This window comes from Paramormyrops kingsleyae, chromosome 8 (genome assembly GCF_048594095.1).
Source record: "Paramormyrops kingsleyae isolate MSU_618 chromosome 8, PKINGS_0.4, whole genome shotgun sequence".
Taxonomy (NCBI): domain Eukaryota; kingdom Metazoa; phylum Chordata; class Actinopteri; order Osteoglossiformes; family Mormyridae; genus Paramormyrops; species Paramormyrops kingsleyae.
Genome location: NC_132804.1, coordinates 1,983,006 through 2,127,184, shown reverse-complemented (window position 1 = coordinate 2,127,184; position 144,179 = coordinate 1,983,006). Strand labels below are relative to the sequence as shown.

General features: G+C 47.5%; 4 protein-coding genes and 2 long non-coding RNA genes across 17 annotated transcripts in view; 3 read left to right on the top strand and 3 right to left on the bottom strand.

Annotated features, from left to right (window-relative positions):
- The window catches only part of magi1b (membrane associated guanylate kinase, WW and PDZ domain containing 1b), a 119,442-nt gene extending 96,099 nt beyond the window's left edge, over positions 1–23,343 (top strand). For 5 of the 7 annotated variants that reach the window (XM_072714974.1, XM_023793965.2, XM_023793963.2 and 2 more), the window contains 11 exons: positions 4,648–4,679; positions 6,033–6,273; positions 8,578–8,669; positions 9,362–9,554; positions 10,645–10,947; positions 12,904–13,107; positions 15,558–15,651; positions 15,759–15,843; positions 16,343–16,486; positions 17,160–17,298; positions 19,991–23,343. In XM_072714974.1, the coding sequence (XP_072571075.1) occupies positions 4,648–4,679; positions 6,033–6,273; positions 8,578–8,669; positions 9,362–9,554; positions 10,645–10,947; positions 12,904–13,107; positions 15,558–15,651; positions 15,759–15,843; positions 16,343–16,486; positions 17,160–17,298; positions 19,991–21,195 (2,732 nt within the window). In that variant the 3' untranslated portion in view covers positions 21,196–23,343. Of the gene's footprint in view, positions 1–4,647; positions 4,680–6,032; positions 6,274–8,577; positions 8,670–9,361; positions 9,555–10,644; positions 10,948–12,903; positions 13,108–15,557; positions 15,652–15,758; positions 15,844–16,342; positions 16,487–17,159; positions 17,299–18,508; positions 18,598–19,990 lie in introns of all 7 variants that reach the window. The other 2 variants (XM_072714976.1, XM_072714972.1) reach the window with 2 other exon arrangements.
- A 7,878-nt stretch (positions 23,344–31,221) lies between these two features.
- rhol (rhodopsin, like) lies at positions 31,222–32,345 on the bottom strand. The gene has a single exon (XM_023794058.1). The coding sequence runs from the start codon at positions 32,278–32,280 to the stop codon at positions 31,222–31,224; it is 1,059 nt and encodes a 352-aa protein (XP_023649826.1). The 5' UTR covers positions 32,281–32,345.
- A 15,707-nt stretch (positions 32,346–48,052) lies between these two features.
- Positions 48,053–52,840, bottom strand: LOC140592227 (uncharacterized). The gene is made up of 2 exons (XR_011992509.1): positions 50,378–52,840; positions 48,053–50,254 (listed from the first exon to the last, which is right to left on the bottom strand). It is a non-coding gene; the product is annotated as an uncharacterized lncRNA (long non-coding RNA).
- A 3,303-nt stretch (positions 52,841–56,143) lies between these two features.
- LOC140592226 (uncharacterized) lies at positions 56,144–73,366 on the bottom strand. Its single transcript, XR_011992508.1, has 2 exons — positions 73,107–73,366; positions 56,144–64,562 (listed from the first exon to the last, which is right to left on the bottom strand). It is a non-coding gene; the product is annotated as an uncharacterized lncRNA (long non-coding RNA).
- Positions 71,492–127,261, top strand: adamts9 (ADAM metallopeptidase with thrombospondin type 1 motif, 9). 5 transcript variants are annotated; one of them, XM_072714967.1, is made up of 40 exons: positions 71,492–71,839; positions 72,054–72,439; positions 74,503–74,665; positions 76,754–77,040; positions 77,810–77,893; positions 78,001–78,125; positions 78,630–78,670; positions 78,867–78,972; positions 79,976–80,122; positions 80,296–80,437; positions 80,744–80,848; positions 81,646–81,791; positions 82,912–83,093; positions 83,214–83,350; positions 84,177–84,294; positions 84,480–84,575; positions 96,404–96,570; positions 96,799–96,919; positions 98,033–98,159; positions 98,835–99,039; positions 99,123–99,287; positions 99,603–99,764; positions 100,796–100,915; positions 102,321–102,428; positions 102,820–102,987; positions 103,576–103,797; positions 105,271–105,432; positions 105,624–105,800; positions 109,315–109,482; positions 113,277–113,453; positions 116,212–116,382; positions 117,080–117,274; positions 117,778–117,907; positions 118,007–118,101; positions 120,141–120,235; positions 120,336–120,469; positions 121,637–121,728; positions 123,028–123,132; positions 123,967–124,074; positions 124,211–127,261. In XM_072714967.1, exons 1-39 carry the CDS (start codon positions 71,740–71,742, stop codon positions 124,054–124,056), a joined length of 5,721 nt encoding a protein of 1,906 aa, XP_072571068.1. In that variant the 5' UTR covers positions 71,492–71,739; the 3' UTR covers positions 124,057–124,074; positions 124,211–127,261. The 5 variants fall into 5 exon arrangements, with proteins under 5 accessions (XP_072571068.1, XP_072571070.1, XP_072571069.1 ...); XM_072714969.1 differs by lacking the exon at positions 109,315–109,482; XM_072714968.1 differs by lacking the exon at positions 123,028–123,132.
- A 6,080-nt stretch (positions 127,262–133,341) lies between these two features.
- The window catches only part of prickle2b (prickle homolog 2b), a 71,449-nt gene continuing 60,611 nt past the window's right edge, over positions 133,342–144,179 (top strand). Inside the window, exons 1-2 of one of the 2 annotated variants that reach the window (XM_023794032.2) lie at positions 133,342–133,833; positions 134,547–134,632. In XM_023794032.2, the coding sequence (XP_023649800.1) occupies positions 133,792–133,833; positions 134,547–134,632 (128 nt within the window). In that variant the 5' untranslated portion in view covers positions 133,342–133,791. The remainder of the gene's footprint in view (positions 133,834–134,546; positions 134,633–144,179) is intronic. The other variant, XM_023794039.2, reaches the window with a different exon arrangement.

Below are 144,179 nucleotides of genomic sequence, written 5' to 3'. Positions count from 1 at the left end.
AATCGACATTGTGGTTTTTATTTATTTATTTGTCCATCCATCCATCCATCCATCATCTCCCGCTTAATCCGAGGTCGGGTCGCGGGGGCAGCAGTCTCAGCAAGGAGATCCAGACTTCCCTCTCCCCGGCCACTTCCTCCAGCTCCTCTGGGGGAATCCCGAGGCGTTCCCAGGCCAGCTGAGAGACATAGTCCCTCCAGCGTGTCCTGGGTCTTCCCCGGGGCCTCCTCCCAGTGGGACATGCTCGGAACACCTCACCAGGGAGGCGTCCAGGAGGCATCCTAAGCAGATGCCCGAGCCACCTCATCTGGCTCCTCTCGATGCGGAGGAGCAGCGGCTCTACTCTGAGTCTCTCCCGAATGACCGAGCTCCTCACCCTATCTCTAAGGGAGAGCCCAGCCACCCTGCGGAGGAAACTCATTTCAGCCGCTTGTACTCGCGGTCTCGTTCTTTCGGTCACTACCCACAGCTCGTGACTATAGGTGAGGGTAGGAACGTAGATCGACTGGTAAATCGAGAGCGTTGCCTTTTGGCTCAGCTCCTTCTTCACCATGACAGACCGATGCAGCGCCCGCATCACTGCGGACTCCGCACCAATCCGCATGTCGATCTCCCACTCCATCGTCCCCCCACTCGTGAACAAGACCCCGAGATTCTTAAACTCCTCCATTTCACACTCAGCTGCGAACTGTCCAAGTGAGAGCTGAAGGTCACGGTCTGATGAGACCAATGGAACCACATCATCTGCAAAAAGCAGAGACCTAATCCTGAGGTCACCAAACCGGACACCCTCAACGCCCTGGCTGCACCTAGAAATTCTGTCCATAAAAGTTATGAACAGAATCGGTGACAAAGGGCAGCCCTGACGGAGTCCAACCCTCACCGGAAACAAGTCCGACTTATTGCCGCCCATGCGGACCAAGCTCTGGCACCGGTCATACAGGGACCGAACAGCCCTTAAAAGGAAGCCCGACACCCCATACTCGCGGAGCACCCCCCACAGGACTCCCCGACGGACACGGTCGAATGTCTTCTCCAAGTCCACAAAACACATGTAGACTGGTTGGGCAAACTCCCACAAATGTGTTTCCTTGTGCAGGGTCCGCTGGAAATGCATGAACCTTGTTAAAGCTGGCGCGATATGCAGCATGTCTCCCGCCAAACTGTCGGCAGGCACGGGAAAGGGCTGTTAGACGGCCGACACACCGGCAATGTCAGAATGGGCCTCGTGGTGAAGTCATTGCCATAAAAGTATGGCAGCAAGTTTTGAATCTCATCTTGGGTGTCCTCCCTTTGTCCTCTGTACCTCCGGGGATAGGCTGTGGGCTCTAGGCCCTCTGTGACCCTGTACTCCATGAGCAGTTTTAGGACTTGGATAGATATATTAATTTTAATATAAAATGACCTCACACAATGTCTTCATGCCCTGCAACCCCTAAATTCAATTCAGCATTTTGGATATGGTATTACAAATCCTCATTTAGATACTTAATGCATATTCATATGCTCGCAGGTAGCAATACATCTAGATACATTCACTTCCTCTCCATGTTGTCTTTACAGTAATGATATTCTGGCATAATCAGTTTAGCCTGCGCAAGGGTTTATCTAACGGTTAATGGTTTAAATGTCATCATCACTCAGAATGAGGTAGGGATCCGTTACACTATTGGGGGCCGTTGGGAGGGCTGGAGTTTGTGTGTCGTCTTCGGTTGTGGTAGACATTGGCGTGTCTTAAACGGCTGTCAGTGGTAGAAGGCCGTTTGGTTGGAGGTCACCTGTCTCCAAGGTGTTGGGAAGGATGGCTGGTTTGGTTATGAAGCCAAGCCACCTGACAGGTGCTTATCGCAGTACGATTCGCCAAAAGGAGGAGTGACCGAGAGCCGCTCAGGTTAACTTGGCTATCCATAAGGAGTGTCGCGGGAGTGACCGAGAGCCGCTCAGGTTAACTTGGCTATCCATAAGGAGTGTCGCGGGACTGTATATCTGAGCTTAACAGCACGTTACGCTCTCAGTGTCCATGGGTTGGTAATTCTTTGTCTTCCTGATTTTGTTTTTTTCTGAAAAAGCTCGATGCAGATTTGAATTGGTATGCATTATTTTTGATGCCTAGCAGTCATCTAGATAGGTATTTCTTGTGGATTTGGTAAAATAAAAATCTGAGGGCATGAAAATGCAATCGATCTCTGCAGCGGGGGGGTCTCCTGCCAGTGCAGAGAATGGGCTTCAGCGTGCTCTGCCAGTGCAGAGAATGGGCTTCGGTGTGCTCTGCCAGTGCAGAGAATGGGCTTCGGCGTGCTCTGCCAGTGCAGAGAATGGGCCTCGGCGTGCTCTGCCAGTGCAGAGAATGGGCCTCGGCGTGCTCTGCCAGTGCAGAGAATGGGCTTCGGCGTGCTCTGCCAGTGCAGAGAATGGGTCTCGGCGTGCTCTGCCAGTGCAGAGAATGGGCTTCGGCGTGCTCTGCCAGTGCAGAGAATGGGTCTCGGCGTGCTCTGCCAGTGCAGAGAATGGGCTTCGGCGTGCTCTGCCAGTGCAGAGAATGGGCCTCGGCGTGCTCTGCCAGTGCAGAGAATGGGCTTCAGCGTGCTCTGAATTAAGAATCGGTGACTTTCCGGCCCTTTGAGTCAGAGATGTCTGGCAGTATTGAACAGAAGCGTAGGGTATTGATCTTATAAATGCATAAGTTAGCCTCCCGTCATTCAATTTGATTTACGCCATTGAATTGCATCACTTGTGACCTTTCAGGGGTGAAAGGGACAAGGTGACCCCCCAGCCCTACCACTGCTAGGCCCCCTGCTCCAGCTGTAAATCCTGATGTTGTCTCCCTTTTTCTCCATCACAATGCTCTGCTGTGGGATTCCCCTCTGTGGCGGCTCTCTGGAAGCCTCACCTCCCCGACGTGAGCAAGCGATGGACCCAGACTACAGCGGGGGGGCTGTGGGCTGCTCTGGCTGCCCGTGTGGTGTGGCCATCAGTGGCCTTATTACTTTGGTTATATTGGTAATTTCTCCGCCCCCCCCCCCCCCCCAAAGGAATGTTCCCAACGGCACTGTCATCTGTCTGATACGACTGCATGTCGATCCCTGTGGTTGCCAGGCAACAGTCTGTCACTCCCAGCGTGTCTTTCGGCCTCGTCTTAGTGGCAGATGGCCGGGCAGTTGGGGGCTACCCTTCCAAGGCCAGGCGTGTGTGTGTGGGGAGGGGGTCAGGAAGCTGGGTCCCCCCCCCACTGGAGGCGATAATCCGAGCAGTAATAGCTTCCGTTTAGATTCTGCTGGGTCTGACATGCCGCGGGTGATCTGAGGATGGCCTCCCTGTGGCGATGGGCATGGTGGCATCACCGCATTGCCGCTGCAGTTGGCTGGGCCCCAGGCCTCCAGCTGGCAGGTGTGTTCAGGTCCAGCCCCCTTGGCCAGGAAAGCAGGCCTGCCCAGGTTCTGCTGGCACAGCCGGGCCTCACCAGGGTCCGGTCACGGTACCATATGGGGACAGAGATTCGTCTCTGCGTGTCTGGCCACAGGGCAGCCCCCCCGTAGTTTGATTCCTGACAAGCTGCGACTCGCATCCCGTTGGAGGTGTTCTGCGTATGGTTGTTGGGGGGGCAGCATTGGCTGTGTAGAGCGGGGGGGGGGCAATGTTGGCTGTGTAGAGCAGACACCAATTCCTATCCCTGTTCCCCTCTTGCTGCTCTGCCCCCCACCCTGAATAAACACACACACCTGGGCTTGGGGTCAGTCCTTTTCTGCCACTTGTTCACAGATTTAAAGATCTGGGAGGATTAATCATCAGTCTTCTGTGGGGGGAGACCGAATGCTGCATTTTAACATTTAATACTGGTGAGGCAGCGATTAATAATGCAAGGACATCAGCTGCAGAGTGCCTGCCAACTGCCGAAACACTGCCAGCGCAAATGAGGACGAGCGATTATGAGATGCAGGAGGCTTGGTCTCTGTTTGCAGGCGGGTTGGGCCGCATTCAGGTCACCACGCAGATGCAGGTCACGGAAAATACCCGACTTCTTACTCTGTTGCGGACATTCTGTCTTAGACGGCTTTTTCCTCAATATCGTAACAAAAGCAATATCGTAGCAAATACACCCCCCTCACCCTGGCAATTCCCCTGTAAATGTGTGAGCGCCTCTGGAGAGTGGCCAAGTCTAGCCCATCCTCTTCCCATGTGATCAGAGAGCGAGGCAGCTGTTTGTGTGTAGTGTGAAGCACCGTCAGCGAGGGGCAGGACCAGACTGGGAGGGAGGGAGGGAGGAGGGGGAGAGAAAGAGAGAGGGAGGAATAGAGAGAGGGAGAGAAGAAAGAGAGCAAACGGGTGAAGAACAGGGGAGAGCTGGCAATGCAAAGGGAGGCGGAGGAGGGAGAGGGCGGGGAAAACAAGGGGAGCGAGGGAGCGAAAGAGAAGGAAACAAGCTGCCTCCCGATGCTTGCAGCTCCAGCGGACGAGACAGCGGAGGAGGGGGGGCTTGAGGATGGTAAGGAGGGGGTCTGCCGGCTGACTTCTGATCTGTACAGTCCCTCGGTGCTCCGCTCTCTGGGGGTGCCCCCAACGGGCATGACCCTACTGTGTCAGGGATCGTGTTCCGCGCAAAAGATAAAAACGCCCCGATTTAACGTGCTGTGTACTCCTGCCTTACAGGGGCGGCACCAGCAAAGAGGAGCCCCAAGTTGGTGAGTAGGATGACCGCCGTGTGCGGTTGTGTCCATCCGTCTGTCCGTCCGTGTGTGTGTGTGTGTGTGTGTGTGTTTGCGGAGGCGGGGTACTCTGGTGCCCTGAATGGGCTGAGTTATGGTTTTTTGCTGGGGCCGGTGGTCCAAGCCTCATGGGGGGATTCAGCCTCTCAGTCAGAGGCTTACTCCGGGTTCCTTAACTGTCCTTCCAGCGGGACACCAGCCTCAGATTCCTCTTTGAAAAGCTGTACCTCTCAGACTCGCTTTGCCTGTCGGCTTTCTGTGCACTTTCCTTAAGTAGAACGGCTTCTTTATTTTTATGATGGAGAAGGTTGGTTTGCGGTCATCAGCCGGACAGCGGTGGTGGCGGGTGCTTGTCATTGCACGAGCCTCCTGTGGCGTGAACATTTTCAGGACCCGTGACTGTCAGACGTTTGGCCGCGCTCGGTCTGCAAGTGCTGTCGGTCACATGCTCACGCATGAGGAAGTCGACAGCGTGTGACACATCCTCCGTGTGTGGCCTTTGGCACTGTCCTGTAGGTTGTGATGCGGAATCAGGCATTGCGGCAGATGGAATGTTGTTTTCATATCCTAAATCTCAGCAAAGCTGTCACCTCGGGAAGCCTGCCGTGACCTCCGCACTCCGAGTCAGGGGTCTAGCTCACCCCGTCGACAAGGAGGATCGTGGAATGTGGTGGTGACCGGGAGTGGCTGACTCTGCACCCGTGTCACCATGAACAGCCACTTTGTGCCCAGCCCCGCATCACACAGATGTTATGGAAGATGTGGCCCCACTAACATCTTAATGATGTGTGGGGTCACATCACCCTGACGCACACATCACATGCTACAGGGGATTGGGCCTCTGACAGCATTTAGCTTGTCCATAGAGTGTTCACAACCCCCCGGGATTTATTGCCGGCGAGTTACTCTGTGAAGCCTTTGTTGATTTTTGACTTATTTAGTGTCATATTTTAGGTTGTTTAAATGACTGTCATCCAAAAACGGAAGCCATGCTCGAATGGAGCCCAAGTTTAAAGCTTTTAAAATTACAAAAGATTAAAAGATAATTTGCAGATCCTGAGAAATCTTTGCAGTCTACTGATGCCAGGTGCCTTTCTGTGGTAATTACCGTGACGACTGGCAAGGGATAGATGGTGGTTTTGAGTGCCTTGTCTTGGCCCCCTCTTGCCCATCTGACCATGTGTATGCAGCATGGATGATGCGAGTGTGCTGATGGGTGCTGTGAAGGTCTGCCCCCCCTCACGCCTCCTTTTGGGCTCTTTGTCTCTATCCCTGGCTCTCTATCCCCACCTAATGCCATCTCTCTACCGCCCTCTCCTGGCCATACAGCCACAGCATCAGCAGTTGGAGAGGAGGGACAGCCAGGGCAGCTCGCAGCACAGCCTCTCTAGCCACCGCAGCGCCCACACTGACTCGCCGGTGCACGCTATCCCAGCCCCAGCCAGCGAGAGTGCCCCGCCCCCTCTGCCTCCCGGCCCGCTCCCCCAGGACCCGGTCGACCCCATGGCACAGAAGAAGCCCGACCCGTTTAAAATCTGGGCCCAGTCCAGGAGCATGTACGAAAGTCGATGTGAGTATGCAGGCCCTGCAGAGAGGTTTTGCGGGTAATGCCCCCCCTCGCCTCCGTGGTTTATCTTGGCATTAGCTGTCTGTGCTCGTTTGCCGATGAGATCGTTAGCTCTAATTCAGGTTCCTATTTTTGGTGAGCACCTCCTGTCACATCGTATTCCCGCATCCATTTTCAAGTATTTTCAGGAGCATGCGGCCCCTGGCATCCGCCGTCTCGACTCGCAGGCCACACCTTTCCCAACGCTGTGTTTAGCTTCCCGCTCGACGCTGAAGACCCTGGAGATCTTACCAGCTGCAACCCCTCACCCCCCAATGCTGATCGTTACAAACACATTCATCATGTCTGGCTCTTGAAATATGTTTTCTGTTTGCTGCTATATGTGGCCATATTTTGGTGTGCAAGGCTGGTGAGGTCGCGCCTTTCCTTTACGAGAGGTCAGGTGTAGGGATTAGCGGAGTCCTCCCCCGTCACACCAGTGCTTTATCAAAGATAATCATGTAGGAGTGAAAGGGCGGAACAAGCAAGATTATTCGCTCTCTGTGGCATTTGGGGATCAGATCAGAAATACAGCTAGGGGGCAGTGTTGAAGCTTGAGCATTCCCACCTGCCCCGTTTTCCGCGTTCCTATCGTGCAGCCCCTGTCTCCTGCGATCTTGTTCAGTGCGGCAGTGAATAGACTCATTACCCGCACGCGGTGACCTTGGTGCGGAGTGGTGCTCGGCAACAAGGGCGGCAGCGAATGATTGAACGAGCCGCAACGGGCTGAGAGCATCTGCAGAAATATTAATTGGGAGGCTTGGAATGAAGGGAGACAGGACAGGAGAGAGAACTCAGGAGAGCCGCCGCTCCCCTGACTCTAATGGCTGAGTGACTCGCAGCACTAACCCTCTGCCAGTGTAGCCGAGTCACGGGTCGCCTTTGTAATCATCACCAAGTGATGGATAATATTTTGATTGCATGTGTCGCTGTAGTTAAATTTCAAAACCACTGTAAAGACAGTTTGGTGATTAATGGCATGTCAAATGTGTGGTTCTTGGTGACAACTCAGATAGGAAGACCATTGTCTTCAGTAACAGTCCTGGTGCACTGGGAATATGCTGGAAGCTGTATCGAATGGCTGATTCGGGAGACTGTAATCTACTTCTCGGGATTTGGTAATCGAGTGGCTCTCAGCTCTGGTCTGGAGACCCTCCACTCACATCTTTTTGTTTACCAACATCTGACTCTACTAGTCAACTAATCAATCTCCTGGTTACCTGGTTAAGGTGAGCAGTAATAGAGAAAAAATGCCCATAAGGGGGGCACCAGTAGCTGGGCTGTGGGGCGCTTGACCCTCTTCATTTTGAGAGTTAAATTGCAGGTACTTGGGCAATTTGGACTAGTTATCAAAAAGGTTAGTGATAATACACACTAAAATGTTCAGTGATAAATATACAGCAGTTGTTTGATGAGCGAGGCGCGTGTATTTTGGCCCCTACAGATATGTTTTCTCAAGCAGCCACCACACGCAAATTTTTGCCCTGAGTTTGTGTTCCTCAGAGTCTCAGGCACTGACAACAAACCACTGAAGTTTGTTCTCCAGGTGCCCCCAGCCCCTGTTTCACAGTGCTCCAGTTAACGGCCTGTTTGGGTTTTACTTGAGTCGTCTGCACTGCTCTCATTTCAGCAGTTGGCAGGCTTGAGTTGTCTGTGCAACACCCCTAGCGGTCCCCTGCTTAATCGGGCTTCATCTTTGCGGACTCGCCTGACTGAGTGTATCTCACACCAAATGTTCGGCTTATGGGGAGACATTCTCACTTTCAAAGATGTATGGAAGATGCGACACTGTTTCTCGACTCATGACACTGTCTAGTGTGAGGATTGGTGATTGTCGCACGGCTGCGACTCCTCTTTCTGCTTTTGCTTCTATCAGGCTTATTAATTAGTAATGTTATAGGCTGATAGCTCTTACTGTTTGTGCATTTCCACCTTCCATATCCTTAACAGACTAATGTCTCTTCCACCTTCTTATTCTCACCTGTCTTTTTTGAAGCCAAGTATTGGGGTTAAGCTTAGGGTTAGGTTTAGGCTTGGGCGTGCGGTTAGGTTTAGCGTTAACTCTGAAGAAGTGCAGCATGGGATGGGGCCTCAGAGTTACCCATCCAGTGGGTTGGCATCAACACCCTCTGCCCTGCCTCAGCCCTGTCCAGCTGCCACATAACATCGAGGGAGACACGGGGCAGATTCAGGGGTGGGGGATTATTTGGGTGGTGCACAGTGCCTGACGAGACTATTGATTAATGTGTGGTGGCTTCTGTTTTTCAGTGCCAGATTTGCAAGAGCAGGACATCTTCTTGTGGAGGAAGGACACAGGCTTTGGATTCCGCATCCTGGGGGGCAATGAGCCCGGCGAGCCGGTAAGTTTCCAGACGACAGAAAAAACCCATGAAAGCCAGGCACTGCTGGGGGGGGGGGGTTCTGTCTGTGACTGCAGTATTTAAGTTTATCAAAGCTCTCATCAGAAGATATACAGATTTTTCATGCACTTCATGTAGGGATAATTTGCCGTAGCTCCATTCAACCTGTCATTATTACGCTGTAATGACACAGCCAGGCCTTACATCTCCTCCCACACAGTTTAAAGGGTTTGAGTTTGAGACACAGTTGGCTAAAAGTTTGCGCTCCCATCACCACAAATGCAGCTCCTGTACTGCGGCACAGCCTCTGTGCCAGCCTTCACAGCACCCTTCAGATCCGGGGGGTTATGTAACAGAGAGGCTCGCTTTCATGGTGCCTTCAGTCCCATGGCTTTAATCAGGGGAAGGGAGGGGAGGAAAAAAGCCTTCTTATGGACTGCTGGTTCGCACACAGCAGAACCCACGCGGTCTGTTCTTATAATAAACAGAAGTGTGTGATACAGCTCTTGAAGAAAGAAAATAATTACACCCAGGAGTTTTCCATAGCTGTGCTAGTTACTCGAGATGAAGAGAGGGTGATATTTCAGAGAAACCGCAGCCAGCCAGCCATCGCTGGGTTGGCATGCTGATAAAACTACGGAAAAAACTTTGATCCCAACTAAGTGACATTTCCTCTCTCGGCTCCCGGGCAGATTTATATCGGACACATTGTGAAGTACGGGGCGGCAGACGAAGATGGCCGGTTGCGCTCGGGCGACGAGCTGATCTGCGTGGATGGCACAGCCGTGGTGGGGAAGTCCCACCAACTGGTGGTGCAGCTGATGCAGCAGGCGGCCAAGCAGGGCCACGTCAACCTGACTGTCAGGCGGAAGACGGGATTTGGAGGTGAGGCACTCAGCTGGCGGTGGCTGCCTTTGGTGGAGGGGAGGATTTCAGCTGTCGTGCATGAGACTGTTGTTAAGTGATATGTGGTTCTACACTGAAGTACTGGGCTGTGATTTAGAGTGTCCCAATCCTAGGACATTAATAAAATGTAGCTTGCTGTCAAATGGTCCATTGTGAAGAGAAGATCCATCATTAGTAAGAGACCTTGTTGCAAGAGAACCAGGCTCAGTTTTTGGTGAGCCTGCCTGCTGTGCTCTGGGGCTTGAATGAATCCAGAACCAGGTGCGTGAAAGACATTTCTACATGACTGGAGCCAGGTCTGCCCCTCAGAGATGAAGTACACTACCACTGATGTAGGATCAAGGGACCCCATTCTGTAAGGGTCCAGTTTGGAGAGCAGACAGAGGAAGAGATAAGCAATGGGGACAGTGTATAGCTCACTGGGTTTAAATGCCATGCCCATGATCGGAAAGTTAATGGTTCAAATTCCAGCACCAGCAGAGTGATGTCACCAATGGGCCCATGAGCAAGACCCTTAACTGCCAATTGCTCCAGGGACTGATTGGCCCTGTTTTCTCAAATATATATGTACATTACAAATGTAAATGAATGTGGTCACAGGAATCAGGAGAGAGTCAAAGCCCCAATATATGGGCAGGGTTTCATTCTGTTTACCATAACAGCCATCCAACACAGATAGGGGAATTTCTGTCTGGGAAAATTAATCACCAAAACTCCTTTTGTTACACTCATTTAATTAAAGACTCAAGTCCCAAAGGTTGCATAAAATATAGTATCTCCGATGCTGATGTTGTGTTCAAAGCAATCTACACACCCATCTTTTTCATATTTGTAATGGGTGATGTGACTCTTGCAATTCTGCTTTTCTGTATATATATGATGAGAACAGCTTTAAAATTCAGATGCAGAAGGGAGGAGATCAAAGAATCCCAACCAAGCATAAGGAATCAGTCTGATCGTGTTTCAAGTTCCCAGGAATATCTGCTGCTTCTGTCTGAATGCTCATCGAGCAAGTGGTGATGTGGGTAGTCTCTGAGCCAGCCTGCCCCCCCCCCCCCCCCCCCCATAGTGTCGAAGCTGGACGGCGAGGTGCCCCCATCGCCGGCCTCATCGCACCACAGCAGCACCCAGGCGCCCTCGCTGACGGAGGAGAAGCGCACGCCGCAGGGCAGCCAGAACTCGCTGAACACTGTGAGCTCGGGCAGTGGCAGCACCAGCGGCATCGGCAGCGGCGGGGGCGGGGGCAGCGGGGGCGGCGTGGTGCCCATTGCCGTGCAGCCCTACGACGTGGAGATCCGGCGTGGCGAGAACGAGGGCTTTGGCTTCGTCATCGTGTCCTCGGTGTCCCGGCCCGACGCTGGCACCACCTTCGGTAAGCCTGCCGTTGCCACAAACTCCAAAGGTTACATAGCAAATCAGACACATAAAATGGACACGGTAGACCAGGGCCGGCCAATCGTGACATAGGCGGACGCCTAGGGTGCTCGCTTCTGAGGTGGCCCAGATCTGCCAGCCACTTTTGCTTTGCCTTGGATGGGGGGCGCCGATGGTGACGCCCGCCTAGGGTGTGGCATTGACTAAGACCGGTACTCCAGCTGGCAGTGAGGCCTGAGCTGTACCGCTTGGCTTGCCATCACTGCCAAGACCAGCAGCTCCTGCATTAGCGGCCAGGGCAATAGGGGACTTACAGAGCCCTTTAGTGGGGTATTTGCAGCTCCGGTGAGTAACCTGTATGAATTGTAGCTTGGCTTTCATTTACATGATAAAAGTGCGATGTGGCTGCTGATAGCCCACAGTTAGTTGTGAGCAGCTCTGCGTCCAATAGACCGGCGTCATCATTAATTAGGTTATGCTAAGAATGATTTGCTCTGCTTTGATTCTCATGATTAGGTGTGTATTCCCTTGATTTTTCTTGTATTTTCTGTCAAGTACTTTATTTTATGATAATTGCAAGAACATTAGTATGTAAAACTGCACCTTCCCAAGGGCTTTCACATTTAAAAATGACTGTTATGTTGGTTTAGTTGAGTATGTGCATTTTTAACTGTTTTTTGTAAGGGGGGGCTTGGTGACATCCCTGCCCCCCAGCATCGCCCCTATGCATGCCCTCCGTTTGCTCTCTGCGCTACTTCTCCTGCTTGCTTTGCAGAGCTGCAGTTTTCCCACTGAACCACGGGGGGGTGGGGACACTTTACTATGGTGTGTGTGTGTCTGGGTAGTGTGTCTTGCTTCTTGCCTTCATCTCAGTGGGGACTGTGGGGGGCTTTCTTCTTGTGGGGGAACATGGAAAATATGGATGCTTTGTACTGATCAGCTGCATTGAAAATCACAGTGGATTGTGGCAGTGGGATGAGGGACGGCCCTAAGGACATGCCTCCCACTGTGGGGGGGGCACTCAGTGGTGGCAGTCCTCAGTTCTCAGCAGTTCTCAGCCCAGTCCCCAGGGCCCCCTACACAGTCTGCATTTTTGACCCCTTCACTCCCAACATACCTGAACCAGGTATTGGCAGCTGGGGGGGAGCAAAATGTGGTCTCTCTGGGGCTCTTGGAGGACGGCGTTGAAAAGCACTGCTTTAATGTGTTAAATGCACCAGCTACCAGTCTCTCATACACGTCCATTATGGGGCTTCGCTGCATTTCACTAGTCATCTACGACGAAACCTTTCATTTTTGGCGAGATGGCGGGTGGGACCAAAGCTGATGCATGCACTCAGGCATGGTTAAGCTGCAACACTAGGACCAACGTCACTGTTATAAATATACCTTTGGCAGTAAGGAGCCCAAGGGATTGTTCACACAACCGTTATGATGATGAGGCCTATGCAAACTGTCATGCATTCAGCTACACTGCAGACACCCAGATACTCATAGGAGGGATGAGGCAAAGCTCTCATTACGAAGCGGCTGCTCTCCAGTTCATGGAATCCATCTCTTTGGCCTGTGTTGTTTCTTTGACACGCTTTATTAAGGATGTGGCTGCTTCTGAAATTCAGTCATGCCCACGTCAGAACAGGACATAATGGACGGAGCGCATGTTGCGCTGGTGCCATTTTAGGAATTTGCCTCCATGCCAGCCGTAAGACACTCCAGTGATTTTGATGCTGGAGTCAGTAGGACCCTCGCTTCCTCATCCCACTGCACACTGCATATTCCTGACCAGCGTTTTTCATTTTTGCTCGGTGGCTTTGTTTGCTAACCCTTCCCCTTTTCTCCCTTCTCTTTTCTCTCTTCCTTTCCCCATCTCTCATCTTCTGGGTTTTCGGCAAATATGTACCAAACTGTAAACTCTGCTGATTTGCTCAAATGCAAACGGTAATCTCCCGAAAAGCTGGAAATACGTGTGTGGCCATGCCCCACAAAATAGGCCGCATCATCGAAGGAAGCCCGGCCGACCGCTGTGGGAAGCTGAAGGTCGGCGACCGCATCTTGGCTGTCAACGGCTGCTCCATCACCAACAAGTCCCACTCTGACATCGTCAACCTCATCAAGGAGGCTGGGAAAACTGTCACACTGAGGATCATTCCTGGGGATGGTGAGTTGTCTCCCCCATCTGTTCAGAATCCACCAGCACCCACTGCATATTTGTAGATCTTCTTAAGTCTGTGTCTGTCAAGCTTCATCGTTCTTTATCCTGTGAGACTTATTTTCATCCGTACCAGAGTCTCCCAACTGTGAAATGGCAGACTTCCCACAGACTCAAGCTCAGAGAAAACTTTATCTGGCATGCTGTAATTGCTCAGATTTTATGCGGCACTTCTGGAAGACAGTGTCATTTAATGGTAGGCAGGTTTTGAACAGCAAAAGCAATGAAGAAGGTATTCACGGACTGCTCTCTGGCCACAGAAAGAAACAGGGACTTTGCTGATCTTAGTAGATTTCAATAAAAAGGTTAAACGAGAACAAATGATGGCCAAGTTGGCTTTCATGGTGGCGGGGTAACACAGTAGGGTGGAGAAGAACTATGGTTTGAGTTTGAGAAACTTCGCTGAGGTCTGAGTGTTGGGAACAAAAGAGAAAACTAATTTATAACTTTAATAAGGGGTAACAGGTGAACAAGGAGCTTCGCACATGATTCTCTCTTACCTTCAGTATGTCCACTCCCTTCCCCCATCTTCTAATATTTCTGCTGGGAGAGTTTGTTCATACAGGAAATAGTTGCCAAGGTTCATGTCGAGAGATGAGCTGATTGTTTGGGACATAGACAGGGAGCAGTTACTCGACTCGGAAGGAGATGCAGTGGTATGTTGAGGAATACATCTGTTTATGGTTCAGGGGTGAGGATGAGAAGGGATTCCTATTTACGCTTCATCCCTGTGGTTTAACCATGCTGCTTACGTCTGCCATAATTACGGTTGAGCCAATTGTCCTTATCGACAGCGACCTACATCTCCGAGGATTTACGCCGTGGCTCCCCATGCTAACGCTGGAAAGACTGGAGGAGGCCCTTCAGCGCTGAGATGTTCGCAGGGGAACGTGTAACTCGGCTGTCCGAATCTGCCTCCTGGCTCTGGAATGTTTAGACTGTGGCTTGATGCCTCACAGCATCTCCATGAGACCAGCCCATCAGGTTAAATTAAGACGGGATGGAGCCAACATGGCTGCCACTTATGACGCATATAAAATATACAAATATGCAAATAAACTGGCACATAGCTTCAAAAATTGGGTACATTTTTATTACCTCTCCGCTGCCTTTAGTCTAACAATCGTTGCACATTTACCCCAGTTTGAGCTGCATCCCGTAGACTGTCAGAGGGACCCGAGCCAATGAAGAATTAGTGAGTCAGGCCGACTCACACGCGCACGGGGGCACAATCAGATTCTCACCGAGGACGATGCCACCTGTAACCGGTGTAATGTGCCACAATCTAAGGCAAGGGCATTATTTTAGTCGCAGAGTAATGAAAATTTCGCGCAATGCTTGGAGAGGGCAGGTAACACAAGCGGGCCACACAGCGGGATGCTGGAGTCTGTCCATGTGACCGGCACTGGTCTTTTTTCACACAGTGGCTGACGTATGTATGGCTGTGAGGTTCATTCTCCGTGAATTGTGCGGAGTATATATTACCCGTACGTGGGTAAACGCGCCCATTTTGTGGCTGACATTGGTGGAGGTGAGTGTAAAGGCAGCTATTTCAAGGCTGTCTGACTCCCTGGCTGCATTGTTCAGCCCCAGGTCCAAGCAGCGGTGCCTGGCCAGTGGGTCAGAGCTGAACTGACTGAAAGGACGAGCCCTGAAAGGACAGAAGCTCCGTTATTATCCACATGTCTCATATGTTACAGAAGCTCCATTATTATCCACAGAATTAGCTCAGCAGACACACCATTGCAGAAATGCTCAGATCTATTCAAACCAGGTGTTTTTTATTCTAATATTGATGTTTTTATTTATTCTATTCCAAATTAAGCTATAATGTGTGTAATAAAGCTTTTTAAAGCTTTTTTAGAAGACAGTACAGGGAATCTTCGGGTTATGACACAGTTCTGTTCATATGACAGTGTCATAACCTGAATTTTGGTGTAAGTCGAAACACATCCTTTTTCCGATCTCTTTACAATGTCTAATTTCACTTCCATCGATGGCTTTCCTCTTCACAAACAGAACACTTGCGCTTTTAGCAGTCCAAAATGGCGTAGGTAAGCACACTGGGGGATGCCAACTCCCTCACTCATACACCGCGTTACTGCGTATTCTTCCGTCGCGCGCAACCAAACTAGTTCCCACGTAGTCTGTAAGTACGATGCTGACGGCATAAGCCGAAACACTCACGTCTCAATTTTTTGGTTATTATGGGAGTGTCGTAAACTCGAAACGTCTTATGTCGCGATTTCGTAACCAGAGGACCTCCTGTACTTGCATTCACATCTAATCATCTGGTCTTTTCTTGAGAAAATATTTGTTGTGATAAGGGTCAAGAAATCCATCAGCAAATAATTTTAAAGAGAACATGCACCAACCTGATCTTGTCACATGCCCGGCAGAGTCGTCCAATGCGTCGCTGCTGACCAATGCGGAGAAGATCGCCACCATCACTACCACGCACACCGCACAGCAGCAGGCCCTGCCAGACTTAAGGTGAGAGAATCGGCCGACCGGCGCTCTGCCGGCCCTCAGGCCTTCCTCACAGGACCCGCAGTGGACCTCCATGGACACCCATATGATGTCATCCATCCTCTCCACAGAAACAACACGAAACCAAAACAGGAGTCATTCGAATTTAAGCCACAAGCTTCTCAACCGTCGGCTCAGACGCAAGTCCCGACCCAGGTTTGTGTCTGCGTCTCCGGCGCCACCTGGCCATCTCTCTGCCTGCCTTCTGCACACAGTCTGGGGTATAAATGTTCGATTTATTAATAAGGCACATGTTGCTTTAGAGTAAATGCAAAAGTAGCCATGTGAAGTTAAGCTTAATGTGTCTTACATGCCAATTATCAGTGTTACTTTGATTACTTCACATTTCAGGCCTGTGGCTTTCACAGCTGTTAATATTGGTGCTTTGCGTAGGAAGGCATGACATAGTATGAGAGTTTAAAATGAGCATCAGCACCATCGCAGTGTAAATGGACTGCATTTATAATGTCCTTGTGACGTCCCTACCTCTCCCACTGAAAGCCGGTAGCGTCACCCAGTGTCCGAGGTATCAATGATTAATCGGACGCTGATGATTGCGGCTCTATCAGTCATCGGTGTTTCACGGTCGTGACGTCTGTCCTTGGAAAGCAGCCCCACAGGCAACTAGTCGTGATGCCTGCATTTCCCCTGCTAGGAAGCAGAGTACTACTCTGTGGATCTGGAGCGTGACACTAAAGGCTTTGGCTTCAGCCTCCGGGGAGGTCGCGAGTACAACATGGACCTTTACGTTCTGCGGCTGGCCGAGGATGGAGCGGCAGTCCGCAACGGCAAAATGAGGGTAGGTCTGTCCCGGCTTAGTGTGGCCAATGTTGAACCTTCGGAGACCCCCAATGTGCCTTTTCCCAAGTTACACATGAAGGCTTTCCTGTCCAGCTGTACATATGGTTTAGGTTTTCCCCTAAGGCTTTAACATTTATGTTCAGGGAGAATAGTAGACTTCTTAGTCTTGAGCTATGTATGAAAATGACTGTAAATAACTTTAATAGCATTTATATAGAATAAAACTTACCGATTTGGTAACAAATCGAAGAAACAAATGAATACTAACCTTATTGGTGGGGTGTTAGTGTTATTTAGGGGGCAGTTATTTGCGGAATCTGTTGTATGTGGGTAAGGAGTGACATTTCTTTGATGGTATGAAACTGCTGTAGTAAAAGCTGCACAGTCACTGTCCTGAATGTACATTTTTACTGTAACTGACCTTCTTTGTAGCTCTTGCCTGAAGATATTAATAGCAGTTCTGTAATCAGGGAACTGAGAGCTGGCGTGTCTGTGGATAATATTCCCCAGGGAGAGGAGAGACTGAAGCAGGCATCTTTTTGGCGTGCGCTCGCGTTATCGCTAGCTGACAGGACATTTCCCCTCAGGCATATTTATCTGCTTTTTAAAGCTGTCAGTGTTTAACCCCCGGCGATCCGGCTTGTCTCCTTGCGACTCCTCCGGGCGTGCAGGTGGGCGACGAGATCCTGGAGATCAACGGGGAAAGCACAAAGAACATGAAGCACGGCCGGGCCATTGAGCTGATCAAGAACGGCGGCCGGAGGGTGTGTCTCGTCCTCAAGCGGGGGGACGGCTCTGTGCCTGAATATGGTGGGTCCATCTACGAAAGCGTCGCTTTCTCTCACGCTTTCTCCCCCTGACGTACTATGGGACCCCCCTCCCCCCACTGGGCACCCCGGCCCCCTTCCGCTCTGGGTCACCTGCTGTCTCGGGTGTCCTGCTTGCTTCTGTGAGCTGGGTTTAGAGATGAACGCCATCGCGAGGCCTAGGAGGCCCCTGAAGGACACAGGGAAAGTGAAATGAAAGCCAGCGATCCAAGCGTCTGAAATCAGACGTTCACGCCCTCTAGGATCTTTGCTGAACTTGCAGGTCATAAAATATATTGCATTTCTAAAGAACCATCCAGCTCTGAAATGCTCTGTTCAATAAATTGTGGTTGCAAAGTAAAGTATTTATGATATTTATTGAAGGTGAATGTAAGCTACTGAGTAAAGTGAGTCTTTTAGGAGACGTCATGAGAAGTTTATCCTCACACTTTATGCCACTGTGGTGGGAAATCACAAACCTGTCCGTCTCGTAGACTCCTTTCTCTGTGAACATCCTCATGTACTGTAAACCTCATGGAAAAGTGTTATACTTAAAAGAAAAAAAAGTCTTACAGAAGCACGAATTTAACTACTTGAGATAAAGACAATGTTTCTGCATGCCGAGGTGGTCACGTTTGTGGGCAAAGATGCTTTTTGTTGTTCCTCCATAACATTTACGGCAATGTCATTTAATGCGTCGGTCTTCCTGGTTATGTGTGCCTGGCCCTCCTGATGTAATCCTCCTTTCAGAATCAGTTTCCCTTCATGTGCTGCATCATATTAAGAATGTGAACTGTCCTGCGTTAATATGACATCTCAGTCAGGCTGTGTATTTTTATACCATTTTGTATCTTCACCCTAATCCGACCGGTGCCCGTGCTTCTGTTCTGTTGTGTTTACGATGTAAATTGTGAATATGTTACTGTTGTGCCCCCCCCCCCCAATCTACTGTCCATTAATGCTGCTGGGTTATGGGCTCCTGTGTCACTGATTTTTCACACGGGTGGGGGCACTGTCTCCTTGGGGTCTTCCCCCTCATTCACAATGAATAAACTCCTTTCCAATAAAAGCACAAAGCTAGATGATATGTCTTTGTTTTCTGCCTGGGTTGAGGATCTGAACCTTCTGGTCTTTGGTTTTTTTCCCTGATGTTTTTTTTCCTCTGTTTTTCTCTCCATCCTTCTCTCTTGCTGGGCTCTTCCGCGTTCCTTCAGCGATGATGGCTCCACATCTCGCTGCATGTATGAGAAATGACAAGCTGGGTGATCCCTGCTTCTACCTTATGGGCCAAAATCAAACTACGGTTTGTAGCTGGAGTTCGTTCCCTCGGTATCTGTGTGCTGTGGCCTGACTCACCTGCCGCCTACGCTGTGCTCCATGCATTCGAATCCATTACCCAGAATGCACCATTCTGCCACCCTTCCCCTGTGACCGCCGCTCTCACGTTTATCCACCAGAGATGGCTCCATGCATCTGCTTCTTGCATTTGACCCCTGGGTGTGTTTGTGTCCACTGTGAAAAATGCTGCCAGCCCTCCTTTCTTGGCACTGATTTACTGGCTCACTGAGGCATCACTCACATGTTCTTAACCAATCAGCTGTTGACTATCCCCCGCATCACCAGAGCTCCTGTAGCATAGTAAACGAAAGTAGTTTGAGCTGAACCCTTCAATTCTAGTCTGACTTAGTGGTGAGTCTTTGAGTTTAGTTTGGTTAGCCTTAGGTAGATCATGTATTGTGAAACCATTACAATGAAACGGTAAATTGGCCCTTCTCATTTGAGACATTGATTGCAAAATATTCAGTTTCTTAACTTGTGATGCCTATTTGTTCAAAAAAGACTATATACAAAGAGATGTTTTTGTAGCAGTTCAGAAATTCCAAAATTTCAAGCGTAGCCAGTAGCTGAGAGCCATGAACGTAACATGTGCTCTTGTTCCATCTGTTCTGCAGCATACATCGACTGTGGTTTCCTATAAGGCAAACTTAAACGGTACCACTTTACAATACAGCTACCCTTATAAAGGGGTTATGAATGGTTTATAAGCAGGTTATAAATTAGGTTGTAAAACTTTGTAAATCATTAATAGACAATTTATACCACAGTTTTCATTTTATTAATGAGTTATTACCATTTATAAGTGGCAAAGGGGAGCCTTATTGTAAAGTGGCACCACTTAAACTTTATTTAATCATTTTAATTACCCTAAGGTTGCCTAAATGTAGAGTTAATTCTGAGGTGTAAGCATTTGTATAATTTACTGGCTTTTTAAATATGGAAACTCACTCGTGCATGAAAGTCAATTTTAGACACTATGCCACCAAAATACTTAATCAGTATCAAAAAAAATAAATTGCTTGTTTCACAAACATTAACTCAGACATTCAAAAATCAACATTAAAACACTGTGTGTCCTCTGGGTTCGATAAATTTAAACGACTGTTCTCTGCAGATCCGCAGGCCGCTTTGGCTATTTCTCGACTCCTGCATTATTGCTTTTGGCTCACAAACACTAATATTCTGTATATAATATGATGCTGTGTCATTAGATTTAGATTAATAAAATAACCAAGTATTATTAACTGACATTGGCTTTTGAGCTAATAGCTGTAACAGCCTTGTTGCTCGTGCAGAATGAAGCACAGACCTCAGACGTCCTCATTTTATTTATCCAGACCCCCTTATGTATGTTACAGACGGCAGCAATGACGCCAACGGTCCCACCGCCGGTACACAAAATGTTCCGGAAGTGAAAACATTACCACCAAACACTCGATTACACGCGTCATCGGAGTCCAGTTATGCAGCAAACCTTCACAAATCATCACGGGAGGAGGACAAGAGGACGAGAGAGGAACTCGAAAGCAGAGAACGTGGCCGGCACTCCCACCAGCACCACCATGGCTCGGGCAGGCAGGGCAACCATTCCGGCCACCACAACCACTCGCCCGACAAGAAGGGCACACACCACCGGCGGGGGAGGCGGTCGGAGGAGAGCTCTGACACCAGGAGGCGTAGTGGCGGCCATGACAGGAGACACGACCACCACTACAGGAGGCATCACTCTCCAGAGAGCAGGAAGCACAAGACTTATGGTGCAGAGAGGACTTCCGACCAACATGAGAGGAGGCATGGACACCATCGCTCCCACCACCACGGCCACCACCACGGTCACCACCACACCTCACATTACCAGCAGCATCGTCACCATCGTTCACCCCATCGCAAGGGCTCCCTGGATAGATACTCAAATGGCGATCCATCAACCGAGTACACAAACAAGCCAAATACATATAGGCAACGAGCCCGTTCCGTCGACCAGCTCCTGGACCCATCGCCAGAGAGATACAGGCATTCTGATGAGGTTCCCAAGCTTGAGCAATCCATGCTGAACGACCCCCCTGCTGTCGACCGTAACAGGGAGAACACCTCATTCATGGAGCCACCTGCTGTCGACCAATTTAGAGACAACGTCAAGCACCCACCAGCTATTGACCATTACAGAGAGAATGTCTTTGAGAGTAACACACCTGCCGTCGACCGTTACAGAGAGAATGACTTTCAAAGAGACCGTCCCCGCATGCCGTGGGAAGACACATCAGCCAGGGTCAGCTCACCGTACAACACCTACAAGACAAACAGTTTACTGAGGGAACCATTGCCTGACAAGAGTGACAGGCTTGGGCAAATCCTGGCCGACCGTTTGTCTGAGGGATCTTACAAATCGGAAAGCCTTCCTCGAGGGTCGTCCCTGGATGGAGACTACCCGGTGGAGACGGGCGCGTCCAGAATGAAGGACTTGTATGGCACACTGAGATCCAATGGCAGCCTAGATCCCCAGAAGCTCCTCGAGTCCAAGAGGAAACCCTACAAAGAGAACCCCAGTGACCTCAGCATTTGATAGCACGCCCAAGCTGCTAGCTGTGTTTGTCCAGACACCCCTGCTGCCATGGAAAATGTGGACCCCGCAAACTGAAGTAACTGCTCTGACATTACACCCCCCCCCCCCCCCCCATTTTGAAAATGTTCCGACCCTGAGGTACATCATTCCTTTATTTTTCGGTTATGAGTTGCATCTTGCGGGCTATTAATTTGAATTTCTATGTGTTGTACATTTGTGTGAATTTTATAACACAGCAAGAAAGTATGTGCCTAAAAGTGCTGTAGATGATACTTTTCCACAAAAGAAAGGCTTTTTAAGCGGCCGTCTGGCTGCATCTCCTCCTCCCCACCAAGAGACACGTGAACACACACCAAATATCATCTGCGCCGCATGTCTTATTTTTGTGTCCATTTCCCTGGATCTGTTAGCGTTTGGTCGCTATAGAGCACAAGTTGGCGTTTTTTTGTATTTTTTCCCCAACATTCGCAGAATGTGTACATTCAAATTAGTGATCAAATGATCAGATGTGATTTTTAAACATTGAAGGGAAAAAACCAGAAGCTATGATATTGTTAAAAAATAATATATTCTAATTCTGCTAAGTATTTGTCTAAATATTTATTGAAGGGTGAAGGAACCCATAAATGCCACTGTCTAACGCTTAGGTATCTAAACCACAGAACCAAATGCTTTGACTAATCAGATATTATTGATTTAATGTCTACTGATGTTTACTGCTGTAGATAGTCTATCTGTTGTCTAACCATGTTCCCAGTAAGAAATTCACAGCATGTCCTCATTGTATGGTAGTCCAGTTTACCAGATTCATACTGCACTGTTCCTTGTGTGGTAACCAAACCACCCCCCACCACCACCACCACATATGCCCATAAATCGCTGCTCATCAGCATCGTAAACTTCTTCATTTCTGTGATATTTCGCACACATCAAATTGCAGGACATTTCTAAATACAGCGATAGAAGAGGACAAGCTGAGTAACTGAGGATTACTCCTTCGGATTCACCAAAGTTGCCATACTCTTTTACCTTGTATTTCCAAACAATACTGTAAACTTAGCGCATTACTGTGACAGAGAAAGTTTGTAAATGCCTAATTTTTGTAGAAAACCGTAACATAAAGGTCTTTGGGCTCTTCACGTACTATACTGTACCTTCTGCACATGCATGACCAGCGGGACTTGGCCCTCACTGATCCTATGAGTGTTGACTGCATTGTACGACCCCACCTCAAGTCTGCCCAGTTTGTCGATGCATTTGAGTTGGGTCCCACTTCCACCCAAGCAGCCTTTGGTGCATGTGTGTGTAAGAGTGGGGGAGGATGTTTTATATTGTGATCCATCTGGTCACGTCATACGCAACCCAGCTTTGGCACCCTTTGGCTTCGCTTGACAGACACTGTATTGGGCAGGGAGCTGTGGGATCACTTTGGCGCCCCCTGCTGCACATCTCCAATATATATTATGTCACCTTCTGCATTACAAGGACAACGACGCAAAAAGCATTGCGAGTTTTATCACTGTTGTTGCTCTGGTACTGTAATTAAACACTCAGCCATCACCTGTACAAAATTTACTGTCTGATTAATAGGATCATGGTGGCAAGAAAACTGTTGCCTTTTTCTTGTATAAAAGAGACTTTCTAACAAACCTTGTCTGTGAAGAATGTGATATGTGTTTATATTTCCGAAATGAAACAAGTGATTTGTTGAAAATATTTTAATGTATTTTGAATCAGGTATGTAAAGCTGTTTTAAAATGAAATCTGGCGTATTTGGTTGGGTTTTAACAGGCCTGCTAACATATTATAAAGACATTGTATGCAGTATTTTTTTTTTTTGTTTTGTTTTGTTTTTTTCTTGCAATTTGCTCTGAACATAATGCTCTCCAGTGTGTCAATTAAGAACCAGTGTATGGGCCAATCTTTTTTATGAAACACTATGCATATAGAAATTACATAATCGATAGCTTTGTTTGAACAATGAAGCCACCTGTAACACAATGTATGTCAGACTTTGCATTAGCTGTAGCGGTAGGTCAACTGGGTAAAGCTTCTTTCCTGAGACTGGACTGCAATGTATATGTAGCTGTCAGAGAGAAGTCTGTGAATGCTATTTTTATTATCAATAAAGTTTTCCATGGAAATTCACCAGTGTGTCAGATTCCAGCAAGCAAAAAACTAAACCAAAAATCCCCCCAGTGCGGAGAACAGATGAGAGGTGCTCCTTCTTCAGGTGGTCCTGTTGGGTGGCAGGATCTCTTAACAGCATTAAGTTTATCTAGATCCTTCTAAACTTGGGGGTGCCACCATCAGGGTAGATATATCTGGGAAAGGGGGGGGGGGGTCTCATTTTGTCAGTGTGCAGCTTCTTTATAACTAAATGTCTTCTAACCAAAGTGAAGTTCTTCAAAACACAAGGAGGACAAAGTAAAATGTAACATCCCATCAATGCTTTTCAACCAATCAAAACTCACAAATCAAACTCACAAAATATAAATGGTCCCCCTACCCAGTGTCTTACGCCGGGACTCTCCTCCACCTGGAAATATAGGGCAACCTTTCATTAGTAACAATCCATTAAGGTCATATCTGCCTCCACCCCCACCCCTCCCATAAATCCTTTTTCCATGCAGCTGTCCCATGGCATCATGACAATACAAACTCAACTGAGATGTGTTTTCATCTAGTTACTAAGACTCAACTCTGACTCAATGTCATTAACATTTTCTAGCGTGTGGCATTAAAATGAGGATAGGTAGGTATATATTTTTTCAGACACATTGCTGAGAACTTGATATTTTGTATTTATAGTAAATTTTACACATGTAATTACAACAACATGTGACATACCCACGGTTTAAATATAAACGGGGCCCAGTACAGTGCACCTCTGCCTCCTTATGTCCAAATCACATTTGCCAGAGTGCAACTCTGCCTCCTTATGTCCAAATCACACCTTGCCAGTGAGCTACTCTGCCTCCTTATGTCCAAATCACATTTGCCAGAGTGCAACTCTGCCTCCTTATGTCCAAATCACACCTTGCCAGTGAGCTACTCTGCCTCCTTATGTCCAAATCACATTTGCCAGAGTGCAACTCTGCCTCCTTATGTCCAAATCACACCTTGCCAGTGAGCTACTCTGCCTCCTTATGTCCAAATCGCACCTTGCCAGAGTGCAACTCTGCCTCCTTATGTCCAAATCACATCATGGTGGAGCACGGTTCCACCTCCTAAAACACTAAGACCTTTGTAAGAAGCAATTTCTGAATAACTTGATATTGTAATGCATTTTCATAGGGACATTCCATTTAATAAAGCTAGAATATTACTTACATTTTAATATGTTTTATTTATATGTTGTCTCAAGAAATTCAAGCATTATTTAACCATGCAATTTGCGCAAGACCCATATCATATAAAATAACTTTCTGTTCATCATTTTGTGTTGCCTTAAAGAAATAGCAAGGTAGTAGTGAGGTTTGCTGGTTTGGTTGGTTACAGCTAAAAGTGGGCTGTACTTAATCTTAAAAAAAGCTTTTAGTACAATAATGAACATTTTGGTTGATTTGAGGCAAGCAGTAAGGCTTAGGATTACATAGGATTTTTCGTTGACTAAGCATGCAAGTATGAGTGTGAATTCAGTGTCTATTTAACTGAGGTTATTTCCCACTGAGGAGTAATCAAGGTCCAAAAGCCTTCACATGACTTAATGAATATAGTTATTTAACTGCAGAGATTTTAGTCATTCCTTGATGATGATGAGTGGACTGACCACAGCAGACTGAGTCTGAAAGAGGCTGGGATAATCATGGTATTTCTAATGCCACATTTGAGGGCTGGGAGGCTGACTGACCTTGATATGCGTTTTGCAGTTGCCATGGAAACACCCTGAAGGGTCTGTACCATCATCCAACAAGGAGGACAAAAGGATAGGATTGAAAAAAAAGTCAAAAGGCTTACGAAAGCAAAGCAAGCTTGTTTTATATTATCTATCTTACTGTTTCACCCAGGGGTGACATGATGGTGCAGTGCTTAGCACTGTCATCTTACGCCTGTAGGGCTGAGGTTCGGCGCCAAGGTGGTGCAGTGGTTAGCACTGTCATCTTACGCCTGTAGGGCTGAGGTTCGGCGCCAAGGTGGTGCAGTGGTTAGCACTGCCGTCTTACGCCTCTAGGGCTGGGGTTCGGCGCCAAGGTGGTGCAGTGGTTAGCACTGACATCTTACGCCTCTAGGGCTGGGGTTTGGTGCCAAGGTGGTGCAGTGGTTAGCACTGCCGTCTTACGCCTCTAGGGCTGGGGTTCGGGGCCAAGGTGGTGCAGTGGTTAGCACTGCCGTCTTACGCCTCTAGGGCTGAGGTTTGGCGCCAAGGTAGTGCAGTGGTTAGCACTGTCATCTTACGCCTGTAGGGCTGGGGTTCGGGGCCAAGGTGGTGCAGTGGTTAGCACTGCCGTCTTACGCCTCTAGGGCTGGGGTTTGGTGCCAAGGTGGTGCAGTGGTTAGCACTGCCGTCTTATGCCTCTAGGGCTGGGGTTCGGGGCCAAGGTGGTGCAGTGGTTAGCACTGCCGTCTTACGCCTCTAGGGCTGAGGTTTGGCGCCAAGGTGGTGCAGTGGTTAGCACTGCCATCTTACGCCTGTAGGGCTGGGGTTCGGGGCCAAGGTGGTGCAGTGGTTAGCACTGCCGTCTTACGCCTCTAGGGCTGAGGTTTGGTGCCAAGGTGGTGCAGTGGTTAGCACTGTCGTCTTACGCCTCTAGGGCTGGGGTTCGGTGCCAAGGTGGTGCAGTGGTTAGCACTGCCGTCTTACGCCTCTAGGGCTGGGGTTTGGTGCTATGGTGGTGCAGTGGTTAGCACTGTCGTATTATGCCTCTAGGGCTGGGGTTTGGTCCTATGGTGGTGCAGTGGTTAGCACTGTCGTATTATGCCTCTAGGGCTGGGGTTTGAGTTTCTCCCCTGGCTCTATGTGTCATTGTTGGGTTTCCTCTGGATACTCTGGTTTCCCCCTACAGTGTAAAAACATGCTACGATCAGTCGGAGTGTGAGTGTGTGAGTGTGTGTGTCAGTGGTGTGTGTGTGCGCCCTGTAGTGGGCTGATGCCCCGTCCAGGTTTTTTCTCTGCCTTGTGTCCATAGATTCTGAGGTAGGCCCTGGACCCCCACAACCCTGCACAGGAGAAGCAGGTACACAAACTAGTTGGGTGGATGTTTTGCCCAACAAGTTAATAATTTATAATATATGAAAAATATATCTTGTCTATTGTCCGTCTTGGGCAGGGTTGTGAGGAGGATGTTTGTTCCAGGGAGCACAGTGCTCAAGGCTGGGCTCGCTCTGCATGTGATGCCGGTGCGTCACCGGGCACATACATATACACGCTCTCACAATTAATAATGCATTTTATAGAATTATATAATAATCTGCAACATAGTCTCATTAGAGCTGGCAAATGCATTCCTGACAGCCACGCAGGAAGAGCTGTTAATTGGATGACCTCATCTGAATCCAGCCAACAAGCCAGCATTTATTCTGCACATTGTTAGAAAGTACAGATTCATCCATCCATTTTCCACATTGATCCATGGAGCGGATCCTCATTCCGGCTGCTTCACAACCAGCTGGGTAACGGGTTCGATTTCTGCTCAGAAAAGGCTGCTGTTACGTTTCAGTGTGTGTCAGTGTAGCCTTACACTTTACAGTTTCATTCTAGCCCTCCACTGTGTGGTTTACTGCTCCCCCTGTTTTTGTGTGGGTTTCCTCCAGGTGCTTCATTCACACAGCCCAAGTTCAGATGGCTCAGCTGGATGTGTCTGTAACACAGAAATGGATGAAAAGTTAGAAGATGGATGGCCTAAATTCTCATCCTCATTCTAGGAATCTCAGTTTTGCACATTCTCATGCAATAATGGGAAATCCATCAAGTCAGAGATGCACTAATTCACCTGGCCTACATTACAAAGGAAAAGACGATCCCTGTGATTAGCGCCGTGCTCTGATGTGGACTGGCCACACTCCGTGAACCGCGTCATTATATATGACTACACATCAATCCGATTTCAGTAGGTGCTTATCGAATTAGGGCGTGATGATTCAGAATTTATCCTGGGAAACAGAGGGCACTGGAGAGCAGGTACCCTAGTCGGGACAGAGCCTGACTGCTGGACAGACACGCAATAATCAATGTTAACACACACACTCATTTGTATTTGTATTCTTTGTGGGGACTCTCCACTCATTTCTAATGGAAAATGCCTAATCTCAAAACTGACAACCTTAACCCCCCCCAAGCCCTAACCTTAAGTAACCATACAATATACCAGGGCCTGGTTGCACAAAACACCTTAAGTTTTCCCCTTAAGTATGACACTTAAGGTGTAATTTCTCCTTAGCTAAGGGATTTGTTTAAGGGTGTTGCACAGAACCCCTTAAAAGGTTTCCTTAGTTAAGGAAAAACATTATGGGATTTACAACATTGAAAGACGTTTTACAGCAGTAAAATTGTCCCGTTTCCATGGAGACCGTTCATATGCTTGCACTCGCGTCTGCTTGTGATACCCATTATCACCTCACAAAGTTACTCACAAAGTAAAAAAAAAAAATGGGAGAAAAGAAGACAAAAAGAAAGAAAAAGAGTAAATTTGATCCGCAAATAACAGCAAACAGAAAACAACGAATGTGGGGGGAAATTGCAATGAAAATTAATTTAAGAAAGTCGACACTGTGCTACAACGTTTATGTTCATGATTGCAAGCTAACTGGACATTGATTGAAAATTGATTTTTTTCTGTTAATAAATTGATTTTCATATTGTACGGGAGCTTGAATCCTGATGTGGGTCCCATCTATCACCCCGCACACTCTTGGGAAGCCGGCTACATTAAGGAGACCTTAAGTCAGACTTTAAGGGAAATCTTAACTTAAGGTGTTTTGTGCAAACGAGCCCATCAGACTTTTGACATTCAAAAAAAAAAATCATTCACAGATTTTTATAAAATGAATTTCCCTTGTGAAAAAATGGTCCAACATCAAAATAACAGGTTTTTATCACATTACGGGGGCATTTGTTCAAAAACGGACACCCCCCCCACACACACACACACACACACACACATATACACTCACCTAAAGGATTATTAGGAACACCTGTTCAATTTCTCATTAATGCAATTATCTAATCAACCAATCACATGGCAGTTGCTTCAATGCATTTAGGGGTGTGGTCCTGGTCAAGACAATCTCCTGAACTCCAAACTGAATGTCAGAATGGGAAAGAAAGGTGATTTAAGCAATTTTGAGCGTGGCATGGTTGTTGGTGCCAGACGGGCCGGTCTGAGTATTTCACAATCTGCTCAGTTACTGGGATTTTCATGCACAACCATTTCTAGGGTTTACAAAGAATGGTGTGCAAAGGGAAAAACATCCAGTATGTGGCAGTCCTGTGGGCGAAAATGCCTTGTTGATGCTAGAGGTCAGAGGAGAATGGGCCGACTGATTCAAGCTGATAGAAGAGCAACTTTGACTGAAATAACCACTCGTTACAACCGAGGTATGCAGCAAAGCATTTGTGAAGCCACAACACGCACAACCTTGAGGCGGATGGGCTACAACAGCAGAAGACCCCACCGGGTACCACTCATCTCCACTACAAATAGGAAAAAGAGGCTACAATTTGCACGAGCTCACCAAAATTGGACTGTTGAAGAATGGAAAAATGTTGCCTGGTCTGATGAGTCTCGATTTCTGTTGAGACATTCAAATGGTAGAGTCAGAATTTGGTGTAAACAGAATGAGAACATGGATCCATCATGCCTTGTTACCACTGTGCAGGCTGGTGGTGGTGGTGTAATGGTGTGGGGGATGTTTTCTTGGCACACTTTAGGCCCCTTAGTGCCAATTGGGCATCGTTTAAATGCCACAGCCTACCTGAGCATTGTTTCTGACCATGTCCATCCCTTTATGACCACCATGTACCCATCCTCTGATGGCTACTTCCAGCAGGATAATGCACCATGTCACAAAGCTCGAATCATTTCAAATTGGTTTCTTGAACATTACAATGAGTTCACTGTACTACAATGGCCCCCACAGTCACCAGATCTCAACCCAATAGAGCATCTTTGGGATGTGGTGGAACGGGAGCTTCGTGCCCTGGATGTGCATCCCACAAATCTCCATCAACTGCAAGATGCTATCCTATCAATATGGGCCAACATTTCTAAAGAATGCTTTCAGCACCTTGTTGAATCAATGCCATGTAGAATTAAGGCAGTTCTGAAGGCGAAAGGTGGTCAAACACCATATTAGTATGGTGTTCCTAATAATCCTTTAGGTGAGTGTATATATATATATATATATATATATATATATATATATATATATGTGTGTGTGTGTGTGTGTGTGTGTATATATATATATATATATATATATATATATATATATATATGTGTGTGTGTGTGTGTGTGTGTGTGTAATCTATTAGTTATTGTGTATCAGGATATAATATGTAACAATGTGGAGTTTTTTCAAAATATACTGTATATGTTCTGCTGATTGTTGTTACTTTATACATTAATAAGAAATGCAGTGCGTATGACAGTCCTGTGAAGCACTGGTGTAAGCGCTGTCCGCAGCCTGCGCCCGAGCGGCTGCAGTGGTGATCATGCGGTAGCCATGCCCAAGCCGTGGGCGGAGAATCAGGCAGCAGAAATGCGGGGCAGTGACTATCCCTGACACAAGGGCGTAACTTTGGACTGAGCATTTGGGGGGGGTCTACTCCCATTTAAGGGGGTCCAGGGGATTGTATTGGCTGGTTTTGATTATTGGGGGGAGTTACAGCCCCCCCATCCCCCTATAATTTACACCCATGGCTGCACAGGACAGCATGTCCCTCCAGTTTGCCGTGGTCGCTCCTATTTAGGGCCTCGGCCATTTGTTCATGTGGTTCATGCTAGAGGAAAGCACCATATGGGCAAGGCAGGCCTGGGGACAGTGTGCAGCCCCCCCCTCGGAGGGGGGAGTCCTCAGGCCATCAGCTCCTAGGCAGTGGTGACATCCTGCCAGTAATGCGCCTTAATGCCATCCTCGCCTGTCGACGTGACCCTTCCGAGGAGATAACACCATTAACCTGATACAGATTAACCTTCACCAATGCCAAGTGCTTGTGAAGAGCAGAGCGGCAGTCAGTGTTATGCTTCAAATGGGCTTAAAATTACTTAAAATTACTTAAAAAAAACACACACACACAAAAAAATGCCACGGGGACTCGTGTAAATTTGGTTGCATTATTATAAATAATACATTTATAATAAATACAGGTATGTTAGAAATTTATAATTGATTTTTAAAAGTTGGGAAGTTCTGAATAATGTCGCATTTGATGTTTCTGCTAAACAGATGAAAATTGAAGTAAAATTCAGTATTTATACGCATGTAATAAAGTACCTACAAGTTTCATGTCTATCTATGCAACATTTGGTTTTCTTAATTGAAAAATGAATTACTCAATCAACACATTACACTAAGTACAAAGTTTACATATAGAATAATATAACATTTACTTTTGAAGAAACACTACACAACTTACATAAAGTTTAAAATGTACATAATAAATGTACATATAATTACACTCCTGTTACGCATGCCCATTCATGAGATACAGATTTTGTTTTGTGTTCTTAACCAAGTGAAAAATGAAAGTCATTCATTCATTTGCAAGTTGCTCTTTATTTATGTTGCATTTTTATGTTACAGGCTTCTACATTCATGTTTTTACGTAACACTTCCTGCTGACCTCAGACTTTTAAAGTTCACTAAAAAAAAAAAAACGCTTTTTCTCCTTGCACAGTTACGGTAAATGTACTATACATACAGAAACAACACAGCGTGTAGCAGCGCGTCACCTTCATGCGACTGTCTCTCATTCAAAGCCAGCTGGCTTATAAACATGCAGCACCCTTATGAGTGTTATTTCCGTAGACACAGTCAGTACCAAAGACGGGAGGATTCTCTGTGAGCCACGACACATTTCCGTTTTCTTTACGCCGGTGAGACGGACGCCACGGAGGAGGCTTCGGTCTTGGAGGCGGCAGTGGAAACTCCCTCTGGTTCCTCGAATGGGTTCTTGCCACAGCAAAGGGTTGTGATCATGCAGTGGCGGAACTGCTTGTTCATGCAGACGTAGATCATTGGGTTGTAGACGGCGGCGGCTTTGGCGAAGAAAGCCGGGGCTGTCATGAACACAGGTCCGAAGAGGCTGCCCTGGTGGGTGAAGATGTACCAGGCTACGGATGCGTACGGCAGCCAGCAAACCAGGTAGGAGATGACCATGATGACGACCATGCGGGAGACCTCCTTCTCGGCCCTCTGGGTGGTTTCGGACTCCTGCTGCTGGGCGGCTGCCTCCTTGACCGTACATAACAGACGGCCGTAGCAGAACAAGATGATGACCAGGGGGGTGAAGAAATGAACGACGAACATGTAGATGACGAAGGAGTAGTTGTTGACCTCTGGCTTCAGGGTGTAGTAGTCGATCCCACATGAGCACTGCATGCCTTCGGGGATGTACCTTGACCAGCCAAACAGGGGTGGTGCCGAACAGCTCAACGCCATGATCCAGGTAAATGCCAGTCCCATGATGGCATGGTTCTCGCCGAATCGGAAGTTGCTGAAGGGTTTGCAGACGACGATCCACCTCTCGATGGCCAGGACCACCAAGCACCAGAGGGCAATGATACCACCGGTGGTAGCGAAGAAGCCCTCAAGGTTACAGCCGGTGGTACCAAAGACGAAATAGCCGTTCATGGACGTATACATGGTGGTGGTGAACCCCCCAAAGACCATGAAGAGGTCAGCTACGGCTAGGTTGAGCAAGATGTAGTTCAGGGGCGTCCTCAGCTTCTTGTGCTCGATGGTCACGTACAGCGTTAGGAAGTTGATGGGGAAGCCGGTGATAATGAGGAAGAACATGTAGGCAGCCAAGGCGGAGAAAGCCCATGGTTCTGCAAGGTAGAACTGCGGGTATTCAAACGGGCTCCTGACGATGCCAGTGGCGTTTGAAAAGGGGACGTAGAAGTTGGGTCCCTCTGTGCCGTTCATGGCTACTGCTTGCCTTCAATGCCCCAGCAGTGCTGCGTCGTCTGGCTGCCCGGGAGAGATTCGGGGGGGGGGGTCTTTGCTTCAAATGGACTCGCCCTCCACCCGGCGCCTTATAAAGGCGGACGTGGGATTAGCATTAGCAGATATGACACCTCAGCAGAAAATGATTTAGGCCACACTAATAATCCAGCCGATGCTGCCTGCCCTCAGGTCCGCTCACCTGCACGTGTGGATCGCAGCTGTCCGCACCGATTGAGGCCGGCACAGGTGACTGATATGATTATGACTAATCAAGGCAAATCCCCACTGTGTTGGGTCCTTTTTATTAGACATACATTCAGTCACGCTAGAATCACACTAGATTCATCGGTAACACTTTTTTTGACGAAGCACAAATAATATAGTATAATGCTATTACTTATGTATTAATTAACCCCTTTCTAAGTTTTAGTTACATACTGATTTCATGTTAATTCATCATTATTGAATTATGACGTTTGTTTATCTCGAGCAGTTACTATTTTTGTTACTATATGTGTAAATTCTGTAAGCCTTTGTGAACTATAGAAGGAACTAGTCATGAATAAAACAATGAAATACTGATCTGAAGTTAGTTTGTTCATCATATACTCGTATGAATTGTGTTACTAATTAAAATGCACCAAATGAGACTGCTGGTCAATGAATTAACTTAGAATAGATATTTTAAAACTATAATTTGGGTTTCAGTTTATTACGACTTGAAATGAATGTTTCACTTTAAAACTTCTTTTTTTATTATTTATTTATTTATTTTATTGCCCACCACCACCCCCCCTCTTCGGAGGACAACTTTATTTTACATTACATTCAAGAGCAAAGACTGTGGCCGCTTCGAACTCACCCGTCCCGTGGGAAAAAAAAAACAAAAAACGGGGGGGGATACAGAAACAATAGACTCCCCCAGACATGGGGAGAAAATAACATGGGAGGAAAAAAAAAAAAAAGGTTTTTTAAAAAAGCTTTAAAACTACTGATTGGTTCTAATGTGAGATATATTTTTGTAAACAAATGAATTAAGCTAATGATTTTTATAATAAAACCAATAAATTTGCAAAACTGTTACTGAATTAAGCAAGTGTCCCGCGGCGAGCTCTGTAGATTTAACATTAATGGTTGTGTTAAATTATATAATACTTAATAATTATTTAATATTACAACAAAGACTTAAGACAGTTTCACTTTAATATGACCCTAAGACTGCATCCTAACCCAGAGACATATCGTTATCTGCAAATAATAATCAGTCCAACAGTCTCCAGCATATTTTCACTGCAACATGCAAAAACAAAAACAAGATTTAATTCCAGGTGATTAAAAATGCAGTCATTATGTATGATAAACATGCTAATATATAAGATGCATACACATGCAGGTACACCGGTTCTTTAAGCCGGCTGCGTTAAGGGGATTTGCAGATTAGGAATTACTCCACATTGCAGCTCCCGCTCGGGTTTTACGCAACGCCTTCATGTGCTGAGCACTGTGATCATCAACTACCTGCCTGCCTGTACCTGGCCTCTGGGATTAAAAGGTTACCACTGTTTGTTCTGTAGTGACATCAAACTACTTTTACTATGTAAACTACAATGTTCTTCTTGGACAGAGGTACCAAAAAATATCCTAAAATGGTGAGAAAATGCTGATGGGGTGGTGTGTAACTCCCTGTTTTAGGGTGGCTGCCCGTGATCAGAAGGTCATCAGTTCCAATCCCTTGAGCACTGGCTGCAAGGGCTGGCTGACTCTAAGTGTCTGAAAAATTAATACAAATGTTAATGTTTATTATTACTCAAAAGCTATGTTGTTTAGCATGGTATGTACGTGGGACTCATGGTCTGTTCTTCCCTGCTATAACATATACAGGGGTTAGCATCCAGCTTTAAAGCACTTCTCCAGTAAGAATCTAGAACTGGACCCACACAAAGCAGGGGACACCATCCAATGGTCAATTCAGAGGCACCAATTAGGGCTGTGACCCGGTAGTGTAACACAATAGTGTAGTGCAATTTAAAAAAAATCCTTTTCAGTATTACAGTTTGCAACCTGTGAAATCCCATGGAATCCTATGTAACGTGGCCAAAAGGTAGCTAGAGCCCATTGTGTATATATATATATATACGACATCGGAGCACCGTGGGTCAACATTTACTCTGTGTCCTCCAACATGGAACCGGTGCTGCTGCATAAGTTTCAAAAAGAACGAAAAGGAAATTTTATGTAGATGGAAGTGAGAGTAAAGTGATGTTTCATATGAATTCTGCTTTTTTATTTGGATTTTTTGGTCCGTTTTGGATTTTAAGTTTTCATAAGCTGCTGAACTGAAAAAAAATTCAGGCTATGACTTGTGCTCTGCCTCTATTGCCTGTATTCACTTTTGTCTCCTTAAAGGCTGGATTTCTTTGTAAACGAGGCGAACTGAAGCACTGTGAGTCACTTCTGTTCTTCACAGTTCAGATCCTTTTTGTGAGTGCTCAGGGCATACATGGTCAAAGACTGACCATGAACATCGTTATTGGTGGTTACAATAAAATACATTTACAGAAATCAGTACATATTTAGTTATTGTAACACCATGTTATGTAGTGAAATATTTACATCTGCATTTTATACTTTTTTGCAGAGGATCATACACTGTACATACACTACATATAGGGAAAAAGTATTGGGACACAACTCTTAATTTTCAATTCAATTCAATTTTATTTATATAGCGCATTATCACAACATTACATTGTCTCAATGCGCTTTACATTTCTGCCTCGTAAGGACCCCCCAGTGAGTAAGCCAAAGGCAACGGTGGCAAGGAAAAACTCCCTAAGAGGAAGAAACCTTGGGAGGAACCAGACCCAAAGGGGGAGCCCATCCTCCAGGGGCCGGCAGATGAGTCAAACAAACAAAATCACGGAATTCAGGTGTTTCATTGTCACAGGTGTATAAAATCAAGCAGGTTTACACACACTTCTGAAAGAATGTGTCATTCTGAAAAGCTCAATGAATTCAAGCGTGGTTCTGTCATAGGATGTCACCTTTGCAATTCAGTTCGTGAAATTTCTTCCCTGCTAGATATTCTACCGTCACCTGTAAGTAATATTATTGCAGTGGGAGCATATAGATGGGTGAGTTTGGTGTGGAAGAACTTGACTGGCCACACAGAGCCCTGACCTCAACCCCATCCAACACCTTTGGGATGAACTAGAATGGAGATTGTGAACCAGGCCTTTATGTCCAACATCAGTACCTGACCTCAGAAATGCTCTTCTGGATGAATGGGCAAAAATTCCCCAACACTCCAAAATCTTGTGGAAAGCCTCCCCAGTGGAGTGGCAGCTGATATAGCAGCAGAGGGGGACCAAATCCATACTGATGCTTATGGATGTCATAAGAGTCTCTGTTGGGGTAATGGCCAGGTCTCCCAATACTTTTGTCCATATATTGTTTCAGTGTGTGTGTGTGTGTGTGTGTGTGTGTGTGTGTGTGTATATATATATATATATATATATATATACACACACACACACATCTACATGCATATACATACATAAGATTCACCGATTGGTATCGGTGCACCGGCATGTACATTCACAATCCGACTGCCCCGATTAAATAATCTGGGATGAACTTGGGGTACATCGTTTCTAAAATCTTTGCATTGGTAAGCTCAAAAAAATTTGCTTTGTTAATTTTACATTATTTATTTAGCTCACAACTAGTGTTTTAATCTTTTCGGGGGTCATTATGCTTCCATACCACATGGGGCATGTCATTTGTGATTAGTCGAGCTTGCAAAGCGGCGATCAGACAGGTGATGGAGCTGCTTTTCTCCGACAGGAAAGTAGTTGCATCTTTCATTGGCCTTGATAATATCCTCTGCATCTGAGGTGCAGATATCAGACTCTACTCTCCTCACCTGAGGAGACAGTAAGGAGGCACAGGCTGCAGATTGTTGCTCTAGAAACCATCTCATACGCACTGTTCTACCTGGTGCTCACATCTGTTCTCAGCTTATGTCTCAGCAGACCGAGTCGCTTCTGCTTCTCTTCAAGCTGGTGTTTTGCAGTGGTGCTGCAGTGGAGAAATGCAGTAATATGTCTCACCCTCCCAATGTCAGGGTCAGTACCTATTTGTCCCATTCTTTCATCTTCTCCCCGTTTGGCCAGCAGGTGTAGCTGGCCATCCTGTCCTCCCAGTTGTTAGTCTTTAGTGATTCCCCTGTTTCCCAGTTGGCCGCCTGGCTCAATGAGCTGAGCGGCTGGCAACCTGATTAACTCCTCTGTTTTGTGTTCAAATCCTTTGTTTTTGTATTTTGTTGATTTTGTTCCCTAGTGTTTCATTGGTATCAGTTTTTACTTTGTTGTAAAGCCTCTGTCTTTCTTATTTCCCCAGTGTTGGATTTCCTTGTTTCGGTCAGTTTTAGTTTCCCTGTGATCTCCCAGTTTCCTTAAGTTAATAATTAGTTTCTCCTGTTGCCTGTTTTCTTGCCTCAGTCCTTGTGTGTTTCTCCCTGATTGGTTAATTGTTTCCTGCTTGTCGTTACCCGGTTCAGTTTCGGTATTTAAGTCCCTGCCTGAGTTCAGTTCGCCAGTGGGTCATTGTTGTATGTCAGGAATGTATTTCTTGTGTTTTTGATAATACCCATGTTGGATGTGGTATCAGTAACTAGAACTAAATCTTTTTTAGTGAGGTGGCATTTCTCTGCTACATTCTTTAGTAGCTCAGACTTGTTTGCATGCGTGTCACTCTTCTTCATTGTTCTTGTTTGAAGCACGTGAGATGCTAGCTGCCGATCATCGGTGATAAAATGTACAGTTATGGTGATGGAAGATTCTCTGGCAATGGATGTCCACACATCATGGCACAGCTATCCTACCCACTTTCTTGAGTGATTTCATAAGTTTGGTTCGCTCCAAAGTGCGCAACATAGCGTGAAAGCCATGGTTCTTAACCACTGAATACGGGCACAGATCCTTGGCAATAAAAGTTGCAACAGAGTTTGTAATTCGCTTTGCCTTTTCCGAGTTGGGTGGAAGCTTTGACACCACTTGCTGCCAAACAGAGGACAATCAAGCAGCTACAACCGGGTGTTTTTCTTCCTCCTCTGGGTGGAAACGCGTAATATAGTTTCTTATGTTTGTCGTGATTCCAAATGCAGAGGGATTTCTCTCTCAGCCCTCTTGTGTCTCTGTTATGTGCACGGGCACTGACCGGGCACTGTACTTCCACACTTCCCAGTTCCACCTTTTATGTTCCGACAACATTACCTTATCAATTAACATTTAAAAAATCGATTCTTGACATTTGTGAATGGCTTCAGAATTGTCTACATCTGCAGTGCGATTCATCTAATGTTCTATTTTTTGCACATCCCTCACCACACCATATCACATCACTAACATTACAAAACACAACGCAGAATGCCACGACAGGAGGGTCCCGGGCTCTTATTATTTATAAATGTGAGCAGTAATTTTTTGTATTTAGATTGATTTCCCCTCCCTAAACTGTTTCTCAAGCACTCTCTCTCATCTCCAGTTCTCCACTGCCACTGTTGCCAATTCTCTGCAAGTCTTTCAATTATTTGTTGTGTGAATTGAAGGCGTGTCCGGCGATGCATCGCATCAAATTGTGTCTAATCGTACTCCGTCACAATAGGGGTGAATCGTATCGTATCACAGTAGCATCACGATGTGTATCACATCGCCTCCAAGGTGGAGATGCACAACTCTAAAATTATATATCTTTTACCTCTTATCAATACTTATCTTTGTCAGGGGCACAGGGGGCCTGGGGCTGGATGATACACCCTGGACGATATACCCTGGCGTATACCCTGGACCATATACCCTGGGGTACACCCTGGACTTTATACCCTGGACGTTATACCCTGGACGATATACCCTGGCGTATACCCTGGACCATATACCCTGGGGTACACCCTGGACTTTATACCCTGGACGTTATACCCTGGACGATATACCCTGGACGATATACCCTAGCATATACCCTGGGGTACACCCTGGACGTTATACCCTGGACTTTATACCCTGGACGATATACCCTGGCGTATACCCTGGACCATATACCCTGGGGTACACCCTGGACTTTATACCCTGGACGTTATACCCTGGACGATATACCCTGGCGTATACCCTGGACCATATACCCTGGGGTACACCCTGGACTTTATACCCTGGACGATATACCCTGGACGATATACCCTAGCATATACCCTGGGGTACACCCTGGACGTTATACCCTGGACGTTATACCCTGGACGATATACCCTGGCGTATACCCTGGACCATATACCCTGGGGTACACCCTGGACTTTATACCCTGGACGTTATACCCTGGACGTTATACCCTGGACGATATACCCTAGCATATACCCTGGACCATATACCCTGGGGTACACCCTGGACTTTATACCCTGGACGTTATACCCTGGACGATATACCCTGGCGTATACCCTGGACCATATACCCTGGGGTACACCCTGGACTTTATACCCTGGACGTTATACCCTGGACGATACACCCTGGACGATATACCCTAGCATATACCCTGGACGTTATACCCTGGACGATATACCCTGGACGATATACCCTAGCATATACCCTGAACGTTATACCCTGGCGTATATCCTGGATGATATACCCTGGTGTTCTTTATCCTCAGCTATAATCATAATTATGCTTTATGTGGATTCTGTAAAAAAAAATGCATTCTTAAGGGGGCTACATATTTTAATTCTTGAAAAGCCACAAACATCTGCCAATCAGCTAATCAACCTAGAGTCTATGTCTCTAGGTTGTGCATGCGGAGACCCATCAACACTGACTTAACTGCTCATAGATCACCAGCCCAGTCAGGAGCGCTAGTCCCACCTAGTGGTGGAATGTGGAACATGCGTGTACTTCATTTGTTCATGCTGCAGTATTACCTACAGTACTATCTTATGACTCTTCTAGTAGTATTGAGCATTTATTTTAGTTGTGAGTGGCCAGTAAAAATGTGAAGCTTATAAAGGTATTACAGTACTTCTGCCATGAATAAGAAAGCATCAGTTACAAAGTGCCGATATCCCAACATAGACACTGCGTTGCTCCCAGCCAAGCCCCCGACGGCAGGGCTCCCGGCTGTTGTGAGGAAGTCAATGGTAAAAATCGCTAATTTGTAGGATTATAATTACAAGTTACATTTCACCTTATTATTTGATACCATATGGGTGAATATTTTTGCAGTTTTGGTCCATCTCAGACTATCACATCTTTTTTATTGCTCAATTAAGCAAATACATATAATATAAGCAAGTACATAATATACTAATATTTATATTTTATATATTATTGCTAGTTTTTTTAAGCTAGTAAATACAAATGAAACAAAAAAAAACGTATGGCAATTTTTTTTTATTAGGCTCCGAGAAACATACAGGGCTCCAGACTGACTTTTCCAGGGGTAGCAGTGCTGCTCCCAGCACTCCCAGTTGGCCGCACCTGCACCTGATTGGGTTACGCCCTTCTTTTTAGTGCAGCATGGTATTAATCAATGCCCTTGCCTGCTGATGAATAGTTGTCCTAATTTGCATACCATGGTTTTTGTATTGATGAAAGACTGACAGTGACTCAAGACTTGATACAGTAAGTCCTTCACATCCACGAGGGTTAGGGGTGACAGATCCCCGCCGATGTGACAATTCGCACATAGTACATTTGTTATAAATAAAGGCAGCCCTAATTATTGCCCATAACAGCCTGCTAGCCTTCAGTAAGCTCAAAAAATATCCCTGTTTAATTGTTCACAGCTAATTTGTGAATAACCGAAAGCGTGAATATCAGATGCGAGAATGTGATGGGGGGGCGTTACTGTTTCCGCAAAGTATTTTAATCTGAAAACATTAGCTTTGATAACCTACCTCTCATCGTCACCTGTGTCTGCCATGGGACCTTGCTTTTTAGGCCACGGTTTCGCGTGTTTTATCATCTGTGGATGTACGTGTACGTGTACGTGCTCCCGCATGCATGGAACGGAGAGAGCACTTCAGCAGAACAAGACACACTGAACCGGGGAAGAAGAACAAAGTCACTTTCAGTCACAATTCAATAACGAGGCTTCACTCTTACTGCAACAGAACAAGCTAATGATTATCATACACTGGCAAAGACGTGACAAAGTGAAATGTAAAATCCCACTCTCAATAAAAGGTCGCACATACGGTCAGTCAGTCAGTCAGGAGCCCTGAGCTAAATATGCCCTAGATGGAGTGCCATAACCAAGTACCGGATAAGCATTTATGGACCTCGGATGGTCCGATGGATGGATGGATGGATATTTGAAGGTATACAGCAGGGGTCACCAACCCTTTTGAAACTGAGAGCTACTTCACGGGTACTGAGCCATACGAAGGGCTACCAGTTTGAAACGGCCTCCTAAACTTATCTAACCTTCATGTAAAATAAATGTATAATGTTTTAAATGCTTTATTACAGATATTGTCATTTTCAAATCTCTATAAATGCAAATGTGATTAAAGAAGAATAGCAACAGGATAAATTTAAATTTCAGACGCTGCTCACTGGTGAGTTGTGCTACTTTTAGATCAGGTCCGCGGGCGACTCATGTGGTCCTTGGGGGGCCTGGTGCTCGAGGGCACCTTGTTGGTGACCCCTGGTATGCAGGTACTACAATGTGCCAGTGAGTTTTCATCAAGGCAGACCAGAGGAATTGTAGGGAACTGGAAGATGGGTTATAGGGTAGTGATTCTCCATTAATTAGTGTAACCAGGGGAACAACAAAGGAACAACCAAGCGTTTTGTAAAAAGCTTTTAGTAAGTCGGTGCTCGAGCACTAAGTCAGTGAGGAAGAAGACAGGGAGTAAACCTGCCGGCTTCTCACATATGTGACTCCATCTCTACATTCTCAAGCATGAAAAATGTCTCCAGCCACGGAAAATGCAGCCATTGGCAGATGATATAAAAATGCAGTCGCAACAACCATTCAGAACAAGGTGCCATTTTCTACAGCCTTGAGCTTTGTGTAAATTTCTCTCCATGATGTGATCTGCTCATTTTCTGAGTGCGACTTGCGTTCTTCGGATCCCCAAACAATCCTGGGATTTTACTTCTATTTTATTTTTAAGGGTCTTTTTTGTTATTCCACAACAAAACCCTCTGCCCTCTCGGGCAGAGAAAACATGCAGTGGGCTAACCATGCGCACTGTAAACATCCTGCTTCACAGGCCTTGGCCTCCTTCCGGGGAGGCCTCTCAGCCAGCTTTAAAACGATAGCGGCTCCGTCTTCAGCTAGTGTCCCAGCTTGTTTTGATGGATGAGGTGTGTTTGGAGTGGCCTGGCCTGTGCGCTCGAGCCGGACAGGCTCTCGGGGTGGGGGGTGGGGCGTCAAGTGCGGCGTGGCATATTAGGCATACAACGGGCTGCCCAACAACAGCACCAAGCCACATCCTCTTCTAAGAAGATCTCCAGATGATCTCCTCCATCCTCTCCCAGTTTGTGATCGAACGTGCGCCTGAACCTTTCGTACACATAGCCTTTTCGGAATCTCCGGGAAGAGAAATGGCTGTCGCGTGTGTTGGTAGGTTCACTGCTGTGCAGTGAGGGCCGGTCTGACGAGGAAGTGAGTGAGAGAGAGCAGCTGTGAAGGTCAGATGGAGCGACAGGATGAGAGCAGCTTAAGACGGGCCGCTAATGTAAGCAGGGGGAGATGTCCCGCCTTGTTTGTGATAAAACTCGAAATTGAGGTTTATTTAATTATTTGGTGGCAGGAAAAACTCCCCCGTTTAGAAGGAGGGAGGGTGGGTAAGTTTATCTCTAGTGACCGCTAGCTCAGCTGTGCCGTTCAAAAGGGGATTCTCATAGATCTGAGGGACCCCGCGTCCAGCAGACGGGGCTGTGCACTAACAGGAAGTGGGACTGTAAATCCAGGTGTGTCGCCACATCTGGGGATGGAAACATGAACCCCTCTGGATCAAGCTGTGGAAGATCGTCAGCTGCATAATAATGAACCCTTTTCTCCGCCAATGGGCATGATTGTCAGATGCAGATTATTAATAATTTATTATTAGTTCTGCTCAGCACGTTCTAATTTCACAATTTTTTTAAAGATATATTGCGATGCTTGTTATAGGCAGGATGGTGAATAAACACTGTATTCGGGCACGGAAGTGGAGACATGCTTAACAGTGGAAGGGAATGGAAACAATGGCATGGAAACACAAGACAAGCGTTTTGATATCAGGAAGTGGAGAATCCATAAAAAATAAAGGGCTGTCAGGCATCAGCTGGGCTATGAGATGTAGACCCTGCCACTGCACTGGAGAAAACTACAACCAGCAGAAGGGTGTGAGATCTGTGCCTATGTCTGAAAGAGTGTAGGATTGAATCCCCTGAACCACAACTGCTCTAGGGAGTGTGGATGCTTATGAGTCTTTCCCCAGTCATTCTTCACTGACGTTACTTTAGACACAAGGGGGCAGGTATGTGTCTGATGGGACACTGGGCCTGTGGTTGGAAGTCTTACCAGAACTCGCTGCAGACTTGGCGGAGTGATGTCACTACTGGGTCCAGGTGCTTAAATCCAGTTTTTCCAGGGACTGACTGACCCTTATTTAAATAAATGTAACTCACTTTTATTAAAAGCACAAAATGTAAAAGCTGCCTGCTGAATAAGCAAATATCAACACGCAAAATAAACGTTCTCATCACCTGTTTGCAGACTGACCCACAGCCCACCCCCCACACATACCGTTTTGGTACAGCATTGCAGTAAGAGTGAAGCATATCAGGAAATGAGTGAAGGATTCACCTTCATTCACGGCTTAGGAGGGGGTCCATCCTCAAGGGATAGTACTTCCGCACTTCACAATGGGCGGGAGGGGGCGTAGCTCATGGACTGGCTGACCGCGTGCTCTCTTCCTGTTACTGGGGCTTTACGGGACGTCCTGGCCGGAATAGACCGCTCTCCCAGGGCACTGACGTGCGAGGGCCTGGACACGAGCACGGGAAGTGACGTCTGTTGCTTCTGACTTGAGCTGTAGTAAAGAATGGCCCAGTAGGAGCAAGTGCTTAAAATGGCCCAGATCTGTGGGAAAATGCTACTGAGCATGCCCAGTGCATACACACGCCAGGACGTGCAGGGAGGGCTGTGCCGGCTGCTGAGCTGACGCTATTGGGGCTCACGCTCAGCCTAAGTGCCGCAGATCACATTCTGGATAAACCTTATTTTTTCTCATCCAGCTCTGCCTTTCCTCACTCTGTGGGCTGTGTGTGGATAAGCGGTCATGCAGGAATCGTGCCTGCAAGGTTGGAGTAACACAAAGTAGGAGGCACAGAAGGAGCATGTCACTGCACACATACCTGCCCAACCCCCCACTTCCTGATGGCTGCAGCCCCTGCGGACGCAACAGTGTTACACTGCAACTGCGCAGACTGGCCTGCTGACATCAGCGCGCCGGGTTACTGCATGCGTAATCTTCCTCCAGGTTTGTTCTTAGACATTCCAGAACATTCTGCAACACTTCCATTAGATTCATTACATACACAGAAGGAGAACGCTGTCCAGAAGTATCACCCAGTGAAAACGGTGAATTCCATAAAAGAATCACAGAAATCAACTGGAAACTTAACGCATAAGCGACAAGTAGGTACAGAGGTATCTTAAAAGTTGTGCATGAACATGACATGTAGTGACAGTTCATAGGCCTCTTAAAAACAAATGAAAACCTTGGAGAACAATATTAGCAGATTCAGTGATGCAGTGACAGAGTGATGCAGTGACACAAAGACACTGTGACACAAAGACTCCAGTGACACAGTGTTCCAGTTCGCAGCAAGCGAGACACCGGGGCTGCATCATGAAGTAGTTGGGCCCTGAGTGGTGTCTGAGATGTTAGATTCCATACTAGAGTGGCCCAGTGACAGGCTCCTGGCCCAGCGACAGGCTCCTGGACCGGTGACAGGCTCCTGGACCGGTGACAGGCTCCTGGACCGGTGACAGGTACAACAGAACTTAAATGTAGTAGGCAATGTGGAGGAATTTACAGTGACAACTGCTGGATGGGAAGGTTTCTTGGAGAGAGTCAGAGTTTGGGGAGGGGGGGGGAGACAGGGTAAACATTCAAGTGCAAGATGTGAGCCATGTCCCATTATCTTTTTTTTGGGGGGGGGGGGGGGCTTGCGGATTCATCTTGTGTGACAGGCTAAGATCATAACTGCATCACACATTATGAACAGATTAACCCGGTGTACTCAGAGACCTGAACGAGCTTCCTGTGTGCGGAGCAGCAGGGGGGGGCAGTGACATCATGACCGGTACCGAATTCATTCGAGATGGTCAAAATTCTGGCTGCAAATGAAAGCCGTGTATCAGAGCAGGCTGCATGAATGTGTGGTTGCCTGGACAACATGTGCACAGATTCATGGGAGTGCGGGCGCTCTGTGCTATGCCCGTGATCAGGCAGGACCCCAATGCAGCCAGAACCCCGCGGCCGTTCCAGGCCGCGTCTCCAACACAAGCGCTGTCATGGTGTCACCGGGCCGGGTATTCAGACGGTATCGCTGTGCCTTTAATCCACAGAGAACACGCTCGCCAGACGCTGGGCCATCTGCCCCATCAGACAGGAGCGGAGTGAATGCAGAGAGGGCTCTGGAACTTCCCAGTATGGGGGGGGGGGTAATTCTAGGAACTCTGGGCGAGCTGGGGGTTCAGCTGAGGCTAAATCAGAAGGGAAAATGCAGCAGCAACCTCAAGCAGGGGTCAGTCAGTGAGAGAATTAGCAGCATCAAAGTCACTTATCAGCATATTTGACTACATTAGCTTGTTTATATGGAGGTACTCGCACGGTGGCTCTGTGGGAAGCACTACTGCCTCACCTCCAGGGTTGGGGGTTCGAGTGTCAGTCTGGGTACGTGCATTTTGCATGTTATTTGGGTTTCTTCTTGCAGTCCAAAGATATGCAGTTAGCCTAATCAGTGCCTCGAAATTGCCCATTGAGTATGATAGCGTGTGTGTGTGCATGTACACTGCGGTGGCCTGGCACTCCCTCCAGAGTATCTCCCCGCCTGCTGCCCGGGATCGGCTACAGCCCCCTGCAGCCCAGTGCGGGACAGGCAGCTAGAAGATGGATGCATTAACCTCACCTGACCCAGCAACTTTAAATCTAAAACAGGGCCCAGATAATGGAAGTGGTGAGTATTGTAACAGCACTCCCAGCCGCGTGACGTGTGAAGTGGTGAGTATTGTAACAGCACTCCCAGCCGTGTGACGTGTGAAGTGGTGAGTATTGTAACAGCCACTCGACTTTCATCTGACTTTGCAAGGACTGATTTTGATATCTCAGTTGATCTTCCTGTTTTTTCTGTCCTTCCTGTTTGTTCTTTTTCCTGGAAGGTCTGGTGTCTGGTGGAGGGTTCAAAATGGAACCTTCACAATAAGGGCACAGTTTATATATATATAATATATATAATTACTCTCCATGAAGCCTGATGCTGACTTAATGCTGTCGTGTGACTCTAAGGGCTGAGCTTAGCGCTTAGCTTATCGACACGATGCTAGCGGCCTGACATGAAGCCTCACTTGGTGTTGAATGACAGTGGACCCGCCTGTGCACATCCACGGCAGCATGTGATGTCACACCTGAGGGACCACAGCCAGGCCATTCCTGCCGGCCCTCTCTCATTCGGCCCTCTGCACTATTCCCCAAGCATTCCAGCATGCAGAACAACACCGGCACTGAGCTTTAAATAATGACAACCAGCGGGAAGAGACAAGGGCCGATCTAATTAAAGGCTCTTCATTTCCCCCCAGGACCAGCATCGGAAAGCACTGGTTTCTCTTTTCTTCGGCCCGGTTTGCGGCGTGCTGGGAGGCTGCAGGTCCCACCCCTCCTCCCGTGACCGGGTGGGGCTGACTTCACAGATCAGAGCAGTAGGTCACTGGAGGGTGGGGGTCCATTCAGTGCTGGGGGCAGGAGCCTGCTTGGCTTCCTGATGGCTTATCAGGCCGCTCCCAGGACAGCCCCCTGTTCCCAGCCCACTGCTGAGAGGGAGTGTCAGGGCTGGTCTTCCTCTGCGATGTCCTGCTGCCGCTCGCACCCCAGCCCCGCGGCACTGCCTCAGGCGTCACCTGACTCATGCATCCGCCGGTTCATACGTCCGCTGGCTCCACTTCCTCCCGCCTCCACCTGATTACAGCTCCTCGCTTCCAGGATACCGCCAGCGTTTTCAACACACTTTGTGAAACCAGTCAACCCAATTCCCAGAACTGATGTATTCCATAAACAAAACATCGGCTAAAGTGTTTTTTCTGCGCCGCAGCAGAGACTGTCTTCTGCGTCATCTTCCTCCCCTGCCTCCATCCAGCACTTGAATGTCAGCGGAATCTAAATCTAATTCTGTCCGTCGGTGCTTCTTCCCATCCACTGTGTTGCCTTGCAGGCTCTACCTGAGAAACCCGACTCCCTCACCAATAGGGGCAATTCTAGTTTTATTTTTTAAGGTGGGTGACATAATAGGGACCATTCATGCAGAGGGGCCCAATGATATGTTTTAAATTAGTGAGTGACAGGGGAGGGGGCTCACCAGGGGCCAATCAGCTTTCTGCTGAGGTCAGTGTCCCTGTGGCCCCACCCCTGTATATACCCCTGCTTACAAAATTGTTACAGTGGTATAATTTATCTGCTTACTTGGCTATATGCAATACGCTTGGCGTGTGTTTGAAAGCTTGTTATTAACCCAGATTTAAGCACCATAGTTAATTTAGCCCAATCTCGCCATATTTAGAGATTAATATGTATTGATATACCATCCTTCCCATAATCCTCCCTGGGTGTGGCTCTCCTTGTGCCCTGTGCTCCCAGGACGATGGACGGACATCCGTCTCCTTTTCACACTCAACACAAACTCTTTCCATTTCTTTAACAATGCATTTTAATGCTATTTTTAAATGCAAGCAAGGAATTTCGCTGAATTGAAACAGGAGAGGTGGGCTCCCCCTTCGGAGGGGTTCAGAGCGGGGGGGCTGTTTGTATCCGTATGGTAGAGAGCCTTCCACTGGCAGTGGGGGGGCTTCAGCTAGGCCTGTGGTCATTTTGTGGCTTTACCTCCCTGCTTGGTTTACTCAGCTTAAATGCTGCGAATGAGAGGCAGGGCTCCGTCTCTGAAACTCATCTCGCCTGCAAGTACAAGATGCAGCTGCTGCCTGATACCATCTGCCTGTGGGGCTGTAAACACTCTCCCGCTGTAGACTAACCTTTTCCCGTGAAATGTGCTGAAGTATCACTGATAAATAAATGCCTTAGGCCTCAAATGGGCTCAGTCAGACAATCCCGGACATGAGCTATCCAGTAGGGGCAGTGAGAATTAGCCCCCCCGACTTGGGTTGAGATGACCGAGACCAGGGACAGAAAACCTGTAATATGTTACGCCCAAACTCTCTTTTCTAGCAATACTGCTGACCGTTTATTGGCATGAACCCCGAGTTACAAGTCGATAACATTTGAATAAAAGCTTTGCTGGTGTTTTTCCTGCAAGTTTGCAAGAACTGATTCACAAAAAATGTTTGGATGAAAACAGGCTCCTGTAAAGATGAGCAAATCCGCCACTTAAACAGCGATATCCGCCGCGCTCTTCAGTATTAGCCAACCCTCTAATTATCAAAATTTTAACTTACTGAACAAGGGCGAGGAAATTGTAGCAAGAGTGAATAATGCCTCGAAGAATTAAAAAGGGATTATTTATTGCCGACAATAAACATCCGTTCATTCAATGACACTTGAACATTAATAAACAAACAAAAAAGATCAGTTAATTCGTTTTCTGAGCAGTTTCATTTTTGTTGGTGTACATTGTAACCCAATTCTGAAAGGGATGAATGACATCGCTGTGGAAGGACGTCACATGTTGAGATGGTCTGTGGGGAGATTGATGATGGTTTTCCTAAGATTCCTCGGTCTTCCTTGGTATTTAGAAGGGGCAATACTTTTGTCCCATGGCTTAATGTAAAAATTTTGAAATAATTAAAAATATTAACTCTGTCACCATACTTCACATGCAAAGTGTTACAACATGCAAGGCGTCTTTAGTGAGGTTTTGCATAAATTTCGCCTCTTGACCAATGTGACCATTTTCTTGGCAGTAGATGTGAAGGACTTTCGTGTTTCTTCTTTCATTTCTGGCACATCTCCTCTCTGATGTTTCTGCATAATTGTTGAAATTTATTCTTGCTGTTCGACACTCAAAGTGACATGGGAACAAGGCAAAGATGGATATTTTATTGAGCCTTCTGGATAAAACTGCACAAAATCCTTAGATTTATGCACGTGTTGACATCGCCATTAATTAACTTCTGAGAAGTTTAAAAATGATGTGAGATGGTGTGGGTTCCTCTCAAATTTTGCAAGTTTCTATTTAATGAAAATTCAAACTGTCACTAATGAGATAAGGCTTTGCTAGAGGGGTTGCACAGAAAAGGCCAACTAAGCATCTTAAACCACTAATTTCATTAATCCCTTAATCATTATAAGAACAGACAAGCTTGGCTGCTCTTCCTGATAATGAACAGAATTTCCACAAGGACACCATCATGTTGAACAGTCACCGGTGTGGTATATCAGTATGAGATATATATGTAGTACCCTTTCTCGCCTTTTAATTATTCATCAGGGCCTGTTAATCATGCTGAATCTTCTGTTTGGTGGTCCCAGTGAAGATGCCCGTCTTCCGTTTGGTGGTCCCAGTGAAGATGCTCGTCTTCCGTTTGGTGGTCCCAATGAAGATGCCCGTCTTCCGTTTGGTGGTCCCAATGAAGATGCCCGTCTTCCATTTGGTGGTCCCAGTGAAGATGCCCGTCTTCCGTTTGGTGGTCCCAGTGAGGTACTGGATCAGCTGTATACTAACTGTCCGATCAATGTCCACTCTTGTGACAAATCTGTAGTATCTGCATCCTGCCCTGTGTCCGCTGGGTTGACATGTGACACATTTATCGGTGCCCCTGTCCCTAAATCGCGACTGGCGCTGGACTTGATAACATTTTTGGTTGTAGCATCGCTAGCTTGGCACTGCAGTTTTTTTATCCAATAACATGAAAGGCAATGAAGTTTTATAGATGGTACACAGAAGGAAATGATGCTTAGGGGGTGTTTTTCCCTAGGAGGACATGAATTCAGCATATTTTGTCCTCTGCCTGTCCAGCACCTAATCAGGAACAGATCTGTTTCTGCATGAACTACGGTGTGTGAATTGTGTGACTTCCTGTGTAGCTACAGTGCATATCTGTATACAACTTGAAGGAAATAAACTAGATCAAACTGAAAAGATTATGTGTAATGTGAAGAGGATGAATAAAAGTGACTGTAAATATTATATTTTTACAGTGCATTGCGTATAAATACCAACATTTTCCCCCTTCTTACTAAAGGTCAACATCCTAGGAGGGGAAATAATTTTGTGCAAAATGGTCTTTAAGCAGAACTAAGCAAATATCCTGCAGAGTCCTGCTTATATCTGTGAGAGCTCTAAGCTTTCTACCGCAGAACGTTTTGTGTAAAAACAAAACAAACCAGAGGCATTACAGCATCACAACACAACATTTTCTGATAAAAGTAACGTTTAAAAAAATAAATTAAAAAAACGCCTAAAATGCTTTTTCACGTCTTTCCTACTGTAAGTCCCCAATCCATCTTTCTTTCAGGCAGAATAAATGTTAAATAATGAATCGGCTTCCACAACGCCGCTTCACTGCCGGTCATGCCCGTCCTCTCTGCCGCTTCGGCCTTTTCCCATGGAGCGGGGGGGGGGGGGGGGCTGCGGAGGACGTGTGCCGTGTGATCTGTGCCGTTTTCGGCATCCTCTCCCTTGCTCTCCTAATGCAAAGCAGCGTGCCCCTCACTCCTATAACACATCATCGTGTGGTCACCTGCTGACTGAGACAAGAACCAGATTCAAAGCGTCCATAACATTGAAGGCAGACAAGCAGCATGACTCCCAGGAATACGTAACATTTACATTTCAGGACATTGCAGAGTCCTAGTATGGAATGGTCTCACCTGTCTAAAGCTGGCTCTTCACAAGGTTCCTGGACCAGATTTATGATCACTATGTTCTAACAGGTAAATAAATATGTTAATAAATACAACAAAAAAACGACACAAAGCTTTTTATTTAACCAACAATGTATCTAGTAGCCAGACAGAAAATTAGATATCAATAAAACAAGTCTAGATTAATGCATTAAGATCTTACATTTAAAGTGCAGAACATGGGTTAAATTACGCATGTCTGAAGCTGCCATAATGGTGTTTTTGTTGATGTAGAATTTCTCTGCTGTGGTTGTGCTGTACAATGGATTTATTTTGTAGTTATAACAATATCCGCATTACATATGAATCTAAATACTATTTTAAACTGTTATATAACAGGACATGATGTATAGTTAACATAGACTCTTTTGGATGTGGACAATTTTCGTTTATTGAAGCCATTTTTAGCTTTTTCATCTTAGTATTTTTAGTTTATTACAATATTATCAGCAACAATGTGTGCCCTGCTTGTCAAGACAACAGTCAAGTGAAACAAACTGCTTGTGTGCCGCCGGCCAGCTAGCGCTCTCTGGTTAGCCACAGAGCTAACCCAGTTCTACGGCCAAAGGACAATTCAGAGGGTTACTTAGATTTAATATTTTTAAAACACAGAGTATTGCCTAAGATCAATAAAAATCATCCAAGTGAAAATCTTTGGTTATTTGTGAAAATAGGAAACAAAGCTGAAAATGTCAATACGTTTATTTAAGTGCCCTTCAGCATCATTTGTGGGAAAGAATTTGGCCCTCTGCACGCATAATTATTAGGTGCGGAACAGTGGCTTGACACACCAGAGCTTATGCCTCTCTGCAAAAATACTTAACCTTGAATTCCTGGTATGATTAAGAAGGACGTTGGAGAACATTTACCGTAGATGGACAAATGAGTCACCTGGCAGGATACCAGTTTCTGAACACACACACAAAGCAAACGCTTCCTCTTGGCACTCTTCTCAAAATCTGAAGTTCCTTCATGTTTGACATCCATTTTCTTGACCTAAGCTGGAACTGAATAGCGTATGTAATCTTCCACCATGTATGCATTTTGCAGTTCGGCGTCTGACAACCTGTCTGTGTATTTGGGTTCGGTGCTCGTTGGTTGCCTGTTGTGGTTCTTCTATTTACAATTCCACGCGGGGCATGCTGGGACATGCTGGGACTAGTGTAGCCGGTGCTACACTAATATAAAAAAGGAATCTGGTCAAGGAATCTGTTCGTTGACCAAATTTTGTACGCGTAACGATGCATTTTTTTCACAAAATTTTTGGTCACGAACCAAATTGATTGTAGGCCACAGTGTTCGTGAACCACAGGCTCCACTGTATTCCTAAAGGTTCCACATCAATTTTATCAGTCTAACCATGAAAAGGGTCAAACAAGTAACAAGCAGCAACAAGGAGGAATATTCTGCAATATCAGACAACCATATATAAAACATAAAATTATGCAAGTAAAGATTTGTATAGAATTTGTATCTTTTTTCCAATGTACTAATCAGATGTTACTGGATTTTTGAGCTGCTGTTACTATGTAAGCAAGCGATTTGTGTTAGTTGCAAGGTGATCTTGACGCTGCATTGTCACATTTTATTGTGTTCTTTTTGAAAAATCAAAGTCATGTCACAGTAAGTCATTCAACATCAACCAAGGAACTGACCAGGGCCACAAACAACCACAGATTCAGCCTCCCCAAGCCTTAAAGTGTTCTGAGTGACATTAGCTTCTTTGACATTGTTTTAGCCCCACATTGTGTGCGGCCCAAAGATTTGCTGTGAGAAGGAGCCTTTATACAAACCACTGACAAGCCTTAACTTGCTGTCCATGGGGATGCATTCAGATCTTTTTACTGTCTGTCTTTATTCACGCGTTCAGAAAATGAGCAGAGTAATTGTTTTGCACATATTTCCTGTCATTGATCAATATTTGTCTAATTCCTCTTGTGCTTTTGCTCATTATGCAGTGATTGGCCTACACTGGGCCCCACGCCTGGTGTAATTCAGCCTGACGGTCTTGATGTTTAGGAATTGATTACACTGCTGTCATTATGACGATCAGGTCAAATTATAACAGCATAGCAAAAATAGGATTTTTATAACTCTGAACCCAACTGAACAATTACTTGTTACATTTGTATATTGTTTACAACTGTTTAAATCTGCTTCACTGCCGCTGTAAGCCTGGACAGACATCCATGCACTAACTTGGCCAGTGTTATATAATGAGTCTGTTCATTGTCCATTGTGGAATGTTTATGTTATGTGAGGTAAAAAAATATGGGTAGTAGTCTTCCCTCTGTCTATACTCCCCTTAAATTATTTAAAATTGTACAAGAATCTTCTTTCGCACTACGTTAAGTTGTGTTTGGAATGGAAATCTCAACCGCGACGTCTGCGCCCCTCATCGCCCCCCGCGACGTCTGCGCCCCTCATCGGCCCCCGAGGCGTCTGCGCCCCTCATCGCCCCCCGCGATGTCTGCGCCCCTCATCGCCCCCCGCGACGTCTGCGCCCCTCATCGGCCCCCGAGGCGTCTGCGCCCCTCATCGCCCCCCGCGGCGTCTGCGCCCCTCATCGCCCCCCGCGACGTCTGCGCCCCTCATCGCCCCCCGCGACGTCTGCGCCCCTCATCGGCCCCCGAGGCGTCTGCGCCCCCCATCGGCCCCCAAGGCGTCTGCGCCCCCCATCGCCCCCCGCGACGTCTGCGCCCCTCATCGCCCCCCGCGACGTCTGCGCCCCTCATCGGCCCCCGAGGCGTCTGCGCCCCCCATCGGCCCCCAAGGCGTCTGCGCCCCCCATCGCCCCCCGCGACGTCTGCGCCCCTCATCGCCCCCCGCGACGTCTGCGCCCCTCATCGGCCCCCGAGGCGTCTGCGCCCCCCATCGGCCCCCAAGGCGTCTGCGCCCCCCATCGCCCCCCGCGACATCTGCGCCCCTCATCGCCCCCCGCGACGTCTGCGCCCCCCATCGCCCCCCGCGACGTCTGCGCCCCTCATCGGCCCCCGCGACGTCTGCGCCCCTCATCGGCCCCCGAGACGTCTGCGCCCCTCATCGCCCCCCGCGACGTCTGCGCCCCTCATCGGCCCCCGAGACGTCTGCGCCCCCCATCGGCCCCCGCGACGTCTGCGCCCCCCATCGGCCCCCGAGACGTCTGCGCCCCCCATCGGCCCCCGAGACGTCTGCGCCCCCCATCGGCCCCCGAGACGTCTGCGCCCCTCATCGGCCCCCGAGACGTCTGCGCCCCTCATCGCCCCCCGCGACGTCTGCGCCCCCCATCGCCCCCCACGACGTCTGCGCCCCTCATCGGCCCCCGAGACGTCTGCGCCCCCCATCGGCCCCCGCGACGTCTGCGCCCCCCATCGGCCCCCGAGACGTCTGCGCCCCCCATCGGCCCCCGAGACGTCTGCGCCCCCCATCGGCCCCCGAGACGTCTGCGCCCCCCATCGGCCCCCGAGACGTCTGCGCCCCCCATCGGCCCCCGCGACGTCTGCGCCCCGCACTAACACACCCCCATACCATCATGCTGACTTTTCAGTCCATCTCAAATTAGCTCAGGAGCAGAGAAGTCAGTGGTGTTTCAGGATCATGTTTAGATAGTATTTACCCATGCGGTCTTCGACAGAGTGCTGAACGTTTCCCGATCGTCACTAGACAGAGACTCTGCCTCTCTGGGAGGCTCTTTTTATATCCAATCAATAACCACCACAATAACCCCTTTGGCTAAGGTTTGCGACACATTGCCCAGCCGCAGCATATATCAGATAACTGCAGGGACCCGTCCTCGGAGGAACATGTGTCCATGTTTAATTCTGAAAAAAAAGAGTGAGCCTGAACTATAATTCACTGTTATTTCAAGCACTAGGTGTTGAGCCTTGCTTTAAGACTCGCTCCTTCTCTCGGTGCTCCAAGAGGGAGTAGCTTAGTTGATTAAATGAAAACTCCTGAAAGGAAGTGGAGGCAGAGGAGTTTTTGGCGGAGCTCAGGCTGTGACAGGCCAAGGCTAGTTTCCTCTGCTGGCATCCTGCGCGCACCTACTGCTGAGATGTTGGGTGGGCACTCCAATTGCTTCACCTCATGTGGACAACCGTTTCTCATTCTGTTTAGCTTATTCAAAGAGACGTGTTTATTACCACTCGTTTGTACCAACAAAGTTGTTTGCAGAGAGTTAGGGCCTCGCCGGGGAACGGGTTTCGCTGGCTTCAGCTTCTCAAAGCGGAAATTGAACTGGAACTTTGACATTAAAGCGACATTATGGGTTCACAGTAGGCATTTCTGTGGCGTACAAAAAACCCACCAGGCCCGTCCCACAGTAGATGCAGACTGAAAACATGTGTTTATTCCAGACGAATCCAGACTATCCTTGGGAGCAAAAGGAAATCTGTCTGGCTTTTAGAGTCAAAAAAGTCACAGTGTAGAGAGGTCCGTGGCGAAACTACAGAGAAAAGCCAGAGACTGAGAGTTAGCGGTCTCAGCCGCTACATGACATATATGTTCTCGTATTTTCTCCTGTCCATCCCAGAAGTTCGAAAAACTTTAGTAATTAATTTTTGAATAATGATAAATGAACAGATTTTGTACAGTTGCGACTCAAATGATGGTTTTCCTGAGAGCGAGTCCATGTTAAATGTTCACAGCTAAATGACGCTAGATTACTATCAGTGGTGGCTTGATGGTTAGGGTAGCGCACTTGTAATTGAAAGATTGCAGGTTCGAATCCCCCACCAGCAAGTCACCACTGAGGTACCCTGAGCAAGGTACCGTCCCCAAGCACTGCTCCCTGGGCGCTGAATTAGCTGCCCCCTGCTGTGTCACGAAAGTCACATATGGGTCAAATGCAGAGGACACATTTCGTTGTTGCGCACTGTGTGCTGTGGTGTGTTGACAATGACCACTGATCTCTAAATTCTATCGTGATTCATAGTTTACTCAATGGCTTTCACCGACATATCGCAAAAGCAGGAGAAGTTGATGGTTGGGTCCTCATGACACAGTAAGGCGGCTGTGGTTTGTGGGTAACAAGACCCTCAGGGCCACCATTATCCTTCATACTAACTTGTTTACGATAATTAATGCTCCTGTTTACTAATGTAGTTCATTCTTGAAGCATTATCTTGTGAAAGGGTTCTTTTTGTACGGTACTTGCGGTACTTTTGGTACTTTCGCTTTTCCATTGACTTCCAGTCAAGTACCAGTATCAAAAGTTCTAGTACTGAAAGTGCCAAATGAGCTGGGGTAATTCTTTGGTACTTCGGGGCAGGACTTTCTTTGTCGACTGGTTATGCAAATATCCTGCCACTGAAACACAATACAAACACCACCTTGAAAACAGCTGTGAACTCAGAAAATAATGATGAATGAAGTAAAAAAAAAAAATTGATTTGGTCATAAGAATATTTACAACAAAAAGATCCGGAAGGCATGACAAGAAACTCAAAAGTATTTTGTTGAAGATACTTGGACAGCAGGTATAAAGTGTGCTGTGCTAGTGATGTGGTTTTGTTGTAATAAATATTGCGGTAATTATAAAACAAAAAAGGAGCTCATAAATTTCTCACAAACCCGTCTTCAAATGATTTTAACGGCAAGGATGAAAATGATTACGATTGTTTTGGAGAACACATGCTGTGCTCATGCAAAAGCAGCTGAGGTAAAACTGTAAACTGATATTTAAAGACATTACAATCTACAGTATAAATGGAATAATAAAATTGTAAAGCTTGCTAAGTTTTTTTTCCTATAACACAGTAACAGAGTAAAAATATTTTAGCAAAACTTTAACCCCCGCACTGTAATGTCCGTACAGAATTGAAAGTAAGAAAAAGCCTTATTTTAATCTAGCTGACTAGTGATGTAAGAATTGTATGTGCATAACATGCGATGTTGATATTATATTAATATTACACATCATCCAGCCCTATAATATACAACAGCCATTTTTTTAATTCAGTAAAAAAAAAACCCTGCCTCACTTTGGTGTCACTTGGCACTGGTACCAGTTTTTACACCAGTGGAAAACCAGCACCGTGAAGTACCATAGCTACTTTTAGATGCTTTCTTGCTTTGATGTACCACAAGTTCAGTATCTGTCGCAGTGGAAAAACGCCTATAATTGTCAGTTTAACATCTTCACTGTCTACCATGACCTACAGTACTGCAGCACAGCACAATGCAAAAGTTTCTAATGTTATTAATTTTGTATAATATATAGAATAACCAAAAACAAAATGAATTGGTTTTCAGATATAAAGGCTGACCGTGAGGAACAAAGGCTGATTTTCTTATGAAAGATAACAAATGGGAAGCATGGCTTCATACGGAACACTGCGATTGCAAATGCATTGCCTGGGACACTTACAAAGCTAACAAAGCTAACAAAGCTAGCACAGCCCAATGCAGATGGATGCCATCCTCTTTGCGTTTGTTTTTACTGTACACCATTTGGCAATGGACTTCACGTTAACATTTCGTGACGTGCTGATCGTAATCTAAAACAGTCGAAGAACTGGTACCAAAAGAATGTTTCCCCAAATAATAATTATTATAAGACTGCTACGATTCAAAAATAATTTCCTTCTGCCTATTCAAGGAGGACCAACGTCTGGTGCAGGTCTGCTGCTGCCTAGTGCTCATATGGATGTATGGATGGGACACAATGGGACCATATGAAATAGTGAGATATTTTGTAAACAAGAAAACATCTAGCGATAAACAATAGGAGACAGCAAGCATATCAGTGTACAATGCAGGAACTGGAGGGCTCACCATCTGGGGCCCTGAGTCATTCTATTGTGTGTGTGGCAGCTTGCTTACTGGGTGGGAGACGTTTCCTACACACTGATGGCCCAATAACGTCCAAGATGGATGCTCAGCGTGAGTTTCCTGTCATTTTAGGTCTCACTCATCAGATTTCAGTAGTCGTCCAGAAGACCAGCGCTTGGCACTTCAGGTGAAAAAAGTAACGGTCCAGACCTAGATTTTGTTTCAATGCAACAATGAAGTATAAAGAGTCACAGTCACAGAGTTACTCATGGTTGAAACAAAATTTTGGCCTGGACTTTTACTCACTGGACCTGAACTACCCACCTCAGTAGAAAACCAGCTCGAATGAACAGACAATCCTGTGTTACTTTGCACTGGTAACTTTACGGGCTCCAGGAAAGCAAACCAGTAAAGCAAACCAGTACCCCAACACACCTGATATAACAAACATCAAATAGCTCTGCACTATGCCTCCCCGTGTCCTTCCCACAAAACACAAACAACTTTAGGTAAAGAAGGAAGAGATCTGGCACATTCAGAGATGAGACGCACTCTGTCCCTCCATGTGTAAGGATGAGATCAGGGCCCTCACTGGCCGGGCTCTGCTGTCCCAGTAGGATCATCCAGGATGCCTGGTACCAGATTTTTTTGCGAGACAAAACGATTTTTTGTAAACATTATCAGCTACAATAGCTTCCTTTGAGGTCGCTACCCATCTCATTTTCTGCAGCCCCAGCCTTGCCCCTTCAGGATAATTAAGTCATTACTCTAAGGACAGTGGAGCTGCGGTGTTACCATGTTATAGTCACTGGGCACTTACATCCACCTACAGTACGAACAGAACAGCCTTTATGTTTCACGCAAACGCTGAGACCATAATCTAGTTGGGTGAATATTAAACACAGTGGGAGAAAGTACATACAGCGCATGGTTATTTTATTTAGTCATAAATGTATATAATTAAATGGTGGCATACGTTACAGAATGTACTGGAGACTGCTTAGGATTGACACCGGGAGTGAGTGGGAGATCAGACCATGACCAACAGGGGGTCTGAAGTCTCAGGAGTGAAAGCAGGATCTGACCCTGAGTGTGGACTCCAGCGTTGGGCTGTGGGTTTCATGTTGGGCCTGGGTTCAGTGGAACCAGACAGAAGGGTCATCTGGTGCATAGTGTAGCTGCTAGCTTAGCGTGATTGCACCATTAATTATTATGTAGCTGCTAGCTTAGTGTGATTACACCATTAATTATTATGTAGCTGCTAGCTTAGCGTGATTACACCATTAATTATTATGTAGCTGCTAGCTTAGCGTGATTACAGCATTAATTATTATGTAGCTGCTAGCTTAGCGTGATTACAGCATTGGCTGATCACAGTTGGTGTCTCAGGCTAACTAAAGAATTTATTCTTTGATTGAAAATTCTTTTGGCATTAGAAACCACAAACAGGTCATGTGATGATCACTTTACCGATAATTAAGGTGTAACCAAAGGAGGGGACACCACATGATTGAGATTCACCACTTGTAGCAGAGTTATGACCTGATGAACGGTGAGATACAAGCAATGAAAATGTATCTATTCCTGCCTGCTTGACAGGAAACAATGATCACTCCCCCAGATACCAGAACGTAAGTTATGCGTTTGCCTTGGTTTCCATAGCTACGTCAGAGGCTCCTCTCCCCTGCTGCAATAACGATGCCTTTATAAAAAGGATACCCCCCACCCCATACATCAGCTGGATTACAACCCTAAAAGAATAATAATAAGTTCCATTTATATAGCGTCTTTCACAATCCCAAGGTTACTTTACACAAAACAAAACAATAAATAAATAAATCAGTAATCAGTACAGGAGGAAGAGACAGAAGAGAAATGTCCAAGGAAAAGAAATGTCTTTAATTCAGATTTAAAGTAACCCTAATACCCTTCAACTTTGCCATTTCTGAAAACCTGATGCACTCCCAAACAGCTTACGTTAATATAATGCTGGTGTAATCTTTAAGTAATTGTAGACAGACAGACAGATAGATTTCAAAACCAGAATGAGCTTTGCATGAACCTGTGTATTAATAAACAGAAATTCAAACTTTTACCATAAACTCAGTCTGCAGATCAATCGTCACCAAACCCTTCGTTTACTAAAATCTGATCTATAGACAGGTCACACATCTATACAATCACATCCATACACTTATATATATATATTGTCAGGCAGAGAGGGGAACAGACGGACAAGGATCCAGAAATGCAGGGAAACGATCGGTTTATTGATAGAACAGCGGCAACGCCGAGGCGGTGCTTAGGGGAGGGGAAAGGCAGACGGAACTTAGAATCGGCAGGCGAGAATCGTAATCGGTAGACGTGGGCGAGGGTCGATACCAGGTAGAGCTGTCCAACACTGAAGCACAGGCACAGGGCACGAAGGGGAACGACGAAGAGGAGGGCGGAGGACATCGGGACTGGAGGATCAGGTATGACGAGGACGCTGAGGAGGGAAGGCAAACAGGTGAGGTACAGATACAGGTAAGACAGGCAGATCCGGGAAGGCAGGGCAGACGGAAGACAAGTAGATTGCTTGGTATGGCTGTAAGACATCGGCTCAATACTTCGCAATGTCCTTCTGTTCAATAGGTTCTTTTATCCTGTGGTTTGATTACCGTTAATCGGCGTCACTTGCGGGGTTCTGCCCCCCAGGGGCGTGACATATATATAGGTAAAATTATCTTCTAATTCTTATATTGAAAAATCACTGATATTAGTTCAACCTGTAAGTCAAATCTATCGCCGGGTCATAAAACGATAACAATAATTATCGCGATATGATTTTCCCACAATATCAATGTGGCAACACACTGCCATCCAGTAGAACATAGAGAATGCAAGCACTCAGTAACCTTGCTTTAAGATTTAGCATTACATCAATCAACCTTCATGACATAAGACACACAACGTTATGCAGCTGTAAATCACTGGAGGTTTATAGAGAATGCATAAAACAAAACAGCTTTGCAAGAGAATGAACTTATAAGATGATAATCTAACTAATCCATGGTTTAACAGCGGTAATATTTAACATTCAAACATATATGGTTCACCGACAAACAAAATGCAGTGTGTAAGCATAATTCTATGTCGTTTTACATTAAACACATTAGCTGAGTGATTAGTCACTGCACTGTACAGTTAAATTCTAGTCATTCACGCTTCACCTGAAAAAAAGGTTAAAAAAACTCAGCTACTAATATTATCACAGCAAGAGTGAAAAAATGTGGGCGTCTCGAAGCGGCTACTCTGCAATAGAGTAGGGCACCTAATTGGCTCACGCTGGTGTCAATCATGGAAATCTTAACTCTTTATAGGCCATTATCATGTTACTCTGACTAGTATTTCTGTAATGTGGGCTACATAATGATTACCATTCTTGCAGTAATTTACCCTGCAACTTTGAAAACACAGAATACACACTGATGAGCCAGATCATTATGACCATCCCCAACCTATGTGAATAACACTGACTGTCTTGTAAAAACAGCACATAAGAGATCTGAGATGTATTTGATGGAAACCCAACAGTCAGTTCTCATAGTCAGTGTGTTCAATGTAAATCACATGGGCAGGTGTTAAGACCTAAATACCTTTCGTGGGTATTTCACTGGGCCAGAGCATCTCCGAAACAGCAAGGCAGTTCGTGTTTTTCCCGAATCAGACCACCTGACCTCTAGGTCCTGACCACTAGGTCCTGACCACTAGGTCCTGACCACAGCTGACAGTGAGCACCCCCACAAGTCCTGCAGTTTTGGAGACCATGACATGCTATTTTTACTATTTTCATGAGACAGTTAATGTTAGTTGCATCAAGTGAAGCTGCTCATGATGTTCTGACTAATCAGGGTCTATATTCCTTCTTCAATATTCTTTAATTTTGTCTTAAAGACAATACGTAAATGTCAGATCTTGCACCGTTTGGACAGACTCCACTACAGTTGAGCAGCCCATCTATGAACAAAGCTCTCTCCGTTGCGTTCATAAATCAAACTGATACTCCCTTAATACATGAGCAATAAACTGATCTTTCTGGGCTATATTTAAAACGTGCGCATTCAAGGTTTATGACGTGACATGATCCCTTTAAAGCTGGAGAGCGCCTAGATCTGCTTCTCTAGCTGGATCTAAAAAAAAACTAAAGAGTACGCAGGAAAACATTACAGAACGTCTGGGAACCGGCACAGAGCACGGCTGCCGTGTCTCCCCCAGCGCGGCGACACAATGTGGGGCTGGCTGGCTGATATCGCTCGTACTGCTGCACACATCTGGACACATCTGAACCTCATGTCACCCTCATGTTTTAGTAAATGATGTTACCCATCACCTCCACCACGGAACGAACTGAGTCTCGGGTTCATGTCAACGTTAACATTACTGCGCCTTAAATCTTCACCTTGTAGTTTTGTGTTTTATGAGTACTAGTTAGATTGCAAGATTGCCGTCACAGGTCGATATCAGATATATGTAATGAAAGCTGGGACGGACTAACTCTGGGGGCCCTAGGCTGACATGGGTAGAAGCCCACTAACTGAGCCAAAAGAGAAACAAGGGGGTGTTAAAAACGATGGAACATCAGTAATATGCTAATCACCATGGCGGATCCGTCGGCCAAATTTAAAATATATTACATTATAGATTATAATATTTTAACCGAAATTGTTATATAAATGGTTTGAAGGTGAGGATTTGTTACAAAAAAAACCAAAACAGATCAATAGGCTGGGGTGGGTGCCCCCAGAGTGTAGCGTTCAGGGGTATTTGTCCCTTTGTTGCCCCCCCTCACCAAATTCCGCCCTGAATTAAAGAAACCCAAAGTATTCATTTACTGATTTTTGTTTTAAGAATAAGAATCCTCTTGCTTTTGATAAAATACACCATCGATCTTTGCTCACATGACTGCTACTTGATACATTTAGTACATCTGAACCCCTTTTTCCCTAAATATACATAGAAGGCATCTCTGGCGGAGAATGTCAGGACCACAGGGAGAAAAGTGATTTATGCACCAAGGCAGACATTACAAATATAATCTTTCTGATCTCACAGCTGAAGTCTATATATTATATTCATTCTAACCAAAGCAATGCATTTGTGCTATTAAATGTTTATTTTTGCACAACTTCTTGGCAGTACGACAAAACTACTGCATGCGGCTTGCGTCGGAAATGCCATATAGAATTTATGAAAAGATCCATATTAGCACTCTGGAAGTCCCCAGTTAAGGGTTTGCATTGATTCCCATCCTGTTAGCCAGCTTTCCATCTTCCTGCTTTTCCATGATAGAGAATAAAAAGATTATAAAGATTTACTTATATAAATTATTTACATGTATTCATCAGAGACAAGCCATATAAATTGCTTCTGCGTTACAGTGTATCTATCTACACGTTCATGACCGTTTAACCTTGAAGGAGTGGATCTAACCTTTTCTTAGCAATGACTGAAGGGCAGCAAATTAAAGACATGAAGAGACTTTTCAGCAGTATTGTAGGCCTATATCATCCCTGATATGCCGTCTGCTGTCATTTAGCACCTTTATTTGCACAAAAACCCCATTCAGCAGTATTGCAGGCCTATATCTTCTGTTATGCTGTCTGCTGTCATTTAGCACTTTTATTTGCACATAAGCCCCATTCAGCAGTATTGTAGGCCTATATCATCCCTGTTATTCTGTCTGCTGTCATTTAGCACTTTTATTTGCACATAAGCCCCATTCAGCAGTATTGTAGGCCTATATCATCCCTGATATGCTGTCTGCTGTCATTTAGCACTTTTATTTGCACAAAAACCCCATTCAGCAGTATTGCAGGCTTATATCTTCTGTTATGCTGTCTGCTGTCATTTAGCACTTTTATTTGCACAAAAACCCCATTCAGCAGTATTGCAGGCCTATACTGTATCTTCTGTTATTCCGTCTGCTGTAATTTAGCACTTTTATTTGCACATAAGCCCCATTCAGCAGTATTGAAGGCCTATATCTATGACAAAAAAAAAATATTTATGAAAATAAAACATTTTAAATGTTTAAAATATTCATTTTTATAGAAAGGGAATGTTGGCCTTATTCATCTTGCATTAATTGGCCAACACAAGCTGAAATGTTTAGTAATCAATTTTAATAAATTAATTTATTAGTAATATTTTATACATGTCTGTCAATGCACTGCCATGTCATACAGGGAGTCTCCTGCCTCATGATGTCCCTGTAACACAGACAAATCTCATACATATATAAAAAACTGCTGCATAATAAAGATTGTGTGTTTCACGGTAAAATGAACAGTTAGGGTCAGCATTTATGCTTTTGGGGTAGCAGACTGGCCCAGATGTGTGCAGGTTCATAATGACCACTGAAGTCATTAAGACCAGTTTGTGTTTCTGCCTGGATTTCAGCAGTTAGTAAAGTGAAGTGATTAATTGTCATTGTTGACAACAAAATATGTCCTCTGCATTTAACCCATATGTGATATAGCAGGAGGCAGCTAATTCAGCTCCTGTGGGCAGTACCTCGCTCAGGGTACCTCAGTGGTACTTTCGATCATTGTGGATTCAAACCAGTACTCTTTCGATTATAAGGGTGCTTCCATAACCACTAGGCCGCCACAGCAGGAAAGCTAGTGACTCCTTTCTGCTCATCTCACACATTACATATCTGTACCAGTACGCGGTGTGTGCATCAGCTGTGAGACCCATACGAGCGGCCATTCTGTGCTGTGTCCTTTTTGGGCTGCTCTGTGATTTGTAGAAGCGACTGAAATCGCAGCTATTATGGCAGGAATGCGGAGGCCAGCTCTCAGGCCGTTGAGGGGGTTTGCTGTCAGAATGAGTGGCTATGATCCAGCTGGCCTTACTGGACCATGAGCCCGTCAGTCACGAGAAGTGGCCTTGTGGGACAACGAGAGCACAATGGTGCACACCTCTGTCTGCGTGGGTAACAAGCGGGCACCAAAGAAGCAGTACATCGCCATGTTCTTATTTTGTTACGCTCTCCTTGTTTGTTTTTTATTTTTTTTTTGGGGGGGGGGGGTCACCGCTGTGTGACTGTCATCCACTCAACGTCTGGAAGTCACAGACTGTCCAGTGCACAGAGGCCTGCCAGCAGGACACGGGCCAGATCATTCTGGGGGCCCCGACAGCCGCAGAATGGAGCCTGTGACCCAGAAGACAGAACCATATATAACTTGATAAAAAGCAGCCAGAGGCACGGGGAGGGGGGAAGAAACAAATTCATTTTGGAGGGAATCTCGCGGCCCGTGGCACGGGGGGCCGGCTGGGGCGTGTCCAGCCTGTCGTGTCGCTCCTCTGCAGCGAGACGCCCCGGGGCCACCAGGGTCCCTGCAGCCTTTACCACCACCTACACACACAAAATATATGATCAAAGATTAACATGTGTAATTACTGCCCAGGCCTGTAGTGGGCGCTGCAGAAATGATAACTATGATAGGAACAATTTTATGCGTTTCAAAAGAAATTTCGCTCAGCCTGAATAGTGCTATGTCTGTAATATATTATTAATAAATGACTAGCTAACTTTACCTAGTATTCAATTTCAGGGTGGTTAGCAGTTGCGAAAACATTGCATTTTTCAGTTTGTTTGCACTTAGCGTCTCCGAGATCTTTCTTTACTCTTTATCCTTTAATAAGTTACATGAGGACATTTGAGCTGTCAGTCCCTAAGTGCAGATGTTGTGGGGGGTTCGTTAGCAGATCCTGGGGCTATAATAGTCTAACTTTTTAACTTGAGAGTATAATTATGCCCAGGCTCCTCCCATCAAATTAACTTCAAATTTAAAAATTATTTTTTTAAGTTCTTTTTGTGATTGTCCCACCCCCAAAAATGAGTGCCCCCCTTTACACTTTATCTCTTAGTATCTTCTCCTGACCCTGGATATGACCTTTTCAGACAGACAAGCCTCTACCTGTCTGTTTCCAGCACAGCACTACGCTTCCCCAAGGGTCCGCATCTGCAGTCTATGGATGTATATATGTTCATCGCAAATCCACTGGAAGCTCCCAGGGAGCGGGGCTTGGATAACAGCACAAAGGAGCTTTGTTAACCGCACTGAGCAAAAGGGCTGAATGTCTCTGCATGCTGGCATGTGGTACTTAGGAGCCTTGGCTGGCTCTCTCTCCATTTCCATCTATAAGGAGCTGCTCCTTTTTAAAGTCACCTTCATCCAACCCCCTGAGCTGACACACTGCACACGTTGCCATTCCAAATAAGCGACAAGAAGCCTGGATGGATTTGAGTCCGGAAAAAGCTCCAGAACAGCTGGACACATCCGTGCGCACATTCATTGACACGTCCATCTACACGTCCCTGTACACATCCATTCACACATTCATCGACACATCCATCTACACATCCATCTACATGCCCATGGACACATTCATCTACACGTCTATGTACACATTCATGCACACATTCATCTACATGTCCATCTACACATCCATGCACACATTCATCTACACATCCATGCACACATTCATCTACACATCCATCTACATGTCCATGGACACATTCATCTACACGTCTATGTACACATCCATGCACACATTCATCTACACGTCCATCTACACATCCATGCACACATTCATCTACACATCCATCTACATGCCCATGGACACATCTCCTACCATCTGCACAGGAAGCAGCAGAAAAAGGTCCTGATAAAATAAATGGCCTCTGTCCGAGGGCCAACAATACTCTCTGCTGGCCATTAAAACCAAAACAAAAATAGTTACACCTCATTTAAAGCTCCTTTATAATATCTCTCTATATATTTGGAGCCAAAGGTATGGCCTCAGCATACTGTCTTTTGTGCAGATGCACGCGCGCGTGCGTGAGAGCGGGTGCACGTGAGCGCGTGCGTGCTCGGACTTTCCAAGAGGCGGTACGTCCCTGGATGTTTACTCAGTTACGGCTATAAGCACAAATGGCTCCATCCTGTGGGAGGCAATAAGCATGATAGTATGATAGTAGCATGATAGTATTCTCTGGACCACAGACTTATCAAAGTGAACTTTCCTCTCACAGGAACCAGGTCACTGGCCCCCTGCTCCCAGTCGCACGTCTCTTCTGGTCCCACGGGGACTGAGGACCTTCCTTTAAGACCAGCGCAAACCCCTTTAGCTGTTCTCAGACTTCAGGGCCCCTTCTCCACACTTGAGAGATTAGAAGCCCAAGGCTTGCCTGCAGCGGTGAGTGGGCGACTCAGCCTACCCTGCACCATTGACCACCATAGAATAGAACCAGAAGGACTGTAAAGTTCACCAAAGGTATGATGTCAGATGCCAAGGGCCTGCAGATCTAGAGAATCCTTCTGGCTACTCTTGTTAAGGGCAGAAGAAGAGCAAAAAACTGAAACTAAAATCTTGGAAAATATTCCTCAGAGCAGGAGTCCACTTATGACAAGGAACGACCAAGAAGGGAAGGTCTTCTTGTCTTTGAAACCCCGTATCCTAATTTTCAACCCCCATTCAATTTTCCACTTATCTCCTATCTTCGGAAACAGGGAGGAAGTGAAGCTAAATTGTTGAAGTATGTCCTAAAGACTGGAACTTCCCGTGTGCTTGTAGCGGGACCCTCCAGGAGACATGCTGTCTGCAAGCTGCCCATCTCTGCAGCAACATAGCTTTACAAGGAGTAGATTGGCATGTATTTCAATTCAAATGAAAATTGAAAGAGTACATTTAATTTTCTCAATTTTTAGAATGTCTTAAACATCACTCTCTAACATCTCTGTGAAAAAGGATTTCAGAAGGGTACAGCTTCCTGGAAATGAAGACCATGTGGACTAAGCTCATGCTGCTTTTACTATTTGTGGAGATCAGCTCAACAGCAGAATCATCTTACAGTCTTCACATGGTCTCCACCAAACCTAAAGTTCCTCTTCCATGATACCACCAAACAAGCAAATGTTATGGGTTGCTTTTGTGGATGTTTCCTAAAAAAATATCTAGTAACATTCACATGCTTGCTGATCTAATACAAAAGACCCTCATGACTTACATCTCAAGCAGAGAAGTAGCTTTGTCTCAGGTAGTATGTTTTGTTATTAAGTTCTCTGAATCAATTACTTTTAGCCAGCTAGATCTCATCATTCAAGCACATATACTGGTCAGAGTCTCAGAGATACTGAATGTAATAATATAACATGATACAGTCTATGGACAGTCCATGCCTTCGCTCCCTCCCTGCCAGACAGTCCATGCTTTCGCTCCCTCCCTGCCAGACAGTCCATGCCTTCGCTCCCTCCCTGCCAGACAGTCCATGCCTTCGCCCCCTCCCTGCCAGACAGTCCATGCCTTCGCCCCCTCCCAGCCAGACAGTCCATGCCTTCGCTCCCTCCCTGCCAGACAGTCCATGCCTTCGCTCCCTCTCTGCCAGACAGTCCATGCCTTCGCTCCCTCCCTGCCAGACAGTCCATGCCTTCGCTCCCTCTCTGCCAGACAGTCCATGCCTTCGCTCCCTCCCTGCCAGACAGTCCATGCTTTCGCTCCCTCCCTGCCAGACAGTCCATGCCTTCGCTCCCTCCCTGCCAGACAGTCCATGCCTTCGCTCCCTCCCTGCCAGACAGTCCATGCCTTCGCTCCCTCCCTGCCAGACAGTCCATGCTTTCGCTCCCTCCCTGCCAGACAGTCCATGCCTTCGCTCCCTCCCTGCCAGACAGTCCATGCCTTCGCTCCCTCCCTGCCAGACAGTCCATGCTTTCGCTCCCTCCCTGCCAGACAGTCCATGCCTTCGCTCCCTCCCTGCCAGACAGTCCATGCCTTCGCCCCCTCCCTGAAAGACAGTCCATGCCTTCGCTCCCTCCCTGCCAGACAGTCCATGCCTTCGCTCCCTCCCTGCCTGACAGTCCATGCCTTCGCTCCCTCCCTGCCAGACAGTCCATGCTTACGCTCCCTCCCTGCCAGACAGTCCATGCTTTTGCTCCCTCCCTGCCAGACAGTGGGAAGCTGGGAGGTAGAAAAAACATGGACCATCTGTGGGTCCGTGAGGAACGGACTGAGAAACACTAATGCTGAGCGCTAATGGTACTGCAGCTCAATTTTTTGCAATGTCAATTTTTAAACTTTCCTCTGGATATGGGTGTCCAAATGGAAAGGAATGTTTCATGCCTTTTCCTGGCTACATATATGTGGTTTCCCCCTATATCTGGTGATCTCACCTATAAGTGGAATTTATAACTTAATTAGTACATCCATCCGTCCATCCATCCCTCTATTCCAGAGTCAAAACCGATATACCTGCGTCACTGAGGAAAATCCCAAGCAAAACCATACATCTATTAAGTCTCAGCCAGAGACTTTTCTGCAGTTTTCTGGAGAATGAAATCACCACCAGCCTGAGTCCAATTGGCTGAAATCACCACCAGTCTGAGTCCTAATGGCTGAAATCCCCACCAGCCTGAGTCCTATTGGCTGAAATCCCCACCAGCCTGAGTCCTATTGGCTGAAAATTGGCCCACGGACACTTTCAATCTGAAACGAATTACGGCTGCGCCGTTTTACCTGCTAAAATGCTCAATCATTTGTTATGCTAGTGATTTATTTCAAGGTGAAAAATGATACATTTTGAAGTATGCAGTATGACTGGTTTATCAAAGCCGGCAAGTTGGAAACAAAATGAAAACAGATCAATCTCATGGTGAGAGTACCAGAGAGAACCAGGCTGAGCAACTGGAAAATCCCACAGCACTACTTAAAATTAGGGTTTTTGCATCATTATGAAGAAAATCCATTTTGGAGAACAAAGAAAGACTTCTAAAAGAAAACACTGTTACATATCCTGAAGGGGATTCAGGAGTCTTGCAGAAATAAAGCTTTCTCAACTTTGTGACATGAAGAGGCCCACAAATCACAAAGCATTATCTTAACACATAGAAATCATTTCCCTATATGTGTGAGCCAAAATATAACACCATCCAAGACACCATCCAACATGGTTTTTGGCAGGGAATTAAGCAACATGAGTTAAAAATTTCAGAAAACAATCTTAAATAACTGTCAAGCGAGGGGCTTAGATTGCAGGAAGAGCAACCCCCAGGGCAGAAAGGCTGTTAAACTGCATGCTGTGTTGTGCGGTGCTAGCACTGCATTTCCACAAGGACCCAACATCCAGACAGTCAAGGTTACAGACAACAATATTAGAAAGCAAATAAAAAAAGTTCAGGACAAATGATTTCTACACACCGGCAGGACTGGGGTTTGAATCTCACTGCACTGTGTGTGTGTGGGTCCATGCAGTGCAGGTCCCTCGCAGGGTCTCCAGTTTACTCCTGCGGTCCAAAGACATGCAGCAATTTGACCTGATGTCTCTAAACTTGACTCCATATGTATGGACTGGCATCCCTTCCAGGGTGTTCCCCCGCATTGTGTCTCGTACCATGTGGGAGAGGGTCCTCAGTTTCTCCCTTCTGAATATTTACATTACATATTTATGAGATGGTTTTATGTAAAGCAACAGACATTTTTGAGAAGATCCCTGGCATAACTAAGGGTGTGCTGCTGAAGAACCTAACGGTGACATCACTCTGCCAGTCACAGGATATGAACCGGCAACCTTCCAGTTAGTAACACAGTGCTCTAACCCACTGAGCCACAAGCCATTCCTCAAAAAACACACACACACACACACACACACACACACACACACACACACACACACACACACACACACACACACACACACACACACACACACACACACACACACACACACACACACACACACACACGTAGGGTAAACATATCCTTATGGGGACCGCTCATTCATTTCAATGGGAAAAATGCTAACGCTAACTATGACAACCTTAACCCCTACCCTGCCCTAACCATAACCATAAGTAACCTAACAAAATACAAGAGTTTTTGCATTTTTAGTTTTTTCATAGCAGTCACCGATTTTTATAAAATAGAGTTTTCCCTTATGGGGCCCAGGAAACCGGTCCCCATAAGGGAAAAAAAACGGATATTAATCACGTTATGGGGACATTATGTCCCCATAAGGATAGGTAAACCCGCTCACACACACACACACACACACAGGTTTGTGGGGACCATCCATTCGTTTCTAGGAGGATAACCCTAATCCTAACATCAACAACCTTAACCCCTACCCAGCCCTAACCTTAACTATAAGTAACCAAACAAAATACAAGACTGTTGACATTTTTAGTTTTTTTTAATGCATTCACTAATTTTTATAAAATTGAGTTTCCTCTTGCGGGGATAGAAAAAAAACGGTAAACCGTCCCCACATCAAAATAAACAGGTTTTTAATTACAGTATGAAGACATTTGGTTTCCACAATGTAATATATACATAACACCCCCTGCACACATACACACACAAGCAGATTCTCTTAATGTCTGAATATCTGACAAGAAAGCTAATTCTATAATTCTGTTAAGAATGTGTGTCAATTTAAGTAAAAAGCTAGCCAAGACTTTGCTATAGGCAAACGTTCATTTCCATAAAAATTCCTGAGGCAAAAACACATGAGCAATTCAATGGGAATTAACTTAAAGAGATGCATAAAACTGTGGTAAAACGTGCTGATGCGTAAACAAAATATGATAATGCTAATTTATAAGGGGATACAGTGTGCATTAAAACGGACCGAAATGTTGTCTGACTAAGGGGGAACAAACAGTAAATTGTGCTGTTCCATGTACTGAAAGATATTTTGTCTATTCGTAATCTACAGAACATGGATAGTCCCTACAAATATTGTTTTAGAACTTTATTTTTAACAGTTATGTCCTAACTCTTATCTTTTCCACGCAACGCTACTGTGACTGCCTTTTCACCGAAAGCAAATCTTTAACAGCTTTTATCAAGCTGTACAACATCTATACCTTTCCAGCAAATTTAAAAATATAATTTAAAAATTTATTTTAAGCAAATCACGTGTCATTACAATCCCTGCTTTGAAAACATGGCCATTGGTTATATGTGCTTAGAAACATGCGATAGGTCATTAATATCTCCTATCTAATTGGCATGTTTTTTTCCGTATCCGTAATACAGTTTAACGATATTATCAATATTATCAATCAGGATGATATAAGCTTAAATATTTTTTTATTAACAACGTGTTATTGCATTATAAGCACGCTGGTTACTACGGACGTATTTTCATTCATAAAAAAAACTCATCATCCCGACGAGAAGAAAAAGCCTAATCGGTATCGATAGGAGTCTCTTGCTGAGTAGGAAGGGGTGGGTACACGTCCTCGGAGCACGCCCCCCACCCACCACGGCCACTGCCGTGAGAGAAAAACCTCTAGTCGACTGTACGCCGGCCACTCTTTGCAATATGCATGTCCATCGGACGTTTCGCCTACCATTCCCGATCGCTTTTAAAAGTGTGCTCCCGGTTCTACAAAACCCAAGCTAAGAAGGCTGGATGAATCGCCCGCGCACACTGTGAGGAATACAGCTATAAATATAGCAAACTCACTTTAACATTGAGCCCTGACTGGAACGGCCGCTACGGTAATAAAGGGTCCAATAGCGGGACAACTATGCATCTCCTGATGTGGAAACTGCGTCTTCTTGCATTACTACCTTACGTCTTAAATACAGTGGCGATAACGGGGAGACCGCAGTTAACTCCGAGAAGAGGTAAGGACATTGGAAATTAATCTTTCAGCTATGTGTAAGACGAGTGAGAGGAATGAATGGATTTCACCTAAAATTGGCAAGCACATGACTGTTAAGCGAGATTAGGCGTGTTAAATAACAAAGCTTAACCTTGCTAACAGTAGAGATATAGGTCGCTATCACGCGTTCGTGCCGAATTTCATTGCTTGTTGAGTTTCTTTTTGCTTTTTTCCAGCAAAGAGTCTTGAACAGTTGGCTGCGTATGAGATTGTAACTCCAGTGCGAGTAAATGAAGCCGGAGACAAGTTACCACCTAACGTGCACTATAAAAGGAAGAAAAGAAGCCTTGACACAGCGGAGGGCATCTCCAGTCAGTGGGCTCCTTCAGTCCATTACAGACTCTCCGCTTTTGGGCAGGACTTTCACTTAAACCTCACCTCGGACTCCACATTTATCGCTCCTCTTTACACCGTTTCCATAATCGGAATATCTACCAGAAATAACCTGACAGACATGCCATCAGATGAAGAGGAGGATACGGACCTTCAGCACTGCTTTTACAAAGGGCACGTCAATGCAAAAGAGGAGCATCCGGCGGTCATCAGTCTTTGCTCCGGACTGGTAAGAGTGGCCGCTTCCAAGCGCTGCCAAGTTTCGGGAAGAATATTGCCTTTGGTAAAGTCAATCAGAAACCCAGCTCCCTAGATCCACATAATATTTATACAGCATCACTGTGCGTATATGTGGGAATATATTAACAATTGAACAACAGTGTTAGATTTGAGAGACAGCTACTTATAAGAATTAGGCAGGCATATAAAATAACTTGCATCAATTTTACAACTTACATCAAACTTACAATTTCCCTTTTCTTATAAGCTACACGCACTTATGAGCGCAGTCCCGACCATGCAATGATCGTTCATAAGTGCAGGAGCCCAAGCAGTGGCGTCAGCATGACCAAGTTTTTTTTGGCAACGCGAGGCTGTGTGACATAAAGCGATGTGATCTGCGTAGGTCCGCGACTGAAATGCGTCTTTCCGAAGTGCAGATGCAGCGCGATAACTGATGTTCTTATGAGATTCACACTCCCAGAAACTGTTCACGGCCCTTTTGCGTGGCAGGGCTTCCTAGCTGTTTAGTTGCAAGTATTTTTTTTATTTTAAAAGTATCTTATTGTTTGTAAACGACTCGTGACTGGTTTAAATTTTATATTATAGCATCAGGTTAAACAAATAGGCCTAATATTTTCATCTACTTCTTTCACAGTTTAATAATTATAACTTACCCAAACGTAGCTGAAAAATGAGTACTGTTGGGCAAACTTTGTTACTTCTCTAAGATGCGACACACGTCTGAAGAACTGCAATAACGGTTCCATGTGTGTTGATGCGGACGACGAGGAGCAAAGGGCGTAAGAAAACGCTTCCAGTTCCATTCGCTTCCATGTTCAAGAATAATCAATCTGCCTTGAAACAAATCCGCGCAAAATCTGTGCGCCTGTACCAGTTGTTTGCCTGTTGAAATGTCCTTTTGCTTTTTTTTTTTGTTTTGTTTTTTTGTTTTTTTTTGCTTTTTTGCTTTTGTGGGCGTTCCCATTTAATACGCCTGCACTATTTAAGGAGCCATAATAGATGGTTATAGAGTTATAATAATCACAAACGAATAGAGATTAAAAGTTTGCTGTGATATAATTGCCCCCTTTATATATGCCATTATAAGGAGAGAAAGTGATAGCATTAACAGTTATGTTAGTTTTGTTTTGGGTATCTTGACGCTTAAATATATTGAAGAAAAACTTTTTTATTCTATTATACCACCTTAAATGGTCCAAAGGAAGTAGGCACCAAAGGATTTAAGAAGTTGTAGTACGACAGACATTATAGTGACCTTACTGTTGTTTGCACTGCGCTTTTCGAATTTGCTACTTCTGTTAACTGGGATTTTGATGGACGTTTTTCTTATGTTCTTTTTTTATTAATTAAGAAAATATCAAGCCTGACTTCAGGTTTGCCTAGTAGGCATTAATAGCGATATCCAGTGCGGTGTTTTATTTCCAAGGGTAATTTAGGTACAAGCTGACGGCTTTCCGGCTCTTTCTGGAATATGCCGACTGAGGATGGATTACAATAAGAATTTCACCGTAGCAACCAGATCCGCAGGCAAACAAAGACAGCGGAGTCAGCTCCCCGAAGTTTTTTTCTAAGGAGCTTTTCGACACAATTTATACGTTTGTTTATTATAATTATTACGTCATCATAAACTCAGTTTTATTTCTTACTGTTTGTTCAACTGGTATACATCTGGATACTGGAGCTGTTTATCAAAGGCAATGCTTAACATTATCTATCCATCCATTTTCTGTAACAGCTTGTCATATTCAGGGTCGCGGGGGTCCGGAGCCAAGCCCGGAGGCTACGGGCGCAAGGAAGGGAACAACCCAGGATGGGGGCCACCCCTATGCAGGCTACACTCACACATTATACACACACACACATGGCGCTTAACATTAAAAAGGTGCAGCCTGCATATTTAAATAATAACTTTTTGGATCGGTTATGCTAGAGGATTAGCTTGAAATGAGAAGTAGAAATAATGTAATCCATCAGGTTGTGAGATTAAAACCTGCTGCATGTGTAATTTACCTCTACCTTAACTGATTTGACCTTTTAATGTGTTTTTAGCTCGGGACGTTCATGTCCCCAGAAGGAGAATACTTTGTGGAGCCCCTTCACAGCTACAATGGTGAACATTATGAAGAAGAACATAACAAACCTCATCTAGTGTACAGAAAGGATGCCTTGCATGCAGCCTGGCCCCGGAACGTGACTGAGTGTGACACTTCAGGTAAATGAACCAGCCATGGGGAAACGATGGAAGCAGTGAGATATCAGGGCTGGAAAGAGCGATATTACAGAAGAGACTGGCCTCCACAAACGCCATAGGGGCATGATCCTTTCAGGGAGGTGGGCTTGAGAGCACATTGGATCCAAAGTGCCAGATCCAATCAGAGTACTGTTACCCGTGGACAACATGAAGCCTGGTTTGAAAAATGATCTGCGGTGTTCAGTGATATGCCCATCGCAGCATCCTTGGAGACTATAGTGCATTTTTAAATTCAAAGCATAAGTTTACACTACATAAGGCTACATAAGACTACATAAGAGCTAAAAGGGTGATGTGCAGGAATCAGAGTAAGGCACTGATATACTGAGCTAATTTGGAAACCTTGCTGGTATGGAGGGATCGCTCGTTGTATGAATTGCAACAGCAACAAACATATCCTATAGTTTGTTGTCAGAGCTTATTGCACAGGAAAAACATTTTGGCCTGGTATCGTAACATCAGAGTTTATTACGTTAAACTCCTGTTGGCTCTCTTACTTCCTCTCAGAGTCAGATAAGGAAATTCAATCCAGTACTATAAAGAAACTGGGTAAATGTTATTGAGGTGAAGCAGCCCCCGCTTCTGCTGTTTGAAATCTGTCGCTGTGTGGACAAACGGCAGTTATGCCACCTACAGAAATATGAAGGGGTATGTTTCACATATTCGACCGTTGGAGAAGGTGCATGAAGACCCCAGCAATCATTCTGAGCCCAGAAAGTCTAACCTGCTATAAATGAATGATGATGTCTCTCATAATAGCCCTCTGCAGTTTTAGCTTCGATTGCAATCATTTGCAAGTAGGGGAAACAACTTTAGAAGACAGAGTCATTTCTGTTTGACTGGTGTTGCATTGCGGATAAGTTTTTTTTTTTGTGCAAGATGGAAAACAAAGTTTGTCTTCAGAGACGTGTGACATTGTAAAAAGGGGAAAATTGGAACTGAGCACATTCTGCTTTTACTGGAGAAGAGTCATATTGCTTCATGCAGGCCTCATGCAGAGTGCTGGCTTCACCTAACATGACCTCCCCCCATATGCCTTTTCTTTGTAAGGGATCTGAACCCATTTACAGAGAGAAATTCTCTCCACTTATTGTACTGTAGTCTGAGTAAGCAGTAAATATCACACTGGGACTGAAGCTGTAACTTACTAAAGATGAGAATCATTGGTCTCTCCAGTGACACTGTACTTTTGAGTTTGTTCAGCTGGTTTGTTCAGTCTTGTTCACATTTGTTCACGAATTTATGACACATGCCCCTTGGTTATTTACCACTTGATATATTCTCTCTGTATAATTATAAGCACAATGTTTCAGACAACATACAAAAAACTGCTTGATTGATGTAGATTATTTAACAATAATAATACACCCAACAAAATCTCACAACCTACTCTGCACTGAATTTATTCTCTATGCATCATTACCCCAGAAGGTGGTGGGTATCAAGGTCACTGATCCTGTTTGTGACCAGTTCATTCTTTGAACAAACTGAACGATCATTGAACAAACTAGATTATTAGTCACCCATTGAACAAACTGAATGATGACTCATTGAGTAAACTTTATGATGACTTACACTTTGAACAAATTAAACAAACTGATCAAGGACTCATTGAATGAATGATGATTTATTGAACAAACTGATCGATGACTTATTTAACAAACTGAACAATGAATGAATTGAATGATTCAAGTCAGTGACCAAGATCATTTCATTCACATAAAAGATTTATTCCAAAAGAATTAATTATTTGTGACTGACAATTGTCTGTAACTTCTCCTGGCCTATGTTCCTGGATCTGTTTTAGTGGGACACACCGACCATGCAGTGTGCCGAACATTAAAGAAATTTACATAGACTTACTGTGCTCTACAGATAATGTTGCATCCTTTCCCAGTCCATTAATATTTCTCGTCAGGAAAAGTTGATCTCCAAACCAAGACAGAGGAGCACTCTTCCATGTGGATTATGGTCAATAGAGACATTTTCAAATGCCGATTTCACCTCAGATGTCCAGGAAGGTATTTATTGTTTTCTCATTAATTTTAGGACATAAACACAGGCAGAGGAAACATAAAAGGAACCAGGGGAAGCCGTTTGCCGGAGACATGCTGGCTGCTCTGGACAGCTTGAGTGAAAGCTTTTCTACTGATGCTTCATCCGCGAGGGAAAATAAGCAAAGGGCTAATGACAGCAGCGCCTCAGGACCTCACCGGAGATCAAAGCGCTTCCTCTCCTATCGCCACTTCGTGGAAGTCATGCTGGTTGCCGACAGCAAAATGCTGGCGCACCACGGCAGCAATCTGCAGTATTACATCCTGACGCTGATGTCCATTGTAAGTGTCACCCGTAAGCTCTGTGTTAAGTTCCAAACTGTAATAGGTCAGCTTGGTGCTACGCTACTAAACTCATCCGTGAATTTCAGCCAGTGGGAGCACAGATCCTCAGATGCCTGCAATGAATGGGAATAAATAATCGGTAACACTTTAAGTGCACCTTCATAATGCCTTCATAATGCATTCATAGAACATTCATAAGCAGCATGCAAGTACACCTTAACATCCTAACATCCTTTAACAGCTTTAATATACATTAATATACAATTATAATGTTTGTTATTATTATATAATGTTTGTTATTAATGTATATTACAGCTGTTAAGGGATGTTAGTATGTTAAGGCATACATACATGATGTTTATGAATGTTTTATGAATACTTAAAGAATACATTATGATGGTGTACTGAACATTTCATGAATGCAATATAAAAGCATTATGAAGGTGCAGTTAATGTAAAGCGTTACCAAATAATCCCGTGAAATTTCAATAGCTGGCTTACTGTACCTACTATAAACAAAAACCTATCTTTTAAAAGTTCTTTATTCTAGAAACATTTGACCGGTATTTTGCCGTCCCTGCTGAATTGTAGACCACATTTAACTCTTCATCAGTCAAATGACCAGTCTTGCTCCCTTCATTTCTAGGCTTAATTTAGCCTGTAGCTTGAATACAAATTTCAGCCTTACTCTCATACTTTAATGCCTTTTTAATTGGGTTATATATATAAAAACAGCTGAAAACTAAATCCATTTTGCCTTTTTCAGGTTGCTTCCATATATAAAGATCCAAGCCTTGGAAACCTAATAAATATAGTCATTGTGAAGCTGGTTATACTCAGTAAGGAATCGGTAAGTGTCTGTAACGTTTGCCTCTACCTGTAGCACTTTGCAGTATAAAGCACACACTTCTCCCCTGTCCATGTTAAAGGACGAAAGCGATTTGTGTCTTTCTACAGGATAATCTGAAAATCAGCTTTGATGCACAGGACACTTTAAGGAACTTCTGCGTTTGGCAGCAAAGGGAGAACCACCCGGATGATAACCACTACTCCCATCATGATACCGCTATTCTCATCACCAGGTAGACCTTTCTGTTACCATGACACTGCACCCTCACATTACCTGGTTCTTCTGTGTAGAGGAGCCTACAAAGTCATCTATTTTCGAGAATAATCCCAGGTTTCACCCTTGCTGGATTGTTACAGCTCCATTACTGTAACACCAACTGTTGCCGCATGATGGCCGTTGGGGGCAGCTCTGTAGTAAGCTTAGGGTGCAGTTCAGTATAGTTCCAAACTCAATGGTCTCTGTCAGAAGACCCACATAGAGAGCAGTGTGACTCTGTAGCACTGTCATACCAGTTGTTTTTAACTGAAAAAACGATTACCACTGGGTAGATGAACCTCATTACAGTATGGTAGCCCTATATTTGGGACCTTCTTTCATTCTGGTGAAATGGCGGGAGACTGGAACTCAGTTGGGTTCATGATCGGGGACAAACAGGTCGAACTGGGAGATGCGTGGAGGTTGCTCTACAATTGAATGCTTTTGGTGACAGTGGCCTGAATCTGCTTCTCTGTTATAGGCAGGACATCTGTAGGGCACGGGACAAGTGTGATACGTTAGGTAAGCTCTGCTCTCATCAAGCTCATAAGGTCATACATATGTTGGACTTCTGTAACAGTTCTCATGCCAAGTCTTGCCAACATAAAGAAGCAGTCAGGAAATGATTATTAATGATAAGTGGTTTCTGACCGATGATGCTGGTGGCGGTGATGGCGTGGTGGATGACGCTGGATGACGCTGGACGCTGGACCTGCAGGCCTGGCAGAGCTCGGCACAGTGTGTGATCCGTACCGGAGCTGCAGTCTCAGTGAAGATAATGGACTCAGCACAGCTTTCACCATCGCCCACGAGCTGGGACACGTGTGAGTCTCCCTGCTGATGCAGTGCGCAGTGGGCAGTGGGCAGTGCGCCTCTCCACACGCTGTTCTGTGCCGGATCAGTGATCCTTCGATCCTTCGGATTAGTGACCTTGCTCTGCATCAAATAGGCAGTAGATGGGCATTGTCTGCACACTTCCCATTGGCTTATAACCATGTGATACAAGAGTATTGCTCCTATATTAACCACTCAGTATCTGTCCTTGTTCAGTTCAACATCTTTATTATTTATTGTCTCTTTTGTTTGAAGGTGTGTGTATTATGGCCTGTAACAGCAACCATTAAATGTCCTCTAACACCATCTGGAGGCTTTTGCAGTTATGAGAGACAGTGGGGCTCAATGCACCAAGGGTGTAGGCTGGAGTGATATTTGGGTGTTGTTTTGTGGGCTAGGGTGATATTTGGGTGTTGTTTTGTGGGCTAGGGTGATATTTGGGTGTTGTTTTGTAGGCTGCGATGATATTTGGGTGTTATTTTGTAGGCTGACGTGATATTTGGGTGTTGTTTTGTGGGCTGGGATGATATTTGGGTATTGTAGGCTGGGGTGATATTTGGGTGTTGTTTTGTGGGCTGGGGTGATATTTGGGTGTTGTTTTGTGGGCTGGGGTGATATTTGGGTGTTTTAGGTTGGGATGATATTTGGGTGTTGTTTTGTAGGCTGGGGTGATATTTGGGTGTTGTTTTGTAGGCTGCGATGATATTTGGGTGTTATTTTGTAGGCTGACGTGATATTTGGGTGTTGTTTTGTGGGCTGGGATGATATTTGGGTATTGTAGGCTGGGGTGATATTTGGGTGTTGTTTTGTGGGCTGGGGTGATATTTGGGTGTTGTTTTGTGGGCTGGGGTGATATTTGGGTGTTTTAGGTTGGGATGATATTTGGGTGTTGTAGGCTGGGATTATATTTGGGTATTGTTTTGTGGGCTGGGGTGATATTTGGGTGTTGTTTTGTGGGCTGGGGTGATATTTGGGTGTTGTTTTGCCCCTTAGGTTCAACATGCCTCACGATGACAGTAACAAATGCAAAGAGGAACATGTGAAGAGCCAGCAGCATGTGATGGCCCCCATGTTGAACTATGACACCAACCACTGGACTTGGTCCAAATGTAGCAGGAAATACATCACTGACTTCCTTGAGTATGTAGCAGGCCGGGTTCATGCATCATAAGCACCAAGCTCTCTGTAGATGACTGGCATGCAGACTGTCTCAACAGATGAGCCACTCTCACTGTACTGAAGGTGTTTTTTGTCTGTTTGTCTTTGTTCTTTTGTTTTTTCTTTAAGTCTTCTTTTTTATTATTTCTTAATAGCACAGGCTATGGCGAATGCTTGCTTGATGAGCCGATATCTAGACCATACGTTCTGCCTCAGCAGCTTGCCGGACAGACATACAGTGTTAATAAACAATGTGAATTGATATTTGGGCCCGGAATGCAGGTGTGCCCATATATGGTAAGATATACGGTAAAATTCCCCGTGCATTCGTAATCTCCAATGTGACCAGCTAGAGGAAGGAAAACCCTAGATAATTTAATGCCTCGAGCTTTACATTGTTTATAGCATATAGCTGCAAAAATATTAGGTCAGAAATTCACATGAGTCAGCATATATACACACACAAGTATTTTTCTGTGTGGAAACTGTTTGTTCCAAGTCTACACTCTGATATACAGATAAATGTGTGCTATGGTGATATTTACTGCTGTGGCCCCCGCCACGTCCTCCCTGTGAAGATAACGGCGTGTTGATGCTGTCCAGATGCAGTGTCGGAGGCTGTGGTGCACCAGGCCAGAAGAAGCTCAGCGCGGCTGCCGGACCCAGCACATGCCGTGGGCAGATGGGACCGAGTGCGCATCGGGCAAGGCGAGTGCGCGGGAGTGGCTCCGCTGTGCCACCGGGCCGGCTGCACAGTGCAGCCTGGTCTGGCTGCGCTATGCTGCTTAGCCGGCTGCGCAGTGCTGGCTGTGCAGTGCCACCTGAGCCAGCCGTGCAGTGCCACCTGGGCCGGCTGCAATCACATCTCTGCACAGTGCTATTTTTATATCGTTACGTTTCCCCGAATCTGGCAGCGCTTAAAGCATTCTTGTTGTAAAGCTAAATAACTAGGATAAGTGGGATAGAAAATAAAAGCTGACCAAAACTGTACTTAATTTTCATTGGCCCACACATTAGTAGCTGTAAGAGAGCAGTGCATGTGATTCTAATCGGATCGCTTGCTGAAACGGTTTTCAGACTTTGTTCTCACCGTAGTCTGTCTTGTTATGGCTTATGGTAACTGTGACCGGAGGTCAATGGAGGTTTCCCTATCCGTCACTGCACTACACTGGCTTTTAATTAGCAGTGTACAAACAAATGCTTCCTGCTCGCTCTCCTGCTTGAAAGGCTTTGGGGCATCAGAGACTTGTTTGCACGTCGGGCATTTGAACCAAACCCATGCGTGCAATTTTGAATGCAGTTAAATCTGATGTCAGTCATAAAGTGCCGATATCCCTCTTTAACTTTACAGCCTGGAATTTTTGGAGATTCCAAGCCTATTTTTTCTTTTTAAATTTTTGCTGCTTTTTTATTACTTTTTGAAGTGTTCACAGAGTCGCGTTTCATGCCGCTGCTCTGCAGGGCTTATTCTCTGCTTCTTATCTGTGTCTCTTTATGCCCCCCAGCACTGCAGACATGGCGCATGCGTCCCCAGGGAGCAGGAGACCCCCCCTGTAGACGGCGCCTGGGGTGTCTGGAGCCCCTTCGGGACCTGCTCGCGCACGTGTGGGGGGGGCATCAAGATCGGCGTGCGCGAGTGTAACCGGCCCATGTAAGAAGGCTCCTACAGTCACGTCACAGTCACACGTCTGCGTCTCACAGCTGCTTTCGGGCAAGAGGCTTGTAACAGGCTGGTGTTTTTAGACACCGAAGTCACGGGTTCGAGGCGAAGACGCCAATCCACTGTCAGGGCTGGGATCTGGACACAGAAGGAGCCTTAAGATCAGGGATTGAGTGGGCAATTTAGTTTCCAGAGGAAAATTTGTGGAATGGGGGGAAATGATTTGGCGGTCCAAATAAAATTGTATTTCTCTCTGCCCTGTAACATAATTTCCCAACCATTATCCGAGGCAATCCAGCAGGAATTCTCCCAACTCTCATGATTATTCGCTCCGGCATTGCTTAGGCTGCCCAGAAAGAAGCAGAATAACGCGGCTCCAGAGCAAATCATCTGGCAGGCCTCATGCAGGCTTCCTGTCTGTCCCCATGGGCCCCAGGATGGCGGGAGCTACTGTGTGAGGCCTCATGCAGGCCTGCTGTCTGTCCCCGTGGGCCCTGGGACAGTGGGAGCTACTATGTGGGGCCTCATGCAGGCCTGCTATCTGTCTCTGTGGGCCCCAGGATGGCAGAAACTACTGTGTAGAACCTCATGCAGGCCTGCTGTCTGTCTCTGTGGGCCCCAGGATGGCAGAAACTACTGTGTAGAGCCTCATGCAGGCCTGCTGTCTGTCTCTGTGGGCCCCAGGATGGCATAAACTACTGTGTAGAGCCTCAAGCAGGCCTGCTGTCTGTCTCTGTGGGCCCCAGGATGGCAGAAACTACTGTGTAGAGCCTCAAGCAGGCCTGCTGTCTGTCTCTGTGGGCCCCAGGATGGCAGAAACTACTGTGTAGAGCCTCAAGCAGGCCTGCTGTCTGTCTCTGTGGGCCCCAGGATGGCAGAAACTACTGTGTGGAGCCTCAAGCAGGCCTGCTGTCTGTCTCTGTGGGCCCCAGGATGGCAGAAACTACTGTGTAGAGCCTCATGCAGGCCTGCTGTCTGTCTCTGTGGGCCCCAGGATGGCAGAAACTACTGTGTGGAGCCTCAAGCAGGCCTGCTGTCTGTCTCTGTGGGCCCCAGGATGGCAGAAACTACTGTGTGGAGCCTCAAGCAGGCCTGCTGTCTGTCCCTGCAGCCCCAGGAATGGCGGGGACTACTGTGTAGGGCGGCGTATGAAGTTCCGCTCCTGTAACTCTGAGCCATGCTTCAAGCAGAGGAAGGACTTCAGGGAAGAGCAATGTAGCGCTTTCGATGGCAGGCACTTCAACATCAACGGTCTGCCTACAAACGTGCGCTGGGTCCCCAAATACAAAGGAAGTAAGGCACCATCTCACACCCCCATGAGCCGTGGGGTCCATGTGCCATCAGCTTTATCCCTCTCTCCTTCCCTCTCCTTCCCTCTCCTTCTCTCCCTCTCTTCCTCTCTCCCTCCCCCAGTCGTCATGAAGGACCGCTGCAAGCTCTTCTGCAGGGTGGCTGGGAGCACTGCGTACTACCAACTCAGGGACAGGGTCATCGATGGGACCCCATGCAGTCCGGACACCAATGACATTTGCGTTCAGGGACTTTGCAGGGTGAGCAGGGGGCACCGGCACCACATGTCGCACTCAGTGTTTCTCAACACGGTCCGTGGGGCCCCCCAGGCCAGACCGCGGGGCCCCCCAGGCCAGACCGTGGGGCCCCCCAGGCCGGTCCACGGGGCCTCCCAGCCAGTCCGCGGGGCCCCCAGGCCAGTTCACGGGGCCCCCCAGGCCAGTTCACGGGGGCCCCCCAGGCCGGTCCACAGGGCCTCCCAGCCAGTCCACGGGGCCTCCCAGCCAGTCCACGGGGCCCCCCAGGCCAGTTCACAGGGCCCCCCAGGCCAGACCGCGGAGCCCCCCAGGCCAGACCACAGGGCACCCCAGGCCAGTTCACAGGGCCCCCCAGGCCAGACCGCGGGCCCCCCCAACCGGTCTGCATTTTTGCTCCCTCCCAGCTCCCACCAGACCCCAAACAAACAAAAAAGAGCAGCGAATAGCTGACTGAGCTGCCTGTGGAGCCCATGCACTGTTAAGAAACCTTAACCTTTTGTATGAAGAATTATTACTGGCTATTGAGACTTTTTTCAATGAACAGATCAGAGATTCAAACAGAGAATAAATCACACAGAACTATGTTCTTAATGGCTGTGTTTATCTTTGAGTGACCAGAACCACCCCATGGTCTTCCATAAGCTGTATTGAGAATATTGCTTATCATTTGCTCATTTTAACTTCCTAAGTAGATTTTAAGGATCACATTAGGCTTGGGTGCATTTTACCTTCATTTGAGTTTAAAGGTGCTGATTGATTCTGAGGGTCTTCATGGCGCTCGCCATTTTCATTCTCGGCCGCAGTACATTTTGATGTTTCCTTGCCGCAGCAAGCAGGATGTGACCACATTCTGAACTCCAAGGCCAGAGAGGATATGTGTGGCGTTTGTGGGGGGGACAATTCCTCGTGTAAGGCAGTGACCGGGACGTTCAACACCATCCAATACGGTGAGGGCTCCACAAAACCGGCCGTCTTATTGTCACCCTAAGAAAACTCAACCTTAAAGCTGATCTTTTTTGACCCTTGACCTGAATATTTCATTGATAAGTATAATATAAAAATGTCCTCCAGTGGATCTGACATCATTGTTGTTCTTTTTTTTCTTAACACTGTTTTACTTGTTTTTTTACAGGGTATAACGTCGTCGTTCATATTCCCAGTGGTGCTACAAACATCGACATATGGCAGCACAGCTACTTCGAGCGGCCGGAGGACGATAACTACCTTGGTACGGAAGCGAGACTCGATGGTGACCCAGAGATCTCTCCGTGTGCGGTCAGCAGCCCCAGGTCAGATGAGCAGGGCCTCCAGCCGCTCAGGCAGCAGGGAAAATGAGAGGAGAAGCTGCAGGGATTCAGGCTCTTTGAATATTCAGTGATTTTTTTGACAGGTGTGAATGGTGGAGGGTGGTTATTGAGTGAGATAAAAGGGAAAAATGGGGAAACCTTGATTTTTTTGGCTGGTTTTGGTGCGGTTTGGCTCCTCAGAGAGCCCAGTCAAGGCCTATATGCTGGTTATGACGGCTTCACTAAGATTTGACCATATGGTGCTTGTTACATTTAATGTGTAAGGGACCTGTGCCAAAAGCCAAATGTTTTCATAGGGAATAAAATGAGCATTTTTCCTTTTTATTTCCCATGGTATGGGGGTGGCAGTAGGTATTTGGGAGTTTTAATCAAGCCCCTGCGAGGGCTTTGCCCTCAGCTCGATCACTCTGTACCTTTTGATAGCAGCAAGGGTGCCTGTGGAAAGGTGGGGGGTAGGAATGTGAATTATTTCAACAGAAATGAACCAGGGAACTGATTTACAGCCTGTATACATTTGTACCACCCCCCCAACTTCCGATGCTAACTGGAACGAGAGTTTCCTGGCAGAGCCAGCGGGGGGAGCCATGACAAAGCAGGTATCCCAGTGCAACAAGATTGTGGGAGGGAGGCATACATCGGCCTTGGGGTGGCAGGTGTGGGGGTGGGGGGGTTAAGCTGTCCTTCTGTGACGTGTGAAATGGCAAGGAAAGTAACTCAGGAAATTAGCTACATAATCACATTAGAGTGAATTTGTGCAGCAGACCGGTGATGAACAGGAAACTCCTGGCCCTTGAAGGAGTTCCAGAATTTTTTACCCCAATTAGGTACATTTTTCCAGCGCTAAAATCCCAAAAAGCATGGGGGAGGCTTGTGTGTTTATCGGTGCAGGCTGCGGATGAAAAAGTGGGGTACCCTCACCTCCAGAAGGAAAAAGAAACCATGAAGGAGATTAGCTACAGTTCACTGGATACCATAGTGGTAGAAGAGGTGCTTTTAGTGACCTGATGGTTGTTAGTTCAAGACATGGATGTTCTTTACATTTCCTGAAGTTAAATTAAAATTGTAATTGACTGATTGTAAATGCCAGGTAAGCAGATAAACATAATCTGGAATAAAATCTGCAGTCTCTTTTTCTTGCTGTTAACAGGTTTGTTTTTGTCACCGAAAAACTTATTTTGACTGTGAAGGGGCAGTTCATGCGTGCCATTACGCGATGGCACTGAGAGTACCCTGCTACCTTTTAGAGGGGACTGACGACTGCTTCGGCGGCACTGAGAGTACCCTGCTACCTTTTAGAGGGGACTGACGACTGCTTCGGTGGCACTGAGAGTACACTGCTACCTTTTAGAGGGGACTGACGACTGCTTCGGAGGCACTGAGAGTACACTGCTACCTTTTAGAGGGGACTGACGACTGCTTCGGAGGCACTGAGAGTACCCTGCTACCTTTTAGAGGGGACTGACGACTGCTTCGGTGGCACTGAGAGTACACTGCTACCTTTTAGAGGGGACTGACGACTGCTTCGGCGGCACTGAGAGTACACTGCTACCTTTTAGAGGGGACTGACGACTGCTTCGGCGGCACTGAGAGTACACTGCTACCTTTTAGAGGGGACTGACGACTGCTTCGGTGGCACTGAGAGTACCCTGCTACCTTTTAGAGGGGACTGACGACTGCTTCGGTGGCACTGAGAGTACACTGCTACCTTTTAGAGGGGACTGACGACTGCTTCGGCGGCACTGAGAGTACACTGCTACCTTTTAGAGGGGACTGACGACTGCTTCGGTGGCACTGAGAGTACACTGCTACCTTTTAGAGGGGACTGAGGACTGCTTCGGCGGCACTGAGAGTACACTGCTACCTTTTAGAGGGGACTGACGACTGCTTCGGCGGCACTGAGAGTACCCTGCTACCTTTTAGAGGGGACTGACGACTGCTTCGGTGGCACTGAGAGTACACTGCTACCTTTTAGAGGGGACTGACGACTGCTTCGGTGGCACTGAGAGTACACTGCTACCTTTTAGAGGGGACTGACGACTGCTTCGGTGGCACTGAGAGTACACTGCTACCTTTTAGAGGGGACTGACGACTGCTTCGGAGGCACTGAGAGTACCCTGCTACCTTTTAGAGGGGACTGACGACTGCTTCGGTGGCACTGAGAGTACCCTGCTACCTTTTAGAGGGGACTGACGACTGCTTCGGTGGCACTGAGAGTACACTGCTACCTTTTAGAGGGGACTGAGGACTGCTTCGGCGGCACTGAGAGTACACTGCTACCTTTTAGAGGGGACTGACGACTGCTTCGGTGGCACTGAGAGTACACTGCTACCTTTTAGAGGGGACTGACGACTGCTTCGGTGGCACTGAGAGTACCCTGCTACCTTTTAGAGGGGACTGACGACTGCTTCGGAGGCACTGAGAGTACACTGCTACCTTTTAGAGGGGACTGACGACTGCTTCGGTGGCACTGAGAGTACACTGCTACCTTTTAGAGGGGACTGACGACTGCTTCGGTGGCACTGAGAGTACCCTGCTACCTTTTAGAGGGGACTGACGACTGCTTCGGAGGCACTGAGAGTACACTGCTACCTTTTAGAGGGGACTGACGACTGCTTCGGTGGCACTGAGAGTACACTGCTACCTTTTAGAGGGGACTGACGACTGCTTCGGTGGCACTGAGAGTACACTGCTACCTTTTAGAGGGGACTGACGACTGCTTCGGCGGCACTGAGAGTACCCTGCTACCTTTTAGAGGGGACTGACGACTGCTTCGGCGGCACTGAGAGTACACTGCTACCTTTTAGAGGGGACTGACGACTGCTTCGGCGGCACTGAGAGTACACTGCTACCTTTTAGAGGGGACTGACGACTGCTTCGGCGGCACTGAGAGTACACTGCTACCTTTTAGAGGGGACTGACGACTGCTTCGGCGGCACTGAGAGTACACTGCTACCTTTTAGAGGGGACTGACGACTGCTTCGGCGGCACTGAGAGTACCCTGCTACCTTTTAGAGGGGACTGACGACTGCTTCGGCGGCACTGAGAGTACACTGCTACCTTTTAGAGGGGACTGACGACTGCTTCGGCGGCACTGAGAGTACCCTGCTACCTTTTAGAGGGGACTGACGACTGCTTCGACGGCACTGAGAGTACCCTGCTACCTTTTAGAGGGGACTGACGACTGCTTCGGCGGCACTGAGAGTACACTGCTACCTTTTAGAGGGGACTGACGACTGCTTCGGTGGCACTGAGAGTACACTGCTACCTTTTAGAGGGGACTGACGACTGCTTCGGAGGCACTGAGAGTACCCTGCTACCTTTTAGAGGGGACTGACGACTGCTTCGGTGGCACTGAGAGTACACTGCTACCTTTTAGAGGGGACTGACGACTGCTTCGGTGGCACTGAGAGTACACTGCTACCTTTTAGAGGGGACTGACGACTGCTTCGGTGGCACTGAGAGTACCCTGCTACCTTTTAGAGGGGACTGACGACTGCTTCGGTGGCACTGAGAGTACACTGCTACCTTTTAGAGGGGACTGACGACTGCTTCGGTGGCACTGAGAGTACACTGCTACCTTTTAGAGGGGACTGACGACTGCTTCGGCGGCACTGAGAGTACCCTGCTACCTTTTAGAGGGGACTGACGACTGCTTCGGTGGCACTGAGAGTACCCTGCTACCTTTTAGAGGGGACTGACGACTGCTTCGGCGGCACTGAGAGTACCCTGCTACCTTTTAGAGGGGACTGACGACTGCTTCGGTGGCACTGAGAGTACACTGCTACCTTTTAGAGGGGACTGACGACTGCTTCGGTGGCACTGAGAGTACACTGCTACCTTTTAGAGGGGACTGAGGACTGCTTCGGTGGCACTGAGAGTACACTGCTACCTTTTAGAGGGGACTGACGACTGCTTCGGTGGCACTGAGAGTACACTGCTACCTTTTAGAGGGGACTGAGGACTGCTTCGGTGGCACTGAGAGTACACTGCTACCTTTTAGAGGGGACTGACGACTGCTTCGGTGGCACTGAGAGTACACTGCTACCTTTTAGAGGGGACTGAGGACTGCTTCGGTGGCACTGAGAGTACACTGCTACCTTTTAGAGGGGACTGACGACTGCTTCGGTGGCACTGAGAGTACACTGCTACCTTTTAGAGGGGACTGACGACTGCTTCGGTGGCACTGAGAGTACACTGCTACCTTTTAGAGGGGACTGACGACTGCTTCGGTGGCACTGAGAGTACACTGCTACCTTTTAGAGGGGACTGACGACTGCTTCGGTGGCACTGAGAGTACCCTGCTACCTTTTAGAGGGGACTGACGACTGCTTCGGCGGCACTGAGAGTACACTGCTACCTTTTAGAGGGGACTGACGACTGCTTCGGTGGCACTGAGAGTACACTGCTACCTTTTAGAGGGGACTGAGGACTGCTTCGGTGGCACTGAGAGTACACTGCTACCTTTTAGAGGGGACTGACGACTGCTTCGGCGGCACTGAGAGTACACTGCTACCTTTTAGAGGGGACTGACGACTGCTTCGGTGGCACTGAGAGTACCCTGCTACCTTTTAGAGGGGACTGACGACTGCTTCGGCGGCACTGAGAGTACACTGCTACCTTTTAGAGGGGACTGACGACTGCTTCGGCGGCACTGAGAGTACACTGCTACCTTTTAGAGGGGACTGACGACTGCTTCGGTGGCACTGAGAGTACACTGCTACCTTTTAGAGGGGACTGACGACTGCTTCGGTGGCACTGAGAGTACACTGCTACCTTTTAGAGGGGACTGACGACTGCTTCGGTGGCACTGAGAGTACCCTGCTACCTTTTAGAGGGGACTGACGACTGCTTCGGTGGCACTGAGAGTACACTGCTACCTTTTAGAGGGGACTGACGACTGCTTCGGTGGCACTGAGAGTACCCTGCTACCTTTTAGAGGGGACTGACGACTGCTTCGGTGGCACTGAGAGTACACTGCTACCTTTTAGAGGGGACTGACGACTGCTTCGGTGGCACTGAGAGTACCCTGCTACCTTTTAGAGGGGACTGACGACTGCTTCGGTGGCACTGAGAGTACACTGCTACCTTTTAGAGGGGACTGACGACTGCTTCGGCGGCACTGAGAGTACACTGCTACCTTTTAGAGGGGACTGACGACTGCTTCGGTGGCACTGAGAGTACCCTGCTACCTTTTAGAGGGGACTGACGACTGCTTCGGTGGCACTGAGAGTACACTGCTACCTTTTAGAGGGGACTGACGACTGCTTCGGCGGCACTGAGAGTACACTGCTACCTTTTAGAGGGGACTGACGACTGCTTCGGCGGCACTGAGAGTACACTGCTACCTTTTAGAGGGGACTGACGACTGCTTCGGTGGCACTGAGAGTACCCTGCTACCTTTTAGAGGGGACTGACGACTGCTTCGGTGGCACTGAGAGTACCCTGCTACCTTTTAGAGGGGACTGACGACTGCTTCGGTGGCACTGAGAGTACCCTGCTACCTTTTAGAGGGGACTGACGACTGCTTCGGTGGCACTGAGAGTACACTGCTACCTTTTAGAGGGGACTGACGACTGCTTCGGTGGCACTGAGAGTACACTGCTACCTTTTAGAGGGGACTGACGACTGCTTCGGCGGCACTGAGAGTACACTGCTACCTTTTAGAGGGGACTGACGACTGCTTCGGCGGCACTGAGAGTACACTGCTACCTTTTAGAGGGGACTGACGACTGCTTCGGTGGCACTGAGAGTACCCTGCTACCTTTTAGAGGGGACTGAGGACTGCTTCGGTGGCACTGAGAGTACACTGCTACCTTTTAGAGGGGACTGAGGACTGCTTCGGTGGCACTGAGAGTACCCTGCTACCTTTTAGAGGGGACTGACGACTGCTTCGGTGGCACTGAGAGTACCCTGCTACCTTTTAGAGGGGACTGACGACTGCTTCGGTGGCACTGAGAGTACCCTGCTACCTTTTAGAGGGGACTGACGACTGCTTCGGTGGCACTGAGAGTACCCTGCTACCTTTTAGAGGGGACTGACGACTGCTTCGGCGGCACTGAGAGTACACTGCTACCTTTTAGAGGGGACTGACGACTGCTTCGGTGGCACTGAGAGTACCCTGCTACCTTTTAGAGGGGACTGACGACTGCTTCGGCGGCACTGAGAGTACACTGCTACCTTTTAGAGGGGACTGACGACTGCTTCGACGGCACTGAGAGTACACTGCTACCTTTTAGAGGGGACTGACGACTGCTTCGGTGGCACTGAGAGTACACTGCTACCTTTTAGAGGGGACTGACGACTGCTTCGGTGGCACTGAGAGTACACTGCTACCTTTTAGAGGGGACTGACGACTGCTTCGGTGGCACTGAGAGTACACTGCTACCTTTTAGAGGGGACTGACGACTGCTTCGGTGGCACTGAGAGTACACTGCTACCTTTTAGAGGGGACTGACGACTGCTTCGGTGGCACTGAGAGTACACTGCTACCTTTTAGAGGGGACTGACGACTGCTTCGGTGGCACTGAGAGTACCCTGCTACCTTTTAGAGGGGACTGACGACTGCTTCGGTGGCACTGAGAGTACACTGCTACCTTTTAGAGGGGACTGACGACTGCTTCGGTGGCACTGAGAGTACACTGCTACCTTTTAGAGGGGACTGACGACTGCTTCGACGGCACTGAGAGTACACTGCTACCTTTTAGAGGGGACTGACGACTGCTTCGGTGGCACTGAGAGTACCCTGCTACCTTTTAGAGGGGACTGACGACTGCTTCGGTGGCACTGAGAGTACACTGCTACCTTTTAGAGGGGACTGACGACTGCTTCGGAGGCACTGAGAGTACCCTGCTACCTTTTAGAGGGGACTGACGACTGCTTCGGCGGCACTGAGAGTACACTGCTACCTTTTAGAGGGGACTGACGACTGCTTCGGCGGCACTGAGAGTACACTGCTACCTTTTAGAGGGGACTGACGACTGCTTCGGTGGCACTGAGAGTACACTGCTACCTTTTAGAGGGGACTGACGACTGCTTCGGCGGCACTGAGAGTACACTGCTACCTTTTAGAGGGGACTGACGACTGCTTCGGTGGCACTGAGAGTACACTGCTACCTTTTAGAGGGGACTGACGACTGCTTCGGTGGCACTGAGAGTACCCTGCTACCTTTTAGAGGGGACTGACGACTGCTTCGACGGCACTGAGAGTACACTGCTACCTTTTAGAGGGGACTGACGACTGCTTCGGTGGCACTGAGAGTACCCTGCTACCTTTTAGAGGGGACTGACGACTGCTTCGACGGCACTGAGAGTACACTGCTACCTTTTAGAGGGGACTGACGACTGCTTCGGTGGCACTGAGAGTACCCTGCTACCTTTTAGAGGGGACTGACGACTGCTTCGGTGGCACTGAGAGTACACTGCTACCTTTTAGAGGGGACTGACGACTGCTTCGGTGGCACTGAGAGTACACTGCTACCTTTTAGAGGGGACTGACGACTGCTTCGGCGGCACTGAGAGTACACTGCTACCTTTTAGAGGGGACTGAGGACTGCTTCGGTGGCACTGAGAGTACACTGCTACCTTTTAGAGGGGACTGACGACTGCTTCGGCGGCACTGAGAGTACACTGCTACCTTTTAGAGGGGACTGACGACTGCTTCGGTGGCACTGAGAGTACACTGCTACCTTTTAGAGGGGACTGACGACTGCTTCGGTGGCACTGAGAGTACACTGCTACCTTTTAGAGGGGACTGACGACTGCTTCGGCGGCACTGAGAGTACACTGCTACCTTTTAGAGGGGACTGACGACTGCTTCGGTGGCACTGAGAGTACACTGCTACCTTTTAGAGGGGACTGACGACTGCTTCGGTGGCACTGAGAGTACACTGCTACCTTTTAGAGGGGACTGAGGACTGCTTCGGCGGCACTGAGAGTACACTGCTACCTTTTAGAGGGGACTGACGACTGCTTCGGAGGCACTGAGAGTACCCTGCTACCTTTTAGAGGGGACTGACGACTGCTTCGGTGGCACTGAGAGTACACTGCTACCTTTTAGAGGGGACTGACGACTGCTTCGGAGGCACTGAGAGTACCCTGCTACCTTTTAGAGGGGACTGACGACTGCTTCGGTGGCACTGAGAGTACACTGCTACCTTTTAGAGGGGACTGACGACTGCTTCGGTGGCACTGAGAGTACACTGCTACCTTTTAGAGGGGACTGAGGACTGCTTCGGTGGCACTGAGAGTACACTGCTACCTTTTAGAGGGGACTGAGGACTGCTTCGGTGGCACTGAGAGTACCCTGCTACCTTTTAGAGGGGACTGAGGACTGCTTCGGCGGCACTGAGAGTACACTGCTACCTTTTAGAGGGGACTGACGACTGCTTCGGTGGCACTGAGAGTACCCTGCTACCTTTTAGAGGGGACTGAGGACTGCTTCGGCGGCACTGAGAGTACACTGCTACCTTTTAGAGGGGACTGACGACTGCTTCGGCGGCACTGAGAGTACCCTGCTACCTTTTAGAGGGGACTGACGACTGCTTCGGTGGCACTGAGAGTACACTGCTACCTTTTAGAGGGGACTGACGACTGCTTCGGTGGCACTGAGAGTACACTGCTACCTTTTAGAGGGGACTGACGACTGCTTCGGTGGCACTGAGAGTACACTGCTACCTTTTAGAGGGGACTGACGACTGCTTCGGTGGCACTGAGAGTACACTGCTACCTTTTAGAGGGGACTGACGACTGCTTCGGTGGCACTGAGAGTACACTGCTACCTTTTAGAGGGGACTGACGACTGCTTCGGTGGCACTGAGAGTACCCTGCTACCTTTTAGAGGGGACTGACGACTGCTTCGGTGGCACTGAGAGTACACTGCTACCTTTTAGAGGGGACTGACGACTGCTTCGGTGGCACTGAGAGTACACTGCTACCTTTTAGAGGGGACTGACGACTGCTTCGGTGGCACTGAGAGTACACTGCTACCTTTTAGAGGGGACTGACGACTGCTTCGGTGGCACTGAGAGTACCCTGCTACCTTTTAGAGGGGACTGACGACTGCTTCGGTGGCACTGAGAGTACACTGCTACCTTTTAGAGGGGACTGACGACTGCTTCGGTGGCACTGAGAGTACACTGCTACCTTTTAGAGGGGACTGACGACTGCTTCGGTGGCACTGAGAGTACACTGCTACCTTTTAGAGGGGACTGACGACTGCTTCGGCGGCACTGAGAGTACACTGCTACCTTTTAGAGGGGACTGACGACTGCTTCGGTGGCACTGAGAGTACCCTGCTACCTTTTAGAGGGGACTGACGACTGCTTCGGTGGCACTGAGAGTACACTGCTACCTTTTAGAGGGGACTGACGACTGCTTCGGTGGCACTGAGAGTACACTGCTACCTTTTAGAGGGGACTGACGACTGCTTCGGTGGCACTGAGAGTACACTGCTACATTTTAGAGGGGACTGACGACTGCTTCGGTGGCACTGAGAGTACCCTGCTACCTTTTAGAGGGGACTGACGACTGCTTCGGTGGCACTGAGAGTACACTGCTACCTTTTAGAGGGGACTGACGACTGCTTCGGTGGCACTGAGAGTACACTGCTACCTTTTAGAGGGGACTGACGACTGCTTCGGCGGCACTGAGAGTACACTGCTACCTTTTAGAGGGGACTGACGACTGCTTCGGCGGCACTGAGAGTACCCTGCTACCTTTTAGAGGGGACTGACGACTGCTTCGGTGGCACTGAGAGTACACTGCTACCTTTTAGAGGGGACTGACGACTGCTTCGGAGGCACTGAGAGTACACTGCTACCTTTTAGAGGGGACTGACGACTGCTTCGGTGGCACTGAGAGTACACTGCTACCTTTTAGAGGGGACTGACGACTGCTTCGGCGGCACTGAGAGTACACTGCTACCTTTTAGAGGGGACTGACGACTGCTTCGGCGGCACTGAGAGTACCCTGCTACCTTTTAGAGGGGACTGACGACTGCTTCGGTGGCACTGAGAGTACACTGCTACCTTTTAGAGGGGACTGACGACTGCTTCGGTGGCACTGAGAGTACACTGCTACCTTTTAGAGGGGACTGACGACTGCTTCGGTGGCACTGAGAGTACACTGCTACCTTTTAGAGGGGACTGACGACTGCTTCGGTGGCACTGAGAGTACCCTGCTACCTTTTAGAGGGGACTGACGACTGCTTCGGTGGCACTGAGAGTACCCTGCTACCTTTTAGAGGGGACTGACGACTGCTTCGGTGGCACTGAGAGTACCCTGCTACCTTTTAGAGGGGACTGACGACTGCTTCGGTGGCACTGAGAGTACACTGCTACCTTTTAGAGGGGACTGACGACTGCTTCGGTGGCACTGAGAGTACACTGCTACCTTTTAGAGGGGACTGACGACTGCTTCGGTGGCACTGAGAGTACACTGCTACCTTTTAGAGGGGACTGACGACTGCTTCGGTGGCACTGAGAGTACCCTGCTACCTTTTAGAGGGGACTGAGGACTGCTTCGGCGGCACTGAGAGTACACTGCTACCTTTTAGAGGGGACTGACGACTGCTTCGGTGGCACTGAGAGTACCCTGCTACCTTTTAGAGGGGACTGACGACTGCTTCGGTGGCACTGAGAGTACCCTGCTACCTTTTAGAGGGGACTGAGGACTGCTTCGGCGGCACTGAGAGTACCCTGCTACCTTTTAGAGGGGACTGACGACTGCTTCGGCGGCACTGAGAGTACCCTGCTACCTTTTAGAGGGGACTGACGACTGCTTCGGCGGCACTGAGAGTACCCTGCTACCTTTTAGAGGGGACTGACGACTGCTTCGGCGGCACTGAGAGTACACTGCTACCTTTTAGAGGGGACTGAGGACTGCTTCGGCGGCACTGAGAGTACCCTGCTACCTTTTAGAGGGGACTGACGACTGCTTCGGCGGCACTGAGAGTACCCTGCTACCTTTTAGAGGGGACTGACGACTGCTTCGGTGGCACTGAGAGTACACTGCTACCTTTTAGAGGGGACTGAGGACTGCTTCGGCGGCACTGAGAGTACACTGCTACCTTTTAGAGGGGACTGACGACTGCTTCGGTGGCACTGAGAGTACCCTGCTACCTTTTAGAGGGGACTGACGACTGCTTCGGTGGCACTGAGAGTACCCTGCTACCTTTTAGAGGGGACTGACGACTGCTTCGGTGGCACTGAGAGTACCCTGCTACCTTTTAGAGGGGACTGACGACTGCTTCGGTGGCACTGAGAGTACACTGCTACCTTTTAGAGGGGACTGACGACTGCTTCGGTGGCACTGAGAGTACCCTGCTACCTTTTAGAGGGGACTGACGACTGCTTCGGTGGCACTGAGAGTACACTGCTACCTTTTAGAGGGGACTGACGACTGCTTCGGTGGCACTGAGAGTACACTGCTACCTTTTAGAGGGGACTGAGGACTGCTTCGGTGGCACTGAGAGTACACTGCTACCTTTTAGAGGGGACTGACGACTGCTTCGGCGGCACTGAGAGTACACTGCTACCTTTTAGAGGGGACTGACGACTGCTTCGGTGGCACTGAGAGTACCCTGCTACCTTTTAGAGGGGACTGACGACTGCTTCGGCGGCACTGAGAGTACACTGCTACCTTTTAGAGGGGACTGACGACTGCTTCGGTGGCACTGAGAGTACACTGCTACCTTTTAGAGGGGACTGACGACTGCTTCGGTTTTTCAAAGTGTCCTTTTCTCCTTTCTCAGCCATTTCCAACAGTCGAGGGGAGTTCCTGCTGAATGGAGACTTCGTCGTCAGCATGTTTAAAAGGGAAATAAAGGTGGGGGGTGCGGTTTTGGAGTACAGTGGCTCAGATCATGTGGTTGAGAGGATCAACTGCACCGACAAGACTGAGGAGGAGATTGTTGTCCAGGTAACACTTCACTCTGCACTATAAGGTCGATTTTTCTAGAAAAGTCCAGACACGTGATATTGCTTCACTGCATTTTTATGCAACCACCTGTGTTTATATTCATTAGGATTTGCAAGAATTACATGCATATTCAATCTGTAAACAAGCATAAAACCTGATTTTGAAGGTTTGGCCTTCAGAATGCTTTGTGGCTGGATGATGATGGATATCCTCCTGTGACTTCCGCAGGTGCTCTCTGTGGGTAAGCTGCACAACCCAGATATCAGGTACAGCTACAACGTCCCCGTCGAGGACAGGTTCTCCTGGGATGCCTACGGCCCGTGGCTGGAGTGCAGCCAGCTCTGCCAAGGTTTGACCAAAAAAACACCCGGAGGTTCCGGCTTTCATCCTCCTCTATACAGCGCTCACAGAAAGTCTTGGGACGCTTGCTTAATTCTGTAATAATGTTGCAAATGTATTGTTTTCATAACTAATGTCTATTGAAAAGCAATGTTTAACGTATCTGCACATAAATTCCACACAGACATTTTCTTTTTATTGAGCATAATATTTTTTTTGACTGAGTCATTCAATTCTGTTCTTGCTATTTTGTTATTAATTGCAATCGTCGTCACTGGCTCCCAAATGGATACTAAACACAAATATTTGGTGTTTGATGTTATTGCAAAGGTGTTACTAATTAAAAAACACCCAGTGAGACTGCTTGTCAATGAACTTTTTTAACTCATAACAGCTCTTTTAGAACTATAATTTGAGTTTCAGTTTATTACTCTTAAAATTAATGTTTTACTTTAAAACTTCCAGCTGTTTCTAATGTGACATATATTTTTTAAACAAATGAAAGAAGTGATGATTTTTGTTTTTAAACCAATACATTTGCAAACATTTTTACTGAATGAAGTAAGAGTCCCAAGGCTTTCTGTGTGCTCTGTACGTAACATGAGGAGGAAACAATGCAAAGTAATGTGAGAAAACAATGCAAGACAATAAGTGCAGGAGCTGAAGATAGCAGTGAAAAAGAAACAAGAGAAAATAGCATCATAGTAGGGAAGCAAGCAGTTAGCAAACAGAAGTGCAATGGGAGATAAAACCTGCCTTGTAGTGAAGTCAAACTGTCCGCTGCGAACACTGTCTCTCAGTCTCACACTGTCTCACACTGTCTCTCAGTCTCACACTGTCTCTCAGTCTCACACTGTCTCACACTGTCTCTCAGTCTCACACTTTCTCACACTGTCCCTCAGTCTCACACTGTCTCTCAGTCTCACTTTGTCTCTCAGTCACACACTGTCTCACACTGTCCCTCGGTCTCACACTGTCTCTCAGTCGCACACTGTCTCTCAATCTCACACTGTCCCTCAGTCTCACACTGTCCCTCAGTCTCATACTGTCTCTCAATGTCTGATTCTGAATTGTGCCACTACACTGGAGACTAATCTGTGTTCGCTTTGTCCAACCTGTTCAGGGAATCGGCAGAGGAGGATCGTGTGCAATCGGGAGTCGGACCGCATGGAGGTGTCGGACCAGCGGTGTTATGGGTCGCCGCTGCCCACCACCATCACAGAGCCCTGCAACACAGAGTGTGAGCTCAGGTGAGCCCATTGTTGGCCTCTGCAACTTAGGTCAACACCACCAAAGGTCTCCCCTGCATCGCCCCCCGTGATTCCTGGGGTGGCCCATGACCCTGCTCTAGAGCAGTGGTTAGAAGATAGATGGATATGAGATGGACCAATGAGGCTATGCACTGGGTTTCTGCTCCTGCTTTTCCTTAACATTACGTTATTTCTCACGTGACCTTCTTGTGCTTCTCACCAAATGGAATATAGGCCTTATTTTTGCCCCATCCAACATTTAAAGTGATGGAAAAATTCAGCAAATCAAAGTTAAGTAAACATTAGAGTTGAACCTACAAGGAGAGACTGTGGTTTTTGAGCGGAACGGACAGCCGCCTCTACGTCAGTACAGCTCATCAGTGCAGACAGCAGGGTGCTCGTGACTGTGTGACATGTGTGAGGACCCTGAAACAACAACATGCAGGCGCAAACGCAGATGGCGAAAATCATTTCAGTATGCCCGAAAACCCTCACGCAACTGGTAAAGAATTAATCAAAATAAGGATTATTTTTAAAGTGAGTGCTTTTGGGCGTCTCCCGTTTTCGTACTGGTCATAATCACCGATCGTGCCACGCTTGTCACTGAACTGAGATGCTGGCACTTCTTGCTGTGACAGTTTAAGATGTTCCTCTGTGTCATTTCTGTCTCGCCAGGTGGCACGTGGCACGGAAGGGGGAGTGCTCAGCACAGTGCGGCCCTGGATTCCGCATCCTGGAGATCTACTGCACCAAGCACAGTGACGGGGAGACCAAGAAGGTGGAAGAGCGCTACTGTAGCAACCAGCACAAACCGGGGAACAAGGAGCACTGCATGGGCGACTGCACCCCCGTGGCCTGGGAGTACTCCCCGTGGACAGAGGTGACACGGGGGGCGGGGGTGGTCTTATCAAACAGTGTGTTGTGTATCTAGGACTCAAATCTTATTTCTGTTTCTTTCTGCAGTGCTCCAAAACCTGTGGTGGGGGGACACGGCGCCGAGTGGCAGTGTGCGGGAAATCCACCGGTGTCCTTCAAGACGAGAGCAAGTGCAGCCAACAGGACAAACTAACTGTTGAGCCTTGCAACGAGTTCCTCTGCCCTCAGTGGAAGACGGGAGAGTGGTCTGAGGTGAGGAGCAGCAGCTGTGTGCTTTCTCATGGCCGTAGGGATATGTCCTCATATCACTAGAAGGACTGGTGTGATGATTACTAACATGAATCGGCTCGAGCACAGATACACAAACAGCCCTCTGACTGAATTGCAACTCTTTCAAAAAAAGGACTGAGGGAAAGCTGTGAAATGTGGAGGAGAGGAGATCGACTCGGTTGCACCACAACCAAGATCTTCTGGGAGACCCTCTGACATGCATTCTTTGGATGCTTCTGATAAGAGTCTGTGTTGGTTTCTGTTGAACTATGTCATGTATTGTATGCCTGTCCACAGTGCCTGGTGACCTGCGGGAAAGGGTCTAAGCACCGACAGACGTGGTGTCAGTTTGGGGAAGAACATCTGGACGACCAGTTCTGCGACGATTCCAAGCCGGAGTCGGTCCAGGCCTGTCAGCAGCAGGAATGTGCTTCCTGGCAGATTGGACCCTGGGGACAGGTCAGCACCCACATCCTGCCTTCTGTGCTTCCATGACAGGTCAATAATCCCAACTGTTAGAGTCTCTGTGAGTCCGGGACTACACCGGCTTGCTGAAAATACTGACTGTGAGCGACTGATACCATAATACCAGTCCGTAATCTCTCCATCAATCATCCCTGCTGAAGAGGCTGCATGCACAACCTGACAGTGTAGTTCAGTGTGTTTGTAAAGCATTTTAACCGAAGTTAGGGTGCCACAGCATGACTGAAGTGAAAGGCAGATCCCCTTATCCCCAAATCTACACCCAAACCTTGGCTGTGTTGAGGTCATTGACTAAAAAGAGAACCCCTATTACAGTAAGGGTGGACCCATTATTATAGGTGATATTCTGCAGTTGGGAGATTGGCATCTGTGACTGTTTCCCTTTTTCTGTAGCCTGCATGTCACCGCAGAGATTCATTCGCACCGCTGCTGTTACCGTCAGCCATCATGCAGTCATGCTAGAAAGCCGCATTATGCGTTGTATGCACAGCTCCGGAACCTCGCCATTTGGTTCCATTAGCAAAATGCTAAAAAACACAGCTTGGCTGGGCAGCATCGATTTTTTGCATGAAAGGTTCACATAAACAGCCGATATCTCGCAAGGAAAAGGGCCACGCAGCACAAATCACGAGGCCTGAAAGGGAACATTGCGATTGAATCAGTTGAGTGCTTTATCTTCAATACGGTGCCAAGTATGGTAAGTACAAAAGCATGACAGAGATTATACATTCCCTTACCATAGAATAGGCAATCACCTTAAATGTATATTTGAAGGCATTAAATGAACCATGTGCAATTTCAGCTGAAGCAGTGCCTTTCAGGTTTGACCTCATTTCACTCAAGTCGCTGGAGTAGAAAAAAGGACTATGTGGTTACTGGGCCAGGGGGCCCAGCGGAAACTCAGTAAATTACTTATGCATTGTGATTTAAGACTATTATCTTTTAGCTGTCATTATACGACCCGCGGGGTGCAGTGTTTTCTGATTACGTTGTGTCCCACAATTCAGTGCAGCACCACATGTGGCCCGGGCTACCAGCAGAGGGTGGTGAAGTGTGTGGTGGGATCGTACGGGTCTGTCATGGACGACATCGACTGTAACGCAGCGACCAGACCCACTGGCACTCAGGTAGGCCTGTACATGTAGTTCATATCTCAGTTTGTTCCCCTTAGGGCAGACCTGTGATTCTCTCTGGGTCAAATATACAAATATTCTGGTAAGTAAGGCTGCACTGAGGGGTCTGTAAATGGCTTGTAAACAGTAAACTGGTTTATTAGATGGAGCCATCCGCACATTCCAGCTGCTTATGGAAGATGGAGTGCCCTGCATAGTCAGTGGTATTATAGGTCTTCTTTAGACAATTTTGAGGTCAATGATATCTCAGGTCTTCTTTAGACCATGTTGAGGTCAGTGATATCTCAGGTCTTCTTTAGACCATGTTGAGGTCAGTGATATCTCAGGTCTTCTTTAGACCATGTTGAGGTCAGTGATATCTCAGGTCTTGTTTAGACCATGTTGAGGTCAGTGATATCTCAGGTCTTCTTTAGACCATGTTGAGGTCAGTGATATCTCAGGTCTTGTTTAGACCATGTTGAGGTCAGTGATATCTCAGGTCTTCTTTAGACCATGTTGAGGTCAGTGATATCTCAGATCTTCAATCGTAGATTGTGTTGAGGGCAGCATTTGTCCAGGCCTTCTTTAGACTGTGGTTGGCCAAATGATCAGCTCATGGTTTTTAAAAATTGGTTCATATAATACGTTATGCAAGATTTGTTTATTAGAGCATACTGCTCAGCTTGGCCTAATGCATTTTGTGTTTATGTGTACACTTGTGTGTTGTTATGACCAAGTTTATTTCAGCTTAATTTGAGATCATGACATAATGACAAGGGACAATTTAACAGGAGGCCACGCAGTGCTAGAATGGCAGGGATAGAGCAATATAAGACAGAGGCTGAGCAGAGGGACCCCCCCCCCCCAGGTTTAATTCATACATTACCTTAGCAGCACTCGGAACTTCTTAGCAGCACATAAGCTCAATGACCCTTACAGGCCACTTCACCTCCGGGTGATTCCAGCCGGTAATAGGGTCGCCCCACATCGCCCGTTGGGCTCCAACTTGGATAGAGGAACGGAGCGTTTCCTGGACACTCCCTCTGAGGATAGGAAGCAGGAGAAGAAAGGGAAACCCCTGAAAGGCACTAAGCAGTCAGACCATGCTAGCTGTTTGAAAGGCAGGGGGAGCTTGGCGCTCTGCATTGATGCACGCTCATGGAATGCTGAACTGGACCTTGACCACTCATGGCATGCTGCACTGGACCTTGACCACTCATGGCATGCTGAACTGGACCTTGACCGCTCATGGCATGCTGAACTGGACCTTGACTGCTCATGGAATGCTGAACTGGACCTTGACCGCTCATGGCATGCTGAACTGGACCTTGACTGCTCATGGAATGCTGAACTGGACCTTGACCGCTCATGGCATGCTGAACTGGACCTTGACTTGACTGAAACATGTCTGTCTATGTAGGACTGTGAACTGCAGCAATGTCCCGAAAAGCCTCCCACCTTCCAAGAGCCAAAACTGCCACCCCAACCCATTCACACAACGCAGTGGAGATTTGGGTCATGGACACAGGTGAGGAAAAAAACATTGTTCTAAGCCCCTGGCACAATAGCATCATATTTTGTTTCAGACATCCAAATTCTATATAACTTTTTCATATACTTGGATGTTTTAATGAAATAGTCAGGTTTAGTGTTGCCTTTATTAAGAATCCTTTAGAAGCTTAAAACCTGAAATTTCTTTAGTCTTGTCCTACACCGGCAATAAAGCTTTGTGCAGTTTGAAAATTGTAAGTACCATCATCCTGTTGAGCAAAATATGTTCATTCTTGTACTTCTAGTAAGTGCATCAGTTTGTGATTTGTCATATGGTGACCTGACATTGCATTGACATTGCATGTGTGCACTTCCTGTGCCTTGGTGTGGCATGGATGTGACTCTGATCCTTGAAACCTGCCATGCAGTGCAGCGCTACCTGCGGCAAAGGCTCGAGGATGCGCTATGTGAGTTGCCGTGACAATCAGGGGGGCGTGGCCGAGGAATCAGCATGTTCCCACCTCCCCAAGCCACCGGCCCAAGAAGTGTGCTCAGTGGTAGCCTGTGGTCAGTGGAAGGTCTTGGAATGGACACTGGTAAGGACAGAGGTCTCCACCAAACTGATCACATTCCTATTATTCACATATCCAGCATTTACTGACATGTACTGAACTGAAATCATTAGTCTCCCTTTGTAAAACGGGTTGATTGGCTGTCCATTGAGCTTTCTGTCCATTCTCTCATCTTCACTTGGTTAAAATGAATGGGAAAATTATGTCAAAGAGATAGTTTGTTCTGTAGAACCTATAGGACATGTAAGTCTATCTGCTTGGGAAAACTGCAATCTCATGCTTGTATTTGAATGTTTGATCCCAAAGTTAAAACAGACATGATATAATTTCTATCTTATACATATTTGATATCTCTTTGTACATGGGCATAGTTTTACAGTCCAGTCATCCCTTCAATAGTTAATAAAGTAATAAGAACTGTAAATGTAAAATCAAAAGATTGAAGACTGTAAGGAATATGAAGACCAAATGAAAAAGTATGTTTATTAAGGAGGCCTAAAGACCCACACAAAAGACAGAATGTTCTCTAGCCTCTTTGTCCATTGGGAGTGACTGTGGAGCACGTTCCTTGTGCCTGAGGGTCTTTCTGTGTGTGTTCCTGTGCGTCTTCAGTGCTCCGTGACGTGTGGCCAGGGCAAGGCCACTCGGCAGGTGGCGTGCGTGAACTTCAGTGACCAGGCCATGCACACCAGCGAGTGTGATCCCGACGATCGGCCTGTGACGGAGCAGGAGTGCAGCATGCCCCACTGCCCCACGCGTCCCGACCCTCTGCCCAAAAACCGCTCACTGCCCCCCAGTGACCGAAGCCAGTGGAGGACAGGACCATGGGGAGCGGTGAGTCTCCCTCGAAGCTCTCCTCGTATCCCTGGATGAAGGCTGTTTGAAAGCTACTCCCCTCTATTCATCATCTTTATTTGTCATCCGCTTGGCTCTGATTGGCTGCGCAAACTGGGCTGTTTGAAATGAAATATGACCCCCTGTGAGACAGCCAGGGAAGAAATGGGCAGAACCACTGCGGGTGAAGACCTTGTGTAGCTGTCCACCACACCATCCTTAAAGGCATCCTGCTGACAGCCCAGCAATATCTACAGTAGCAGTCAAAAACGATGTCACCACCTTATTTTTTCCACTCTTTTTTGACACAACAGACCCACATCCAGAGCACAAATAAACATACTGTGCCGAGTGGTTGAGTCAGGTAGACGTTACTGTGTGTATTAACAGCAACTGTGGGTGTATTGCTAGCTGTTTAAACAATACTCATGGTTACATGGTAACGAAACACACACATTCCATGCCAAACTGTGTGGTTACATTACAACATTGCACTGTTTAAAGTGCAGTGCAGTGAAAGGCATGTCGGTAACAACATAATCATCACACATTTACATCAGCCAATCGTGGACAAGGAGTGGGAACAGAACAAACCATTCATTATAGCTCAGGGGTGGCCAATCTTATCCACAAAGGGCCGGTGTGTATGCAGGTTTTTGGGGTAACCTTTAGATCGCCTGTTCAAACCCAGGTGTGAGGACTCTTCAGCCAATCAGTCCTCTAATTAGTGACCTAATTAGGGAGTTGCAGCTAAAACCTGCATACACAGCGGCCCCTTGCAGATAACATTGGCCACCCCTGAGCTATAATAAATGGTTTGTTCTGATCCCACCCCTGTTATAGCTCATATGACGATGTAATGCCAAAAGAGCTGAAAGTAATCGTCTGAAATATTCCACTAGCTTTACTCTTCGATTCAACTCACCCCTAACTCGGAAGATAGTGTTTAGGTCGTTGGGGATTATTGGGGCCTGGTCATCTGTCACAGCACTCCATCTCTCTCCGTGCTGACAGAATAATACTACATAACCTCAAGTAATACTACATAACCTCAAGTAATACTACATAAAATCAAGTAATACTACATAACCTCAAGTAATACTACATAAAATCAAGTAATACTACATAACCTCAAGTAATACTACATAAAATCAAGTAATACTACATAACCTCAAGTAATACTACATAACCTCAAGTAATACTACATAACCTCGAGGCTTAGGATCATTATTTTGTTGAAAAACAATTGACTTTCAGCAGGTGTGTCCAGGATTTTGACTGGTTCTGTAAGTTCCCAGCTACCTCACTAGCTGGATTCCCACCTACCTCACTAGCTGGATTCCTCCCCTCATGTGGCAGTCGGCCTCCTCTGCAGCTTTGCGAGGGTCATGATTGGCCTGCCGCTCGGAGGCTTTACCCCCGAGGCACCAGGCCCCTGCCCCACTCTCTCTGACACAGCGCCCTCTACTGCAGTGCTCCAGCACTTGTGCCGGTGGCTTCCAGAGGCGTGTCGTCGTGTGCCAGGATGAGAACGGCAGCCCCGCCGGTGGCTGTGAGGAGCAAACCAGGCCCGAGGAGCTGAGGTCCTGCCAGTCCGGGCCCTGTCCGCAGTGGGTGTACGGCAGCTGGGGCGAGGTGAGCACACCCCCGCCATTCCCACTGTAACCTTTTTCCACTGTTACTGCGCCATTGGTCCTGTTGCTTAAAAATAAAGAGAGTCAACAGGCACCTGTAAGGCGCCCCTTTTGGGTGGGGGCCTGGGGAATGCCCCTCCTCCTTCACCCGGTCCCCTAAAAACCACCCCCCCCCCCAATCCCTGCCCCCAGTGCACAAAGCCCTGCGGCAACGGGATGAAGACACGGCAGGTGGTCTGTCAGTCCCTCACGGGGAGGCGCTTTCACGACCTGAGCTGCGACATCCTAGACAAGCCCCCTGACCGCGAGCAGTGCAACACGGAGCCCTGCCCTTCGAACCCCCACTGGAACGCTGGCCCCTGGAGCTCGGTACGCTCGTAAACATCGCCACTCACCCGTCACCCATCCATCGCCATGGAAACTAGCTTAAGAGCTAAACTGAAGACAGTAGCCCCATAGTCCCGGGGATCGTTAGAAGACGCGTAACGCGTAATACACACCACACGCCAATAGTACGTCAAAGGATGATGCGTAAAGATAATGAAACAAAGGGCACCTTTTTCAGCAATGTTTCTAGGTAATTGCCTAGCAGGTGAGACAACTCATCTAGATCTGGATGATCGCGAAAGGTTGCCCATTGCCAATTTAAAACTTTTCAAATAAAAAATTTGTTGCCCAATACACAATAGGTCAGCAATATTGCTCAAAAAGTTGCCTTGTGTATCATCAGCTTTACTGTACCCATTTAATTCTAGGCACTGTCATCACCTTTAGAGATAGCCCACTGATTTAGGACCAGTAGCTCCTTTCCAGACCAGTCTAGCTTATAAAATACTGCTGTTTAAGGCGTGACTTGCAGACACTGCTGTGATGGGCTGGCGCCCCCTCCTGGGCTATCCCCTGCATATGGGATTGGCTCTGGACCCCCCATGACCCTGCATAGGCCAAGCGGGTACAGAAACTGGAAAGATGGATTGATGCACGGATGGATTGAATCAGCTATACGTAGCATGAACCTGGCGTGTCGTTTTGTGGGCGTGGTCTTGTGATGTCATCGCACTCACTGCTGAAGTCTTTATGTGAAGTTGGTATTTGTCTTTAATATAGTTTTTATAGTTTTATAATATAGTTTATAATATAGTTTTATAATTTCTTGGAATATAAAGCTCATCTGTCAGACATCACTTGAAGCAGCATCTAGCCAGGAATTGATACACCCTTTAAGAGGTGCTCTAACGAATCAAGGAACTGAATTACATCATAGTACTGAGATAAATATTTTACAGGTGCTGTAATATTGTCATATTTAAGGTCATATTTTGGTACTTACTGTAAGAAACTCTGAATATACATAAGTATGTTTTTGCAAATGTGTGTTTATACAACATTACCTTTTTGACGTTTTTGCATGACAGCTTTCTGCTGTCGTTCGTGGTTATTTTAGCATAAAGATACTGGCTTTGCATCCATGTTTCTCAGATTCCACAAACGTTTCAGCAGGGGATCATTATTTTTCATGAGATCTGTCTCTCGGCCAGTCAGATGTCTACCTCATTCTCGAACGCAGAGTCCGCTCCTCCAAAAGGCCTGTGGGTTGTTCACATGCAGCCCCCCCCCCCCCCCGCAAGCCACTGGAAAATGTAACCCCCCTGTCCAGTTATACCTTCAACTCAAACTTTGACGTCTAGTTTAATGGTGTGTTAATACTCTTCAGAACAGGAGTGTGGGGTGAAGTCCTCACCAGTGCCAGATTTCAATGTTCACGCCAAAGGTTTTAAGGTGTTTATGAAGATGGTCTTTTTGAAGAAGCTTTCAAGCTTTAAAGATTATGCGACAGTTTTCCAGTGACCTGAGAAATCTGGTAAATGTATCCTGTACTGAGGTTATTTAGGCATTATTGTGTGCAGTGAATATATTATTAACAGAAAATGCTACATTTAACAGCCTTTTTAAATGATGTGTGGACCGCTAGCTTCACTGTTATGTACTTTGTGTACGTGTGTAAGTAATTTATTCGGTACTTCAGGACAATTGTGCTGAATGTTATTTAATTTTATACAAACATACATCATTTCACATTGTTCATTGTCAGCAATTAAAGTTAATTAGAGGCCATTACAGAAACATGATTCTTTGGTTTGTTTTCTGGCAAAACACACAAACCTCAGAGCGATGTTGTGGCCACAGACATGTATAATCACGTTCTTGTTAACATAATAAAAAGTGAGTATAACCTTTTTCTGAAACAAAAAAAAGCAACACGCATGTAATTTGTCTGTACATATTTAATGAAGGGTCAACACTGGATAGTGCGCGTGAACAAGGCTGCGTGTTATGATTTGACATGACTAGATCTGTTGGGAGTATGACAGGTTCATGACGGCTCTCCCAGCACCACTTAGAAACACAATGAAGCAGACAGACGACACATATAACCCGCCATACATGTAACACGTGCACCTGGAAATGGTCAGTGCACCTTTCAGCATACAGGTTCCATCCTGAATCATCCGGCTTGGCTCTGTGCTCCGCCCCGGACAGGTGACCCGGCTGAGAAGGGGATCCTGGGTAGCATTCGATTCGAGACAAACAACCATAGAATGAAATTCACAGCAATGCAAAAACACTGGAACTGTCTTCTTTTGCTTTGAGAAATTTGGTTCAGTCCTGCATCCTTTGTTTGAACATCAGGCATGTTTAAAGGTTGTACTGTAAGTGTAATTAACTGTGTTTTTTGCTGAACGATCAAGGTACGACGCCTCCTTCTTTGCCTGGCACCTTCAGTCGTGACATAGTGCTCTCGGTAATCTGTGTTCCACTTTGTGTACATACGTTCATTGCTGCATAAACTTATAGGTCGGCAGATTTTTTTCTGTAAAATAATGCTCCGAGTCCTGTGAGTATTAAATCTAGTAGACTTTGGTCAATGCTGTATTCCAGGTGTAAATGAAGTTTTTCAAAGAGCAGTTCCCTGCCAGACAGTTCACATTTTTACTCCCTGGGAGGGAGCAAAATCGTGGACTGTCTGCAGGTCCCCAAGGGCCAGATTGGGAAACACTGATCTAAGATAATGTCAGTTGTAAAGCAGGCCAGCTCAGCATCAGGATTCAGTTTGTCGTCATGGAGATGCTCTGCTGATTGGCTTGTGGTGTGTTAGTGGTTTCTACTTGTCAAGCATGCAAATCCCCACCCCCCACCCCCTTCTCTTTTGGGTCAGGGCAGCACACCTTTCAGCACCCCCAGTGGTAGGAGTGGGGGTTGACTCCACACAGAATGCTCATCCAGGATTGGTCTGGTGTTGGAGCCCCGCCCCCTTCCCCTCACGTCCTGACTGAGCACGTCAAACCCCAAATCGGAGTGCTCTCCCGTGTTGCCCGTCAGGGAGGTTAATCCTTTGGAAGCCCAGTGACCATGCGGGAGGGGATGGGGGGGGGTAGGCAGCATAGGCCCATTTGGCCAGCAGACAAAAACAGCCAATTACTGCGACTCCTGATTTAATCAGCATCCCACAGCCAGCCAGCCACGTCCTCCAGGGGAGACCCACAAGTTCAGCCTCAAGTTCTTGGGCATGATAAAGGTTTTTGCTGCACACTCAGCAGTCAGCACCGAGTTAGACATGTGACTTCTGTGCGGTTTGCAGTCCACAAAATTCTCTATTTGTTTACATCTAGTAGATGCTAATAACTGCATTTGATATGTTGGTTGGCCTCCTAAAGTCATACATCTATATAATTTTGTATTTTATTGCAAAGTCATTATGTAATTATGTGATTTTTCTTTTATATTGTTTTTAATCCGGTTAGTGACCCTTCCGCCATTGTACGTGTTTGAGCCTTCCAGTCAGCTGATTGACCTTTGACCTAGTCTCCTCCTCATGTCACAGTGTTCCGCAGCCTGCGGGAAAGGATACAGGTACCGCAAAGTGACCTGCGTGTCCCGATCCGGGAGGCCTGTTCCCGAGGAGAGCTGCCAGAAGCTGCCCCCCCCCAACAGGCAGCGGCGCTGCCGGGGGGGTCGATGCCCCAAGTGGAAGACTGGCAGCTGGGGAGAGGTGCGTCAAAATCGGCAGCTGAAATGTCCACCTCCCCTTCATATGCACAGCCCCCTGACCCAGGGGCTGCCTTAGCCTCAGAAATACCTACATACCCATCACTCCCCTTTCATCCATGAGTCTTTTTCGTACCATGGGACTGTAGCCTCATTTTTTGGTCAGACCTTGCCTTTGTAACCAGAGGCACCCCCAGGAACCGGTGACCCACCAGTGGGAACCCACTTACTGTACGAGACATGGCGGACTTCCCGACCTGCACTGGGACGTCCGGAAACCAGCCCGCATGTCCTCGTAGCCAGAAGGCACAGAACAGCACATCTGTGCACCATCCCTGGAAAGGGGGGAGCAGGGTCTGGCCTTCTGTGACGTCCACTTCCCAAGAGCTGGCTCCGGAGCACATGGAGCGCAGTGCAAATAGGGAAAACAGAGCGCATCCTCTGAAAGGGCTGTTGTTTCGAGTGCAGGGTGCATAAGGGGGGGGTCTACAGGTGCTTCAGGCGGGGGTGGGGGGTGAGGGGGAAGGAAACACAGCCTGTGAGTGTTCCCCTCGTCATGTGGCTGGTCCAAGGAGCTCCCTTCTGTGAGAGCCAATGAAAATAAGCCTCCACGACTGGAGACAGCACTGTCATTTCCAGTGGAAAACACTCCCCGGATTAGAGAGCAGATTTATGATAATATTCGTACACTGATGCACTAAATATCTGCTCCCACATGCTCTGACCCATTAAGGTTATTTGGTTTCATTAGACACCAGAAGGACACTATTGTTCTGGAAAAAACAAGCACTGACCAAAAAAAAAAACAATTCGGCGATGAAGAATCCCTAAAAATTTGTAAAAGAACAAATTAACTGGATTAAATTTCTGCCCGCAGTTTTTTCTGTTGGTATAATTTTCACCACAAAATGAATGGAGGGTGAGTGAGGATAGTTACAGAAAGCATCGTCTTTCCGGTTGAATATCTGTTCCAAAGAAGGATCCTTTGACATTTACGACTGCAAAACACGGCGAGGGAGAGAGACCTGAGTTCTGCCACTGCTGTGTGAAACATGATCTGTGTGTGTGTGTGTCTGTGTGTGTGTGTGTGTGTGTGTGGGTGTGTGTGTGTGTGCGTGTCTGTGTGTGTGTGTGTCTGTGTGTGTGTCTGTGTGTGTGTGTGTGTCTGTGTGTGTGTGTCTGTGTGTGTCTGTGTGTGTGTGTCTGTGTGTGTGTGTGTGTGAGTGGATTTACCTATCCTTATGGGGACACAATGTCCCCATAACGTGATAAATATCTGTTTTTTTTCCCTTATGGGGACCGGTTTCCTGGTCCCCATAAGGGAAAACTCTATTTTATAAAAAATGGTGACTGCTATGAAAAAACTAAAAATGCAAAAACTCTTGTATTTTGTTGGGTTACTTATGGTTATGTTTAGGGCAGGGTAGGGGTTAAGGTTGTCATAGTTAGCGTTAGCATTTTTCCCATTGAAATGAATGAGCGGTCCCCATAAGGATATGTTTACCCTACATGTGCGTGTGTGTGTGTGTGTCTGTCTGTGTCTGTGTGTCTGTGTGTGTGCTGTTACATTGTTATGCAGTCAGATTACATTAGCAAAGTGGAGATTTGGCTCATGTTTATAGACTTGGTAAAGGAGACTTGGAGAAAAAAACTGAAAAACAGCCCTTATGTAATAATAATAATAATAATAATAATAATAATAATAGTAATAAATGAATGATGATGATGATGATGATAACTCTGGCTCTGGCCAGGACATGTTAGAAGATGGTGATATTAATAATGAAGAAGAAGAATACTTTTTTTCCGGATCATTCCAGCAGATACCTGGATCTTCTTTCACTGGGAGATGGGAACTGGGAACATGCCCTTGAACAGGCCCTTCCCGCAGAGCTTTTCACTCTAATTCCCACGGTAGATCCCTGGGACGCGGCGGCGCGTGCATCTGGATGCGTTTACTCCTTCCTCCTGGGGCCCTCGCTGCCCCCTTGGCGCAGAGCCGTTTGGGCGGCTGGGTGGGCGAGGGCCGTGCTCACCACCCCCCCACAGGCACGTCGTGGTTATTAGCCGGGGAAAGGAGCCAGGGCGCCCTACTGGGATTCCGCCTGCTGAAAGGGGGGGGGCACACAACTGTTACGGACACTACATCGGTTACTAGCTCTACTGAAACATGGAAAATTACTTAATGGGAGCACTGCTTGGTATTTCATGTATGAAAATATGAAAACAATCTGAAATGCTATATAGACATGAAAGTAGAAAAACAATCTAATGTGCTGCACAGTGATTGTAGCGGACACCACGTTTCCAGGTCAAACGTGAAACTCTGCATCGGTGTAAAAGCTAACTCCCAGAAAGAGTAACTTTCTGTGTTGATAAAATGTCTGATATTGTGCGACTGTAACTCCCAGAGCGTGTATCTACCACCTCCATCTAGAGGAACAATGTGAGGGACAGTTGGGGCGTCTGTAACTCCAGGGACAGTGTAAAGCCCCTATTGCACAGTTTCTGCGCAGACCTTAACCCAAACGCAGACTTTAACCCTCAGGATTACAGGTCTGGTCAGTGACGAAAGCAATGAACGGATACACAAAATCGATACTCAGAAAAGCAGAAACTGGGCTTACAAGCATCTCTCCCATCTCACCTTAAAATCATTCCTTTCATCACTATCATTGCATTGTTCAAACAAGATTTTGACTACTGGTGAGCCAGAGGTGAACTTCCTGTGAGCTGTAACATTCGGTAAGTTTAGATCCTGATGTGAATCATGCAGAAGAGACTGAGAGGTTACGGCTCATTGTTTAGAAATCAAACGCGATTTTTCATGTCATGAAACAGAACGAAGCATTACGCCCATCAACAGGATCAACCACTGCTGACATGTCAAACAAGAAAATAAGGCTGTTGCTATATTATTCATAAAAACTAGTTTGCGTTACTTGTTCACTGAACATGAAAATATGAATTTCCTGCTCACAAGATAAACAGTTTTAGTTTTTGTTAATAATTTTTTGTTATTTTTGTTAATAATTGTTAATAATATCCTAGATGTTACATCTGTTGTGCACTGCAGAAATTTGAACAACTAAAAGAATACAGTTATTAAAGTCAATTCTTTTAAGGTAAAATATTGCATAAAGTTGAAAAAGTTGCAGCGGAAAGTGGCTTGTTAACAGACGGTTAGAATTGCGTATACAGTGATGGTACCTTCCTCCTTATTGAGCAGTGTTGCCGGGCAGTGCTGCTGACCAGTGTTGCCGGGCAGTGCTGCTGACCAGTGTTGCCGGGCAGTGCTGCTGACCAGTATTGCCGGGCAGTGGTGCTGACCAGTTTTGCCGGGCAGTGCTGCTGACCAGTGCTGCTCAGGCACTTTCCCATTGATATTGGGCAACAGATTTCTATTTGAAAAACTTTGCTCGGCAGTGGGCAACATTTTGCAATCATCCAGATGATTTTGCCGTTTGTCTCACCTGGTTGGCAATTACCCAGCAACATTGAGCAAGAAGTTGCCCTGTGCATCACCTTAATCTTCATTTAATATTTCCAGTAACTGTCGTGAGCACATCTATATGTCTATTTCCTTCATATATCATATATTGAACAATGAGAAATATCAGTATCATCCGGTCTGTGTATTAAGCTGGAAGTCCGGCATGCTGAGGACTCATTCTGCTGAAGCAGCTGACCTGTCACTGTCCCGGCTGCCACTTACGCCTTCGACATCCCCGGCTGTCACTTACGCCTTCGACATCCCCGGCTGTCACTTACGCCTTCGACATCCCCGTCTCCCCACAGTGTTCCTCCTCGTGCGGCAGAGGGGTGCAGACGCGGGAAGTCGTCTGCGACATTGCAGAGGAGGGCAGCGCCGAACACTCAGAGTGCCCACTGTCCGCCCGGCCACCGTCCAGCCAGACCTGCCAGGTCGCCGAGTGCCCGGAGACCTACCGCTGGACGGAGGGAGACTGGACAGAGGTGAGCACCAATCCCCTCCAGGAGCCTGGAGACAGAGAGAGAGAGAGAGTCTGCCAGAAGCGACCTGACCAAAGGAGCTGGAAGCTGGACTGGGGGGTGAACTGTCTCCTGGTCTGTCAGGTCCAGGTTCATGTAATTGCTGTAATTGCGTGCCGGCCGGCATAACATCGCCGCTCGCGCCTTCTGAATCAGCAGGATTCTTTCTTAAGAGCACTAATCTGTTATGGCCCCTGTTTAAAGACGGTGTCTGTCCCTGACTCGGCTATGGGGGCGGCCCCTTTGCCTGGCAGATCCATAGCACAGCCTGCACCCCCTCTTTCAAATAAAGTCTATATATATATATATAAATTGAGAGAATTCAAACCTAGGTAGGTCAGGAAGCAGCATGAAATTTCTACACGTAGCAAAGGAGCATAATTAGGTGAAATCCCCACTTGGAGACTGTGACCCCCCCCGCCGGCTTTCGCATCTGGAGCCCATTATGAGCGCTTACTCTGCTCTTGGACGCTGGGTGGGGGGTGTTGCCCCGCAGAGGGCTGGGGGGCTCCTCGCCCTCTCTGAACTGTACTCAGGGCATGTGACGTGATTCTCACAAATAGGTACAACATCCTTGGATGGTAATTAGCCGCCATTGTATGTGGAACACGTGTGCCTGTCTGCCTGTCTGTCTGTGTGTCTGTCTGTGTTTCTGACTGTCTGTCTGTCTGACTGTGTTTCTGACTGTCTGTGTGTCTGTCTGACTGTGTGTCTGACTGTGTTTCTGACTGTCTGTGTGTCTGTCTGTCTGTGTTTCTGTCTGTCTGTCTGTGTTTCTGTTTGTCTGCCTGTCTGTCTATCTGTGTTTCTGTCTGTCTGCCTGTCTGTCTGTGTTTCTGTTTGTCTGCCTGTCTGTCTATCTGTGTTTCTGTCTGTCTGTGTTTCTGACTGTCTGTGTGCCTGTCTGACTGTGTTTCTGTCTCTATGTGTGTCTGTCTGTCTGTGTTTCTGTCTGTCTGTCTGTCTGTGTTTCTGTTTGTCTGCCTGTCTGTCTATCTGTGTTTCTGTCTATCTGGGTTTCTGTCTGTCTGTCTGCCTGTCTGTCTGTCTGTGTTTCTGTCTATCTGTCTGTGTGTCTGTCTGTGTTTCTGTTTGTCTACCTGTCTGTCTATCTGTGTGTCTGTCTGTCTCTGTGCCTGTCTGTCTGACTGTGTTTCTGTCTGTCTGTGTGCCTGTCTGTCTGACTGTGTTTCTGTCTGTCTGTGTTTCTTTTTAACTTCATGTTTTTCCCAAATATGCACAAAGGTTTATTTGGTTTGCTTTGAGAGAAATAAACAACCTAATCTTTGTAGGACAGTGTACCTCCTTGCACTGTTAGTGAATCTCAAAAGCAACATGCAAACATGAGAATAGGAGCCTCAGAATTTACCTGCCTGACAGGGCATGAGGACAGAGACTGATAAATAAGGGCAGGGTTTGCTTGTCTGTGGATAAGATCAATCAGCAAGAATAAAACACTGTAAGTTGCTGCCAGGTCACAGAAGGGAACACAGAGTCTGTTCAGAACCCTTGGGGCCTAGAAGTATTTGCATTTTCTTAGAAAACATGGTAAGACGCCTATAATTGTATTGCCGGCTTCAAAAGGAATTCTAAACATTTGACTTTGTGCCTGTGAATTTTGAATTTGAAAACAGCCTTTATATGGCACGCCCCTCTCTGTCACATTTAGGGGGGGCACGACTTGTTTGACAAGGTTGAACATAGACCAGGACGCGGTCCGGCTGGTATGCATTTGGGACGCCTGAGGCGGTCTCCGTATCCCCTCGCATTCATGACGCATAGTTGTGTATACGGCACTCAGGACCAGGAGTTCAGACACTATGGGGAATTGGCCACTGGTGATTCACGGTGACCTGGGGGTTGATGCCGCGGACGTGTGTAATACATTTACCAATGTAACCCATTGTCATCTTCATTTACAAAAGCAGCCATTGCTGGATTATAGCGACAAGAGAGCATAAACTTATATACTGGTAGAGTTTCTTCCCCGGTAATAACCGACCATCCCTCTGTCACTGTCTGACTGGTGACCGGTTACAGGTTACATAAGAGCCTTGAGTTTTGCCCTGTAGAGGAAAATGCTTCAATCACTCCGTCTGCTTCACACGGAATGCGCTTATATTTTTGCACATTTATGCATTTAGCAGACACTTTTATTCAAAGCGACATACATTTGAGAGAGCAGTGTCAGACCCTGGGGTAACTGGGGTTAAGGGCACAGTGACACCACGGTGAAATCACAAATCCAGCCGTGAGATTTGAACTAGCGACCTCCTGATCACGGGCAGCTGTGAGCCACCCCTTTTCGCGTTACATTTCTTGCACTAGTAACCTAGTCATCATGGCGTTTTTCATGGGAATAGCTGTCCTCTCACAGGGATTTGTAATGTCTTCTATAGCTCTCGCCCCCATGGTAACCAAACGTCACTAGGCGTTTGGATGAAGCTCAGTGGAGGAGAGATTCCACCTTCCTGGCTCCTTGACATCTGCGTGCTTGTGTACTCTCTGCCTTACTGCCTTACGTTGTTTTGAACTAAAATGTTCGATAAATCTCACCCACGGGCTCCAGTCTGCTTAGACCCTTGCTTTGACAGAAGTACTTAATTCTCCCTCGCCACGTGGGACACGGTCCCAGACGGCCTTGGGGATTCGCGCAGCCTCTCCTCGCGCCGGCGGCGCTCATGCACCCGCTTACCGGCCTTGGTGTCTGCTTGTGTTGCAGTGCAGCCAGAGCTGTGGGTCGGGGCACCGACTGCGGGAGCCGTTGTGCCTGAATCGGAACGGGGAGCAGGTGCATGATGCGCTCTGCGCAGAGCTAACGAGGCCGGCCGACACGGAGAGCTGCAATCTCCAGCCATGTGACTTCCTGTGGATCACTGGGGAATGGTCAGAGGTGAGACCCGCCCCCACCCATCAAACACAAGCGTTGAAGAGGCCGGACACCCACATAGAAATCCAGGCCGGCACACTGGGAGCGGAGAGCACTTTCAAGGCAGATAGACATGGCGGTGTGAGAGCGAAGAGAAGCTTCATCGGGCTTCAGCAGACGCAATTACCATCAAATATAACAGTGAAATCACAGAGCAGTGCAGCTGATTGGCCCTGATGGTTCGTCAAGTCAGGACACACTGCCAGCTCTCTGTAGGAGGTTTGTATTTAAGTCAAAGTAGCCAAGAGCTCCCCAGGAAGCCTATAAGGCCACCATTTTATGAAGCATGTACATTCCTCAGAGCTAATCTTTGACCCACACATTCCTGTGTTTATGAACACAGAGTCAGATCGTCAAAGCAGCCATGTTTGTCTTTGCCGTGCCCTAATAAGTGCTCACCCTCAGTGAGTTTCGATTGATCGTTAAAGTCGTTTAGGTCACTTAACATGCTGCAGCGTTTGTCAGTCAGCTGTTACGTGTTTGAAATTCCACACACTGGGCGTTTCAGTGGTTTGACCTGATCACCGCGTAGCATTTGTGAGCCTGGGGCAGATCAGGTCATCTGTGATCCGCCGATTTAAATTCACACCCATGTTGGCCTTAACATCCTAGTACCAGGATGCTAACCGCTCTCTCACCATCACGATTGCCTTCGTACCAGTGCTCGGTAACCTGTGGACAGGGCTACCGGAGAAGACTGGTGTCTTGCAGTGAAGTGCATTCTGGGAAGGATCATTATGAATACGGGTACCAGTCGTCATTCAGCTGCCCTGGGACGCCGCCGGAAAGCGTGCTGGTGTGCAGCCTGCCCCCCTGTCCTCATCCTCAGGCCTGGAGGGCCGGGATCTGGGGACCGGTGAGTAACCTGTAAAATCAGACTACATAAGCGATCATATGAAGGACACAAACCGCAAAGATGGTCCCTCTGTCTGCAGAAAAACAAGGCACATTGTTCTTGAATTTGAAAGGAGATGTAAGAAGCTGTGTGTGGGCTTCCTAAGTGCCTCAGCTACATGACATTCTGTTGTACGGAATCATACTTGCATTGTTATGTGTATAAAGCTTAAAACCCTCCTTGCTGTGGTTTGCAAAACTCCTGGTCCACATCAAAGGTGCACAGACAGACGTTGGGGTTAAAGCTCTGCCTTGCAGGGCGGGGAGGCTGGTCTGTTTCCTTCATGGCACCGTTAGGAAGTCACGGTCATTGGGTATTGCGGCCTCATCATATTTCCCAGTTAATTTAGTGGTTTCCAGTTTGCCGGGAAAGGGCTTATTGTTACCCAGCAGAATATGGAGCGTGTCATCCTGAGGGGGGTGTGGGACGTGCGTGTTTATGAGCCAGTGTCCCCCCCCCCCCAGTGCTCTGTGACCTGTGGCGAGGGGGTCAGTGAGCGGACCGTGCAGTGCGTGACCTCCGACGGCGAGGACAGCGAAGGCTGCCCCCCCCAGGACAAACCCGAGGGACGCCGGAGGTGCAGTAGCCCTCCCTGTGAGTGACACTATGTTATGGAAAAGTCTGCTCCCCGCCCCGCCCCCACCACCCTCGCTGCCCCACGCTGACCCCTAGCCCCCCTCTCTGCCTCCCCAGGCCATTTAGCAGCCAGCTGCAGTGAGGTCCAGCGGCTAACTGGCCTCCTGCACGACGGGGAGCAGCTGCTCCGCATCGAGGGGAGGGCGCTGACGGTGAGGCTGTGCGCGCCGCTGTCGTATCCATTAACACTGTCTCACATGCCATGGCGGACACAGCTAACCGGAACGTTAGCTTCCATTACCGCTAATCTGCTAACTCCAAAGTTTAACTGGATAACGCTAAACTGATAAACCACTGAAAATTAAGCGGAAGCCAACATTAACTGCTGTCCACCAGTTTTGATTTTTAGATCTGAAACCCTTAAAAACATACCTAGTGAGCTAAAATTTTAACTTTTTAACACTGAAGTGTTGTTTGTCAGACTAGAATGATGACCAGGGGATATTTAGGACTTACCCAGTTGGGTGTGGTTGGATTCTCTGTAGTCTATGGGATAAATCAAAATTGCAATATTCTTTCTGTTATACAACAACAACAACAAATTTATTTTTGTATAGCGCATTATCACAACATTACATTGTCCCAAAGCGCTTTACAGCATCCCCACCCAAAGCCCCCAGTGAGTAAGCCATAGGCGACAGTGGCAAGGAAAAACTCCCCAGAAGGAAGAAACCTTGGGAGGGACCAGACTCAAAGGGGGAGCTCATCCTCCAGGGGGCAGCAGAGGGAACCCTAACCCTAACCAGACTCAAAGGGGGAGCCCATCCTCCAGGGGCCCGGCAGAGGGAACCCTAACCCTAACCAGACTCAAAGGGGGAGCTCATCCTCCAGGGGGCAGCAGAGGGAACCCTAACCCTAACCAGACTCAAAGGGGGAGCTCATCCTCCAGGGGGCAGCAGAGGGAACCCTAACCCTAACCAGACTCAAAGGGGGAGCTCATCCTCCAGGGGGCAGCAGAGGAAGCCCTAACCCTAACCAGACTCAAAGGGGGAGCCCATCCTCCAGGGGGCAGCAGAGGGAACCCTAACCAGACCCAAAGGGGGAGCCCATCCTCCAGGGGGCAGCAGAGGGAACCCTAACCCTAACCAGACTCAAAGGGGGAGCCCATCCTCCAGGGGCCCGGCAGAGGGAACCCTAACCAGACTCAAAGGGGGAGCCCATCCTCCAGGGGGCAGCAGAGGAAGCCCTAACCCTAACCAGACCCAAAGGGGGAGCCCATCCTTATATTCTGTTTGCGAGATATAAACGTCTTTGTCAATGAAGCCCTATTCTGCAACCAGCCTGTGCTGATATTTTTCCCTCAGTGAAACCGCTGGGGGATTATCAACATGACGGCGATTAGCCAGAACTACGAAAGAGGCTGTCAGCTCGTTATTGGTCTTTAACTCTGTCAGTCAGAACCCGGAAAATACAAGCAGGGGCTTGTATCATGAAGCAGGACTTCTTGCTTAGCCGGATTTAAGATAGTCTGGATTAAATGTAAGTGAATGAACATAAAGTCCATTTAAATTAGGGCACCTTAAATCCGACAGGTTATCTGGCTAAGCACGAAATCCAGCTTCGTGATACAGGCCCCTGTTCTCCACTTAGTTCAAGGTACCCCCGATTAAGTGGATTTTATCTTCATTTACGTACATTTAGCCCAGACTACCTTAAATCTGACAAGTTATCAACTAATCACATGTTACGTAGTCAGCCAATAGCGTGCCAGATTGCAGACACATTCACAACAACCAAGAACAAATATGTATGATCTTAGGGTTTGCAAAAAAATGTGGATTTACAGTTAGCAGGAAAAAAAAGATATCAGAAGCTAATTAGTCTGCTAACAGTTTTTAAAGGTAGCGGAAATGCTAATCCGCTAACAATAAAATTAGTGGTTAGCGGATTAGCGAAGCCCTGCCCACCACTGCTCATATGTATGTAAATGTTCAGCAGGAGACTGTAGCTTTTGTGTGAAATTTCTACACCTGTTTTAAGAATGATTAATCTTTTCCACTGAGCCTCTGTATTACAAAGAAGTCTTAATATACACAATGGAGAATTCCCCAACCGATTTTTTTTTTTGGGCACTGGTCAATCTTGGCTCTTACATGTGAAACTCCAGGGATCTCCAGTTGTCCTCCAGACCTGTTTTTGATGCTGCGGGCCTTTGCAGACAGTGGTTCACCTTCTCTCCCGTTGCCCCCAGATCTACTGTGCAGACATGCACTCAGGCAGCCCCAAGGAGTACATCACGCTGAGGGCGGGCAGCACAGAGAACTTCTCAGAGGTCTTCGGGTTCAGGTGATAGTGCACCTCGGCCTCAGTAGTGACCCCAGGGGACAGTTTTCTTCTCTCCATGGCTAACGGAGGACCCTCTCTTGTGCATTTTCCTCCATCTCAGGCTCAGCAATCCCATGGAGTGCCCCTACAACGGCACTCGGCGAGAGGACTGCAACTGCCGCAAGGACTACATCGCGGCTGGCCTGTCAGCCTTCAGCAAAGTCCGGCTAGACCTGGGCAAGATGCAGATCATCAGTGAGTCACTAGGGGGTGCTCCATCAACAGCTTCTAGGGCTACATTCCGCCATCCCCCTCCGCTGTTGCCCTGGTGACCTCTGTATTAAGTTCACGGGCCTCTGCCACACTGTAATAGAGCAGCATTCCCACCTCGGAGGAAGAGATGAGAAGGATGACCCTGCCTTCCTGAAAGGGCCTTACGGTCACATGTCGTATGTAAAGCCGGTATTTTGCACATCCTTTTGCACGGGTCACATCCACCCCCCAAAATTTCCCACTTGTTCCTTGTCACCACTGCTGATGCATCACACAGAAACTCCCGCAGTCAGTCGCTGACATCTTGCCCATTTTGTCGGCCTCTTCCTTCTGCCGTAACTAAAGCGTGGTCCTCCTGACAGAGCACCCAGAATCCTGTTTGCTGGTAAACAAACACATGTCTACAGTATGTCTGCAAAGTCATTTTAATCCTCACTAATGTCATGCTTATTACTAAGCTGTTCCTACCCTATACCCAGATTGTTCCAAAATAATGTCTAACGTAACCCATAATACAAGGATTCCCGGAATCATAGTGATCCGACTTCCTAAAAATATTTGGTGGGAAAATAAGATGCCGATACTTCCAAAGAGTGATAATATGGCACATGGTTCTGTTAATCGCCAGAAGTCGGGTTTGTGCCGGGCTGGATTACCCCCCCCCCCCCCAGAGACGCCCCTGCAGATGCACGGGCCAGGCAGTCACATGATGTGCAGGGGAGAGATGTGTTCTCTGACAGCAGCGCTGGTTCTCCTGCGGGCCCACAGACATGTCCACTGGGAATCTCTTATGTTGGTTCCGAAGATGCAGCGAGACCCGGACAAGAGCCCCCTCGTTTTCCGCCAAATTGTGCTGATGTTTAATTATGACCAAGTATGAGGGTTAATTGGTTCAAGATGTGCTTTATGGTGGCGGAGTAGCTGACAGTTACAGCGGTGAGGACCCCAGGTTTAGCCCCCAGGCCACAGATCGCCGCCACGCTTCTAATTACACTGACATAAAGGAAGGAGTCGCTGCTCCTCGCGGGAAAGCGGGGAGCGGATTTGGAGGAGGCGTCTTCTTCACGGGCCGGTGACATGGAGCTGAGGCGCCTGTGCAGGCTGTCATCTGTCCCCTGTGCTGATCGAGAACCTTCTCTGCTCTCTTAGCCACCGACTGGCAGTTTTCCCTGACACAGGAAGGCCACCAGGTGCCCTTCGCTACAGCTGGTGACTGTTACAGCGCTGCCCAGTGTCCGCAGGTGAGCATGCACTTATCCGTATCCCATGTAGCCCTCTCCATTTCTGTCTGCCTGCCTGTTTGCCTGTCTGCCTGCTTGTCTGCCTTCCTGTCTGTCTGCCTGCCTGTTTGTTTGGCTGCCTTCCTGTCTGCCTGTTTGCCTGTCTGCCTGCTTGTCTGCCTGCCTGTTTGCCTGCCTGTCTGCTTGGCTGCCTGCCTGCCTGTCTGCTTTCCTGCCTGCCTGTCTGTCTGCCTGCCTGTTTGCCTGCCTGCCTGTCTGCTTTCCTGCCTGCCTGCCTTCCTGTCTGTTTGCCTGCCTGTCTGCTTGGCTGCCTGCCTGCCTGTCTGTCTGCCTGCCTGTTTGCCTGCCTGTCTGCCTGCCTGCCTGTCTGCTTTCCTGCCTGCCTGCCTGTCTGCTTGGCTGCCTGCCTGCCTGTCTGCCTGCCTGCCTGTCTGTTTGCCTGCCTGTCTGCTTGGCTGCCTGCCTGTTTGCGTGCCTGTCTGGCTAACTGCCTGCCTTCCTGTCTGTTTTTCTGCCTGTCTGTCTGCCTTCCTATCTGTTTGGCTGTTGGTCTGCTTTCCTGTCTGTCTGTCTGCCTGCCTGTCTGTCTACCTATTAAGCCATGTGCACAGCAATCCATCCACCTTCCATAACTAGGATGCCAGACTGTCGTGAGGCACACACATATACACACACACATGGACACACACGCACACACACATTCAGACACACACACACATACAGACAGACACACACACACTCACACACACACACGGTATCACACTACAGACAGTTTAGAGACTCCCAGGCAATGACCAGTTTTATCCATATCTGGAGCTGATTTCATAGGTGCCCTAAAAACTGCTGTGAATTCCTGCTACGGCGTGTTTATAAGAGTGGCATTAGGCTTACGTTTACAGACCCCCCAGCCCCCACCTCGGAAGGGGGGGCGTTACATTTACAGAGCTCCCCTCCCACCCCAGGACACCATCTGCCTAAGAGCACTGTCAGAAGGGAGCCCCCCCCCCCCCGGTAACGGATGGCTGCAGGACACCGTGTGATCGCGGATACGCTTTATCCATGGCCAGTCATAACTTTGTGGGGGGGGACGTACCACTCCTGACTTTCCCTCATCCATCTTTGTTCACTGCGGACCATGTGACAGGAACCAAAGAACATGCAGACACATATTTGTTTATTTCTCGTCTTACTTCTTTCTCACTAAGTACATATTTCTTTTTGCTGCTTCACCGAGTGCCGAGCACCACTGGCGCCACCTTCTGGCGAGCTTGGGTGCGAATGAACTGCTGTGTTTCACAGGGGAGGTTCAGCATCAACCTCGCGGGGACCGGTTTTCTCGTGGCTGAGGACACAAAATGGATCGCCCAAGGAAACTATGCGGCAGCAAACATACAAAAATCACAGGTGACCGGAGAAACAGTCCCCAACCCCCACCCATGGCCCCCCCTTATCGTTCTCAGTTATCAGATACTAATCACACTGTACTTAGATGTAATTACATCCTAACTTTTCATAGTTACGATTTCATGGTCATGCACTCTGTCACTAACTGAGCAGGAAATATTTACACCCGACCATTTAGGAATGAAAGAACACGCTAATTTTCCCGTAGCATGAAGCTTAGTCAGGCATCTGCGGCTCGCGTTCTACACACGAACGAATCCCCGGGCCCTCTTTACCCACTGGCCTTCTCGCGGCAGCTCCGGGAGGGGCCCCGGCTTACTAGGGGGACTTACGACAAAGTTATTAATGGCAAACAGAGAGGGAACGGAGAATGGAGAGCAATAGAGAACAATGGAAGACCTGCGCTTCCTTCTGAACTGTACAGAACAGAATTACATCTCGTGGAGTCGAGATGAACCTTATTGCGGAGACTATGAGCTACACAGGATTATGGATCTCCTGAGTGCTGCCACGGGCTGCTTATCTTAAAGACACGTGAACCTAGACCCCAGACCCCTTCTGGAGGCAGTTTGTGGGCCAATGGGTAGCTCAGAGACGTAGGCAGTGTGCCATCTCTGTCAGTTTGCCGGCAGAATGATCACATAGCTGATGGACTGTAAGCAAGGCATTTTACTGCCCTGGGGAAGCCAGCTGACCCTGGTCCCTGACTCTGAGGCTTGATCTCAGTCATTGTGTGTGTGCCTGTACCTCTCAAGGAGAACTGAGGAATGCAGAAGCCAGCCCAACTCTTCTGTCGATGCTGGCATGGCACTGAAGTTCCACTTTATTCCACAGGATGGCAGCAAAGTGACGGGAATGTGTGGAGGGTACTGTGGGAAGTGTACTCTGTTCAATGGCTCTGGCTTGCATGTCAAAGTGAAGTGATTCTGGAGCAGACAGCAGGTATTTCACCTTTTTCTTATATACAATGCCTGATATTTGAATGTAATATTACCAGATAGATAAACCATTAATGAAAATTCAATGAAGATTCACACTAAAACATACAAGCTAAAATTTGTTTTTTTTCTTTTGACAGACGTCACCGTGTTTTACAAGACCTACGGTGCTACAATTCAAAGCCTTATCTCTCGGAATGACCTCTGTGCCCTGCGACATGTAAATATGTAAACTAGACATTGTACAAACTGTACATAGCAATTTCTGACATTTTTATGAATTATTTATGATACTCACATTTATTTTTATATGGGTAATTATTTAAATTTTTTAAATGGGTGGCAGGCTGTCGCATCAACTTCCACGAAACGAAGCGAACACAGTTTTTGAGTTTCGTTATAGTCTAACCCCGAAATTCCAGGTTAGAATAAACTACTGCTGGAGCTGGGTAACATAACGAGTCACTCGTGAGGCTCGCTGCGACTGGTGTGGCCGAGAGGATCAGCCAGTGCACTGCTGCGGAGGTGGGCCTTTACCGCTGCGTTAGTAGGTGGGCCTTTTCCGCTGCGTTAGTAGGTGGGCCTTTACCGCTGCGTTAGTAGGTGGGCCTTTTCCGCTGCGTTAGTAGGGCCTTTTCCGCTGCGTTAGTAGGTGGGCCTTTTCCGCTGCGTTAGTAGGTGGGCCTTTTCCGCTGCGTTAGTAGGTGGGCCTTTACCGCTGCGTTAGTAGGTGGGCCTTTTCCGCTGCGTTAGTAGGTGGGCCTTTTCCGCTGCGTTAGTAGGTGGGCCTTTTCCGCTGCGTTAGTAGGTGGGCCTTTACCGCTGCGTTAGTAGGTGGGCCTTTACCGCTGCGTTAGTAGGTGGGCCTTTTCCGCTGCGTTAGTAGGTGGGCCTTTTCCGCTGCGTTAGTAGGTGGGCCTTTACCGCTGCGTTAGTAGGTGGGCCTTTTCCGCTGCGTTAGTAGGTGGGCCTTTTCCGCTGCGTTAGTAGGTGGGCCTTTACCGCTGCATTAGCAGGTGAGCCTTTACCGCTGCGTTAGTAGGTGAGCCTTTACCGCTGCGTTAGTAGGTGAGCCTTTACCGCTGCGTTAGTAGGTGGGCCTTTACCGCTGGGGGGAAGGGGGGTGTTTGCATGGTGAGCAGCATAATCTGCTTGTTGAGTTACAGGAGCTGTTGTCTCTTCTTTAGGCAGCTGTGAGTAGTTTGGCACCCAGGTAACCTTTATCGATCTGTGCAAAACCGAGGCGCATGAAATGAGGCAGAGGGCCCCAGTCAGGCATCAGCCGGGACGGGCCTGTGGGATGCTCGATTATTTTCACTGGTTATGATTTCTGAGTGGTGAGAAACGGACACTTAGTGATATTTTAATTAACTACAGGGCTGCTGGATGTGGGCTTCTCTCACCAGCTATGGTTTTCTAGTGATGAAAGCGATTCAGTTAAGGGCAGGAATGGTGTGTCACAGTACCACTGCAAGCTCACGTCCATCCATCATACTAAGGTGCGCGTCAAACTGCACACTGTTCTTTTTGTATCACAGTACCAGTTGACCAGTTAACTGTTTTTTCATTGTAATGTTTCATAAGATGACAAGTTCAGTGTGGTTAATTCACTATTGTTTTATTGTTAAAGGAAAAACAATCAGGGTACTTTTTTCATTCTGTGCATTCTTTTTTATTTTTTGAAAGGCAACTGTTTCTGAGAGTCAGCGATAACTGGCTCAGATTTAATAAGCCACACGTACAGCAGTTGGCTTCTTCTTTTGTCCATTTTACTTATTAGCTGTGTGGGTAGCTGACCTCCGCTGTGGAGTCGAGATACGTTTCATGTACTGGGAGGGATTTGCATGGAGACGCTTGTAGGGTTACAAGTTACCAAGGACTGAGAAATGGAGAGCCCACAGAACCAGGGGACTTCTTCATATGACCAGGCGAATACCTCACACGACCAGGCGACTTCCTCACACGACCAGGCGACTTCCTCACACGACCAGGCGACTTCCTCACACGACCAGGCGACTTCCTCACACGACCAGATGACTTCCTCACACGACCAGGCGACTTCCTCACACGACCAGGCGACTTCCTCACACGACCAGATGACTTCCTCACACGACCAGGCGACTTCCTCACACGACCAGGCGACTTCCTCACACGACCAGGCGACTTCCTCACACGACCAGGCGACTTCCTCACACGACCAGATGACTTCCTCACACGACCAGGCGACTTCCTCACACGACCAGATGACTTCCTCACACGACCAGGCGACTTCCTCACACGACCAGGCGACTTCCTCACACGACCAGATGACTTCCTCACACGACCAGATGACTTCCTCACACGACCAGGCGACTTCCTCACACGACCAGGCGACTTCCTCACACGACCAGATGACTTCCTCACACGACCAGGCGACTTCCTCACACGACCAGGCGACTTCCTCACACGACCAGGCGACTTCCTCACACGACCAGATGACTTCCTCATGTCTTATTTAAGTACAATCCAGCTAAACACACTACTGCCTGAGCAGATGGGTGCTTTTGTTGCCTTTCGTAAAAAAAAAAAAAAATCCTCAAAATTGCTGTGAGATCAACTATTTAAATGTGAACTGCTTTGTTTGACACTTGACAATAACTCGTATCCTGTTCTGTTCATATTTCTCATATTTTCAATGCATTTTCTCAGGTGTGGTAATGACGTGTTACAGCTTTATACTATGTTTTCCATACTTACATGTAGCAATTTACAATTGACATCATTTTGATATCTGCAATATTTTCACCGTGTAATAGGAATTTGCTTTTTGTGGTTATGGTTCTCTCTTGTATTTTACCCTGAATGAGATGTTTCAGTTCACAATAACAGGTGATACACATCTGTAACATGCATTAATATTTATTACTCTCACTGGCTGTAAATAGACTGTTTACCGCGGACGAGCTGTTGCCAATAATAATGTGAGCACTTTGTGTCATTAATTTACTGCATGCCTCAAACATTTATAACAGGAAATAGTAAGAATGTGCAAAGTGATTGTTCCATCCATTGAGTCCATCCATAAAAATCCCTTCATATCACTCACTCCACGTACAAATATTGATGTGCATAAATTCTATTGATGTTTTACATCAAATTGTTAACGAATAAGGGAAACACCCAAGGAAATAAAGTGACTTCAACGCTGCTTATTTTCAGTCCAGTTCAGTTTATTTTTATATAGCGCCTTTCCCGACGGGGTTGTCCGGAAGCCCGTAACAGCAGAGGTGCTTCCTCAGTTTAGGGTAACGAATGGTGAGTAAGAGCCGGAAGACAAGGGAGCAAAGGGCACAAAAGGTACAAAATTTCAGTTTGATTTATGTTATTTTTCCCGTTTAAATCCCCAGTTTCTGCCGTGGATATATTCATTCCCTGGAGGGAGACAGTGAAAACTCTGTGGCTGCCGTGTAACTTGAGGCCAAAATGCTACTTGTAGCATGTAAGTGGTGCAAAGCAGAACGATGGCTGCCCTCTGTGTTTCGGCCGTGAAGGTCACAGCGATGCACTCCCTCTCAGCTCCTTCCAGAATGTTCACTGCGCGCATGCATCATTGTCAGCTTCAGGAGCCGGCCATCTGCGACTCCTCCTGTCGGTATAGCGATAGCCAGCCAGCTCCCACGGTCACCTGCCCCTGGCCGCGCACTGGAGAGCTGTATACGAGGGTGCCTCACCCACCCCTGGCCCCGCACTGGAGAGCTGTATACGAGGTTGCCTCACCCACCCCTGGCCATGTACTGGAAAGCTGTACACGAGGGTGCCTCACCCGCCCCTGGCCGTGTACTGGAAAGCTGTACACGAGGGTGCCTCACCCGCCCCTGGCCGCGCACTGGAGAGCTGTATACGAGGTTGCCTCACCCACCCCTGGCCATGTACTGGAAAGCTGTACACGAGGGTGCCTCACCCGCCCCTGGCCGCGCACTGGAGAGCTGTATACGAGGTTGCCTCACCCGCCCCTGGCCGTGTACTGGAAAGCTGTACACGAGGGTGCCTCACCCGCCCCTGGCCGTGTACTGGAAAGCTGTACACGAGGGTGCCTCACCCACCCCTGGCCCCGCACTGGAGAGCTGTATACGAGGTTGCCTCACCCACCCCTGGCCATGTACTGGAAAGCTGTACACGAGGGTGCCTCACCCGCCCCTGGCCGTGTACTGGAAAGCTGTACACGAGGGTGCCTCACCCGCCCCTGGCCGCGCACTGGAGAGCTGTATACGAGGTTGCCTCACCCACCCCTGGCCATGTACTGGAAAGCTGTACACGATTGTGCCTCACCCGCCCCTGGCCGTGTACTGGAAAGCTGTACACGAGGGTGCCTCACCCGCCCCTGGCCGTGTACTGGAAAGCTGTACACGAGGGTGCCTCACCCGCCGCTGGCCGCACACTGGAGAGCTGTATACGAGGGTGCCTCACCCGCCGCTGGCCGTGCACTGGAGAGCTGTATACGAGGGTGCCTCACCCGCCGCTGGCCGTGCACTGGAGGGCTGTACACGATGGTGCCTCACCTGCCTCTGGCCGCGCACTGGAGAGCTGTATACGAGGGTGCCTCACCCGCCGCTGGCCGCGCACTGGAGGGCTGTACACGAGGGTGCCTCACCCGCCTCTGGCCGCGCACTGGAGGGCTGTACACGAGGGTGCCTCACCCACCCCTGGCCATGTACTGGAAAGCTGTACACGAGGGTGCCTCACCCGCCCCTGGCCGTGTACTGGAAAGCTGTACACGAGGGTGCCTCACCCGCCCCTGGCCGTGTACTGGAAAGCTGTACACGAGGGTGCCTCACCCACCCCTGGCCCCGCACTGGAGAGCTGTATACGAGGTTGCCTCACCCACGCCTGGCCATGTACTGGAAAGCTGTACACGAGGGTGCCTCACCCGCCCCTGGCCGTGTACTGGAAAGCTGTACACGAGGGTGCCTCACCCGCCCCTGGCCGCGCACTGGAGAGCTGTATACGAGGTTGCCTCACCCACCCCTGGCCATGTACTGGAAAGCTGTACACGATTGTGCCTCACCCGCCCCTGGCCGTGTACTGGAAAGCTGTACACGAGGGTGCCTCACCCGCCCCTGGCCGTGTACTGGAGGGCTGTACACGATGGTGCCTCACCTGCCTCTGGCCGCGCACTGGAGAGCTGTATACGAGGGTGCCTCACCCGCCGCTGGCCGCGCACTGGAGGGCTGTACACGAGGGTGCCTCACCCGCCTCTGGCCGCGCACTGGAGGGCTGTACACGAGGGTGCCTCACCCGCCTCTGGCCGCGCACTGGAGGGCTGTACACGAGGGTGCCTCACCCACGCCTGGCCATGTACTGGAAAGCTGTACACGAGGGTGCCTCACCCGCCCCTGGCCGTGTACTGGAAAGCTGTACACGAGGGTGCCTCACCCGCCCCTGGCCGCGCACTGGAGAGCTGTATACGAGGTTGCCTCACCCACCCCTGGCCATGTACTGGAAAGCTGTACACGATTGTGCCTCACCCGCCCCTGGCCGTGTACTGGAAAGCTGTACACGAGGGTGCCTCACCCGCCCCTGGCCGTGTACTGGAGGGCTGTACACGATGGTGCCTCACCTGCCTCTGGCCGCGCACTGGAGAGCTGTATACGAGGGTGCCTCACCCGCCGCTGGCCGCGCACTGGAGGGCTGTACACGAGGGTGCCTCACCCGCCTCTGGCCGCGCACTGGAGGGCTGTACACGAGGGTGCCTCACCCGCCTCTGGCCGCGCACTGGAGGGCTGTACACGAGGGTGCTTCACCCACCCCTGGCCGTGCACTTTCTTTTTTCCTGTTGGATGAACAATCTGACTACTAATGTGGATCAAGTACTCTTGGTTTTAATCTTGGCTCTTTGTTTTGAATTTACTGCTTATGGCCTTTGCTTCATCCAAGAATTTCCAAGAGTGAAATACATTCAATTCCTGATACAGGGCTGTTCATATATGCCTACGCTCTTTAAAAATGGCCAGCATGGTGGCTCAGATGCCATCAGCCCCCAGGTGGCGCTCTGCTCTGCATGTGTGCAGTTTGTAAATCCTTCCTGTGCTGGGCAGGTTGCCTCTGTGTGTCTTTGTGGGACAGACTGGCATCCCATACAGGGTGTCCCCTTTCCTGTGCCCTTTGCTGCCTGGGAAATGCTCCAGCCCCCCCTGGATCAATGGTTTAATGAACTAGTGTGGCTGCACAAACTGGTCTCTCATGAAGTGTCTACACTCTACAGTAGGTCCATAACTGACTAGGAAGGAGACCATTAGGTTTAATTCCAATGTGAACACATAGAGCGACAAGTCAGCTAGGTCTGCCATTTTAGTTAAATAATTTTGCATGACACATCACCAAGGAAAACAATCAGTGTCCTGTTACCCTCGATTAGGGCCAAGTGTCTTACTCAAGCTGGAATCAAAGGTATCAGCTCTGCTGTGGATTGACTGACTGTGGAGTTGAGGCAGCCCGAGTGAAGTAGGGGCCACTTTGGCCCGCGGTCCGCAGGAACCAGGAGACGGAGCCCAGCATTGGTGAGACGTGCCGAAACAGCTCAAGAGGTTTACCACTAGTAAGGGATAACTCAAGTGCATATATGGCAGTTAAGTCAGTAATGCAGAAAAGCCGTTTTATCCTTCAAAGCAAAGGGAGCACATAGGATTTCAGCAGTGTACTACTTTAGACTTTGAGAGCCAGCGATAACTGGCTCAGATTTAATCTTAACATGTGTACCGTGTCATTGTAACATGTGTACCGTGTCATTGTAACATGTGTACCATGTCATTGTAACATGTGTACCGTGTCATTGTAACATGTGTACCGTGTCATTGTAACATGTGTACCGTGTCATTGTAACGTGTACTGTGTCATTGTAGGTGATCTAGTGTGTTTCATACTAAAGGCTCAAGTCAAACTCAACATTGACTTGACTTCCTTGCTGTTTACTGCATGGAAAACTCTGAGCAGGAGCAACTTCTAGGTTTGATCTCACACCAGGCTATCAGTACTGGCTGAGCATGTTTGACCCCCAAAGTCCAGTTTATTTGACTAGTGTGATCACTCCACACCAAGCCCAGTCACTGAAAGCCTCACACATGGGTGGACAACCACAAATCAAATGAGATTTCCACAACATGATTTTCTATTTGCTTTGAATATTTAGATATTTAAGTAACTGACAACAAGGCATCCAGCTGAAGGAAAAACAGGTAAGTGCAGAATTTTAACTTTGCAGTCATTTCTGTGCAAATGAGTTTAAATTTACACCCCCTGCAGAAAGTAACCTCTCCAGTGGAATGAGACATGGAGGTTCCCCATGTCATGTAGAAATCTTTTTAGTCTCCCTCATTTAACGCCAAGGAATATTAACTATAAACATCAGTATTTTTTCCCTGTTGTCTGGAAACAATTTGCAAGCATGAGAAAATTGGAAGGATAACTTTTTGGGGCGGGGTTGAGGCTTGTGGGGTAATGGAGTTAAATGTGTTATGTGCAGCTCACACCATTACAGTGTCCCACTGGCCAACTGGATCATGCAGCTAAGGGCCCTGGGCCATTGGCCATTACTGCTGCACAGATGATTACTGGCAAATGTGCCGTACCATGTGTGCCGATGGATTTGTATGGAAGAACAGCCCTCATTCCATAATCCTAGCATATTTTAAATACTGCCTATTAAAAAACCAGAGCATTTAAGCATTGATGATGTTACATTTCCATTCCAGAGTGTAAAGACAATGTATTAATATTTCTGTAAAAGTTATATCCCATGAATAAACACAAAACACCGAAAATGCCACCGAAAATGATTTTTTAAATATATATATGATATTTTTCCCTAGTGATGTTTTCTCATTTTATTCTTGGCAGTATTAATTAACACAAGAGTAGTAAATAGTAAACACAGGAATAACAGGCAAGAGGGCAGGCAGTGTTTAAACTTTTAAGTTTCTCTCAGGATAAATATTATCATCTGATTCTTGAACATGCAACGAGCTGGAATGCAGATCAAAGTTTACAAAAGCAGGGATGTAAATGGTGTTAGAACACGGTGAGGCTCATAGGAGGGTTAACATTTAATAAACACAATAGGCTCCCATCTCTCCAGTCCGGTTTGAATACGAGGAGAAGGGGGCTTAGACTGCATGACCTCCTATAGGATACGCTCTAAAAGGTCAGTCTCAGCCCACTTGTGACTTTAGGATAATCTCAGAAGCTAAGGGTAGCTGAGAGATGAGTGTGACCCCCCCAGGCTCCGCTGGGTGATTAAGGGAGGCTGTGGGCTGCGGGTGATTTCCTCTTGGTCGACACCCAGGTAATGCAGGCCTGACCTGGGGGGGTGGAAGGGGGGCTGGGAGGCTGTTTATAGCCCAGCCTGCTCTGTCTGCCGGGGGGGGTGGGGGGCTTACAGCTGGCCTGTCTGTAGGAGTTCTGGGCCCCAGCGCAGGTGCCAGACCTAAAGCCAAGGTCACACTTTTTATTCATCCCAGACAAAGCAGGATGAGGGTGTCTTCATGGAAATGTAGTAGATGGTGTTTTTGGCTCTACAATTGCAGTGCTGCCCAAGACTTCAGAAGCCAAGCTGTAGAAACGCCGACCCTGAGCTCAACCCGACACCTTGGTCACAGAGCCGCGGGCCCTGAGATCCTGTATGTGCATCTGCTGAGCTGGTCCCAGTCAGTCAGGGGTTTCTGGTTACTTATCAGCCTTGGTTTGCAGACTGGATGACAAGATGTTCCGTTCCTGCTTTTGCAATCATTAACCCCACATTCTTGTGGTAATAGAGTTTGAGAAAATGGCAGGAGATAAGAAAGGACGCAGTGAGGAACCCCACGGATACGGGAGAGGGCAGTCTTTCTGTTTCGTATGACACACAGGAATACCCCGGCTTTTACCCAGCATATTGAAAAATATCACAAGCAGACACTGGTTGCAGCTGTGCTTTATCTGCTCAGATGTAACACCTGAGGACAGCCACACCGCCGCCCTCATACACACATACTGACATACTAGTACCTATTGTACGATGGACTGTTTCATTTATCCCGAAGTGTACATTACGCTGCTTGTGGTATCACTATGGGGCATTCTGTCCTGCTTAACTGTACAGCATTTGGTGGACAATTAATTACATCTTTTCCCAGCCTTTCAATGACACATATGGTTAAAGAGTCGCATAGAGTCGGTAATTAAATGCTTAATTCCTCTATTTTGGTTTTTCGATTTGGTGGCCCGAATGAATTTCATTCATTCATTCATTCAAACAGCTTAGCCAAGTAAAGGTGACGCATAGTTCCAATAAAACCGCCGATTCGTGTCGAGCGCATTGAAATGTATGCTTGCTGTACTTTTAACAAGAAATTAGGTTTAAAGAGTTCTTCAATTTCAAAGTCCGTCTTCTGTTTTTCTTTTGCTTCTTCTCACGCACGGCCTAACGAACGAGCGGACTACTTAAAACCTTGATTTCCAAGTTTAAAGCTTCTTATTGTAAGACCCGAAGCCCAACCCCCAGCTGGCTAGACTCGCCTGGGGTGGAGTCGGTGGATCGGGGGAAAAGCTCCCTTCATTCATTAATGAATCGGGGGTAATGCGATAGCGGGTGTTTGTTTGCGGAGTCCGGGTGCCGCTGCGGGGGGGGAATCGCTTACAAATGTGCAAAGACTCACGCACTCCCAACGGCCCTTTACGATCTCATTTTCAGTTTTAAAATTGGCTTGACATGTTCACTCGAGGATCCAGAAAGAGGAATTCCAGCTTACTGGTAAGTACAGAGTGCATTATCGCTACAAAATTTATGCGAAAGACATAGGAAGCTAAACAACGCACATGTTAATGAGGCGTCCAGCGGCGCGCCCGCACACCGCTGGATCGCAGTGGTATGCAGTGGTATGCACTCTCTAAACATTTTACTGTAGCATGTATTGTTTACATATACAGTCTGCTGATCCTTTATGTGAAGTTTGTATCATAAATAATGTTTTCTTTTCCTTTTGCTCAATGGAGGGACTTAATGTCTTCGGCAGGCACCGTTTCCCAGCTAAATATACCAATTAGTACATTTCCGTGTCAATTAACGAGCTGACACGCGAGTTATTTTTTCGGTCTAGGAACTGAGCACTTTCCTGATCTTTGTTTTTAATATTTAACGCAGTTTATATGTAAAGTTTCGCCTATCATTTTGTTTGTATTGTCGATATACGTAACACTTAGCTCTGCCTTAAACGCTAATTTGTGTAGGCTATTTTACATGTGAAGCAGTGCGCTTATTGCACGGGAAGTGATTGTCGTGTATGCACTGGAATACGTGCGTCTCAAAATTTTGGTAGGCTATATAATGAAGTTTCATCTCAGTTACGATCATTTAATGATGTGGTTAGATCTTACAAGCTTGTAGGAGCAGAACTCCATGTGTGGTATGCTGGCAATATTTCCCCGTCCGATGTGCTTAAACCCCGACTCCCCCCGCACCCCCAGCTCAGCGTCTCGGACGATCCGGGCAGAGGACAGCCCTGCCATGCATGTGGGGAGCAGTGTCCTGGTTTCGTCCTGCACAAATGGAGGTAGTTAATCGTGACACATTATAACCATTTCTTGTTTACTTACCTCTGAAGACCATATTAAATTGTACGCGCTGGAAGATTCCTACAAAACTGCTGCATTCTGTGTTTTACATGGAGTTGTTACGATTTAAATGTAGATTTATTAATTTCTATGTTGTAAACTGAAAGAAAAAATCAGGAAGATGCCCATGAATGCGTCGACTTCTTATTCAGCATTGCAAAATTATACAATACATAGGCCTATATATTTCTGCATCATTTAAGGTATCTTTTACTTGATTGCCAGGTTTGTAATGTATTCTTTAGTAACATTTCACTAGGGGCTAATTCAGCTTTCTCTTTTATTACATTACAAGACGTTTCCATTTGTTTTCGTAAACTTCAAGTGGCTCGCATTTGAAGCCCTGAAATTGCAGCCTAATCGCGTCTCCTGCACCAGGCTCGTTTTCTTGGCAGCGCAGCAGAGCGGAGCTGAAGGAGCTGCAGTGTGCGCGCGGACACTGGCTCTTTCTGTTGCCGCGAGCCATTACGGGGCAGCAGCCCAGCACAGGAATGTGTTTTAATTGAAAGTCCTTGCAAAGCAACAATAAATGTAGATCTCTTCCAGTGGGTTTACTGCCGCCATTCCTCTTTGCAGAGACAGCTTGACCTTCTGTTTTAAGAAGTTTTTTTTTTTGACTTTGTATGTCCAGTAGTCATTTGTGTACATGTGTGGCATTGCTGGGAAACCTGCTGTTTAGAGAGGTATTAACTGTGACTTATGGGTGAGACTTCCTTTATTGGAAAAGAATTTGCATTCAGAACATGGCTGGATACTCTGTCTTGTGTTTTATAAGGGATTTAGGCTCACAAAGGTGGGATTAAGTGTCTCTCACCCCTATTATTTCACTGTCAGCACTGGGCAGTTTGCTTGAAGTACACATATTTTATTGGAGCCGTGAAAGACCCAGGCAAAGTGGGGTTTGGCGTTTAGGTAAATTCTCAGGAAATAAGCTCAAATAAAAGGCTTTAAGTCAACACTGGGGCTGACATTGCAGTGCTGCATTTACGTCTTGGAATCCTGTCAAATTTCTTCATAATGTTCCGGAGTTGTTGAGTATATTTTGGCAAAATACATCGTGCATGTGTGTGTGGTTTTTGTGACTAGGGTTTTCAGTAGCAGTAGTGTATTTGCACAACTTTTTAAAAAGGACCTTCCTAGTTACAATGACTATCTGCTCTAGCACTAGATAACTTCAGTGTGTTGCATCTAAAAGCTGTTAGATATCAGTTTTATACCCAAGAAATAGTACAGGGAAGTCAAAGCTTTGTATGTCACAGTACAGCTGGATAAACAGGAACACAGCGTACTAGGAGTACCGTGACTTCCTCTGACACCTTTGAATGAATCCAGAAAGCCCTTTACTGAGCTGAGCCTTCTGCAGTGGAAGACCAGAGCGAGCGGAAGCCACCCTGTAAATAGTCTGTCTTCGCAGTAGCGCTTGGTCCCTGTATGCCAGTGGAAAAGCACCACTAGAAAGCTGCCTTGTGTAAAAATACCATCATGTAATGGCTGGGGTAACGACATAAAAAGACATAAAACATTATCCTTCAGGGATGCCTTGTAGTCACTCAACTAGGCAACCAGTCTGCAAGACTGCAGATGCAAAATGCTGGTGTTAGCTTAGCTCTGGTGTTAGCTAGCTCAGCCCATCCTTTGAATAATTTATGGTTGCCGTTGGCTTGATTGATTTTTTCCCTTGTGCTAATGAGGCTCGTTACAGATCGGCCTAGCGTTAGCCATGTGAAAGTTGGCTATCTGCTAAGACGAATTCTGCCCCCCACTAGCCGTCCCTGTAACCCGTCCCTGCCTGTGTACTGCACCTGAGTTTCAGTGTTCAGCCTGGAGATTAGCTTTGGAGGGACTTGTGAGCTTATGTGAATGTATTAGCCTGCGGGGTACATGGAAATGTTTCAGTAGTGTATTCTGTGCGAGTTCCTGTTAGTGATATGGCACTAGTTCCGATGTCAGCGATTGGAATTAAGGGAGGGGATAGAGTCAGAACTTGCACTTGCCGAGCAGGATCTAGGCATCAGTCTGTCCTTGTGGTGACTCAGCCTGATCTGCATGACACAAGTTTGGGGGCTGGGGCACCATTCAGTGTGTTAATAAGCAACCACATGGAATAAAACTGTCAGAGCGGCCTGGCATATGAATGGACCTTCAAAGGTGTCCCTTTGCATTATGGGGCTTGGAGAAGGGGAGCGACGTGGAATCCATGGCTAGACAAAAGGCCGGGAGATTTACTGCAGTGCTGCCCGCTATTGGCATGGAGATGTGAAGTCATGGAAAGTCGTAAAGACCTCTGGGAGCACATCTCCGGCCCGTCCCAGCAGCTTTCATATGGAAAGCCGAGAACATCTGTGTTGCATATTAACGTTCTCCTACCTGATGGTGTCTCCATCAGAAGGTACCTTAGAGCAGTTTTAAAGCTCAGTGTCGAGGCTGATTTTAAGAAGGTGCTTTTTGGGATTTTCATGGATGTACTTCGATTTTGGCTGCAGGGCTGATTTTTTTCTCTCTCTTTTTTTTTTCTTCACCTCCGTTCCCCTCCCCCATCACGCCACTCTTTCACTAGGGCTGACGTTCCACACATGGAAGGTAATGAGGGGGGTTGTGCATAAGGAGGTGCAGGGGGGGGGGGCTTCTTTTGCTTGGCTGGGGGTGTTTTTCCATCACACCAGGTACCGTACTTTTGGTACTCCGAAAAAGTACCAAAAGTATGGTACCTCAAGGGGCTGGTTTCCCACTGGTTTCCATTAAAAACTGGCAATAATAAATTATACTTTATTGATCCCTATGGGGAAATCCCCTTTACTCCTCCCCCAACTTGCTCTCTGTAGGGCATAGTCAGCAGGCCGTGAAGGACAGCCACCTATTGTGGCACCCAGGGAGATGGGGGTTAAGGGCCCTGCTCAAGGACCCGCAGACATGCTGAGGCTGGGTTTGAACTGGTGACCTTCTGATCACAGGCACACAGGCTTAGCCCACTGAGCCACGCACTGGCACCGAATGACATCATAGAGCAAGGCAGGTTTTTTTTGTACTGAATTCGAAAAATGGCTGTAGTATATTATAGGGCTTGTCAATATGAGATGTTGGTATTAATATTGCATGTTATGCACATATAATTCTTACATTGCTAGTCAGCTGTACTAAAATAAGGCTTTTTCATACTTTGAATTCTGTACCGACATTATTAGTGCGGGGGGTTAAAGTTTCGCTAAAATATTTTTACTCTGTTACTCTCATAGGAAAAAAAAAACTTGCCAAGTTTTGCAATTTTAATTATTATTTGTTTTATAGATTCTTATATGTTTAAAGTTTTACCTCCGCTGCTTTGCATGAGCACAGCACGAATTCTCTGAGACAATCGTAATCATTTTAATCCTTGATTAATTTTGAACTCCTTTTTTGTTTTATAAATACCCCAATATTTATTACAACAAAACCACATCGTTAGCACAGCACGCTTTATACCTGCTGTCCAACAAAATACTTTTGAGTTTCTTGTCATGCCTCCCGGATCTTTTTGTTGTAAATGTTCTTATGACCAAATCACTTTTTTTTTAAACTTCATTTATCATTATTTTCTGAGTTCGCGACTGTTTTCAAGGTGCCGTTTGCATTGTGTTTCAGCGGCAGGATATTTGCATAACCAGTCGACAAAGAAAGCATTTCAAGTCCCACCCCAAAGTACCAAAGTGTCCCAGCTGGTCTGGCACTTTTGGTACTGGAACTTTTGATACTGGTACTCAACCAGAAGTCAATGGAGAAGCGAAAGTACCAAACCAAAAGTATGGTGGAAAAGTACCCTGGCTCGAGTTAAGGGACCGCTCACAAAATCCTAAGTAGGCCGTTTGTGTAGGATCAGGAGTTTATTTGGGAGGGGCGGTCTATCTCTAGGGACTTGTTTGTAATTGGGAAATGGCCAATTTAGGGGTCAGAGTCTGTATCGGGCACAACTCAGTCTAACGCCGCTCAAGGAGCTCTTTCAGTAGCACAATCTATCCCCCCCCCCCCCCCCATCACCTGCTGACATTGGTCCTGGGCTGGACATGTCTGTGCACTTGGGCAAACCGAGTGTCTGATGCTGAAATTAAACCCAGACTGTAATTATGCTTGTATGACACTCTTGGGGAAGCAGCTGTTGAAGAATTCCTGAGGTAAAGCAAAAAGGACTTTTCTGTTTCTCGGCGGTCCGGCTGATGATCACGTGGCAGGCAGACGGCAACATGTGTGGAAGTTATGTGTTCGGCTCCCATGCATTTTCCCCCGTTAGTGGCCCAGCGAGCAGGACTGCTCACATCTGCTCACATCTGCTTACATCTGCTCACATCTCCCATCCTTCATATTCACTTCATGGGCTGCCGGTCCGTCACAGTCTCTTTGATAATTGAGAGAAGCTTTAAACTTTATATTGTGGTCATGGATTTGGCATAAAGTCTCTTGTCTGTTTTTATTCTGTGTATTTATGTGTTTATTGTATTTTCTCAGATTGCAGTTAATAGAAATAAAACAGCATGAGGAGACAGACAGTGTACTTGTTGGGTTGAAACACCCAGGATCATGAACATGAACAGCATTCACACAGAGAGCGGCTCTTTTGTTTGTACACCCTAAAAAGGTGTTGACTCTGCCTGAGGGTCACTAAGCCCACAGGACCGTCACGGAAGCAGGGCTGTAGGGACGTGAGGAGAAGCAGCTCCGAGGCTCCTCTGTCTTCACCTGCTCAGGAGTTGGATGCTTCTCCTCTTAAGGACGGCGCCTTCTTCGGCCCCGTGCCCGTGCTGCCGTGGCCGGGCCCTGTGTCGTGATAAAGCTGCCTGGCTTCTCCCCGGAGGACCCCCCCCCGGCCGCCGGTGTTGAAGGCCAGTTCAGTATGCCCCCAGCTGTGTGCTGTTTTGGGCTGATGGATGTGCCAGGCATGAGTTTCAGATCCCTGTCCTTCAGAAAACTGCCTTTCCATGTCATCACCTGACTGCTGTTTTTACTGCTCATGGCATCATATTTCATTGTGACCAAATCTAGTCACTGGAGAATTTAAATGAATGTATAATGTACACCATTTTTTTAAATTCCAATTTTACGGGTAAGATTATTGCCTTGCACTTTGCCAGTCATAGGTTATGCATCCCTTCCATTCCTGCAGTACTTATTTCAGTATTATGTAAAGATAACATCTCTGGTGAGCCGCCACCTCAGTCGTCTGGCTGCTCTGAATGTTCCTAAGCGTAGATGACGGGCTACAACAGCGGATTTGGCCGTACACCCGGCCCGAGGACAGCGAACAGGTGGTGTGCTCGCTTCACAGAACCCTTCTGGTGTGGGAAGATCGCAGCCGGAATCACCCTGATCCAGAGCCGCGAGTTGGGGACGCCCACGGACCACTCGACTCCAACAGGATATTACAAATGGGCACAAATTGTATCCCGGGGGAGACTTGGGGTACGGATAAACGGAGCTGGCTTTCCACACTTTAGGAAAAGGGTTTATCTGTAATTATAATGTCAACGTTGCATTTTCTTTGCCAAGCCGTTTGATGGGCCGTGGTCTCCGATTACGCCTAGGCTGATCTGGCCGATAAGATGGGTCCGCCCTCCCCGCTGCCGATTGGGATCTCGTACAGGCTTTCGGCAGCTGTACGGGCAGCTTGTGTTACTACATTGGGTCTTGTGTCCCGAGTGACCGTTCCCATGGAGACGGGCCGGGTGGCGGATATCCCGGTTCTGCTCGCACTCAGGCTCTCGCAGGGTGCCCCAAATGGGGGAGCCCAAGGTCAGCTACATTCAGAAGGTCCTGTACTGCTGAGAGGTGCATTTATAACAACGGGAGGGGGGGGGGGTTGGTTATCTGATACAGCGTCCCAGATCCTTCCGGGAGGCACCTGTGCTCTGGCCACAGAGAGCTCATGAGAGATGTGTGTAGTGTGACCTCGCAGGAGCTCCCTGTGTGTAACGCTGGTCCTGCTGTCATTCCTGCTGCTTCCAGAACATTCCGACGACATCCTGCACTTTGAATAATTTGGGAAGAGTTCAGATATTAATTGCATGTTAACTTTTTCCTGCTTTCCATGTGCAACATTCTCGAAAATGGGGACCTCATTTAAGAAAGTAACAGGTCCATTGGTGTCTGGAAAAGCTCTTTGGTTTAACCAGTTTGACGTCTACATGAAGATCTGCTAACATCAGCAATGGTGCCAAAACCTTTATTGTGGTTTTTGTGACGTGGTACTAAATGAAAACCGTTATTGTGCTCTTTGATGCTGAGAGGGTTGCCACGGTGACTAACACTATAGCCTGAAACCTTTAAGATGGGCATATCTGATCCCATGTCTGTGTCTATGCCGTTAATATGTCTTTCCCATGTGTGTGTTGTGTGCGCTTGGGAGAAATGGTGCCTTTAAATTCTCAGTTAGCAGCCCCCCAGGCCGTCATGTGGTCTAGTCCCACCCTCTGTCTCTCTGTTGTAGCCAGGTGTTATGTGGGTGCCCCCTTGGCCTGGTCCAGCCGCTCAGGTCCTCAGCACAGAGGATCCTGTGAGCCGGATCACCCTCAGGGAAACGCGTCACATGGCTTTAGTGCCATAACTGGCGCTCTCTCACAATGCAGGTAATGTGCCTCATTTGGGACTCCCTGAGCAATCCCGCTTGCTTGACACAAAGTCGAACCAGTAGTACCCAAGGATTCTCTGAAGAGAGACAGTCCCAAAGGAGTCCAGTCTTCACTGGATAGTGTCCATGTCTCGCAGCCATACAGCAAGACAGGGACACCAGGAATCTAAAGACTTGGTCCTTTGTCCTCTTACAAAGACATCGGGACTGGCCACACACCCCTTTCTAGCGACCTCATGACCCCCCATGGTTTCCCAGTCCATCTACTGACTTCATAGGAAGAGTCACCAGAGACATCACTGCTGAGGTAAGTGAACCTCTTGATGATGTCGACATTCCCTCCGCAGACTGACACACTGCTGATAGTTGTGCCCAAGAGGTCATGAAAGGCCTGGATCTTGGTTTTTATCCGGGACACTCACAAGCGCAGTCTCTCGAGAGCCCTGAGCAGAGCCTCCATTCACTCTGAAGATCACAGTATCGTCAGCAAAGTCAAGATCAGTGAATCTTTCTTGACCAAGAGACGTCTCACAGCCACTGAACTCCACAACCCTGCCCAACACCCAGTCCATGTAATCATTGAATTGAATAGTGAAGAACAAGAACACATCCCTGATGAACCCCAGAGTCAACTGGAAAGAATGCAGAGGTTCTGCCTCCACTCTGCATAGCACTCACAGCACCAATGCATAGGTGTCATAATGTCCCACAGAGCAGGCCAATCAACTGAGTCAAACACTTTATGAAAACGACAAAGACTCCAAAGAAACTGTCATTTGTGCTCGATGAGAACCCTCAGTGCCAGAATGTGGTCAATGATAGATTTCATAGGAGAAAAACTGCTCTGGTCACTGGTAGGTGAGTAATAATCACGGATCCTATTAAGGATGACCCTAACAAGGACCTTACCCGGCACTAAAAGCAGTGTTACCCCCCTGTAGCTGCCACAATCCAGGCGATCACCCTTCCCTTCTCTCTATGAGACCGGATACTTAACCCTCCTGAGGGCTTCACTTCCTCTACCCTTTAGATTTTTGGGGCTTTTTGGTAAGAGCTGGGACCTCATGGACGACATCCTTAGCATGGGTGGATGATGCCCTTCGGTGCTCCATCGCATGGTTTTCTGTTTAATCTAAACCAAAGCTCATGTTACGCAAGTAGGCAAAATAGAACATTTTAAGTTCTGTGATACAGACAGTTCCGTGCGAGAGTGAGCGATTGCTGCTATTTATAACCTGCTTTCCATAGTTTCGCAGTGTGCGGAAATGAGCCGTCAGGATCGCTGACATCATAGAACCCGTTGTGTCATCAGTCTCTCCCTTTATTCCCACTCTCTCAGATGGTGAGAGGCAGTACGGTTTGTTCTTCTGCATATCGATGCTGTGGCTCTGTTAGGTTTGTCACTCAGCCGGCTGATTATGCGAGCTTGCGTGTGATCTTGGCGAGCAGCCCTTAGCGATGTGAAGACGTCAGCGATGAGTGAAGCTCCGCATGAAAGCGCTGTTTCCGGGCAGTGGGCGATCATGCTGACTTCTCCTGGGGTTTGTTCTTGGAGAAATTTATGACAGAGGCTAACGGTGGTGATGCTGGTACAGGCTGTCCATCTGCATCCCCCCCCCCCCCCAAGGCTTGGACACTGTGAAGATGTCCTTGTGCTTCAATAAAATCACTGTGGCTCCCCAGATTTCATTAAACTGGTTCCCTGCTGGATGTGATGGTGGACATTATGGTTTCGCACCATGTTATTTCAGACCAATAAACCCATTGAACTGCTAAAATAACTTTAATCATGCTAAATAAGCGGTCTTCTGAAGCCGCAGTAAGATTGCCGTTTTTATCGTTTCTGATCAAAGAAAGTGTGTTGATTCAGATAAAGTACATTCCATCTCCGAAGAGTTTTGGCTGTAGGCCAGTCAAGAGGTTCTGAGACGTACATCCAGCTGGCTTGAAGGAGATGATGGCTCCTCACTGGCTGAGTGTGAGTATGCTCTCCTGCTGAGCATGTGGGCCCACTCTGGATGGACGGACCCGGATGTTCTTGGGACACATCTCTTTGGAAAAAAGCCACAAGGATCCAGAGGGGATTTTCAAACTGCTTCCTCAGGGGTGCTGTAATTAAAGGGCAGTGTGCAGTTTCAGTCCTTAGTTGTACGCAGGGATTACAGGACATGTGGTTTACAAATTATTATTATTATTACTATTCTATTATTACTTCTTGTCATTATGGCATCTGTGGATGCTGCTGTTGTAGTAACTTTAAAACTGATTTCAAAATGTGTGTTTAAATCAGTTTTACAGTTGTTATAGCTTTGGCAGTAATGCGGATGCTGTTCTGGCATGGTGAAGAGGGAGCTGAGATGGAAGGTGAGGAGGGAGCTGAGATGGAAGGTGAGGAGGGAGCTGAGATGGAAGGTGAGGAGGGAGCTGAGATGGAAGGTGAGGAGGGAGCTGAGGTGGAAGGTGAAGAGGGAGCTGAGGTGGAAAGTGAGGAGGGAGCTGAGGTGGAAGGTGAGGAGGGAGCTGAGATGGAAGGTGAAGAGGGAGCTGAGATGGAAGGTGAAGAGGGAGCTGAGATGGAAGGTGACGAGGAAGCTGAGATGGAAGGTGAAGAGGGATCTGAGATGGAAGGTGAAGCCCTCACCAATGGTCATGAGTTCTGGGTAGTGACCAAAAGAATGAGATCACCGGTATAAGCGGCAGAAATGAGTTTCCTCTCATTTCTAATAGGCCGTCTGGACTCCGCCTTGGAGACAGGGTGAGGAGCTCGGACATGTAGGGGGGCCTCAAAAGGAGGGAGTTCGGGCATCCATGTAGGATTTCTCCTGGACGACTCCTTGGGTAGGTGTTTCAGGCATGTCCAACCAGGAGGAGACCCTTTCTCTAAGCTGGCCTGG

Coding starts and splice junctions, on each gene's coding strand:
- adamts9 (XM_072714967.1), top strand. CDS start 71,740: ATGCATCTCCTGATGTGGAAACTGCGTCTTCTTGCATTACTACCTTAC. Junction 98,160..98,834: donor AACACAGAGTGTGAGCTCAG/GTGAGCCCATTG, acceptor CTGTCTCGCCAG/GTGGCACGTGGCACGGAAGG. Junction 102,988..103,575: donor AGGTCTTGGAATGGACACTG/GTAAGGACAGAG, acceptor GTGCGTCTTCAG/TGCTCCGTGACGTGTGGCCA.
- rhol (XM_023794058.1), bottom strand. CDS start 32,280: ATGAACGGCACAGAGGGACCCAACTTCTACGTCCCCTTTTCAAACGCC.